This window comes from Amblyomma americanum, chromosome 1, assembly GCF_052857255.1.
Source record: "Amblyomma americanum isolate KBUSLIRL-KWMA chromosome 1, ASM5285725v1, whole genome shotgun sequence".
In the NCBI taxonomy this organism is placed as follows: Eukaryota; Metazoa; Arthropoda; class Arachnida; order Ixodida; family Ixodidae; genus Amblyomma; species Amblyomma americanum.
In genome coordinates this window covers 230,931,500-231,047,720 of record NC_135497.1, presented here as the reverse complement: position 1 = coordinate 231,047,720, position 116,221 = coordinate 230,931,500, and the positions used below count along the sequence as shown (strand labels likewise).

At 46.8% G+C, this 116,221-nt stretch overlaps 1 protein-coding gene across 2 annotated transcripts; it reads left to right on the top strand.

The window, feature by feature from the left end:
* Nucleotides 1-9,025: 9,025 nt before the first annotated feature.
* On the top strand, nucleotides 9,026-60,925 carry vimar (visceral mesodermal armadillo-repeats). 2 transcript variants are annotated; one of them, XM_077648718.1, is made up of 17 exons: nucleotides 9,026-9,167; nucleotides 9,544-9,660; nucleotides 9,768-9,929; nucleotides 11,719-11,844; nucleotides 12,821-12,964; nucleotides 15,351-15,476; nucleotides 16,647-16,772; nucleotides 18,879-19,034; nucleotides 22,167-22,298; nucleotides 27,290-27,427; nucleotides 28,386-28,511; nucleotides 34,660-34,749; nucleotides 37,220-37,399; nucleotides 45,419-45,547; nucleotides 50,877-51,000; nucleotides 53,218-53,249; nucleotides 54,426-60,925. In XM_077648718.1, exons 1-17 carry the CDS (start codon nucleotides 9,164-9,166, stop codon nucleotides 54,536-54,538), a joined length of 2,025 nt encoding a protein of 674 aa, XP_077504844.1. In that variant the 5' UTR covers nucleotides 9,026-9,163; the 3' UTR covers nucleotides 54,539-60,925. The 2 variants fall into 2 exon arrangements, with proteins under 2 accessions (XP_077504844.1, XP_077504845.1); XM_077648719.1 differs by lacking the exons at nucleotides 50,877-51,000; nucleotides 53,218-53,249; nucleotides 54,426-60,925 and adding an exon at nucleotides 46,325-50,574 and having other exon boundaries at nucleotides 9,031-9,167.
* The last annotated feature ends 55,296 nt before the right edge of the window (nucleotides 60,926-116,221 follow it).

Sequence of the window (116,221 nt, the reverse complement as noted above, 5' to 3'; positions counted from 1 at the left end):
GCAGTGACTGCTACAACCATGGCGAAATAACGCAAGCCTTATTTCAACCAATGCCTCCTGAAGAACATGCCTGAAGGGTCAGGGGTGTTTCTGCCCGCCGTAGAGCGCGCGTCCGCCGTATGGAGACGCTGCCAGATGACCCTCTAGCAGACGACACGCAGGCAGCACAGAATTTTCTTGTGACTGCCGTTGCAGCAAAAAGTATGCCTTCTGGTGCGCTGTTTTTTATATTATTTGTGTGGTGTGTTTAGTGTTACCGTTTGACAAGCGACGCGTCAATGACTGCAGTTTCTGGAGGGAGTAGCGAGCGGAACTGCATTGCTGTTGCGTTCCGTTTTGCATGTCCAGTCAGCGAAACAAGAAGCCTGGCGTTTCGTTCCATGATATTCCTGGCGACTTAGAGCTCCGGGAAAGACTGCTCAAGGTAATTAGAGGAAAAAACTGGCAGCCAAGCACAACCTCTAATTATTCTCCAGTTTGTAGCTTGCATTTCCAGCGAAGGAAATGCTACTGTATACAGGTTGACTGCCCACCAAGACACGGGTGGACTCTTTTGCCATGTTCAAAGACCGATCATGTTCAAAGACCGAACGCATCTTCAAAGGCCATTGGATACATGCACAACGCTATTATTCGTGAAAATAAATTCCGTAGCCGAAAAAATCCCAAAATTCATTATGTACTCAGTCTATGTCGACGATCTTCAGATAGTCTGCATGTCCTCCAACGAATCAACATGCGAGAGACAAGTACAGTTGACAATAAACTATAGACATGGATAAGTACAGTTGACAATAAACTATAGACATGGATAGACAGAAATTGATTCCAGTTTTCTCCTCAGAAAACAGTGGTTGTTATGATCTCGCTCCAACTAGCCTTACAGAACGATCCCACCCTGCACCTAAGTGAAGCCGAATTAGAAGTAAAAAATTAACACAAATTTTAGAAATAATTTTCGACAGAAACTCACACTCCTTCCACACATATGCATCCTAAAGAAGAAAGCTTCTCGACCTTTTAATCCTTCAATCGTCGATCCTTGAAGGTGGCCTCAAGTAAACGTAAAAGGTGGGGCTTCGATAGGACACGCCTTATGCACATTTATCGGTCTCTAATACGCTCTTGGCTATATTACGGCTGCATAATGTATGGCCCTGCTAGATCGTCTTACCTAAATAGATTGCACCCGGTACATAACTCAGGTCTGCGCCTTTCAAGTGGAGCATGCAGGACAGCACGTATAAACAGTCTCAGTGTAGAACGCAATGAACCACCCTTTGCAGATAGAAGAGTCACGCTGACATGCACATTGCACATAAATCTTAAAAACCCGTTCACACCAAAACATTTCTGCTGCCCCATTGTTATGAATTACCCATCCATGCTACAGTTCAACAAACCCCCAAGCGATTCGGTCGCTCCACCTCCGCTTTGAAAAAAAAATGCCAAGGATCAGGTACCCTGAACAGACTGCCCGATATTGCCCGGAGACTCAACCCACTGCCACCTTGGTACACCCTCCTTTCTGTATGTTACTTTACGTTGACAGCCGCCGCAGTGGCTCAGTGGTTATGGCGCTCGACTGTTGACCCGAAACACGAGGGTTCGATCCTGGCGGCGGCGGTCGAATTTTGATGGAGCCAAAATTCTAGAGGCCCGTGTACTGTGCGATGTCAGTGCACGTTAAAGAAACCCACGTGGTCGAAATTTCCGGAGCCCTTCACTACGGCGTCCCTCGTAGTCTGAGTCGCTTTGGGACGTTAAACCTCTATAAACCAAACCAAACATTTACATCGACACACATTTACAAAAAGAAAATCCCACAGGAATATATACTGCGAGTTTTTTGCAGTGAAGGAAAAATTCCAGAATTGCGCAGACTTTACACAGATGGTTCTAAAACAGCCCTGTGCCGTGTGTTGGGAGCGTGGTAATACCAAGGAAATCGGAAAAAAATAGTCAGGCTTCCTCAGTGCGCATCAGTTTTTACTGCACAAACTTAAGCGTTTTTTTTTTTGTAGCTCGCGGTGGCTCAGTGGTTAGGGCGCTCGACTACTGATCCGGAGTTCCCGGGTTCGAACCCGACCGCGGCGGCTGCGTTTTTATGGAGGAAAAACGCTAAGGCGCCCCTGTGCTGTGCGATGTCAGTGCACGTTAAAGATCCCCAGGTGGTCGAAATTATTCCGGAGCCCTCCACTACGGCACCTAATTCTTCCTTTCTTCTTTCACTCCCTCTCTTATCCCTCCCCTTACGGCGCGGTTCAGGTGTCCAACGATACATGAGACAGATACTGCGCCATTTCCTTTCCCCAAAGAACCAATTATTATTATTATTATTATTATTATTATGTAGAAAAGATAATAAAGAAAATATAGAAAACAATCACAGCACTGCACATCACAAAAGTTCAATCACAGCACTGCACATCATAAACGCAGTTAAACCAATAATAAGTGACGTAATACATAATGTAATAAAAGCAGAAACACAATGACAAATAATGAAATTCTGCTTGGTTCATAGCCATGTGGGAATCGGCGAGAACGAGAGAGCTGACAAGTGTGCTGCACGCGTTTCTGATGTCGAATTGAAAAAAGCAAATAAACTCCATAAGGATTGCGTAAAACTAATACAGAGTTAGCTGAGAGCTAGATGACAAGCTTCATTGGATAATGAATAAACAAACTAACCCTAATTAAGCCTATAATCAGGAAATGGAAGACATGTAGTCACAAGAACGCTTTATCGACGTATTTTTGTGTCATGTTCGTATTGGACATACGCATTTCACACAATTTTTATCTTATTGAAACAAGAAAAACCTACGTGCGAAGCATGTAAATGCAACTTTAGCCGGATTCGCGACATACTGGGCAAGCGAAAAATAGGTCATTTACTTAATTAAAAACTAATTAACAAATTTCGGCTGATTCGTCGCAAAACCATGACCGCTATTTCGTTATCTTGTTTTCGCCGAGCCCAACAAACACTCAGGAAGGCAGCATCCGCACGACTATAGCAGCGCCATTTTTTTATGAAGCTGTAAAGATTTCAAAAAAATTCCCATATATACGCGCCACCTGAACAGCTCCACGCAGCATAGCAGGCGCCCAGGAGGAACACACACAACAAAAATGCGCCTCAAGCCTGATGTTGAATTCCAAAGGCAGATCGAGAGCGCACCGCCGGATCACAAACGGAGCGCGTAGTTCAGGCGGAGATCACTCCCTCCCATTTTGCCAATGGAATGCATGCGCTCCCGCGGGGGCACTTCAGCGCAAGAATAGCTCCAAGTTCAGGCAACATGGCGGCGCCCTTCGAAGCACGGCCTCTCGCTTCACCAGCGATTCGTCCTTGCCGCCGCTCTGTCTCTCACGTTCACGGCAGACAAAAGGCGCACGAAGCTTTCGCTTTGTGTGATGATGCCCGCACCACAAAATTCTAGTGATGAAACGCGCCAGATTTTCAGATTGCTTCCTTATTTACAGAGCTGCTAGGCTTAGAGAGTACGCGTCGTCTGACGTCAAAAAGCGCGGGAGGTTCAAACAAGTCAACGATTTTGGTCTAAAAAGCGGTCACAAAGAATTGACCGCGATGGAATTGACATCCTGTTAAGAAAATTATTTGTTTTAACTTGTGCGGACGCGAACAAAACGAAAAAATAATTACATTTGGGAGAATTCAATTTAAAAAAAGTCAAAAATACTGCTTGTACGTTGCCCGGATCACCGCGTAGCGACGATAGGAAGTTCGCCTATGCGACAGGACGGATGCAGCCGGTCATGACCGGAAGCGGACGCGGGAAAGTAAAACGTCGCGCAGGGTTCTGGTCAAATCTGCCGATTTCGGCGGAGCAAATATCGCTGCTCCACGGAGCGATCCGGGATCGACGTCTGATCCCGATCTGCCATTGGAACAGACAACTCGCCCTCTCATTTTGCCATTGGAATACGATTGCTCCCAGCAGAGCAGAAAAACTTGATCCGAATCTGCCATTGGAATTCAACATCATGAGTCACTTCAAACGGAAAGTGAGTCGTGCCCTATCCGCCAGCTCACTCTCGTAAACCGTGCTCGCAGGTAAACATTGCTTCCGTGAATAATAATAATAATACTACTACTAATAATAATAATAATAACTTCTTTATTTCCATCAGTGATGGAGGAGACTGCGAGTAAAAGTCGCTTTAGAGGCAAGCGACTTGACTAGAGCCCGCAGCCTCCTTTACAAGGCAAACAGCGATTGAGCAGGAGATATACATAGCAATTGACCACATGTGAAATTTGCACAAAAAAAACGCAAAAACACAAATTACCTGAAAAACGCTTTTCAATTATGTAAGAAAGATTGAGTGACAAAGTGTTGACGTAAAGCTCGTACATCGGTTATATAAATATCAAGACTAGATTTCAGAAACAAATTTAAAAGTGTTGGTAGTGTGTATGATATCTTTTGTGTAGAATAATTGGCACGCGGAGTGACTACCTTCCACTGTTCCGTACACCTCGTGATGTAAGAATGTGTGTTCCTGGTGAGATTAGATAACTCATGAAGGAACTGTAAATTCTCTTTTACCTCCAGTTTGAAAGCTTGACTTAACTTGTAATGATAAAGGTTAAACACGGGTATTATATTTGCTTGCGGAAATAAGTCTGATGTGTGGGAATTGTAAGGCATGTTAAATAGTACTCGCAAAGACTTTTTCTGAAGTATATGTATCTTTTCTAGATTCGTACGTGATGTGGTACCCCACACGAGCAGACAGTAATGCCGTCGACTAATTCCGCGGCCGTGCGGATGTGCGCAACCGCTGCCAGGAGTCGGGTGCAAACAGAGTAGCTCTTTACAACTTTCCTGCTGTTGACCCGACTACGCAAACGCTGCACCGTCCGCAGAGGAAGGGGAAGGAATGGGAGACGAGGCCTGAAGGAAAAAGACGCTGCTCACAATTCGTGCACTAACCGTTCTCCGCTTTTTTTTTTGTATCATTCTCGGGGACCGTAATATAATTGTAAAACAGAAAGCTGCCATAGCGAGTGGTTGGCCGGAAGAAAATCCTGGTGGAGGCCTGCGCCCTAAATGGAGACTGAAGAGGGGAAAGTATCGATGGGACGCGAAGTACTACACGTAGTGGAAATGAACCTGCAGCGCTCGGCCAAAGCACCGATGCCAATCATCGGATGCATGCATGGTGAACGAGACAAAGCTCCTATCACTATTTGGCTCAGCGTGGACGTCGATGAGCGGCACTCAACACGGGGAAAAGGCCATCATTATGAGCTCCAACGGAATCCGACGTCATCGCGGGATGCATGGGAATAACATCGACAACATGCTGATGCCGGGACAAAAAGTACCCTTGTAATGGTGTGCAAACACTTCTTTGGTTTTCGAAACCGGATTCCACCTGGCCTCAATTTTTGCGGCGTCATGTGAATTGCAACATTTAGACACTGGGCTCTGCAAGACATGTGCACAGTCGCCTTCATGGCTGAATTCCTGCACGAATTTTGGAATTGCCCGATGTATCTAGCGTACACAGAAGTTTTCTGCGTATAGAATTGGACATGGCCTTCACTCCACGGTATCATTTGGATGTGCGGGCTATCCAACCTGTGCACCTTGCGACATCCCTGACGTTTAGGACCATGTAACTGCGGTTTACCATACGCATTCAGGCGAAACACTGGCGGTGGCCGCTTCCATATAGAGCATTTCCATGGAATGCCCTTTGGGGAAACCCTCATTCGGTATACTTGGCCAGAGGCCTGGAACACTTTCCAGCGCGTCTCGGCTTGCGCTGCTCCCAATGGTCATGAAAACTCGTTAATATGGACGACTCGAATTATCGACAGTTTTACTGCTTACAAAACAATTTCAATACATTTATGCTTCGTTAGTATGGAAACACGTTACTGTATTTTCCGCACGGCTGTCCGGCGACGCTGAAACTCGGAGAGGTATATATACCGGATTTCCTGACGCCTCGCGCGCACGCGCAGTTGCGCCACCTTGCCGCTGCGCGTTCGCAGGAGGCGTCCGGTAATCCGGTGTACGTCTACGCTAGTACGCCTCTTTTTGCTACGCTAAGGCTTTCTAATGTGGCATGCTTTCGCTTGAACCCCATGTTAAGCCACCCAGGCTGCGGTGAGCCTCCGCGGCGCGGCGCAGTCCAGCGGCACCCTACGAGACCAGCCTAGAACATTATTAATGTGGGTGCTTCGGTTCCCAATGATTATCCATAAAGCGAGTTTTCCGTATAGCAACGAATCGTGATGAAAAGTTAAAATCAGATATTGATAATAAAGATTAAGGTATACTTCTGAGCAAAGCGGGGAAACAGCGAGGCTGCAATGGAAGCAACAATTGAGTGTCAAACGTGCCACGTGAGAACACTCAACTGGTGAACACTCTCAAGGTTAGGTCATACGAAACATAAATACCCCCGAAAGTAGAAGATTGGACAGCCATCGCCGCAGCTGAGGTCAATAAAGAAAAAAAATGGCTGGCGGTTTGGCATTGCTAAGCACGAAATATGGTGCAACAACATGATTTCTTTGCGGGTGAACACCACCGCCACGTACCTCACAGCGTGATTGAGGTGTCCACTGATACAGGGGGCCTGTTATGCACGTTTCCTTTCCTCTAAATTAACGGAGTCAACAACGTTGTCCACGCCAACGCATGCAGCGCACGTTTCTCTGTCGGTATACCGCCATATAGCTCAAAGCACGATTGATGTGCGCCAGTAATGCGCCTTTCCTTTAGGGACTATTTCAGAGGCCCCAGGGCTTCACGTCCACCTTTTGATTTTGCGGGGTAGGAGGCTAATAGTACTTTCGCGCTGAAAAAGCCGCCGTAGCGTCTGTCTGTGGTTGTCAGGAAGAAAGAAAAGGAAAGTGCACAGGCCTGCTCACTGGCTCAAGCCGAGCCACAATCGCTACCACGTGCAGATAGTAGGAGATTTGAAAGATGGGATAGAAAGACAGGATAGTAAAGACGCGCTAAAGACAAGGCCGATCCCGGAGGTAGTGCAATACTGACCGCCGTAGTGGACGTCGTGGTTTCGATACCCACCGGCGGCATGTGGTTGTTTTTCTTCTACTTTCTGATCGATCCTCTCTCAGCGATAAAATACACTATTAATTTCTTATTGATCACCGCCAGAAATAAAAAAAATGATAGAAGCATTCCCTTATGCTCCTTTTTTTCGGTGACTATAATGGCTCCCTTCATATGTGACAGGTGGAAAAGACTATTGAAATCGAAATTCGTCTTCGCCTCTAGACCATCGGCAGTAAGTCGCAGTTCATCTTTTTCAGTTCACCGCCGATACCTTGAAATAAAGTCGCGGTGTAATCCGTGCGTCACCTAGACTACCCCAATCCAGGAAATCATACGTGCTGACCCCTGTTCTTAGGTCATATATCAACACAGCTTGCGCGTGAACTTTTCAGAGAGGAGTCAAAATGGTCCATTTCGAGCGCCGGGCGATATCTGGGACAATAAACCGATTCCACAAAGTGCACTGCGCATGCGCGCGCTTACCGGAACCGACCAACCCATCATCCTCCTACAGTGGCTGTAGCCCTTCACGATGCCACCAACGCCGCGCCTCCTGCGTGGCAGCCCGCTTTCCTTCGCGCTTTTAATGACATCATATTCGCTCGCAGTAGCTTTCCCTTGCGGCAGTTATCGCATTCCACTGAAGGAACCAGAGGCAGGTGCGGCTCTGAGAACGGGAGCAGGTGCTGAGACGCGGGGAGGTGGTGACTGCAGCTGGATCTCTGCACTTGTCGCTCAAACCTTTGGCGATCAAAATGCGCTTGCGGCTCACTTTCCTGTGATTTACCAGAAAAACATTCGTATACGCATGCCGATACAAGCGTTTTCACGTGTCCAGGCAATGTTCGTGTTTGTGGTCACTTAATTTCCCTGGTGATTTCCCAAGTGTCAATCCAGACAGTCGGCCATGTCACGAAACTTGTTTTTTATTTCTTCGTTTGTGCTCTTTATGTAAGAAATAAAGAACAATGGCAAGCGCTTGCTTTTTAATCCCAATACGCAACGTATTAACGTCATATATTTTACTAAGTTATCTGCCATATCGTACGGAGCCGCCCCACAATTAACCAGAACAATGGGTATAATTATGACGATTACGGTAAGTTACACTTATCGCAACTCTTAATTAGTGTGGATAGCATTTATGCTTTACTTTTGTTTTACTCTGCATTAATCACATAATCCCGTAACAATCAGGCAATAATCGACTAGTTCATGCTGCGCGTTACCGCATCCATCTCAGATGCGTTTGGTAATGAGGCGCCAGATGTTGATGTTCCGTTCTTTGTTCTACTTAAAACTTCCTGCGCATCTGTCGGCTTTCTAGCTTTTATAATACGCGTAGCGTACATGAACAAAAATATTAAAATTACTGAGACGTCAGCTCCTCTACTTTGCCGCTTAACACAATAGACCTGGGCGGTGCGAGCAAGTTATGCCGTTTTCTTTAAAGAAATCTGTGAGAAGCGCGTGTGTCCTGTGTTAAATCAGAAGGGCAGATAAGGCTGGAGATTTTGAGTGCGCTGTGTTTCGTCTTAATAATGGTTAGTAATGTTGATTTTAAGTTCACTTCAGAGCTGCCCGTTGCATCACTGTTTTCCTTTTTAATTTTAGAATCAGCTGCCGCGCGACCAATCACTACCTCAGTGCAGCCGGCCTGATCATGGTTGATTGCGCCGCAATGACCCCGTCTCAGGCCAGGAAATGGTTTTTTTATATATATAATGGGAAGTATTGAGTAAGATGCCGGCGATAATGCGGCGCAAAAAGGCCAGTATATTTACGCATGGCCAAAGGCAGATGCGCAAGAAATTTCTATAGAATTATTCTAGTTCAATATACACGTGCGTAAAATTCAAAATTTACCGCAATTTTTGATACGTCGCAGCTTTGCATCCGGAGATATATCCATATCCAGTTTTTCATGAAGCTCGCAGCCGCATCCAGATCCACTCAGATTTTTTTCGTACTTTGTTTTGTTGGTGGCGTGCTGCCTGCGCTGCGCTGCCCCAGCCGAGTTAAGTCGCAGAGATGCACCAATCTATCTCCCATAACTACGCGCAGTAAAGTGCTGCTCGTGAACGGCGTCCGCAATGGGTATGTATGCCTGAATGACGTGAGCGGATAAGACTAAATAAAATGCTGCTTGAAGCGATCAGCTGTGGCGAGCTTGACAGTGAAACTGTTGACAGTCCTGAGAAGGGCGTGACAGCCTGCACGAGTTCTTGGCTCCTAGTGGAGCAGGGAGGACGTTCATCCGGTCTACTATAAAAGTGTAAAAATGAGGCTGCTTTTTGGAGGCTCCTGTAGGCATCAGGCGTGTTAAGCACTTTGTTCCGTAAGATTTGTTCCATAAGATTGTTCCGTCAGTCTTGCTCTATTCAGTTCACCCTTTTGCTTTGCATGCTTCCCTGCTTTCATTTGTACGCTTTCGCCTCATGTTTCTGCTCGTTATAGCGTTGGACGCTTTCAGATAACATTACCGAAATTCTCAATGACCTCAAACTCGGCGCTGGCCAAGATCCGAAAGCCAGCTGCGCAGATTTGAGTCTTCGTCTGAAGAGTCTTCTGGCGCTCCTCTCAGCTGACGGTAAGTGCTGCGAGAATAATGCGCTAACACTTTGCTGCAGTGCTTTTCGATATATGTAGCCGTGCCTTTCCGCCTTACTGTCGTGCTGATGGATGTTTGCTGCGCAGAGAAAGACCCAAAATCCGAAGCCAGCCGGCAGGAGGTATGTCAGCGCCTTGTGAAGAGCATTTTTGTCAGCTCCACGAAAGACCTCCTTAAGGTTACCTCAACCATCAGTGAAGATACTCTGGCACTCCTTGTTCAAGTCATAGCAGAAGCCGCCAAATCTGGTCAGTTTAACTTTTTTATAATCTTCAGTTTAGAAACCAGCACAGTAATTGTCTGTGAATTAATGTAGCTCAGTAGTAATGAGCTTAACCATCTGAGCCTGTCAGTGTTTAGTAATTTGTTTGGATATTGCTGTGGCACAGCTGATCATCAGAGTGTTGACATTGTGTTCAGCACTGCTACCCATTACCTAGCTCTCTCATATCACAAATAACCTGTCCGTATGCCTGCATTTTATGTTCACAGAGAAGTAATATTTTGCTGTAAGAGATGGTCCGGAATATTATGCTTTGTTATCATTATCCTATCATTCTTTACATAACTTTGGTTCCTTTTTTTTTTGTGCATGGTCTGGCCAAGTCATATGTTATCTCTTTGCTTCTCAATGCTATCAGATACCATTATGTGGTAGAGAAACAGCCCTTATACCTTTTTTTATTAATTTATGAATTTCTACCTGCCAGAGCAGCACTTTAGTCTATGAGCCATTTTGTAGAGGAGGGCTTGGTGCCAATTTTTGTCACCCTGGGTTCTCTAACATGCTCGAAAATCTCAGTACACCTCTGTTTTTGCATTTCGCATCCATCAAAATGAAGCCACTGTGGCCACAGTCATACCTCACAGCCTTGTGCTGAGAATCCGAACGCCACAGCCACCACAGTGGGTGGCCTAAAGTGGTATCTGTGAATGTAAAGGGACAGTAAGTGTGCTTCAAGCAAAGTAGATATATGTTGTCTAGCTTTCAATGTAATGGGATAAAATGTTGTAAAAGAAGTAAATAAAAAAAACCTTTATACTCCTGCATGCTTGGAGGTTGTAGGCAGGTCGACCAACAGTATTCAGCATACTACTGCGCACATCACAATTGTGCTTTGTAAAAATATAATATATGCAATCATTGCATACTTGTAGGCTACAGCAAAAACTGTGGCATTTTGGTAATGGCGAGGGAATGGCATTTGAATTTAACATTTCAGCCCCTCAAGGTCTTGATGAAAAGAGTACTGTCTTGCACTCAAGCTCATTGTGATAACTACAGCTTATGTTGCCTTGCTATAGCTCTTTTTCACACAGCCCCATTAAGAAATAGATGGCCAAATAATGTCAGTACATACAAACTAAGTTTAACTGTGTGCGCAGAAGGGTGCTTGCTCATTTCAAGGAAAGTCACTACAAGGGAAAAATGACAGTGTGAAGTCCTATTTGTTTTTATCACCAGCTCTGAAGGGCTATTTTTAGCAATGTTTTTTAAGGTGAGAGCCTTATATGGCCCATTAGTAACGAAACCCACTGTCGTTACCAGTGTTCAGGAAAAATGGTCCAGAAAACCCCCAATAACGTCATCAGCAAAGAAAAAAATTTCTGCTTAATGGGGAGAATCGACCAAGGACCTTCAGATTGCGAGGCAAACATGCAACCCATAGGCCACAAAACCATGTTGCTTCTTGGCGAGTAAAGGTGAACCTAGTGTATGCGTTGCCTTACGACTGTATGCTGATGAGTAGGTGTGTCATTGGAAAGGAAGGAAAAAATATATATTAAAAAAATTAATGCCTTCGCCTTCAAAGCATGCAAGTAGTCTTAAGTGCCTTCCATTATTTTTATGTTTCCCTGGTACCTGAGTTCTTTGCACTTAATGCATAAGCAGCATAAATCTAGTCTTTCATTTATTTAGCCTTCTCTCCAGGTTTTCATTCTTTATTTTTTCGTTAAGGTTTGTGGCAGTGCCAGAGTAATATCTAAGCATTTGGCTGCAGTTGGTGCCATAACCAAACGCTTTTGCCCCAACAGAGCCTCTGAGAAAGCAGTTCACTGATGCAGCTGTTGTCGAACCTCTCCTTGGACTGGTGTCTTGTAAGAACTACGCAGTGGTGCTTCAGGCCTGCCGTGCACTGGGGAACATCTGCTATGATAATGGTGAGGCCATTGCTGTCTGTATAAATATGTTTGCTTTAATTTAGTAATAAATACCTTCATTTTTTGCATTATGTGATAAAGCTTTTTAAATTTAAGCTTTACAGGTGTGTTCAATGATGTGCATTAACTTTATGCATGATACTTAGATTTTATGGAATGCTGAAGTGCACCTAATTCCCCTTTATGCTTGTGTATATTGTAGATCTGTTTTGTGTTCTTTGCTGGTGTCATGCAGGGCTGTGAAAGCTAGAGTGGTCTAATCATTTAGAAGTCAAAGAACTAATTTGTCTAATTGGCGGGAAGAGTGCATTTTGGTACTGCACCATCTTATGAACTCATATTGCCTCATATCTCAACGATGCACTGCCATCACTACTCTACAGATTCTCATTCAGCTATTGAGCCTCACTGTTAATTTGTCTCAAAGTTACACAGTGGCATTATTTTCCCAGTTATGTTTTATGCATGCATTTTAAGTCTGCATTATAATTTGCAGTGCTTCTGTGTATTGTATAGAATGCTTGCCTTCTCACTCTGTGCCCACAGTGCACTTTATGCAATTGTCAGTAAAAAATTTTCTTACTAAGTGCACATTTTATATTTTAATTCATGCAGTGGGATTATAGAGGTTGGATCTATGAGTGATCTAGCCGTTTGTAGTCTTTGGTTATGTGGTGAAATAACTGCAGCACCTGAACAATAATGTTGCAGTCACAGTGGCGCCACATGCTACGTGGTGTTCCATTCATTGTTAATCTGTCAGTAAACAGTTGGGGAATTTTTGCTTCATGGCGCCAAGATGCATATTTTTCATATAGTTTCCAGCTCTTGTATGTGGTGGTGTTTTATTCTTACGAGACAAATGATTGCATCAGAGAGAGAGAGAGAGAGAAATCTTCAATATGAGTAAGAATGGAGGTGTAGTCAGGCGGGATCTGCTCAGTGCAATGCCTGAGTATTCTTAATATGCTTTCAGATGATGGCAGGGATCTTGTTCGGTCAAAGCAGGGCGTGGAGCAGCTGTTACAGCTCCTGCAAAATGTTCTTGAAGTTGACTCGGCACCCAGAGATTTGCATACTGTTGTCTCGGGCTGCCTTCTCAATTTGACTGATATGCAAGGTAACTAGCATTTTTTTGTCTTGACAAGGTGGCATCCAGTGCTTGTACTTGAATACAGATTTCACTGTTGCCTGAAACTAAGGTTATACTATATATTGAGTAGTGTGTGATGTAATCTGATTTATACACTCTTATCTCAGGCGCAAGACTGCATTTTGTGTGTGAAAGTCTTGTAGTGCTGCTAGCTTTCTCATTAGTGAGCAATAGCTTAACTTGAGTAGCACTGCTCATTCCTCTCTGCTGAAAATAACAAGTCTTCTGTGAGAGTGATGAGTAGAACTTTGACATAGCTGCTCATATAGCTAGTGTATTTCAAAGCTATTATGGTAGCTTTTGCACTTCTGTTCACGCGTCTTTATGGCTTTCTAGCATAACATTGTTACAGACGTCTTCTCATTGATCACTAGGAGAGTTGAGTTTCCGTATATGGCTGTTATGCTCGGTGTTGTGTGCTGGTGAACAGACCCATTTGCATGGTATTTTTGCCTTTTCATTTTAACAGGCCAGGTTTTAAGACAATTTTTTTATAGAAATTCAGAAAGTTATACTTCCAAGTTTGTAATTTTCTTTGTTTCTAAGTTGCTGCTAATGTCTGCTTTTGTTTTGACGGTAGTGCTGTTGCCCTGCAAGCGTGCATGTTTTTCAGTATGAGTGACCAAAGCTATAGATTTTAGGGTGCAACAAAGCGCTGTCATTGAAATTCAGATATTAAAATATTTTTGAGATAAGGGGTGGACTGGATGAAGAGTGTTTATGAAGATATAATAATGGGTTTTATAGTATGTAATGTTAGATGGAAAGGTTTCAAGAAGGAGAAACTGCACCTACAGATCAGCTGACGATTGTCTGTCTGACCATCAGCATCAATCTCAGACACAAACCGACAACCTGGAGGTCACTTGGTTCGATCATACAGATGCATAACAGTCACATAAGATGTCATTCTCGTTAATTTTTCAGGTCATTGTCAAACAGTATGCAGCAAAGCCTACATTCCTAATGTAAGATGAATGAGGTTGCTAGCCACTGTGGTGGCTCAGTGGTTATGGCGCTTGGCTGCTGACCCAAAAGACGCAGGTTTGATCCTGGCCGCGGCGGTCAAATTTCGATGGAGGCAAAATTCTAGAGGCCCATGTGCTGTGTGATGTCAGTGCATGTTAAAGAACCCCAGGTGGTCGAATTTTCCGGAGCCCTTCACTACGGCGTCCCTCATAGCCTGAGTCACTTTGGGACATTAAGTCCCCATAAACCATAAACCAAACTGAATGAGGTTGCTGAAAAAAAAAAAACAAAGGAATTTTTTCTATACATCATGACAAGGTCATGCCACACACACATCACTGTTCACAACTCTGGTGGTTGCCTAAATAAAGTGATACATGGTGCCTTATCCAGTGTAAAACTCTGATGGCACCGTAAATTTCTGATGTTTGGTCTCATTAGACCAAACATGGTAAGTGGGCTGTAAATTTGTAGCTTAAGAAACAAGCACCAAAAAATAGTACAGATGCATTAAAAATAAAAATGACTACGTTGGATGTAGCATCATGTGGAGGGGACATAAAGCAGTGATGTACAACATTTAGTTTGATTTGTTCATTAATGAAGTTGTTGTGGTTACTGTGGAAGCATTGCATTCAATTCCCCTTTTGCATGAATATGCAGCCAAACTATTAGGCTGGTTATGTAATATTGAATACTTAACTTTTTAACTATTACTGTTAGTTTCCTTATTTATTGAGATGCGTGTCGCCCACTGTAAGTAATATCAATATCAGTTTTAAGAATTTCTTAAACGCAGTTACCTTCAGCACTGTGGCCGCAAAAAATTTTGCCTACATTGCTTCAAAATACATGCAGTTTTGAAATGCTTGCAGGGATAGTGATCTCTCCAGTGCACATAACTTGTCGAAATAGCCAAAATTTGTTGGGCCACAGTGCCGAGGGTAACTGTGTTTTCAAAATTCTAAAAACTGGTATGGATATTACTTATGGTGGCTACATGCCTCTCATTAAATAAGGAAACAAACAGTAGTCAGTAAAAAGTTTGTTCAGTATATTTAACCAGCCTACTAGTTAGCACGTCTTAGCTCTATTCTGAAGCGCTACACCGGTGACAATGCCATGCCAAAACAAGTGCTCTTCTAACTCAAAAACCCTATTTTTAAAAATCGCAGGACATCTTAGGTGAAACACCTGGTAATAAATGACCTGCAAATTTATGCTAATCATGTTCAGTGCTGGCATTGAGTGCAGCGAAAACACTCCAATGCTCTCATAAAATATTGCCATAAAAAGGCAGGCAGCCATTACATCATGATGATTCGTAAATTTTGCCTGTGGTAGCATCACATGTATTTACAACTAGGCTGACCTGCAATTGCAGAAATTCAAGAGGATGCCCTTCGTTTGGGAGTGATTGATATTCTGCTCAAGTACCTGCAAAAGTATTCAGATGTTGAAGATGTCGTCATGCATTGCATCTTGGTTCTTAATGGCATTGCGGATTCAGGTAGGTATTTTTACTTTCATTTTTTTTACATTCAAAGTACTATAGAGGCTGAATTATTGCTTGCATGTTTTCTTCTTTCTAATGATTCTTTAGATATTAAGATGTACATAAATCACCTCATGGTATTCACCGACAACTGCTAAATAATTTATATTTGAATTTTTTCATGATGCTGTTTCATTCATCATCCAAATGATGGCTGTGACTTGTAAGGAGTGCTTAGATCATGCAGAGGCATGAAATTCACTACAGTGCTTAAGCTAGCCTGCTTCAAGAGTTGGAATAACAAAAATCAACATAGCAGTGGTTATATTGCAGTTTTTTTCTTTCCTCATGTGATCTGATCTCACCACTTCTTACACGTTTCAGCCATTGCTTGGCTGATGAAACCAAACCTGCAACAGCATGAGCGAAGAAATTCAGTTATAAATTATTTAGCGGTCGTAGCAAATACCATGTGCTGGTTGCTGGTTCATGTATTCTAATGTCTTATGTATCATTGCAGAGAAGAAAACATGCAACTGAAATGAGGTGCCTATAGTTAGTTTGGGAAAAAAAAAATAAAAAAAATTTCAGGCTTTTTTTTCCCTCTAAATAATCACTGTCACCAGCCTTCTAAACATAAAACAAAGCTACTATCCTCATGCATGCAATGCTATTCGTTGTCTTTACATTTTATTGCAATTTCAGTCAGGTTAAGCCATATATTTTCATTGCTGCATTATGGCAAGGCATTTGGTGCACCTTGTTGCAAATTGGCAAAAGGATACTTTTCTCCAGCGGTTAGGCCTTTCTTAGCCTGAGTAATGGCATTGCAGCTTTCATATTCATGCAAGTTTTTCTATGCAGAATAGGTGTTACATTTGAAGTCAGAATAAAGCAAAACCCATGTATTAAAAAAAAAAAAGGTTTCGTGGTTTATAACATTGCTTTTCCTGCTTTTTTGGTAACTTCTGGTGTATTCTTGTGAACATGAATTCAAAACTTTATTTTCCTAGCTCTGATTAGTGTTCTGAATGTATAGTTATTTTGGGTCCCCTTTTTTATCTCTTATTCTTGCATCTACTCGGTAGACTGCTTTGTGGTGATGCCTGCTGTGGCACATTTTTGAGCATGTTGCGTCATGCCAGCTTTTGTCTTACCATTACTTGGTAACCTTGCCTCTCTCAGATGATGGCCGTAAACGACTCACTGAGAAGCACACACTTTCTCTTCTGCTGAGTAATCTTGACAAAGTGTTCTCAGAAGAAGTGACTGAAGTTCTGCTTGAGCTCTTTGGAAATCTTGCTGAAAGCGGTGAGTATTTTCTAGTTTGGAGTGAAAACATGCAGTAGTTAGGAACTTGGATGATATGGTGCCCAAATGTGCAACATTGTTGTTCATAGCTGCAGGGCACTTGTGCCACTTCTGGCCATTAATTTTAAGCAGCCTGATTTTTAACCTAGTCAATTTCCCGATAGTGAAACTAGCTAGTTAAATAAGAAGCACAGTGTGAGTGTAGTTCCCGACAAAACATTACGTGTGCTCAAGGAAATATTTACCCATCTGTGACCAATGCAGTGAACAAGACATTTTATTTCAAAGGGTTAAAAAAATAGTCCTTATTGAGTGCGTTAAACATATCAGCATCTAAAATTTCAAGCTTAATAAAAGACCTGAATTATGCAGTCCTATTTTATTACAGACAGCCAACCAATGCTAAGCACTGCACAGTCTCAGTGTTTTCATGTCAAGAAGTAAGATCTAATGATTGCCGAAGCACGTGTGTGCTTGTGGAACTGGCACAAAATATTCTCTTGGGACAAGGTAGATGGAAGAAGATGAGGGAAGGAAAGGGGAACGGGGACCAGAGTGAGAGCAATACAATGGTTGGAGATAGCAATGTAGTGTTGCCCCTGCCCCCTCCACCAGGAAAAAAAATATCCAAAAATTTTCACCCCTGTGTGAGCTTGTAGCGTCTGTGATGGAAGCCGTATCACCATTTAGCACATTTGTTTCTGCTTCCCATTTCATCTGTATGCTTAGAGCACTGCCCTTTGCTCCCTCTTGTGCTATTGCTATGACACTTTTTTGTTTGTTTCCTCTCTGGTGAGGTTGTTTAATTATGCTGTTGCAGCAGTAGGCCAACACAGGCTGAGGTTTGTAGTATTGAGGAGTGTGGTGAATGTGCATTTTAGAAAAAGGAGCAGAATAGTGTGTGTTCAGGTCATTATGTGAGCTCTGTGCACAACATGGTATGGCTTCACTTTGCCAAAAGGTTTATATTAGGTGTATGTATTTAGCTTTGATGTTAGGAAGTTTCAATCCCTGTGACTTCCTCACCAAGACTAGAGTGCATGCAAACTTAGGAGCAGCATCAAAAACTTGCCTGTAATTTTAATATGGTAGCAACTAGTCCACTAGTGAGCTAGGAAACTGTGCTTTTTAGACAGGCAAGCAGTCAGAAGTAGGGCTTTCTTCATAATTCACTGTCACTGGTTATGTAGCATTTTTGTATGCGAGCAGTCCCCAGTCCACGCACCTGTGGATGTTTTCCTGAGTACAGCAGATGTGCATCCTGGTTGAACTACTGCCCTAAGAACAGATTGCTAAGAAACATCAAGCATCTAAAAACTGCAGGAGTCTTATGTCAAGGCCCAGCTTTTGTACTTAAGAACTGAAGAAGTACTGGTGTTCTCAAGTGAATACATAGATATGGTTTACATGGATGCAAGACCTTAGCGTACCTTATTAAAGTCAGGCTAGTCACATACACTAATTTCTCTCTCTAGCCATCATGGTGGCTCAGTGGTTATGGCATTCGGCTGCTGACCCGAACAATGCGGATGTGATCCCGGCTGTGGCGGTCGAATTTCATTGGAGGCAAAATTCTAGAGGCCCTTATACTGTGCGATGTCAGTGCGCGATAAAGAACCCCGGTGGTCAAAATTTCTGGAGCGCTTCACTACGGCATCACTCATAGCCTGAGTCACTTTGGATGTTAAACCCCCATAAACCATGACCCAAGTTCTCTCTCTCCTGATCCTACCCAGTCATGAAGGTCTCTAAGAGGTGTGATCTCTAACAGTGCCAAAGGATTCATGGCAACTAGTTCTAAGAAACGCTTAAGAATTTAAAAAAATTTTTAAGGCAACTTCAGTTAAATTTTTTTGTAGGTATATGACTGTCATGAAAATTACAATGATGAGATACCAGTGCGATTAGTCTTGAAGAAAACTAAGTTATAAGCTCGCATTGTGAATTTGCTTTTGAAGTTTATTTTTTAAAGAGCTCTGAGTGTTTATGTTCAGCCATCATCATTAAATTCATGCATTTTTCTTGCAGGTTAAAAGTAGCTTTACCAGAACATTTAGTACATTTCATCGATTTTATGTCACTTTTTTCTTCCGTGTCATCACTCAGATGAAGTGAAAGAGGACCTTGTGGAACTGGGCTTTTGTGAAAAGCTCATTGAAGTGTTGAAACGATTTCAATCTGCACCTGGTGTTCCACCATCAGAAGAGAAACAGAGTGTGGTGAAGACTGTGTGTGACCTGACAGTGCTGGTGCTGACTGGAGGCAAGTGCAAGTAGGGCTGTGGCCACTGCTTCTGGTTCGATTCAGTAGTGTTTTTTTCTTTCACCCGGAAAACTTTGTGCTATAGCTTAGGGTGTGTATTTTGAGCCAGGTACATCAAACACTTCCTGGCTTTGTGCAATAATCCGCCTGCAAAATAAGCGTGCAGAGTTGAATGGAATGTGACTAGATCGTAGTGTATTTAAAGCAGATGGCAAGGGCTGAATAGATATCAAAATAAAGGGGAATCCACTTGCTTGCGTCTTGCCTTTGAATGTATAATTTAGAGCAGAAAGTGGTCATATGCTTAGTATTAGGTATGAGTGAGCTATATAAGCTTTACAATACCTTGAGTGGCTAGTAACTTTTTATTGAAGATATCAGTTTTCCTGTTTATAAAAGCAGTTTCTGTGTGCTCCGATTAATATTGTCTTGTATTTTACCAGCACATAGGGAATAATAATCACTGAATAGTTTTCTCAAATGTTTTTTAATGCACATAATCAAGCCACATACCATCTCACACTCAGTGTGGCCTTCAACACAACTGTGGTGACCGTACTGCTATACACTTGCTGACCGATTGTTTTTGAGAACGAAAATTCATACGTCATGGTTATCCAGGCAGCTCCACAGATCCGCCCATAGCATCATGCAGTTATCGGGAGGGGTATGCTTGTGGGACGACTTGATTATTTTTACTTTTCTGGTGTCTCCTTCAAATCCGAAGAATTGGTTGGCGACTGTGTACACTTTACACCAAATGGATGCACTGCAATGCACAACACGAATTACATAGAGGCTTAAGAGGGAGCCTCGCTCTTTCAGTGCACAGTCCAATGGCTAACTTTTCACCAGGGCCACAATCAGTGTTGCTTGAAATGAGCTCCAACCACACACTGCATGTTGAAGTTCATACTGAACAGAATACTGCATTCATGCCTTTACCCCACTGCAGGCGCATATAGAGTGCAGGCATTTACTGTAAAATCCTGAGACACAGACCATGCCAAATGCAGACGAAATCAAGTGAAAGTAAAGGGCGGGCTAATATTCAATCTGTGACCAAGGAAATGTTACTGGGGGTTGTCGTTGGCGGTCTGGAAACATAGTATTTTGAAAAGATTTATCGCTCTAACAAGTTTAGCAAAAAGTGTTTAAACCTGCTGCGTCGTCCAAATACATAACATGAGTTGATGCAAGCTTGGTGTAATGTAACCTTATGCACACAGAGCAAAGTTTGTGAAGGTGTTCCCAGCTGTGTAGGTGGAAGCCTGAGCCAGTGCAAGCAGATAACACACGTTACCCTAAATCGGACCCCGAATTCATCCTGCCCATTCCAGACGTTAGTCAGAGGTTAATCAACAATACTTTGAGAGCACAGCCTAATGTTAGGTGAGGTAAAATGTTATGAATTCTTACAGGCAGGCAATTTCCTGGTGTTCTCACAAAAGTAGGTAAGTGTACCCAAAACAATGACATGCTGTCTTTCAAGGAAGGGTCATTGGTCAAGTTTTTACAGTACTATGCTGTAGGCCAGCATATTATTTGTAAGAACAAGAGAAAAATTACAAGTATGTTATATATGCATTGCCTATTGAACCTGCCATCCAGTGGGGCTTGGGGGGATCCCTTTGTTTACACAAGAGGATATTTTTTATTTTCACCAAATATATGAAGAAAAAAAAATTGATAGACAATTACGGTAGTTGGTAATGTGAAATTTGAGCGCAGCTCTTCACATGCCGCCTGCCAACGGTGGCAGGTGGTGTATTACGCTGCCAGCCACCCTCTGGGATCTTCCCATGGTAGCCGCCTTCCGGTTGTCCATTCCTCCGCTCTCACTGTGGCAGGTGGCATTGCACTCTTCTACTACCTGCCACCTGATAGGCGACAGCCACCGTCCAGGTGGCATTTTGCTCTAGTACTTGGACAACCGGTTATGCCGACAACGCTGACGACTACACCGCAGAATGCAGGAATGGGCACCTAAGAGCTGTGCTCTAAAGAATTGAACTTGCATTAGGCTACCCTTGACTTTGTGACTGCACTATTTGGCTTCACAGTCACTCACAAACAAGCAAAGTTTGCTTTTTAATGAGGTGTTTAGGAAAAATGATTTCTGAACATAACTGTTCATTTTAAGTGCCATAATTGATGCAAAAATGATTAACCTTGCTGGGTAAATTGAAGAAAAAGCATGCGCACAGAATGCAGCATGCCACTTTAGTAGTGCCTCAAACTTAAACTAAATGGGCAAACCAAATTCCCATTTTTTTGCCCCTACTAAATTGCGCCGCTGTTGCCGCCCATGATGTGAAACTGTCATCTGCAGTTATCACACATGTAACAGAGCTAAATGTGCACTTTCACCGCCATCATGACCTGCTGACTGGGCAGCAGTGTGGGACCTTTGGTGTTTGCTAAAAGGATAGGAACAGCGTTGATTGGAAGTGTTAGAAATGCATCTATTTTTTGTGATAGACGGGACTTGATATTAAAACAAAGCATGTGTCAGGCGTGGACCAATGCTTAAACATGGAGCACTGTGCTTGGTGTTGCTGTGGCCATTGCATGAAAAAATATTTTGGTGCCTGTGCAAATGCTCTTCAGTACTCGCTGCTCGCATTTTCACAGCTTCTTCACATCCTACTTTGTGTGTAGCACTACAGTTTAATTTCTGTTTTGTTCAGTGTTTCAGTGCTTTTTGTTAAAACTCACCAAAAATGCACTGTTACTCTTGCTAAATATGATTGTGAGGAAATTCTTCCGTATAGCCACAGGGCCTCTTTTTTTCTGTGGAGCCTCTGGCTGCTGTTTTTTTCTCTCGGCATTCAAATGAAATGCAGAGCACTCGATGACACTTGGCCAATGGATATTAATTCATGACAAGCTCAGCAATATTTGGCTGCATTTCTACAACTTGATAAATAGGGCTCCACCCGGGCAACAAAACGGTTAATGAATGGCCGTCCACCCACTAACATATCTTATTTCCAGTTTCTTTGTGTATGTTGTCTTTGCTGGATGTTTGTAAGGAAGCTATTTTCTATTTATCTTTTTGCCCCCATTCTTAGAAGTGTGGTGGTGACCGTGGTGCTAATTGGTGATGTTTCACTTCTGTTGTCTGAATAGATGCCAGCATGCGACACGTCTACCAGAATGGCAGTGGGCCTATCTACAAAGCGACTATGGCATGGCTACAGGCGGATGATGACAACCTTCGCGTGGCTGGCGCTCTCTCGGCGGGTAACTTTGCTCGGAAAGGTCAGCAGTGCATCACGTGTTTTTTCACAACTTGCTTACTCAGAAATTAAAACTCACTTTATTTATTGAAGAGTTGTTTTCAGCAGCCAAAAGTAGTCTTCTGTTTCTTCTTTACTAAAAAAAAAAAAGACAGGCTATTGCAAAACAGTAAAAAAGAATGATGTAGTACAAGGGGTTTTTGAATATTGAAATTTTGAATGAAAATTGAATACAAATATTAAGAAAAAGTACCTTCAAATGTCGAATTGAATATCGAATATCTGTTCGGTATGAAAAAATTTTCAGAAAATGGCAAGCAGGATATTGTTATCCTTATTATTATTATTATTTTTTTTCAAAATAGTATATGGTTTTTGTGATCAAGTTTAAACAAGGCTGGACTGACTCAAAGCCATAGAAAAAAAAAGCATGACATGCACAGAAATGTGTGCTGCTTCAATATGGCCAGCATAACAGTATGCAACCGTAATGTGGTCATGCAAAATGAGTAACTAAATGAAATCCAGGAATTGACACATGACCAGCAACTAAAAATAACATGATGGGTAGTAAAGTCTCATTAATTCAGAGCAGAAGGGACCAAAAGAAGTGCCTGAATTATCTGAAGGTCGAGTTATAAAATGGCCCCCCTCCCAAAAAAAATACTGCCTAAAATGCGGTGAGGCCTTCTTGTCTGGAAGCTCCGTTGCACATACAGTGAACAGCCCATGACGAACATGCATTTTTGGCACATTGAACTGAACAAACGACGCAGACGTAATCGAGGGGAAAGGGGGGTACTCACATAGGCTTCACAACGGCAAGACTTCTACTAAAAAGAACAAGAAATTACCAGTGATGCGCCTCTAGGTATCCATATGTGGTGTGCAGCTGAGTTTGTACGGCTGGTGAATGCTCGACCGATAGCTGCCATCACTAGGGGCTGGCAACGAATCTCGGAAACCGAAACTGCGCAGCCAGGCTAGTTCTTTTCCTAGCGACAGGGTACCTCCAGTCGTCATCACGCCTGCCATTACACGCACGTCAGAGGTGTGCGGGTTACTACGCACCATGCAATTGACGGGATTTTCACACAGTATCTTGCCCTGCCGGTGACACCTCAACTCGACGCCCCTTTGGGAGCTCCATGCGAAATTCTGCAAGTGGGCTTTCCCACATACTTTGTTGGCCAAAATGAGATACTGAATTGTGGAGGCAGCAGGATGAGTGCCACGGGTGGGGGCAATAAGTATGTAACACATTATGGAAAGATCAAACAAAAAACCCTACTCTTCCGTGTTGTGAATGTTCGAAGCGTGTGATATGTGTGAAAGCCCGCTATCTGTTCATGCAGTAAATGGTGGAGATGAATGCGAAAAGGAAGCCTTTGTACTGTTTTCCTGAGACTTTAAACTCAATCGTTGGGTAATTTGCCCAGAGTTTGTCATTTTTCCACGGTTGAATTTATAAATGTCAGCAGTATTCGGTTTCTGCCGAATATTCAGAAATTCTCGAATATCAATTTCTCAGATCGAATACAAGCCAGATAACAAGCATATTCAGTTCGTATTCGAAATTTAGAATATTCTCACGCCCCTATATGGTACCAAAAAAATGTATACACCATTGTCAGTGTAATAGCACACGAGAACTTAACACAATGGCATCATGCAGGTTACATTAGCAGACGCTAGAAAATTTTATTTCTTGTTTACACTGGGAGAAGAATGTTGTAGCTTTATTCGATTCAGAGCTGGTTCACGGCACCAGTCCTGAAAAAGTGTCGCTGGTGCCAGCGCAGTGCAGGACCAGTTCTGTGGTGCAGGTGCAGCGCGTCAGCAGCGCTGCACCTTATGTGCGACAATTTTCAATCGAGCGCGTGCAGGCATCTCTTGTCATCTGCTCGTCATGGAAGGGTTCAGTGGTGCAGTTCTCGTGTGTGTTTTTTGTGTGCGGTCGCTTTCGTGCATAACAAGACTGTCGTCGTCCATGGAGTTGGCCATGGTCGACGATGGGGGACGTCACATAGTTCCTTGTTATGGAGTAGTTCTACTCTTACGACAGTGAATACCAGGAAACCGATTCCGTGCTGTCCTTTGCCGCAACTCACTTGTTTGGACCGATTGCAGCCGAATTCCGAAGTACTGTAAAAGCGTGGTTGCAATTGCTACTTCAATTTCGAATTCATGAGGCTCTTCAGACTATCCAGAGAGTTGTTCGAGGAACTTTCGGCGTGCTTCAAGGCCCTGCATATTTTCTGATGCCTATAGGGGGCGCCAACAGATTACTGTCGAGAGCCCGCCTCGCTCATTTAGCTCTTTATAAGCAGTTTAAAGCTACCTCGCTGCTTTGCGTGAGCCCCGGCATCCCTGTAGCCACAGCAGAATTAATGTCCAGGCAGCAGGCAGAGGTACCGGCGCCGGCAAAACACACCCGCGATTCGCCCTGCCTGTATTTTTCGAACAGCCCACACACCATTGTTGCACCGTCTGAAAAAAAAAATGTTTTGTGTGAACTCGCACGCACACTGACAGCTTAGCTATCTGTTACAAGTAGCAGGTACAACAAAAAACACAGAAAGTTACCTGCTGTCGCGTATATTTCAGCGTCATTTTCTCGCAAAATGACATAGGACCCTTCGATGACAGTGAAGACCTCCCTCAATTCACCTTCAATACTTACGAGCATGTTAGCGTCGTCTGCACGTCATCTGCTCAAAGCTTTCTGCATGTGCACAACTTTCCTGCACCTCCTTCGCGGACGGTGCCAAGGTTCCTTGCACCGCAGTGACATCACGGCTGCACCCAAATCAATCGCGGACAGTGGTGCAGGGGGTGCTGTGAATCGAGGGCTTTCCTAGTGGTTCCTAGTGGCACATCAACAGGACCAGATGGTATTCCGGTTTATTAAAAAGAAGCTAGGACCACAATCCAAGCAAACATTAATACAGGTAGTGAATAAAATGATAGCGGATGGGAAAGTCCCCGATGAATGGCGATTAAGTAGAATGCACATGGCATATAAGGGAAAGGGGGACAAAGCTGACGTAAGTAACCACCATCCCATAACAATGAAATCTGTGGTTTACAGGGTGGTGATGCAGATTATGAAGGATAGACTGCAGGCTTGGGTGGAGAACGAGGGGGTGCTAGGGGAACTACAAAATGGGTTCCGGAAACAAAGGAGGTTGGAGGACAATCTATTTTCATTGACGCAGTGTATAGAGATTGTTGAAAAGGAACACAGGCCTCTATGGCTAGCATTTCTTGATATTAGGGGAGCCTACGACAACGTTATTCAAGAGTATTTGTGGGACATACTGGGCACTTTGGATGTGGAAGATGGCATAATTAATCTTTTAAAAGATATATATAAAGGTACAGAGTGCTTATAAAATGGGGAAAAAAATGTATCAGGGCCTGTAGAGATACAGCGGGGGCTTAGGCAAGGGTGTCCTCTGTCTCCTTTGTTGTTCATGTTTTACCTGCAAGGGTTGGAGACCAAGCTAGAGGTTAGCGGACTAGGCTTCAACCTTTCTTTTTTCAAGCAAGGAGAATGGATTAAATAGTCATTACCGGGACTAATATACGCAGATGATATAGTGCTAATGGCTGACAACAAGGAAGATTTACAGAAATTGATAGACATATGTGGTGCAGAGGGAGATAGGTTAGGTTTCAAGTTTAGTAAGGAAAAATCTGCAGTCATGATATTTAATGATGAGGGCGGCGAGCATAGAATACAGGAGTTCACGCTAGAGGTAGTGGATGGGTACAGGTATCTTGGGGTGTGGATAAATAACGGTGCTGAATATCTGAAAGAGCATGAAAAATATGTAATGAATAAAGCTAGTAGAAATGCAGCTGTCATGAAATATAGGGCACTGTGGAATTACAATAGGTATGAAGTGGTAAGAGGGATCTGGAAAGAGATAATGGTTCCTGGCCTGACCTTCGGTAATGCGGTCCTGTGCATGAGACCAGATGTTCAAGCAAGGTTAGAAATTAAACAACGTGGTGTAGGGAGGCTAGCTTTGGGAGCATATGGCAATGCACGAAATCAGGGGGTACAGGGTGATATAGGATGGGCGTCGTTCGAGAGCAGAGAGGCTAGCAGCAAGATAGCATTTGAGGAGCAATTGAGAAAAATAGAGGAAAACCAGTGGGCTAGGAAAGTTTTCAGATACCTGTATATAAAGAATGTTGACACGAAATGGAGAAAGCGAACTAGAAAATTGACAAGCAAATATCTGGACAGCAGTAAGGGGGCAAATCAGCAATTATCGGTTAAGAAAAAGGTTAAAGAAACAGAGAGAGATCTGTGGAAAACAGGGATGCTGACGAAATCGGCACTGGGAACGTACAGGATCTTTAAACAGGAAATTGCCAAATAAAATATCTATGATAATTGTAGGGGAAACTCTTCGTTATTTGAGGCCAGGACGGGAGTTTTGTGGAGTAAGACATATAGAGTCAGGTAGCGCGAGATAGACACGTTGTGCATTGCGTGCGGGGAGGAGGAGGCAACGGCTGAACACTTGATACTTTTCTGTGAAGGGCTTCACCCTACAGTGGAAAGCAGCGGGGCTAATTTATTCAAGGCATTGGTGTTTAAGGACAGTGAAGTGAAAGTAGATTTTAAGCGGGTAGAAGTAACCAAGAGAAGGTTATCTGATTGGTCGCTAAAATCAAGACAAGAGTAAAATTTCATAAGTCATGGCCAGGTGGCTTGAGCCACTGCCCGATATAAAGGGTTCAGCCGTATCCATCCATCCATCCATTTGGTGCAGCGCACCGTGAACCGGTGCCGGCGGTGCAGAGAACCACGGCTGAATCAAACAAAGCTTAAATGTGACCATGAAGTACTGAGAAAGGAAATCATTTTGTGAGTGTGGTAGAATATGCTTGCCAACACAAACCACCTTTGGAAAAAGCGTGCTTGCTTACCAATGAATGCAAGTGTGAGGCTTCACCCTTGCTTGCTCTTCTTTCTTCTTGGTTTGAAATGTGCAGATGATCACTGTATTCAGATGGTCAGAGATGGTGTGGCCAGACGTCTTTTGGATCTTCTTACGGAGCACACTGGAACAGACGGAGACATCAGGCTACAGCATGCCTTACTGGCAGCACTTCGAAATCTTGCCATCCCATGTGAGTGGGAATAAGTTTATCATATGTATGCCCATTCTGCTATGGCAACTCCATTCGCTGCAACAGCATTTTGAGTGTTGGTGCCTTAAGAACACAAATTAGTACTTCATCTGACAGTGGATGGAAAGAATGTGCCAAAAATCATGGTGGCTTGAAGAAACCTGACAGGCACACAGTTTTTGTGCCTGTTTTTTAACCACCAGTTGTCATTTACAGTAAAATCTCAAGTGATATCAACAAGTTTGATGCGAATTTCGTGATGATACGAATTCGTAAAATTCTCCGGCCAGAGCGCATTGTGTACATGTGGAATTTCAGATGTTCCGAACTCTCTTCCATGTCTCTGCGTATGATACGAATGCGCGAGCCATGATCCCTCGAGCAATAAGCGCTGGCCGCACATCGCCGAGTCGCGATTGCTAATCATGCGGTGCACACCGCGAGCAGTGAGCAGTGATGCACGGCCTGCACATCGCCAATGTCTCAATTGTCAATTGCGATAGTCAGTCATGCTGTACTCACCGCGAGTAGCGTGCTGTGGCTGTACGGCCATGAATAAAATCTGTAAGCCGTAAACATGTGGACCTGCGTCAATGTATTTTCCATGCTTCTGCGCACGAATTTTGTTCGTTTGAATGATACAAAATTTTGGACGATATGAGATTTGTATCACCAAGATTCTACTGTAGTGGTTAGTAAAATACTTTTCGAAAGAAAAGCAAGAGGTCATGTTTAGAGGCAAAAAAAAAAAGAATGATGGACATATTGGTAGTATCCTTGGCAGGTGTGTGTGTGTGTGTGTGTGTATATATATATATATTGTAAGCAGTGTTTGTCTGGAACCTGCTGCTTAAAGGTGCTGTATGTTAGCATGGTTTGTGTCGTCATTTTAAAGACGAGAGATCAAAGATACGCATGTCTTACTGCAGTGCAAACTCCCTTTTTTTTCTGTGTTCAGTGGAAAACAAGCCCCTCCTCGCAGAACTTGGTGCTGTTGACAAGTTGCTTTCAATGCTTGCTGTGGAGACTTTCCCTGTAGTCTTCAAGCTTCTGGGTACATTACGCATGCTGGTGGATAAACAGGGTATGTCCATTGCCTCACCCTTGGTAGTTGTCGCTGTTTTTAGCTTTACGCTTGGCAATTTTTGTGTGTTGGACTAAGCAGCAACATCCAGCTACATCAGTCAAATCTGGGGACTGCTTTGCTGTCGGTTGTTACCACAGTTTCGGATTTGTCTTCATGGCAAATCATACTGTTTTATATTTGAATCACTCGAGTCAAACATCTCACCCTGGGTTGCTTGTGCAGAATTTAAAGTGGTAGCAATGCCCTTGAGGGTTCTTTCACTGTTTGAATGCCTCACACTTTTACCTCATTTTTCTGTGTGTAGTTTTTTAGTATTATTATTTAAATTTTGGCCATTTGGCTGTTTATCTTGTTTTATCAGTTAGTTAGTTTGCTGAGGGAGGTTGTTTCCGATTGTTTATGGCCAGGTTTACTAACTTGGCTGCCATAAACAACTCATCATGTCGTTTCACCCTCTTGTTACTCAGGCGTTCTGCAGTCTTGACCAGGGCAAGAAAACCAGTACAGACCACGTATCACTTCTATACTCCTTGTTCATGCCACATTCAAGTGCTGTTTCTAGTTTTTGCTACATGCACTGTGCTGCCTGCTGCTTGAAGGACAATTTTATGAGTCGCTCTTGGAGGGAATGGTCGGAGGTGCGCTCCTATATTAGTTATGCATTTCGTGTAGATTTTTTATCAAAGAAATTGGGTTCAGCATGGTTTTGTTTCTTACGTTAAATTTTGCACCCAGGGAAGTGGGGGCAAATCCCGCACCCACTTTAATCCGCTGCTTACTTTTCAGTAGAGTTTGTATCTAATTGAAATATAACCACAATATTGAGAGTGCTGTATTCAAATGGTTACGTTAAGGGCCCCGTCCAATGAAAAACCCGGCGGCAGCAGTGTGAATGAAAAATACCCAGAAATGCAACCTAGATGGCAGGTGGGCAACCTTGATCTCATAACCTTGTGACGTCATCACAGCCTGCCCACCAGATTGTGAGTAAACTACCTATATTTGCGCATTGCTTAACCGCTGTACTACTGCGCCAGGAGTGGTATGAGGACTCCCAGTGATAAATATAAAGTAGAAAATAACCAATTTTGCATATTCTCGTCAGACCGGAGCAAAAGTTCGGCCTGACAGTGTTAATCGAAATACATATCTCACTCCTCGGTAGTGCCTTGAATCTACACATGCTATTTGGTAGCCATAGGTCCAACAGTTCTTCCCTAATGAGTTTTCTCCATACTGTCTGCTACGAGGCTCCGGGCCTACATAAGCATGCAACATTTTATACCGCATATTGGGTTAAATGCATGCACAACAGGATGCATATTTATATCTAAATTTCAAGAAACCTTCTGGAAAAGCGTGAGCGACTTGGGAGTGGTTTGGCCGCTGGGACTAGAAATCTGGGTTAGACAAATCAGCCAGCTTGGGAGGCTTCTCACGAGTGTCCCTATTGTTTCACACTTCTTGAAAAGCTGACTGCATGGGAGCACAGTGAGTGTTCTCTGATTTCCAGTTGCACTCAGGATGCTGGAGTGATGCATTTCTTAAGAATTCTGTAAAAGGCAAATGTGCATTATGATATATGTGGGGTCTGGCAAGGATATATGTGCATTAACCCATTAGCACCATCATATCATACCTTTAAGGAGCTTAAGTGTCCCGTCCAGTTTTGTTTTATCTTTTTTCAACTATTTATGATCAACGTATGAATGTTGATAGAAGATATATCTTTCCATATCTGAATTGCAGTGCATCTGGAGCTGCAACTACAATTAAACTTCGATATAACGAACTTCAGTGTAACGAAAGCATCGATGTAACGAAGTATTCCAGTTTTCATAACTTTGCACCCATAGAATGCCATGTATTTTTAGCCTCAATATAACGAAGTAGATTTTGGCGCACTTTCAATGCAACGAAATTTCATTGCTGGCTGGAAACGAACCTGCGGAAAAATTGTATCGTGGGCACGAGCGGTTCAGCGAAGCGTGTATCGGAGCGCGCTTACGTAACATGGGCACCGTACTGCTCTCGCACACAGGCCGCATGGAAGACGTAACTACAACGACGGTCATAGTGGCGAGCGTGCCACCGGCCGCGCCATCTGAGGCAGTACGGGCGAGGCTAGCACGAGCGTCTGCCTAGCCTTGGCAGCCTGCCAGGCCAGCCCGCGGCTCTGTCTCACCCAAAATCGGCGAATTGGCGCCGAATGTGACGCGCTGCTTGCGTTCAAAGGCAGCACACTGTGTTTATCATGTTTACAGATGCCCAAAGCTTGGTAAAAGAACTGGAAGGTCGGTGCCATCGGCGCACCTATAAGCTGTGAAGCCAGTCGCGCACTTCACACGTGACAACCTCGCTTCTCACTCAGACGATGTGCATATATGCAAAAAGGCACACACTCATGCTTATGGCAGAAAACGAGGAGTGGGGTTGGCCTGATTTCATTTCATTGGTTGGTGATTGGAGAACACTCTCCTCGTTTTCGCCGACATGAGACAGAAGAGTAAGGAAAATGCGAGGGAGGTAGGGGGCCGACGGCATGGCCCGACGCGAGGCTGCCGCCGACGGCCACGAGGTCGCAGTGGTGACAGCGGCGGAACGCGATGTTGTATCTGCAGTGTGCTCAGGGCACTTACAAGGGGATGATGATGACAGCGAAACCAAAATTCAAGACGAGTGCATCGTTCCCATCACCCACGAGGTGGTTGGCACGGTAGATGTGCGGGGGCGGCTCGCGAGCTCGCAAAAGATGCGCATAACACCGTTGCTGCTGGTGAAGAAAGGGCAGAAGGAGCACTTTCATCGCAAATAAAGGCTTTTCCTGTCAGTTATTCGCAGCGCGTTTTTTGGCGGTTTCTGAGCATGCTAGGAGGCGAAGTTCGATGTTGCGAAATTTCAATATTACGAAGTAAACTGCCGATTTTACCGACTTCGTTTAATCGAGGTTTAACTATACTTATAGTATAGTCGAACCCAATAATACAGAACTCGGTTAGATGCAGTTATCCTTTATTTCAAATAATTTCTGAGCGCCGTAAACCTACATCGTACACATATAGGAAAATGTAAAGCCATACTGTACAAAAATTAACCGTCACATCCAATAGATCGAACTTCGGACAATTCCGGTCGACTCAAGAAGCCGGCTTTCCCTCAGCACATCACCGGTAGTTAGCTTTTCATGGATAGCTGAATTCCTACTGAGGGCTGCAGTAGTACAGGGTAAAAGCACGGCTGCATGGCCAACGAGATAAAGTTGGGCACCCAACGCCTGTACCCTCATGCACTCATAATCCAACTAGACTATCACAAAGGTCGGCTACCATCCAACAGCCAGGAACAAAATACATATGAAAGTCGTACCATGCATGGAGAATCGGAAACTTATGCACCGGTCCCAAGCTGACTACCACCCCAGAGGTGGCGTGAAGGGCAGCTAACCCTGCACAACCTACGGATGCCCGGTGTCACCAAAGAACGCCCACTGGAACACCTGAGACGCTAACAACCACCTGGGGAAGGGCTCCCCAAGTGGACTACCATCTAAGCTGTTAGGAACGCTCTGTGTCTACCGCCCCTCACCCTACTACATCACTCCAGGCCCTGGGGCGCCACTGGGAGGCAACCAGACTGCGAGCAGCACTCCTCCTTTATGAGGGGCAAGCCCATTGCAGCCCTCCACCATTCACACCATGGGCTTCCAACCCCTTAGGCAAACATCACAAGTAAGTGTCCAAGGCACGATCCTGCAGGCACTCAAAGGCAGAGACTTGGCTGGGACTTAGCTCCACTTGGCTCCACTTCCACGGTAGGCACACCAGGTCGAGGCGGTGGTCACACCACGGCGCCAGGGGTTCCATGATCAAGGCTTGGACCGTTCACCTTACGGCAGCCGGGGAACGCTTGTTTCGTTTTCGACAGTGCCAAGCCAGTAACCTCTGTGCAGGTTATGCTGAGCACCCCTACACAGGGAACTTGCCCTCACAAACTTCGAGGCCTGGGCAAATGTAGGGCCTTAACTCCCAGGTCCCTCTTCCTTCCCTTTAGCCTCGAGCACCTTTAGGTGCAAGAGTTGCCATCACGGACGTGAGCCGAAGCTCGGATGTGGGAAAGGCAATCGGGTTATAGTCTCTGCCATACAGAGACATGGTTTTTGCTGCCTCTGTGTACGCACACGGTGGCAATTGCGAAATGGCAGAATGTGCCCTTTTCCACGAAACTGGAAATTATCAAGTGTGTTGAATGAGGTGAGGAGAAATCCGAAGTGACCGTAGCCTACAAGATTCCGAGAAGCACGCTGAGCGCCATTTTGAAGAACATGGCTGCCTTTCAGGCAAAAGCAGAGAAGAGATTCGGCAGAAAAGGCAAGTCTCTGCAATGTTTTCAGAACGCATTTTTGGTTCTGGTGACCTACAGGTGCAATCCAAGAGCGTGGATGACCTGTGAACCTTTTGCCAAGTGGCTGAAATCTTGGAATGGTGACTTGGTGGGCCAAGATCGCAACGTTTGCCTCATCGTAGACAGCGGCTTTGGCCACCGCTGCCGTGCTAGTTTCAGCAACATTGCACTTCGCTTCCTGCCACTGAACGCTGCATTGGTGCTTCAACCATTGGGCCAGGGGATAATCCGCGCAGTGGCAGTTTGTTGTAGGAAACATCTGACTGAACGGCTCCTGCAGAACCTGAGAACTGGAAGAGACCTAACAGTCGACCTCTAAGGCATCCTGTCTGTGCTGAGTGGTTCATGGAATGATGGCAAAAACGAAACTATACAGAACTGCTTTCGACATTTTGGTCTCTGCTTTCCCGGAGAAGACTGAGCAACTTCTTTGTCGGGTGGGCTCGATGAAGCCGTAGTGGGTCTTGTTGATTTGTGGAACCAGTTGTCCGGATTTCCTGTGCTATTATGATGGGGCGACCATAGGCGGCTTTGTGTCCACGGATAACGACGTAGATACTGCGGGAGAGCTTGCAGGCAAATACAACCTTGCCGATGTCGCGAATAACCAGGACACATCTCATGCGAATTGTGACGAGGACTTGAGAGGACCTGTGCCCATGTACTTCGATGTGCCCCGTGCGCTCAGGATGGTTCGTTGCTATTGCGTGTCTATAGAAGGCTGCGGTCTCAGCTGTATGGAGTCCTTCGATAACATTGAAATATGTGTTCTCTCCGAGGCAGTGAATATGAAGGAATATAAAAAATTCATGGCTATTTCGCTCGATAATCTGCTCGCAGTAAGTAGCTGCCACAGAAATTCATTTTTTTCAATCTCAATGAGTTTGCGTGTTGTTAAATTTACTGCTACTGTTATGTTGAATTACACATTATATCGAACTTGTAGGCGTTTTTTTGTGAGTTTGATATGTGCAGGTGTGACTGCAAATTATGCAAGGTTTGCATATCGGTTGAATAGCGTGAGGATGACAGCACCATTGTCACATGGTGCTGACAGCACTGGGGACAACATATGAGCAAACTGTGGTGTCACTGAAATGGTCTCTTTATTCTGCTGACTTGCACCCACAAAGAACTTAAGAACTCAGACGTGGCAGTAGCAACAAACGTGCTCAGTAGTCGGCAATGAATAGAATCCACGCCGCTCTCAGCTGCACTCAATTTAAAGCTGACAAGCTGACAAAGAATTATGCACGGAAATCGCTTACGATTATTGCAAACAAAGTAGAACCAATCCCGCATGGCAGCAAACATTCCAGATATACCGGGCAGCATCTTTCATCAGAAACCAAGTGATAAAAGCACATGCTAGCAGCTTCGAGCACAAACAAGTAAAAATTACAAAGCTTTGTGGCATTATGCTAGTCAACAATTTTATTAGCACAGATTCAAAGATCATGAATGGTGAACATGTGTTCAGCTTTTTTTGTAATAAGACTGCAGTGCAGTGACAGCTATCTAAATCACTGTGTTGCACCACAGTGTAGTCCTTTCTAGCTCCCACTATTGAGTTTGCTGTACAAGCTAGAAATAAAACATAACTAATGTTTCTTTGATACATTGAAAGGCTGTCGTGAGATACTAAAGAAAGTTAGCAAATGGCATTCCTTTTCACCTGTTCATTTTTATTACTACAAACTGAACTTTAGCTGATGAAGTTGGAAACGTTTTCTTTTATTTGCAGAGGCAGTGGCAACAAAGCTGGGCCTAAATGAGCAGCTAATTAAGCACCTTGTGACCTGGTGCAACACTGAAGACCATCCAGGTGTCAAAGGTGGGAGTGCAGTGTGCTTTTTGGTGTCATTCATCATTGTTTGAGCAATTGCAGTTGTGATGTCAGAGCTGTGGGTCACTGATAATGAAAAGTGAGCAAGGTGTCAATACACTACAATAGTGTTTCTCAAACTATACCCTATGGGTCGCCCAATAGAATTCAAAAGAATGTTTGATTTTTTTTTTTTCTGTAAATCGAGAATAACTGGATCAGGGGTTGCATTTGTGAACAGATTTTTTTCCTCTGTTAAATCTTTAGTTTTTTTGCTGTTATTCAGCCCTTCCTTAGATGCTGCACTCAGCAAATGACCTTGCTTTTTTAGCTGTCGGTAATGACATCACAGGCTGAAATTACCAATGGTAGGAAGTAAAAAAAATGAATCGGGAAACAGGTCATTGCCAAGTTGAACCTCGTTATAGCGAACAAGTAAAAAACTAAAAAATCGTTCGATATAGCCGAAATTCATAATATGAAATTTCGGCAAAACGCAAGAGTATATATACTCAGTAATTTGTAATATCAATCTTCAATATATTGAGGTTTGACTGTAGCGCCCAGTGGTCCACTACAGTAAAACCTGACACAGATCTTCTGGCATTAACAGAGAATTAGCCTAATCAGAGATCCTGCAGTGCCTATTTTCTTCAAGTGTTCTTGTTTTTGGCTGCTGCTGATTTTATGGTGCAAGTTATTCAGAGCGCATTCCACTGCTAGAAAAAGCAGTCAGGTTGTTCTTACCAATTGTGATTGTTTAAAGCTGCGTTCTCCGTTCTGGTCCAGATTAGATCAGTAATAAGATGCTAGGTTGATGTTGAACCAGATTTGCTATCTGTCTGCATTCTTGTTTCGACATGCAACTCCAGGATCCTTGATTGCGGACTGTGATGGCATATGAAGCTTCTAACGTGTAACTGTGGTAAACGGGAATATGCCTCTTTTTTGTTTCGTTACACAGTTAACTCTCGATATTTCAGACTCAAAAGAGACTGAAAATTTTCATTTGATGGTGCGGAGTTAGAATTAAGGGGTCCCTGAAAATGGTGTTTGAGGTTGGCTATAAAATGCCTGCTTTATGTACAGTAGAGGCCAGTGAGCATTTATGTTGCGTGCAAGACCTCAAGAGCGAGCCGATAATTTACAATACAGTTTTAAAAACTCGCGCCTCTGCGCCTCGCAGTGACCAGCGGTGCTGAGCTTTTGCTTGAATTCATGCATAACGCATCATGTAGCACTCGTTATGTCAATAGTGGACTGTTATTATTGGTTCACCGTGCCAGCTCCACATATGCCAAACCAGTTGAGGAGGCATTGGCTCCGCCACTAGGGGCCCCATGTCTCCTGGGAGTGTGTGAGGCCGGCGGACCGACGTTTGAGCGTACAAAAAGTGACAAGAGGAGAGAGAAAGGCGCGACGATTTGGAAGTTCAGATTTTGACTACAGAAAACTCAGCTTCCAGAAAACGCAAAAAAAAAATTTTTGCTGCAGGATATTTGTGACGCTGCATCCTTTAGCATCCTACGCATATCACATCTTTGTTGAGAACCCCTTTCACAGCCCCTTTAAGGGGTCTCTTATAATTCACAGGATGTTGACGGGACCTAAGCGTCAGGTTGAATAAGCCGGAAGTTCGTAATAACGAGAGGTCACTGTAGTTGTAGCTCTGCATCTTTTCTTCCTTTTTTGTTGAAAGAAAAATAAAAAGAGGTCCTTGAATGACCTGTCTTCAAAAGCTTAATGGTTGCGAACCTCTGCCCCAGATGAATACAAATAAATACAACACAGAAATTTTTCTTAATGTATACGAGCTAAATTGGGGATGAGATAAGCTGAAAGCTAGAAGTATCGTACCTCTGTACAAAGACTGGATTAGCCAAGGAACTATCATGCTGCAGTAAACGCAGGGGTGGAGTTGTTGTAGTACTGATGATTCTCCAAGACCCTAGGTGGTTAGAGAGGCGGTCATCCCAGCTCTTCAGAGATTTACTGCAGCCTCTGGGCCCCAGTTTATAGCCTGGACATAGCTCTAGTCACTCATGAAGTTGGTTGCACACATTTGACAGTACTAGACTAGACTTCCTTGCATTTTTTTGGGATTAGGAGTCTAACATGTAACCGTAGTTTAGCACACTGTTTGTCTCTAATTGGCTTCATAAATTTCTACAAGCAATTATGATGGTGTTGGTCACCGGATAGTCACAAGTGTCATTGTCAGAAAGTATAGTTTTTTTTTTTCCACTAGTAATTTTTGATTGCTCAGCTCGAATATTTAAGTCGCAGCAAAGAGCTGACATGGCTGACGTGATAATGACAAGCAGCCACTTTGTGCGTTTGTGTAAATACAGGACTCAGGTGTATTGCTGACACTTTGTAATCATACCGAGCCTGCATTTGAACTCTCTGTGGCATTGTAAGAGGAAATATGGAAATATGGCATGGTTTCAGTTATTTTCTCTCACTCTTCGGATGGCAGGTGAATCAGTTCGGCTGCTGGCCTGGATAGCGAAAAACAGCGCATCGTGTGAAGCCAAGGCAACTTTGTGCCGGCTGGGTGCACTGCCACACTGGGTGTCCATGCTGTCGTCTGAACACAGTGTCATGCAGGCCGAGGGCCTGCTGGCCCTCACGCTCGCCCTGACCCCATCACCTCCCAGTGAGTGCTGCTTGAGATTCCTGCCAGCTTATATGCGCTGCACTTGGCTAGGCAGTATATTGGTCATCCGGAGAATTGTGTAGTAAGAAGAAGTGTAGTTCAAAGCTTTGCTCCGCAAGTGTGCCAGCATCATTCACAGCTAACAACATGAGTGTTCAAAGCAGTTTTGAAGCTGTAACTCTCATGTGATCTCCAGGCAGCAACAAAAGGCATTTAAAGAAGAAAGTCGGCAAGGACTTTCGCTGAGTGCATGTGTCAACACATACACAAGGAATGAAGCGAGTGAAGCTGACCATGTCCATTTCTACAGCTGAAGTAGGATGCCAATAAATGTGCTTCGGTGTCAGCCTGAAAGACCATGCCACAGTTTGGTTTGGTTTGGGGTACCATGTGGAAAATCAGCGTTTGCAATGTGCAGTGCTGCATTCATTGTTCATGATGAGTCCAAAGATATGTGCTAGCCACGGATGTTATTTTGTATCATTTGTAACATGCATTGCCAGACTGTGAAAATCTTGCAAGGTGTTCACATTTTAATGCGAAAGCATTACTTTGCTCGTTGTGTGAAAATGCTGCCGTCATCAGAAAGCCATGGCAGGCACATGCGGTAGGCACGCATAGCAGAAACATGGCACGCGACTGATGTCATAAGTCATAACCCCTCCTGTGTCACCGCCGCCCAGGCAAGAGAGGGAAACACTCCTCCTCGCACTGGAGAATGCTGCTCTCCCCCTCCAAGAAGGGCAAGTTAACTTCCGCAATGAATGAAAACAAGTTTGGGGGAACCCCTCCTCCTCCCTGTTGTGGCTGTACAATACCCCCTCAGCCTGATGACAAAGCAGACCACTGGCACTGTCAGTGTGTCGCTAAGTTGTTGTCAAGGGCTTGGGGGTGAATGCTGTTTCGCTGCAGCTGCTTACTTTGCATGCTTTGTTGAATTGCAATGCTCTTGTACTTTGTCCCTAGTGAGCTGCTGCCTCTGGCCGCGCTTTGCTGTCTCGCCTGATAATGTAGATGCGAGTGACTCAACTATGGATGCTGAAGAGTCCATAGTGCCGCAATCTCACTTTCCGAAAGCTGAAGGCCAACTGACGGCAACGGCAGGGACTTTCCATTTTGTGTAATCTCTAGCTGTGGTTACATGAATACGAGTTACATGAATACGACAGTGGCGCATCGTATTTCCTAGGTTATCTCACTGAGGTGACCCGCTACAAATCTCTAATTGCAACCAGTCACCTAACTGTGGTAGTTAAAAAGTTAATTATAAGAAATTAGTTAACCAACACTGGTAATACTATGCTGAAAAAGCCGTATTTTTAGCCCAAATAGCCTATTTTTCAAAATTACATTGTCTTCCCTGAAACACCTGGTATATTGAATGCATTTTATACCTTACCTCCTATGCTGGCAGCATACTCAGAAAAAGTACTGCTGAAAAATGCAAATTTGTGGTCTTTGGTGGGAAAGCTTCGTAAGTATACTGTCAAGCTCAGTTTGTGAAGGTACCCTTGTCATTCCATGATGATTTGAGCTGCTCTCCAATGCTGCATGGATGTCCTAACTGTGTATGAAACAATTGAAAGCAAGAAAAGAAAAAAAAAGAAACGGCACAAGAAAGGGCACGGCAAACAGTTGAGAAGCTTCACCTATGTTTTTGTGTCTTGTCATCTGCAGGTTCCTTTGTCTTTTGTACAGTGTAAGCTTTGCTCCAAGCAAGATCTAGACTGGCAAAAGGGTGGAATCTGTTCTAGATTCAAAAGGAGGAGCCTGATTGTTGAATGGGGAGCATACTTTAGCAATAAGCGATTTTTCTTCAAACACCAGCATCGTCAACTTGAGTTGTGCTTTTTTTTTCTGTTTAATATGATTGAGGCCATCTTTTGGCATGCAAGTTTGTTACGGATCTCCCTGGAGAACACTCGGACCGAAAGAATGGACTAGGCGACAAGTGCGCCCACACAGACGCACATTTAATACACCCTGCATGACACACACACTAGCGCACAAAACTAACAAAACTAACCTAAAACACAAAGACTATAAATACACATGACCCGGGAACACTGCTACCAGCGTCTACTACTAGCGTTCCACTGTGAGTGGTCGGCGTTTGTGCTCACAGTTGGTTCGGTGTGGCTGCAGCGTTGTTTGGGTCCAGTAGCCTGCGTCGAGGTGGCGTTCGACGTGCTTGGGCTGGCGTCGTTGGCTGCGTCGTACAAGCTCCCGGGCCAAGCACCCGTGGAGTTGATGCCGGTGTTGTTGGCGTTGGGGGCACCACCCGGATGGGTGGCAACAGCACTGGAGACACCCCTGGCCGTAGCAGGTGGTAGCGTCCTCAGTTAACTACCCGGAACGGGCTCAGGAATGGCAGGAAGTCCACGATGCGAAGCCGTAGAACGCGAGCTCACCGGAGCAGTAGCCAGCGTCGCTCTCTTCCAGCCGAAGTGTCCCTGACCCACCAGAGCCTCCGTTTCTGTGTTCTTCCCCCCGTGCCTCGCTCTCCCTCGCCATTTTATAGCCTCTGCGTTAGTCCACGTAAGCCTTGTCGTCATCTTCTCCTTCTTCTCTTCTCCACCAATCATCTCTCTCCACCTCGCTGAATGCTTTTCCGCCAATCATCTCTCTCCACCTCACCGAATACTTCTCCTTCATCTTCTTTAGTCTTCGGTTAATCCCCGTCGTCTTCTTCACACCTCTTTCCTTCATAATTTTATTTTATACTTCCTATTATATGATGAGGGCCCCCCTCTCTTAAGAGTTTTTCTATGAAAAACTGCTCACGTCATCCTCATCTTCAAGCCATCCAGCCAACCGACTATCTTCTGTATCGATTTCAAACCCAGCACACAACACACTGCAGATGTCCAGCACTCACCAAAAGCACACCACTAACAAAGCACACTAAACTGCATTTTCGGAACATTAATACACCACTGCCGTTGTCCGTGTGGTGTCCTTAATACACATGTTAATGTCCACAACACACTCCCTTGTATAATCACATAACAATAGCAATAACAACAACAAATCAACAACAACACCAAAAAGATGCATCCAAGCGATACCTAGAGCTGTTCAATTGGCTCTACTCATGAAGTCCGCTCCAAAGTTATCTTCTGTCTTCATTGAAATTGGGGTTTATTACTACCTTATCTCACCCCCACAATGTCAATAGCTACTCTTCGAAATGGTAGGTCGATGGCTGGCATCTTGCCCAAAGGAACGGGACCAACTCTTCCCTTCGGAACTGTGCGCTGGCACACATCACATGAGCGAACAAAACGTTTAACGTCACTCTGGACACCTGGCCAGAAGAACTCCTCGGTGATCCTAGACACCGTTTTTTGAACACCCTGGTGTCCGGCCATAATGGCGTCATGTCCTAAGCGTAGCACTGTCTCTCGCATATCTCTCGGTAACACCAGCTGTTGGACCCGCCCTCCTGAGATAAATATGCATTCCCTGTGCAGAAGACCATTTTACAATTGATATTCGAATGACGTAGGACTCTTCTTTCTTTTCACTTTTTCCCCGACTCTTTCGAAGCAGGCCTTCAAGCTCGGGTCTTCTCTTTGCCTAATTGCAATTTCGCCCGGTGTTACGCTCAGGCACATCATAACAGGAGTAGACAGCGGACGCTGCGTTGCTCGGGCTGTCGCTTGAGCTCTTGTCTTCACTACCAACAAGAAACTGACTGCACCCGTCTGAGCTGTTGCGGGCCTTTCCTCCTTTGGGTGTTCTTCAACGTCGAGCGTCCTCCACTCGGGATCGGGGTCTTCGACACTTCTTGCACCCGTAATGTTTCCCAAGATGAGATCGTAGATGGGTTGGTCTACCTATTTTGCCACTACCTGTCCAGTATAATATGGCGTGGACACTAGAATCCTGGCTTCAGGAAGGTACCTTACTGTGCTATCTACAAGAGTGACGGCCGAAGCTTCCCCTGCAAGATCCTCGTCCTTCACCAGGCTTCTCCGAACCAAAACTGTGTTGGCTCCGCTGTCTCTAAGAACCAATATAGGACGGTCCCCTATTTGCCCAACCACCACCGGCATTGCTGCTTTCGACTTGGGCGTTCCACTCACCGCTTCATTTCCCAGCGGCGTTTGCTCTCCTTTCAGCTGTGGAGCTTCAGGTGGCGTGACAAGTTCTACCCTAGAGTCGACAACGCATGCAGCTCGGTCCTGCGTTCTGTATCTGCAGTCATCGAGAGTATGACCCCTCCTCTTACAACCTTGACACAACCTGTGTCCTTTGGGCAATGCTGCTAGTCCGACAGTGAACTGCATGGTGTCCCACCTTGCCGCAGAGAAAACATCGTACTGGCGCATTAGATGCACCACCATATGCTCTTGGTTTTGTCGCATCTGTTTCTGGGACTTTTTGTGTTTCCTCCCTTGCCTTACTCATATTTCTCATCCCTTGAGCCTCGAGAAATTGGTCTGCAGTGTCGGCAAACTCTTGTAGTGAACACAACTTTCTTTCTTTCAGGAATAGCGCTAGCCTTGAGCTGCAACACGCTAAAAATTGCTCTGTGACCAGCTTGTCACACACCCCTTCAAAACTCTTTTCTGTGTTTGACATATCAAGCCACCTATCAAAATAGTTGGTCAGCCTGCAGGAAAACTGCTTAGTGGTTTCAGAATCCTCAGGTTTCGCGGTGCGAAATCTCTCACAAAAATCCTCTGCCGTAAGCCTGAGTCTTTGGAGGAGTGCCTTTTTGACTTTCTCGTAGTCCATGAAATCAGCAGCAGGCATCCTTCCAAACACATTCAGCGCCTCTCCAACTAAACACATGCTCAATGCCGTGGCCCATTCACTGCGCTCCCAGCCTTGCCCTAAAGCTATCCGCTCAAATCGTTGCAGATATGTGTCCAGATCATCTCTTTTGCCATCGAAAGGAGCCATCAGCTTCCTGGGACAAACTCTGGCCGGTCTAGGAGATTCTCTACCCGCTAAGGAACGCTGATCATTGTCCGTGATCTCCTCATATCCTTCCGCGACATGCGCCTGTTTCCACAAAATAAACTCCTTCTCCCGTTCTATCCTTCTTTTCTCCTGTTATTCTGCCTCGCGAGCTCTTCTAGCTTCTCGCTGTTCTGCCTCGCGAGCTCTTTTTTCCTTCCGCTCTTCTGCTCACGAGCTCTGTTAGCCTCTTCTGCTTCGCAAGCATCTGTGCGAGCGTCTGGACGTGCTTGCGCCCTTTCCTCTCTCTGCCTATCTGCTTCCTCTTTCTGCCTCTTTGCCTGCTCCTCATAGAGACACATCGCCTCTTCCTTGCTTAACCCCAGCTTGAGTGCCAGTTCTAATGTTTTTGTCAAATCCATCCTTTCTGCCGTCTAGAAATCGGAAAGATCAGAGACAAAGCAAAAGGAGAAAAGGAAATGAATCCTGGCAAGCTCGCCACTTATCTTTGTCACTGATCTCCCCGTAGAACACTCGGACCGAAAGAATGGACCAGGCGGCAGGTGTACCCACACAGACGCACATTTAATACACTCCACGTGACACACACACTAGCACACAAAACTAACACAAAACACGGACTATAAATACACACGACCTGGGAACACTGCTTCCAGTGTGTACTACCAGCGTTCTACTGTTAGTGGTTGGCGTTCGTGCTCACGGTTTGTTCGGTGCAGCTGTGGCGTTGTATGGGTCCAGTAGCCGCTGTTGAGGTGGCGTTCGACGTGCTTGGGCTGGCGTCGTTGGCTGCGTCGTACAAGCTCCCGGTCCGAGCGCCCGTGGAGTTGATGCCGATGTTGTTGGCGTTGGGGGTACCACCCAGATGGGTGGCAACAGCACTGGAGACACCCCTGGCCGTAGCAGGTGATAGCGTCCTCAGTTAACTCCCCAGAACAAGCTCAGGAACGGCAGGAAGTCCACGATGCAAAGCCGTAGAACGCGAGCTCACTGGAGCAGTAGCCGGCGTCGCTCTCTTCCAGCCGAAGCGTCCCTGACTTACCGGAGCCTCCACTTTTCTGTTCTTCCCCCCGTGCCTCGCTCTCCCTCGCCCTGTTATAGCCTTGGCGTTAGTTCACGTAAGCCTTGTCGTCTTCTCCTTCTCTTCTCCACCAATAATCTCTCTCCACCTCACCGAATGCTTCTCCTTCATCTTCTTTAGTCTTCGGTTAATCCGCGTCGTCTTCTTCACACCTCTTTCCTTCATAATTTTATTTGAGACTCCCTATTATATGTGACAAAGTTGCACTTGAATGCACTTGCTTACTTCTGTGTTCTCCAGCAAGTGTCGCTGAAGCTTCCTGCATGGCTGCCTGCACAGTAGTGCTGAGCAGCTCACTCAATGTGACACTAAATTTGAGCGCCTCGGCCTTTTTCATTCCAGGCTCATTAACTTTAGTTTTTTAGTTTGAAAATTTCAGTGGTTCAGGCCGGGCATGCTTGTGTAAATTTCAGTGATTGATGAAATTCTTCGGTAGTTTTCAGTGCTGCAAAATGCAAAATGTTCACTTTGAATGGCTGTGCTGCATTGCACAAAAGGAACATTATTGCCCTTTTGATTAAAATTGCATTTTTCACACACAACATGCATGCCAGTGTATCATGTAGGGCGGTATATAGTTACTGGCTGATTTTTCAGACTTCCTGAGGACGACAAAAATGACCAAAAAATCAAATCCAGATGAAAAAAATCTCTTTACTTAACTACTAATTGCCAAGGAGCTAGTGGAAGAGATTAATAGTTTTATGCACATTCTGACACCTCACATATCTCAGTGTGTGTACACAGAGGATAGACTGTAACCGCTTTCATGACCTCTGTGTTCAGTGCCTGTACTGCCTTCGGCACATTGCCGTCAGATGCATGGCTTATGGATTTATGGCTTAGGGGGTTTAACGTCCCAAAGTGACTCTGGCTGTGAGGGACACCGTAGTGGAGGACTCCAGAAATTTCGACCACCCGGGGTTCTTTAACGTGCACCGACATCACACAGTACATGGGTCTCTAGAGTTTCGCCTTCATCGAAATGCGACCGCCGTGGCCTTGATCGCCGTGGTCTTTCGGGTCACCAGCCGAGTACCATGGGATGAGAAAAAGTCCAGATATGAAAGCAAACACACCATAGTGGCAACTGGGCTGTTCCCACTGTACGGAGGCCCCACAATGGAGAGGTGAAGATGGTGATAAAGATAAGAAGGCAGAACTTCAAACAGCTGGGGCAAGCACTTTGCCGGCCCCAGCCAGCAAAGGCTTAGAGTGCTTAGAGTTCGAAACCGATCTGAGAACTGGCAGTATGTTACTACTTGCACTTAGTGACAGCTAACGCATGATTAGAGGTGAAGTGCTAGTTATTGTCAGTATTGCAATGGAAAATTTGAGACTACATAAGTATGCGATCCTTGTTTCGACAAGCACCTCCATTTTTCACCATTCACGGTCTCCGCATAGTCGTACCCCTCTTACATTCTTCGCTGCTGCCCCTTCACATATTTGGGATGAAGTGTTCCATGAACTGGTGACTACAGTTCAAGTTTGTAAGACAGAAGATGTCTGGCAACAATATCAGCTCGCAATCATGCGTGCACACTGTGTCAGCCCGCGTAAAATATTAGATTTCCAATTTAAAGAAGCGCCCTTTTAGTTTAAACTCGGCTTTATTCTAACTGGTTTTTGCTTCCTTTTGAAGTTTCAATTAACAAGGTTCCCCTGCTATGCAAATTAAATGGCAACTTGGATATCGGTGGTGGTGTTGTGGTCAGCGCAAATGTGCGGGTTCCAAAAATATGAGCAATCAGTTGCGATGCTTGTGAAATTTCAGAATTTCAGTTGCTATATTATGTTGGCTCTATTATGCATGTGGCAGTGCTGTGAAGATGTCCGAATAACCATTATGTCCGAAAAATCAACAATTTGAATTTTTGGTCAGCGTCTGTAATAAGAGGGATGGAGTTCAGTGTTTTCTGAATCAGATAAAACATCATCTTTTCTAAGAGCCTTTTGCTGTAAGCCATTTCATTCTTTATAAGTGCAGTTTTGTTGTCAAACTACAGGTGCTGCTCTAGAAGACCTGAAGAAGACAGATATTCTGCCACTGCTGCGATCATTGCTCGAGTCGCCAGAAATTTCACCTGAAGCATTGCAGAATGCAGTTGCTCTCACAACAGCCCTGTCGAACCTTGGTGAGTTTTCTGCACTGTTCTTACTCTTTTCATCCCTGTGTAGCTCACAATGCTTCATGTGCAGAAATGACAGCTGGTGACCTTTAGGAAGTGTTTTTTCTTGTTTTTTTTCCTGTGTCCTTCTTTGGGGAAATTTTCAGCAAATTTGTTCCTTTTCAAAATATTGCCAGGGAAACATTTCACATTTGGCGTAGTGAAAAAAAAAATAATAACTCCTCCAGTTTGTTATAATTTATACCTGGGCGATTTATTGTTGTAGCTTCTTGAAAAAAAAAACAATGCAAAAGACCAGGACACAGCAAGATGTGCAGGACAAATGCCAACTCTGAGCTGAAGTTTTATTGGAATTGCACTCAAACATACGTGGTAGTCAAGAAAGCACACTCATGCACAAGCATAATAACTTGAACCCAGAAAATGTATGTATCGAGATATAATATCTCGATTTCATGCAGAGCTGAAGATAGCTGGTACACACACTTGTCACCAGAAAATGATGGTGCTTGCCCTGCCCTTTCTTGCTGTGTTTTCAGCTTTTGGGCTGTTTCTTCAAGATACTGTTGAGCCGGAATACATATATTGAATCCAGATATTTTGGATGATAGGCTATATGAGACAAATATTATCCCCTTGCAAACCTTGTGTAAAAGTGTAGGAAAGTAGCCCTGCATATCAAACTCTAATTTTTCCAGTCATTCAATATATCGAACAATGTGCTGCACACTGCGAGTGGCGCTTCTCCTTATGGCCTACTTCGATCACTTTTTGCACATGGAGACGGGTCGGCTGCGTGGCATTGGGCACCTGGTGGCATCAACCGCGATACAATGTGGACGTGGGGTGTGCTGAGGTTGGCCTTCGGTCTCTTGTACTTATTTTCCATTCCACATCGCTGTCATGCGATGAAGCCAACCTTGACTGATCATGGCCCTAGCCTGGTGCGCTTTGATGCTGAAATCTTTGCCGAAACCAACTGAACTTCCATTCTAATGAGAGAATGTTGCATTTATACAGCACTCATAAAAAGATTATACATCTCATGATAGCCATGGGCTAGTCCCAAAGCACTGTCCACTGTGGATTCAATGCAAAGCAGGTTAGGCCTGGCAGCGGCTAGCGAGAAATGCACTGCCAGTACGCCGGCAGGTGGCACATCGCTGCAAGAAGCATGTCGCTAGCCTGGTGCAATGCATCCTTGCTTCTAGGCTACAAATATGCTTACCTATTGCCATTTTTATATAATGAATTATCGGTACAGAGCTGTTTCACGATCCCCTTTGAGTTTGATATATCCAGGTTGGACTGCACCAGAATTCCCTGGTTTACATCACCAAGTATTTGGGGATTTCATTCAGTGGCAGACTTCCCCCTACTCCACCCTCAGTGAGAAATTTTGTATGGAAGAACCATGAAAAACTTTTTTTTTTAGCGAGAAGGTTCAAGAAACGTATTCTACAAACAGGACTTCGCAACCGCCCTTGCCCAGAGTCAATCAGTCAGTCAGTGTCCTTATTTCTTCCTCAAGAGAAACAAGAGGAGAAGGAGGGCTCAAAGAAAAAGTGGAAGTTTCCATTTGACGAGCTTTGAGCCCCCATTCACAAGGCATATACAGTGCCAGCTAAAATCCACCTCTGCTTTCAGTAATGCTCTGAAACTAGAAAAAAGAAGCTAATGCTTAATAGAACCTTCTTCGAGCTTTCTAGAAACAAATTGTGTTGCAATTATTCATAAAAAGTCACTGTGAAAACTCATTTTAATTCTTCCACTGAGGTATAGTTATGATCAGCACTTTGCTCAGTACTATGCCTGGGTTCACTCACCTAAAAGCTAACTGGATAAATATGAAAGGGCAGATATTGTGCTCACATGATCTTGCTTTTTTATACAGTAAGGATAGCAGCCGGTGAGATCTTGTGTGTGCAATGCCAGTGAAACCTCAGATTTCGAGTTGCGTAAGGCAAGCTGTTCTACCTTTGCTAGTTGCTCAAGAATTTAGAATGTGCAGTCAGCAGCAGGAGCTTATGGGGTGAGGGTGTGGGGAAGAGAAACAATTGCTGTGCAGTCAGCAAGCCAGTCACCTTAAATACGTGCCAGTGTGATGGGACATGCATTCTTTAACTGATGGTATCATCAGTACCAGGCAACTTGGTTCTGGGGCAGCACTACAATTAATTTGTTCCTAAGCACACACATCCCAAAACATTTGCCAGCAGTAGCACTGTACTAGAGAAAATGACACTACTGACAGGCTTCCATTTTATCCCAGAGAAAGAGATTAGAATTTGTTTAATGTTATCCCTGCAGGGATTGGCCTGGAAAGTCATGTGCATGGCTGAGAATCAGTTTTCTCACGAACAGTTTGTTAGAACTTGAGATCACCAGGCAGGGAATGTCTATAGTACATTTCTGAGCAGCTATTTACACTTACTAGGGCAGTTCGTTGCCTTCGTATTAGGGGTGTGCGAATATAGAAATTTTCGAATACGAATCGAATGCGAATATTGGGGGAAAAATGGCTTCGAATATTATATCGAATATCTGGTCAGCACAAAAAATAAATTCAGAAAAGATAAACAAGCAAAAATTGTTGCTCGTATTTTTTTCAAAATAGTGTATGGCTTTTGCAACTGAAATAAACAAAACTAGACTCCCTGAGCACCATATAAAAAAAAACAATGTGCGCAAAAATGTATACTACTTTTTTGAACTGCATAACAGTATCCAACCAGTAATGTGGTCAGACAAAATGCAATCCATAACATGACAAGACTGGAAACAAGAATAACATTATGGCTAGTAAAACCTCATTAATTCGGAGTTCAAAGAACCGACAGAAATGCCCAGGCTATTTGAAGGTCGATTTATAAAATGCCCCGCGGCCCCGAAAATGCGGTAGTCTTATGAGGCGGCTCTATCGTGCAAACACCTGTAATCACGTGACGAGCACAGAGTTTCCGCATGCTGGAAGACATCGCGAGATAAGCGAGATGGGAATGCGCATTGACATCGGAATGGCGAGGCTGTTTATAAAAAAGGAAAAGAAATGACGAGCGATGTGTCAGTCAGCGTCTGAAAGCGGCACGGTGTTGAGATTGGACTACTGGCGAATGCGCGGGCCGACAGTTGCCATTGCAATGGGCGAGTGGCCAAGCTCAGAAACCAAAACTACGCTTCCAGGTTATATTTTTTGACCTAGTGACAGGGGCCCTCCGAACGTTGTCACGCCTGCCGTTACGCCCACTTAAGAGGCTCATGGGTTACAGTGCAGCATGCAACAGGCGGGATTTTTACAGGATCGCTTGCCCTGTTGTGACACCTCGACTCGCCCCTTCGGGAGCCTCACGCGAAATTCTGCAAGTAGGCTTTCCCGCATAGCGTAGTTGACCAAAACAAGATGGCGGTGGTCACGCTCATAGAGTTAAGTTGGCAGAATGAATGCCATGGGTGTTGGCATTAATTAGATAACATATTACGCAAGGATAAAAAATAAACACGCTTTCGCGTTGCAATTGTTAGAAGCGGGCCGTCCCCCATGTTGTTCGCAGCACGCGTGGTATGTGGGAAAGCCCACTTGAGGAATTGCGCACAAGGTCAAGCCTAGCGGCATCGGAATGCAATTGGTCCACGCCATAAACGATGGAGAAGAAAGAGAACATGGCCTTTATATTGTTTTCCTGGAACTTTAAACTCTATATTCAGATAATGTTCCAGATATTGCGCTTTTGCAACAATCAGATTTACGAAAGTCGGCGCGGTATACATTGCTGCCGAGTATTCGGGAATTTTCGAATATTCGGAAATTCACGAATATCATTTCTCAAATACGAATATGAACCGAATATGAAACATATTCGATTCGTATTCGAAATTTCGAATATTCGCACATCCCTACTTCATATGTCTACAGGAGGGATCTTGTATTCTAATTAGCTGTTCATCATTGGCAAAATTTTAACGCAGGCCTCTGCAGAGACGCAGCAGTGGAAATATTGATTGCGGGTGGCCGCCGATTGTATTCTTTCTGTGAGGATGCAGAAAGGCAGAGGAAATACGTGCTGCGTTGTGGATTGAAGCATGTCTGAACCACCTTGGCACTTACCAAGACAAGCTCATTTGTGATATATTGTCTTCATATCCTACGAGCAGTGGTAGTGTCCGGAGGTGGGTACAGCATGTCAGGGCAGGCATTAATAGTAGGCCGACCAGTCCATGTCAGAGAGCTTTGTTACTGATGTCCATCCCACACTAATCTTATAGACCATTTACAGCATGCAGTTCTTCCGTTTGAGGCCAGATGGTGTTACAGGTGCACTCGTAACACGACGCCATTGCAGGCCTCATAAGTCACCGGCATGTCGCCAGGGTGTACGCAGAGACGCAGCAGTGGAAATATTGCAGGTGGCCACCGAATTTATCCTTTCTGTGAGGATGCAGAAAGGCAGAGGAAATACGTGCTGCGTTGTGGATTGCAAGAATTGCGACAGAGAGTTAAAGGTGTGGGATGAGATCGTTTTTGAGCTTCACGAAACCAACTCCACAAGGACGTACTGCCCCTGTTCGTGCCCGTTCGCCATGCACCCTTTCCGAATGGGTGAATGCAACACACACGTCTGCCCGCACTAGATAGCCAATCTAGAAAGAAAGGTTTCGATCGTGGAATGTCTGTGAGGGTAACAGCACAACATAGCCATATGAACAAACTGTTCCATTGCCAAAACTGTGATGGCTTGCTTTCGGTTGCTGGCAGTTGCGTCTGCATATGTAGCAAGACCCCGTTGCTCATAACTGAAGGTGTGCGGCCATTAGAAACAGGAGCGCTCGAGGCCGAATCAGGAACGGAAAAGAAGGACAACTTACACTACTGCATACCTCTACTGTAGATTATACAGTGCACAGCCATGCAAGCGGACAGCGCTTACCGTCAGTCTGTGTATTACATGCCGTCTTGGTTCTGCTGTTGAACTTCGCTCCAAGAAGCGCGGTTTTCGTGGACTGTATTCGGAATAAAGCATATGCTTTATGGCTGCTGTGCTGCATGGTGTCCCTTCCTCTCTGTCCATGCGAGACGGTCACTAAAAGTGACATCGCATGCGAACTTTTGCAGTGAAGCCGATTACTTGCCACCAACGAGACCTTGAGCAATTTCATGCCCGCATATCGAGCGTGGACTGTACCACAATTTTATGTGTAAGGATGACATAATTGTGAGCTTCGTGTAGCATGAACGCATTGCCATGCGCATTCATTGTGCTTCACTCGAGGAATAATTGGCATTGTGCAAGTATATTCATTTTCTTCAGAAAGTTGATGCGCTAGCTGTTGTGTGCAGATTCCTTCAGGCCACTTCTGCAGGCAGAAGGCTATTCAGCGGTCCTTACTGAGCTGAAGGACCACAGCAACCAGGCCATCTCTAAAGCTGCAACGCAGGCTCTACAGGTCCTTGAGAAAAAGCTGTGAGCGAGCAGGCTTTTTAATGTTGGGGCACTGCTGCCGCTTTGGCACAAGCAGCTTGCTTGGCATTGCTCTGAGTCGCATGTGCTATGAATGCTTTTCAGGCCTTGTGTATACATCTCTGGCAATGGTAGGTGTTATAAGAGGCAAGCCTTTTTTTGTCTAATGGGCAGTGTTAAGTCATTTTGTGAAGCTTCTGTAGGGTAGCGACTCTCCTCACTTCATGGCATGACCACTGCATAGACCTTTGCTAGAGATCAGATTACTTTGATGAGCATTATTTTATACCTTTTGAAGTCCACGTGTGTCTGTATGACACATGTTTCACCAACTGATCATTTGTTGCCACAGAGCACCCTCTTTTTTTAGCACAGTGTGCGCTGAGAAACCCCTCTAATAGTTATGTGGTTGCCAGAATCACATATTGTTGTTGACGCTATGCGGAACCTCCTTGTTGAAGAAATGTTAGGACTGAGTTTTAAATAGTATTTTGAAGGATTCTTTTACAACATTGTGCTTTTGCCACTATACAGGCAATACTTTGTACTGCTTTGTTTTTAGCTCGAAGTTGCGTTTTTACCTGTTATGTTGCTTATGACTACAGCTTAAAGCTGTGGGCCTTGTCTTTTTCTTCTTTTTCCTTTACAGCTAGTCTAGTTCAGTGTAATATAAATACTTACACTATGATGATACGTTTTTCTTGGTTGGATCCAAGATGCAATCAGGCCCAGCTCACAAATTTTGTTAGCCTTCTTTCATTCTCAGATTAGCGTGCTGAAGCTGTGTAAGTGGTTTTGTATTCATGCATGTCAATTCTCGTAAGTGAGGAAGTGGCATGGGAAAAAAAAATGCTCTGCACAATGTAGTGCCCTTTCTTGAGCATATTTTTTATGTTTGCTTTTGGCCCCATATTTGCATTATGAACCTGCATGATGTATTTGCTGGAGTACAGAGGTTGACCGCAGTGCTTGAAACTAAGTAATGTAGTGTGTCCTGTAAACTGTTCGCAATCAACATCAGATTCTTACAGTTTTGCATTAATTGCAAAGTAAAGTAAATATTGGTAACTCTTATCTCTGTAATATAAATATTTGAACAAGGTATGTTATAGGGAGTTTATAAGTGGTCAAAGGTACGTTTTCTGAATGAGTACATCTTTATGTAAGCAAACTTCCGTATATGAGTCTCATATACTGAGCTACAATTATAGCCACTGTAACATAACTTGGTTGTGTTTGAAGTTTGCTCCAACCATTTTACTAAAGCTAAACCTGTGGATTCTTTTCATTAGCATTATGAAAAAGCTTTTTTTTAAATATGTGAAATGAGCTGGTGCAAGCTAGAATTGCTACTTGGTAAAATTAATGCAGAAAAATGGGCCTGTTCGGAGCAGTCACGTATCAGTGCTATATTTGTAACAGGTGAGCGCAGCACTCTTAGCACTTGGATGTTGCAATCAACTGCCGCAGTTAACTGGATTGACAGACAAATGTTTTCGAGCACACTATACTGCTGGAACGAGCATGGAAAGTTTGGTCAAACCGAGGAGACCTCTTCCATAATGCATATTTGCATCCACTGCCTGCACTTTTTTGTGAACTGAAGAGCTTTTTGTGTGGCAATTTTGAAGAAAATTACTCTGTTTGGTGTTTGGATTGTTAAGCGAATGCTACGTACACTAAGGCGATTATGTTTTTATATTTATGTTTGTTATCTTTTGGCATATTTTCTCTGCGTTATGAGCTAAAAATGCTTCTCCTGTGTGTCAGACAGCTTTAATGTCAATATAATGGGGTGTTATTTACTGCCAAGTTCAGCAAGTTTTTTGCTGTAGTGGCCTTGCCATGTAGTCAGAAGAGTTGCCCTAGAAAAGAGTTCTCTCAGTGATGTTTTTCTTGGGTAATTTATTTCTGACTTTGAAGTGTTTTGTTGTAGTCTTTTTACATTTTATATTTATACATCTTTTTCTGTAAGTTTTGTACAAGGAATTTTACCAGCCTGGCACCTGTTGAAGACAGAATGCATGATTTAAACAGGCAAGGAAGAATTGCGCATTCTTGTGGCCACTGCTTCACGAAGAGTGCAGCTTCACGAAGAGTAATTTCAGAAGGGTTTTTATGTGATTCACCAAAGGAGCCAATGATGTGTTAAGCATTTTGCTCCCTTGCTGCCGACCTGTGTTGAATGTTGTTTCATTAACACTGGGGCATTCCATTTAGAGTATCAAGTGGAGCACAATCTTTCACAACATGTGAGTATCAGTTTCAGCTGCTAGTCTCTGTTCCTTTATTTAGAGTGAGCTGAATGGAGCGATGGTCATTGAAGAACGCAACTATTACACTATATCCTAATATGCTTTGCTGAATCAGCAGATAAGAATTCATGCAATTTGGAAGTTCTGTCCAGTTTTCAAGTTGTCTGGTTCACTTGACAAGGTTTTAATTTGTGTTAGTTACTGTAGTGTAAGAAGCCAGGCTGAATAAGTGCTTGTGCAGCAATTCAGACTACTATAAATATTTAAGTGGAATCGTATGCTTCCAGCTCACTTGTCTGAGTGCAGTAGCAGTAAATTACAGGCTATACTATTGAGATAACTAGTTCAGAACCATAGCATATGTGTAAAAATTCCGCTTTTCTGCCAACCTTGCGTTGTATCAGCTTTGATCGCAATATGTCTTTGTTTACAACGTGTTGTCTTTTTGTGTGCGCATTAGGTGCACAGTAAAGCCTCATGAAATTTTTGCCTTCTTGTAGTTGTTTTATATGTCTTTCCTGTCAGTCTCAAATTCATGGTTTCCATAGCTGCTGTTTTCCAGTTTATGTGATTATGCCTTTGTTTACATAATTAGGAAGTAAACCTCACTCCTCAAGCAGCAGTGCTAATGTTGTTCGCGCAGTAGAAGCTCTCAAGCCTGACTGCACAAACTTCCAGTAAATATTGTGCACCATTGTAATGTGCGTACAGTAACTCTAACGCAGCACAATGCTCACCTGCTTATGCACAAAGTGCTTGCTAAATAATCAGCTGTTTACTTAAGCAATTTAAATTTGCACTGCCACAGCAACAGACCCAATGCACCCAGTTCCTATGGTGACACAAAACTGGCTGGCTGAGCTTAGCCAATGTACTTGAATGTTGCAGCATGAGCGTCACATACTAGCGCCATAATGTGGCTTACCTATCAGCAGACACCCCCTTTGTAAGGCCCACTCACTGTACTACCGCTATATAATCTCTCACGTGTTACCATGTCCCAGTGCATCAGCGACTAGGAGAGGGAGAGAAAAGACAGCATGATGCAAAGCTTTAAATGATTCGGCATCTACAGCCTTTTGCAAAACTGAGTGCCAAAACATCAGTGGTCAGTGCTGACAAAAGGCCGCTTTGGCTTTTCAGTTTATACTATTATTAACTGGTGTATTTTAGGTGAGGAAGACCTCCAGCATGGATCCTACCCTTGGCAATTATCGGTGCCTTTTGAGCTGAATCTGAAGTTTTTTCCCATTTCATTTGTAGTGCTGTTCCCTTTGGGGAAATGAATAAGTTTGTATCGTTCTTTTCTCTGCATCATTCTGAGAAAGTTGTTCTGAGTGTCACTCATCACTGAGACAGAGGGCGAGTGTGCGCTAGCAATAGTAAAGGCTAAAGTGAAGTGTGGTCACATTCCAAATGTCTCGTTGATTCAGTGTAGGTGTACCCTTCCCGTTATTCACTGCAGTGTTCTCAGTCGCTGATGTGTTTGTGCTTGTTACATAGTAGACTTTGTGTAGAAATGCTAAGATTTTTGTGGCAGTGTGGTCTTCATCTGGACTCAATATGCATCTTCAGACATGGTAGTTCTTGTGGCTGATGTTGCTGCCCTATGCATCAGTGGTGTGAACTGTTAATGCACACTGCTAGTCTGTAGAAAGCACTCTTTTATTCGCCAGCTTCCGATTATCATGTAGACCAGTGTTTTTGTGTGCCTGCTATGACGGAGGGCAGTTTTGATTGCACTTCATGACCAAGGCCAGTAATTAACTGGCAGCAAAGCTGTATCTCAACCAGTTACAATCAGGGAACTGTTTAAATGTTTTTTTTACGCTGCTCAGTACAGCCATTAGTCAGTAAAGCCTTTTTCCAAAACCACTAGCTTGAACTTCATTGTAGAGCTCAGTATTGTCAATATGCTGTGGTCCATTTGTAGGCATAAGAAATGCTATATGCATGAGCAAAAAATTGTTAAAGCAAGTTCGCTTAAAGGGACACTGAGGAGAAATTGAAGTTGGCTTGTATCGATAGAATACCAGCTCCTGATCACAAAAACGGCGCTCTTACTGAAAACAAAGCTCTTGTAAGGTAGACAATAGCAAGAGCCAAAATACAGGTATCGCTGCCACAGGCCAATCTCGCAAGTACAAGCGTGGCGACGTCATAGGACAAGAGACGCCACTTTGGAGGAATTTTCCTTCCTACATGGGGTCGTGAATCTATGAGGCTGACAAAAAAGGTTGCGCGGTTCAATATTGAAGTAAGTTTTGTTTTAAAACCGGTAGTGCACTTTTATCACACAAGGAAGGCAGACAAAAGACAACTTGAATGTTGGAAGCAAAGAAAAGCGATGCTTGGCGGTGCCACAGGCGGCCAGGAGAGTTTCGATTTTTTATAGCGCTTCGCGTCTATGAGCTTTGCGTGCCCCGTGGTTTTGTTTTTGACGTGCCTCGATATACAAGTGCCGAACAGCAGAGGAACTCCAGGTGCCGCTTCAAGTGCTAGTTAAACTTTGAAGGAGCCTGTTAAGGCTGGTCAGATGATCGCCACGGTCGATGAAAAACTATGATGGCACAATGGTCGGTGATCGTACAAGGCAGTTCGCAGTATAAAGAGCACTTAATTGTATCTTCGCACGCTCACCTGGCGAAACATTCCAGGCTGTGCCAGTCAACTTCAAACTACTTAACGGAAATCGTTTATTAGGGACGGGAGACAAGGTACAACAAGGCAGTTAAGAAAAACTGCTGATGGCCTAGCTCTGTTAGGCCAGGATATACGTAGCGAAAGCGCGGAGCTTTTTGCATCGGAAGAGTGCATTCATTAGATGCGCCTTAATTGATGGTTGTACCTTGAGTGGTCGTGGTGGAGTGTCGTGGCGTCTCCGCCTCAAGCGCCAAAGGCCCTGGTTCGATTCCGAGTGTCGGCACAGGATTTTTTTTTTTATTCAGTGAGTGGGCGGGGGGTTTCAGTGGCTCCCATAGATGCCGCCACTGAATGCGTTGGTTAGCGGTTAAGTGCAGGCTCTGTTAAGGCGCGTTTATGCTCCGGCGTAACGCGCGCGCTGCACGGCGACGTCACGTCGGTCAAAGCGAGGCCCTCTATACTCCAACTGCGCTTCACCGCCGACGTGTTCAGCGGCTTCGGTGCACTCTGACCGCACTGTCGGGGACTTGGATCATGTCTCTATTTCGCGCCGAGTGCGCCAGCCGTCGCCGGCCCAGCCAGACTGATTCGGCTCCGCAGCGAGGTGCGCGTTGTGATGTAATTCAGTAGCTTCGGCAGTTGGGCGGAGCTGTTCTTTTCGAGCTCTCAGTTAATTTAATCCATTTACAGTACACATCTGAAGGTACATGCAAGTGGGCGAGAGAGCCCGATCCAGTGGACCCGTTGGATCTAGCGGAAGCCGTTGAAGCGTCGTGCGTCGGCTTTAGTTTCAAGCCGCCAACTTTAAATGTGACCGCCCTTAAGCACCCATCTGTTTTTTGTGGCAAAAAAATAAATAAATAACTTGGCCCTTGCAACCGTGGGAGACCTCGAAGTCGCCTGCTGCACCGCGCAACCGCGCCGACCTTGTCCTGTCCCCTCGCGACTCCCCGAACTGTGGTTAAGATATTTAGTTTGCAACGGCTGCTCACGGCGGAAAGGGAAACGACCTGCCGGCGCCTAACCTAACCGTGCTCCCTCAAAAGCATCGCACACTCTGTGGGGCTGAGGTCGCTGAAATGCAGGCCGGAGTTTTTGCGAGAACTACGTCGTCGGGTTCGGGAACAGGATCTATCGTAACGCTGGCAAGACGCCGGTGCAAACGTAAACGAAGCGACGGTAGTGACCCCCCATAGATGCCTTCAACGTGCAGCGGCGGTAGCTTTCATTTCGGCAGCTGCTAGACCGCACCGCTAGCCACCAGAAATCACGGAGTCTGCGTTTACGTCACGTTTCACGTCACTCTGTCCTATGACGTCATAAGAGTTCTCCGTGACGTCATAAGAGTTATCGAGTTTGAATTGGAGCGGCGGGAAAAACTTTTTAAACTTCGAATCCAAATTTCTTTGAAATAAATGCATCTTTCACTCCCGGACAAGCGGCAACAAAGCCATGAAATGCTGAACTATCAGATTTTGCTAACAAAAAAATTTCGTAGAGTTCTCCTCAGTCTCCCTTTAAAAGACCTCTTAGTTACATTCACAATTAGCACAGTCTGTCTTTTGAATTATAAATAAGTACAGTATCTAGGTGTATGGATGCATGAAGCTTGCAAGCATGTGGATGTTTAATTTTCATGTAGCATTTTTGTTATTTATATTCTTGTGTTTACACTATATTAAACGGCAAAAAATTATATTTAAGCACTGGTGTCTGGTTATGCATGAATTTGACAGTCGTAGCTCGTTTTCATTCGAACATTCAAAATTGATCATGCTTGCTGCTGGTCTAAAAGAACTAGCTAAGAAAATATTATTTATAAGAGCACAGGCTACACATAGATTTATTTATACGTAGCAGGAGGAGGGAGGAGGAGAATATTATAAGTAGTAGTCACATGGTCAACAGCTGCAGTGTCATTGGTTTGTTCTACCCTTAGCCTAAATGCTTTGCTAGGTCACACGAGTGTGTCTGGTATTATCCTGGCTCTTACTGCATTGGCCATTAAGAAACTCACCTTACTTATGATATGCAAAAGAAAGAAAAATTTACATGCATTGTAAGTAAGTGAATATTTCATGTGCATGTGCTGACCATCTATTTTTGTGGCTGTGTATGCTTCAAAAGTGTAAGACAACTTGGTCACTATTGAAATTAGTCTGCCACCCTAACTGAGGAGTGGGAGTGTACTCGATTTAGTTTTCACAGTATATTTTTAAAATGGCATAGGAGTCCTTTTGGCTGATATCAAAGTGTACTACTGTTTGTATGTTGAAGTTTTGTGTACTGCTTGTGCACTTGAAACTTGTGCTGTTATTGTATTGTGGTAAAGCCCTAAAAGGCACTTTCCTGCATGACTGGCTCTGACTGGTTCCTAGTGCTGTTTTTTTTTTTAACAGTCAGGTACAAGATGAACCTTGGTTCCCTTTATAAAACATCTCTGCAATATGACCTTGCACTGCATTTGGTGTTTAATGTATATTGATTGTGCACTTGGTAGTAATTACTAAAGTCATTGTAGTGATGCCCAGTATTTATTGTGGGCATGTCCCTGTGCCATTGGTGGCTTCCCACAATCAGATTAGATGGTCTTTAGGAGAAGAATATTGCCAAGAAATGGCATTTGACGAGCTTGTCTGAGCCCTATAGACTTGCCCTTTACTGCTGCATGCCATTTGAATCCAGAAGAAGGTGCGTGTAGTGCTTATTTCATGAGCATAATTTTTGAGCATTTTCTGCGCGCAGTAGAGTGCAGTTCTACACTAAAGATGTTCTGTAGCCATTAAATGCATTCCAGCAATCATAGGTTGTGAAATTTCAACTAGAAACTTTAGCGATCAGGTGTAACTAGGTGTTGCCAGTTGAAGTAAGAATATTGCTTGTACACATTTGCACATCTTGGTGCTCTTTTTTTTTTTTTCCCTGTTATGAGTGCCAGAAATGCCCTTCACTTAAGCTGCCATTTATGTTCAGAAAATCACTTTAAGCATGCATGATGTCGAGCTATTATCTGACGAATCCTCCTTTGTTCTTTATGGGTAGCTTTTTTATGTACAGAATTTTATTTTTGTCAGGCAGCTGGTTGAGAATGCAGTTGACTGACATCTGCTGCCTCCACCGTGGGCATGCCGTGTTTGGGTGGTGAAGACAAATTTATTGGAAGCAGAAATCTGAAGACTTGACCAGTTTTTTTTTTAACTTTTTTACCCCTGCTCCCCCAATGTCTCACTGGGTATTCCATTAGGCTGCTGAGTGTTGGTTTGTAGGTTCAATCCTAGCCACATCAATGACATTTCAGGGAGGCAGAAGGAAAAAATGCCCATGTAGTGGGATTTCAGTGCTTCTAAAGAACACCCCAATTGGTTGAAATAAGCCTGCAGCCCTCACTATGGCATGCCTCAGCTGATGGTGTTTTGACATGTGAAAATTCAGTGATCCAGTTCATCTGTATTCTTTCTGAACCTTACTAGCAAACTTGCACCCCCCCAAACTTGAGGGGTTTGATAAGGCCATGGCCCCTGACATCCCACTTGTGCATGCCCATGCCTGACATCTTTCTGTGTGCACTGTGTACACTGAGATCACAAGCCTCAGACATTAAAAAAAAAAAAGAGGCATGGCTTCACTAGTCTTTGATAATGAATTCAGCTTATCAACCTTCTTACCGATGTACTTTATCACGTATGGCAGTTACTATTGTATCAGTTCTTTTTTCAGCCATAGGTGAAGGTTTCATGCCTGGTTGGCCTGAAGATTATGCTTCTAAATTGAGATACCTTATAGCCTGAAAAAATTTGGACAGTGATTTTTTTTTTTTTAGAACATGTTATAGCATTATGGCATTGTAGGGTTTATAGTCCACTGTTTTCTGTGACATCAATCCTGGGAGCTATTGGAATGTTAGTTTGCTTCATCTAGTATTGTATTGTGGTGTAATCTTAAAATGCTCACAATTGTTGTAGTTGAGCTTGCATTTTGCTTACGGCTGGCAGGCTTACCACTGTTTGCAATGCAGAGAACATTATGGAGCAAAGTACTGTAGCGGATATCACCTGGTTGCTGTAATTAGGGTACTTGTACTTCACTAGGCAACTGAGGTTGTGCTGCATGTGTACTGTTGCTGCTTCCCCAGTGACTGTTACATATTTCTGTGCGATATAATGCTAGGCAGTGATGAAGGCTTCCGTCAACAGTGTGGTAGTTGAAGTTCCTCATTGAAGTGGTTAGCTTGCGCTGGTAGCATCAAAATTACTACAAGCAGGTGTGTGCTGTGTGCAAATTTTTTCTGTATTTTTTTTGTTAAAAAAAAAGTTGTTTCAGTTTGGCAGGGCAAGAGAAACTTGATCATCATATTATGGCCTGTGCTCTTGACATCTGAGCCTGTTAAGCTATTTCTTGGTGAAAAGCAGATATTTTGATCTAAAGAAAATGTAAGCAAGATGGCATTGCATTTGGTGTTACTGCCTGCAGCATACACAGTCTTAGCAGCCAGGAGAGCTGTTTGCAAAAGTGGAATACCTGATAACTTCAGTGAACCTACAGTTGATTCATGGTGTCTGGCTTGTTTGCATAATAAAGTAGGCTATCCAGCTTCAATTAAAGCTGAAAATAAAGTTGTCAAGCTGAGTGCAGAAATTTTGTCGATCTATCTTGAGCACACAGTAGAAACTGAGTAAGCACATTCTCGACAAAACTTGACTGTGGTGTTACGTGAATTGGGCGACAGTGTTGAAGTGCTGTTATTTTTGAGGAATCCATTTCAAGAATGTTTTTTTTTTTAATCTGTATGAAATATGCACCTAATGTGAAGTTCACTCAGGGTAGGAGAATAAGCAGCACTGAGTTTGAAACTGGTGGTTATCTGTATTTGACAATACTCTCTGTCTTGCTTTGTATATTTTCTTAATCCACTGTATCAGTTGCAGCATGCTACGAAACAAACCAGCTTGCTGGGGACCAAGGTAAACATGTAAGCCCTCTGAGCAGTCAACGGCACACTGCTGTCCTATTAAACTATTTCCTGACCCATGCGCCTTGTCTGACCTTTACTGAATGCACTCAAGCACCATTATTAACACTGATAAAACAGATTGTGCCCGAAGTGTGTACCATCTATGTGCATCTGCGTGTGAAGGGCCAGACGTCAACAGCTACCCGTACGATACGGTAAGGTGAAGTAGAAAGATGACTGATGCCAACCAGGTTAATTTTTGAAGAAAAAAAAACGACGTTTCGGGACCGGCTTGGTCCCTTCTCCACGATGTGACTATGGGCGAGGCGCAGCTTGGCTTTTTAAGTCCGTGTTTTGTTTTTTTTTTCAAAAATTAACCTGGTTGGCGTCACTCATCTTTCTACTAAATTAATTTCCCAACCAGACAGACTCCTGTCAAATGTTTTCTTTTTGGTAAGGTGAAGTGGACAGGCTGAAGAATTAGAGGCTGAAAGTGTAATTAGTAGGTTCAGAATGCAGTAATAAACCCTCTTACATTCTGTGGTCGCGCTAGAACGTCTGCTGTCGTGAATCTTAATTTATATCCCCCTCCGCCCCTCCCGTTCGTCATTTTTTTTTTCAGAAATTCCTATGGAGAACCCTGATTATATATATATGTATATACTTATAAAGTAGACTGACACACGCTTAAAACGATTCGAAACATCAGTAAACCGTTGTTTTTAAGAGTGTGTCAGTCTACTGTGCAAGTTCTTAGCGCCTTCCTCGCACAGTTATATGTATACAGGGTGTCCCACCTAACTTGAACCAAGATCTTGAAAAAACCTAACCGTTCTTCATAACTGAAATCGCGTGGATGTTCTCAAGGTATTCTGCGGCGATAATTGCACTCTCACGCTAGCAGAATGCACAATTAACGCGTCGCTAGCCGGTGCCGGTAACGCAAGAGCCGAGCGAAGATAGCCCTTTCTCGTAAGCGAAGGCGCGGTGCTGGCGATGTATTTTTACATCACGGATGAGAGCGCTGTAATCGCGGCGCATTCGGGCGCACGTGGGACGCTGCCACGTGGTATATTTTAAACTCCGCAGGCTTTCGTTTTTTCCGAATAAAAACGGCCACGCTAAGGCTATCTCGTTGGAAGTGCCTGGGTTGCGCAATATTTCTGGAGTTCCACAACGTTCCTATTGACGCCGGAACGTTTCAAGCTATATTTAAAAAATTAATTTATCTCGACTAATTATTCAAGTAAGACGAAAAAATTGTACTGATGTTAAGAGTAGTCAGTGATAAGTAGTCAATGATGCTAAGAGTAGACATTTTGGAAATGATTAATAAAACTAGGAGCTGCGATGTCTAGGCAATACAAACCACCTCACTTTTTTCCGTAGGGTCGGACCAGAGCAGGCACGAGGCCTCCTTGGCCGACCAGCAGAAATGTCCGAGTCCGTAGTCGACGCATGTGGACGCTTTAAGCTCGAACTCAAAGCGGCCATCTCAACATCCGAAGACAGGGTACTAGAAGTGCTGGCGCTAATCCTCGATGTCGAAGATGACGGCGACTGCACATGTTCCGCGTCAGGAGATGGCTTTGGCCCCTGCCCAGGCGAAATATTTGTGCCGACACTAAAACCTCGATGATGAAGGAGATGCCGACGGCGGCAGGCACGATGACAGTCTCGTCAATGACGAGGTTGACTGAAGAAGACGAGGACGACAAGCTGCTCTTGTCACCATCGGCCTCGGGTATGTTGGCGTTGTTGCTCAAAGCCGCAACGCTGGCTGCGGGCCGCCGCGCGGGCTCCGAGAGCGGCTTGCCCCAGCTTCAGAGGCTTGCAGGGGCGCAATGGGATCGGCCTTCGTAGCGGCAGGTATTACACTTGAAGAGACTGAGGCTGGCAGAGCAGGCACATTTACTGTCGGCTTGCTAAGTGCATCACTGGACGCCTCAGCCGCAGGCACTGGTTCTTCCACACAGACATTGAGACGCAGAGGAACCACCCCTAACAGCGTCGGTGTCGGAAACGCCGGGCTCCTTGATGGCTTCAACGGCTGCCTGTGTGGCCGGCGGAGGTGAAGGTCGGGCCGCAGCCTCAGAGTACGAGGGCTTGATCGCGCATGCCACGGTAGCGCGTGGATCACCACAACGTCGACACGGCAGCACACAACCTTGGCCTTGGTGCCCAAAGACCCCGCAGAGAGCGCAGGACGAAGCCGTGCACTGCGCTCTGAAGTGTGCAGTCGATCCACAACGCCGACAAACACGCTGCATGCCTTTGTAACCGCATGTCACACGGTGGCCAGCGACCTTGATGTAGTTAAGCACGGACGGCTCTGGCTTTTAATTCGGACGTACCGCGTCCCGGTGGTGTAATGGTATAACACTTTGTGATACTACACTTTGATCGTAGCCAAACGCTTGAGAGAAGACCTGATACAGGTAAATTGGTTCAAAGCACTATCACCTCATACCTTTATGCTGTACTGATGAACTGTCATACAAGCACTGGTTTTTCTTAAGCTTTTACTTCTAGAACTGCACAGTTTCATTGAGATGTGGGCGCACATCCCATAGCCTTCAACTATTGCGTCTCTTCCGAAATTCTTTTAACCTAATTTTATTTTATCACAGCCTGACATCCGGATAAGCTTACTTTCTGCCTGCGTTCACTACCTTATTCATCCCTGCTTTCATGGCACCGGTCAGGTGTCCACCTAGTGCGCGGCAGTTGTCGCGCCTTTCCTTGCTTTATAAACGAACGCATTCTTTGTCGTTTGAAGACGGCCTGTGTTTCCCCTCACTCGAAACGCACCCTACCGTGGCAGCTGCGTTTCGATGGAGGCGAAAACGCATGGGCGCCCGTGTGCTGTGCGATGTCAGTGCACGTTAAAGATCTCCAGGTGGTCGAAATTATTCCGGAGCCCTCCACTACGACACCTTTTGAAGCGAAAAGCTTCACTACGCTAGTCAACGCCGCGCGAGCCGGCGTATGTCGAAGCACGAGTGACGTCACGCACGGCGCAGGTGGCCGCCGCCGACTCTCTCTCTCGCTCCCTAGTGACTACTGCGCATGCGCCACTAGTAGCACTGAGCCACAGGTGTTCCCCGCTCTCTTCTTTCCCTCCCTTCCTTTACGGTGCGGTTCGGGTGTCCACCGAGTTATGTGAGACGGTTACTGTTCCATTTCCTTTCCTCAAAAACCAAACAAAACAAGTGAACCGACGGCGTTCATAGAGTTCTTTGACGTTGACGTTGACAACTTTGCAAGGTACGTTCATTTTCACCGAAGGAAAGGCGCAAACCGTTTCCGTGGCTCAGTGGAAACCTCAATCTCGCTTCCATATACGTGGCTTGGTGCTCAACTGCAAAAGCCTGCTTTGATTGCGTTCCGCACACTGGATAGGCAGCGCGCCCTCCCTACCACCCTGGGAGGTGGCATGCAGCGCTAATGCATTCTGGCCACATCTCGCTCTCTCACCACCGCCACATGTACCAAAACACGAATGAGGCGCCCGCATATCCAAGGAGCCAGTTATGCGCTTTTCCTTTCCTCAAAGCCATCGCCGTCTCGAACATTGCCAACGCCAATGAACACAGTGAACGCCGACATCTTTCGCTTTGTATATCCTGGATTAGCTGAGCTAATCTACATTAATTTTTTTTCTTCTCTCAGTCCCTCCTTTATACCTTCCCTTACGCCGCGGTTCAGGTGTCCGCGGCCGATATGCGAGACAGATACCCGCCACCTTCCCCCAGATCCGCATTCGATGTTTTTTTTTTTAACACGACAGCGTTAAGGAGCTCGTGTAGCAGAAAAGTCGGCGTCGGCGGTGCGCCTGCGGTGGAACCGCGAACGTGACTGCGTGCAGTGGACTTTGAACAATCGTTTCATCAGCAACCTCTGCGTCTACCTCAGCGCAACGGGTCTTCACTCCTTTTAACTTTCAATCTTCATCATGCCTTCCCCTTTTTTCACCTTATGCCTCGTGGCACACTTTTCGAATAAAAAAATGTGACAGATACTGTGCCATTTCCTTTAATAATAATAATAATTGGTTTTTTGGGGAAAGGAAATGGCGCAGTATGTCTCATATCGTTCGACACCTGAACCGCGACGTTAGGGAAGGGATAAGGGAGGGAGTGAAAGAAGAAAGGAAGAAGGAGGTGCCGTAGTGGAGGGCTCCGGAATAATTTTGACCACCTGGAGATCTTTAACGTGCATTGACATCGTACAGCACACGGGCGCCTTAGCGTTTTTCCTCCATAAAAACGCAGCCGCCGCGGTCGGGTTCGAACCCGGGAACTCCGGATCAGTAGTAGAGCGCCCTAACCACTGAGCCACCGCGGCGGGTGCATTTCATTTCCCTAAAAACCGATTTCAAATTCAATGCGGCCCGTGCACGCGCCTGCACGACAACAATGGAGTAGCTCTAGAGCACTGTCAAGGTAACAGTAAAGATTTTTTTAGGAAAGGAAAAGCGCAGTAATTTTACCACTCGCGTTGTACACCGCATTCGATGTTTCTTAACACAACAGCGTTAAGGAGCTCGTGTAGCAGAAAAGTCGGCGGCGTTGGCCGTGAGCGAAAAATCGTCCTCCTCGCACTCCTCCTCCTCGCAATGTACCCCACTCTCCGAACAGATAGAACGTGACGGCATTATGACGCCGTTGCCAGAGTAGAGTTGGGCCCGGCTGCGAGGCTAGCGCGGGAGCGCTGCCGAAGGCTGAGCCCGACTAGAGTTGAGACCTGCTGGGAGGCTAGTCCTGCCACCACGCAGAGCGAGGCTAGCCGGCGCTCCCCCTCCTTCGCGCTGCTGCTGACACGCGCGCTCCCTCCCCCTCGGGCTCTGCAATACGTGGTTTGCTGCTCCGCGCGTCCATTTCACCTTACGTAGCACAGCGAAACGGGCAAGGCGTCGCGCCGAACGGTGGATGGCGTTCCGTGGACTCCCTGGCTGTGCTGCAACACGCAGTCGCGAAGCTTAAAGGGAAGCTGAAACGATTTTCAAATCGCATGAAACGCTGTGGTTGGGAAGAAAGGACCTTGAAAATCGCGTGTAAATTTTTTCCCGATTCTGTCCACAAACATCTGCAATCGCTTCTTAAAAACCCGCTGTCGGCACGCCCTCGTCACTTCCGCAAGCGCCGGGTGGGGGGACGGCCGAGAGGGAGAACTGGCGGAAGTGACACCATTCACGGAGAGTCGGCCGGCCGTCAGGCTGCGCTTGCTTCGCTGCGGCCCGCGCTTTGGCGAACCACAGATAAACGTAATCTTCTGCCAGTGCCGTTTACTTTCTCTCGTTCGGGCGTTCCGTGTAATGTTTGAAGCCTGTATATAAACCAGTTTTGGCATGGTACTTCTTTCGAACAGCGCTCAGCACACAGCTTGGTAGAATCCGTCGGTTGTTCTCCCCCCAGCCTCTTCCACGTTAACCTGACAATCTGGTGGTATGCAGCATGCCGAAACTGCCTGTACAAAATATGTGCATATACTTTCTTTTCCTGTTTGTAAACTCTGCCTTTTCCAGCTGACTCACATCCATGCTGAGCTAAGGCCACTTCCAGCACTGTCTTTAAGGCACACAGTCTTGAACTCTTTTAAGCTCGTTACGCACTGTGTGCCTTTTTGCTTTTTCCTGATTGCTTGCACCTCATGGCAGCACTCTTAATCTTTCATCAGCGCGCAGCTAACGCACCTGCACCTAACTGAACAAAAAAAAACGATTATATAAGCCTGGTATACTTGAGCAAAGCAAACATTTGCATTCATGAGCGCTTGGTAATGGCATACGATCGGCAATGGCGCCAGAATTCATGCTAATTTGTCCCTGAGTCAGAACGACAAAGTTGTCAGCCGCGTTACGCATACATGTATGTCATCCACAAGTAATTCTGCTGGTTATCTCGATACGCAACTGCAGCAACCATATCTCGCAGCACACTAGTTTTGATGAGCAACTCTGTGAGCTCCGAAACGCAGCCATAATTATTCTCCAAAAGCGTGTTCAGCATGTAAAAAAAAAACAACGTACGGGGGTAAGTGCAGAAGTTTCATGGTTGAACAGTAGCCCGAACATGCTACAGAAGGGAAGCGCACACGGGAGCTTCCTCCCGGTCGCCTCGTCTCTTCGCGCTGCAGTACAGCAGTGAACCCACTCCAAATCATCCAGTTTGGCATTCTTTTGTAGTTCTAAAAGGCCTTCGGGAGTAATTAGGCTAGTAACTATAAATAAATGAACAAACATATGCTCTACCTCGCGCGACTCGTGTAGGCGTGCCGCCGGTGATCTGATTTAGATCACGCTTACAGGCGTTACAAGAAGTTCGTCAAGAGAAAAAAACGAGCGAAAAAGACGCAGGACCAGGAGAAGACACACACAGACTGTCGCTGAAAAGAAGTTGGTGGCCAGACTTTTATGCAGCAGCGGTACACAACAACGTTTCGGCGCAATTTCCTTTTTTTTTTCATTGCCACTTGCACATGCACCTACACAAAAGATATACACGCGCATGCACCTACGCAAAACATACGTATCAGTCGAGAGTTGGTTTTCGTGTTACCCTGGTAGGATGTGAAAGGCCCATACTGGGTTAACGAAATTTCCGACTTGCAGGCGCCGCCATGTTGTCGCTTCTCTATTAGCTTCTTATCCGGTGGCACCAGTTTTCTGTTTAGTATGTAGTTCTCAACGATTTCGGAATAGGTCTGCGCGCGCTCGTCCAGGTTCCGACAGCCTGGCGGTTCCACGGTTACACTATAGCAGAGAATATAGGAATGCGCTGACTACCCCGGAGCCGACAAAGATATTGATAGCAGAGAAAGCTGGGAACCCCTGCTGCGCAGCGAAGAACCCGCTCGGCAGAAACAAGCCAATACGCCTGGAGGCTGAGGCCGCGAAGAGATAAAAGTCACCGAGGATCCGGCCCCCGCCCTCCAGGACTGCGTGCCGGGGGCGGTGAGTAGTAAGGGGTCTCCATTTCCGGTGGAAATAGAAGCTGTCATCCATCCATCCAACCACTTGTGGAAACCTGTTCTCCCCTCCATTTCGATGCGGCCCATCTTCATCGTCGGCCGTCGGGACGGACCAACACTCAAATTCTCTAGAGGGTGTTGGACGGACAGCACCGGCTGGGCGAGGAGGGAACTCTCCCTCATGGAGGAAAGAGAACGGCGACGGGAGCGTCACCTCGTAGGTTATTCTGCGGGACCGGAGAGAGTCTCTTCGGTATCCGGCCAGCGTCACGAGCGGTTGGAGCCGCACGCTCTCGTCACCTTCCGCGGCAGGCGCACGGGGATCCGTTGTGCCTTGCCGCTGGACTTCTGGTTCCAGGCAGCGAAGCGAGTGCAGCAAACACGTGCTCTGGTCGCCTTCCCCAGCAAATGCTAGGGAATGGCTTTGCCTCAAGAATACGGCGCGCACGGGAAAACCCGGCCGCCATTGTCGGTGCATACAAATGTTCACTGCCGATACTTCCGAAGTCGCGCCCCTGCCCCATCCGGTAAGTCGGAAGTCCTTCTTACGTTGCCTTCTACTTCCGAGGAATGCCTCGTTCTTGTTTTGTAGCTAGCCGGCCCGCTCTGTATATTAATTGCAACTGTAATAAATAGCATATCAGTGTTAACGCTGTGTCGTCCCTTCCCTTTGTCCTTCGAGCACGAACCCCTCCGCGGTTAGCGAGCGGGAACGCTGCATCAGGGGAGTGGGATTGCGGGCGGGGCGAAAGGCTATCCCCTCCCATATTTCCACAATGGCGCCCCAACGTGTGGCAAGCTCTTGGGACGAGGGACGACAGTCAGTTCGGTTCGTGGAATGCCCGCCCGGATTTGGAACAGCATTAGGCCTGACCCGAATTCGGAGTTGCTAGCAAGGCTAAGATGCTTTCTTGACAGCGAGATGAGCGTAAAAGCAGCATGGGAGAATTGCCGTGCATGCTACGCTTTTGATGAGCACTTCATCGGTACACCTTTGGAAGGTGAACTTACGAGGTCCGCACATGGAGGGCGAGACCGAGACGTCCGCGGAGAACAGCAAGCCAGAAGCGAGTGAATGCGGAATCTCGAGGGTGGCCCGATTTTTCTTGTACATAGTTGTAAATATACTCTGTTCTGTCTCTTTGGCTCTGGGAGCCGGGTGCCGTAATCAGCTGATTTGGATTGCAGTCGTGATTACAGGAAAAAGCACCGGGGCGCTGCGACACCGCGAGAAGCGGTAGGCGCCGTTCGCGTTAGGGTCACCTTGGCAGAAGCGTATCTCCTCGTGGCGTCGTGTTCTAGCTGTTGTCCTTCGTCCTTTGTTGGCACCGGCAAGTGTCAGAGCGAGTAGGCCTAAGGCTCTTAGGGAGCTGCCTGTCGCTTCTGGGAGGACACAGTCGCACCGTTGCACAAGCACGCACAAACGGGTTTGCTTGTTTTATATTTAACCTCGCTAGAGCCGAGAGGTCTCGCTCAACTACAGAAAGCTGACTTTGTTCGAACGAACTTATTTTTTGGGCTGCGAAGCGAATTTATAATTTCGCGGAACCAGAGACGCTAACGGAGCTCAAGTGAGCTTAACATCACCATGCCGGAAAGCGAACCGCGAATGTGCTTCGACCGTAGAGAGCCAGCTACGTTCAAATGAACCGAGCGTTTGGGCGGTGCCGGATAGGATTGTTTGGCACTTGCATTGCTCCGCATTTTACCAAATGGTGAGTTTGCGCGGCCTCCATTGTTTTTGATTCAATTTTTTGGCGATCCTAGGAGCGATATGCAGAGTTCAAGAGAAACTGCCCCGGCCTGCTGTCCATTGTATGGGTCCCCCTGCCTGCTGCCTTGCGGTCGTGAGTCATCGAGCTGCAGAGTCTCCGGCGAGCAGTTTGCAGCGGCACGGCCGGTCTCGAGGAGGGCGCGCGCGCTCTTTCATAGCAGAGCGCACTCTCCTCGAGACCGGCCGTGGCAGCGGCTACGAGAGCGGGTGGGGGGGCAGCCCCCCTACCTTCCAACAAAGGCGCGTCGGTGCGAACAACACCCTCCCGGCACGCTAATTTTGGATGCCTGCCCCGGGACAAGGACGGGTGCCCGGTGACCTTGCTGCTCGTCGGATGACCCCGGCACCCCGCCTGTACGAGCTGTTTTGCAGTCATCTCATCACCGCAACGCTCGTGGCCCCTTCGTCGTTGGCCTCCATGGATGAGTTCAACCCAGGAGGAGGAAGAAAGGCAGGGAGGTTAACCGGAAGAATAATCGGTTTGCTACCCTACACGGAGGGAATGAGGTGAGGGGATAAAAAGAATTGGAGGACGCATAAGCTTCGCTTTTAAGAGTGGAACGCGACAGCATGTTGCAGCACTGCCAGGGCGTCCACAGAACGCCATCGCCCGTTCAGCGCGACGCCTTGCCCGTTAGGCAAATCGCTCTGCTACCTACCGTGAAACGGACGCGCGGAGCGGCAAACCAGGTAGAAGCGCTGCCAGGCGCCTTGCCGAAACGCGCGGGACTCAAGTTGCAACCGTAGTTCGTCGGCACATCGTCGACAAACCCGATGGCACAAACGCCAGCATAGCTTCCGCGCCGAACGGACGGGCAGCAAGCCGAAAGCTTCGTGGTGAACGCGCTTTGGATGTGCGCTGCGTTGTTCGCCGCCCACCGCGCGATTCCTGCGTGCCGGCACGGCCCCACTGCGCCCGAACGAGAGATATGTGATACGCATCACTTCCTTTCCTTAATATCAATTTTCATTTCATATTCCTTTCCTTACGGCGCGGTCCGGGTTGTCCACCGAAATATGTGACAGGCGTCCCTTCCTTTCCTTGCGCGGCCGTCGCGTTATATGTTGTGGCAGTGGCGTACATTGCGAGAAGGAGGAGGGGGGATTTTTCGCTCACGAGGAGGAAGAGGGATTTTTCACTCACATCCAACGCCGACGACACCGGCTTTTCTGCGACACAAGCTCCTTAACGCTCTCGCGTTAAAATGACAGAGAAAGGAGAGTAGCAGAAAACTGATGTCAAATACAATTTATCCGTACATGCATGCCATTTCACCAATGACTCGTTTACAAATAACATATAATTCAACTTTTTATCACAAATATATATTTGCCTAATTTGCTATTTTCATTGTTCCTTTTATTATGCTTGTTTTTCTTTATTAGTAGTAATGTCGTATTTCTGACCATTGTTCTGTTTTATGTCTGTTCACGTCATGGGTTTTGTATTGATTTAGTGTGCGCTCCTTTAGGCCGATTGGCTGATCAGGCACCCTTAAAATAAAGCATCCATCCATCCATTCACCCACCCACCCACCCACCCACCCACCCACCTACCTACCTACCTGCAGCCAACACCCGCCGATTTGGCAAGTAAACAGCGAAGCGTTGAGTTTTTTTTTTTTGTGCGGATACTGTAGGCAAGGCTACTTACATCGCCGCTCACTTCATAATAATCATCACGGAGCCTTTTCCATGTAAGCGTCACGAGTTTGAAGTTTTTCACCCATACACGTTATTTTTTTGTGGTCGTACAAACGTTAACATACCCAGAAGAAGTCATAGAATCAATTATTACTGTTTTTAATGAAAATAAAAATGAGTGTAGTTGTCCTGAGTGCCCCTTTACTACTCCTAGTCTTTCTATGGCAAAAAACAAGTCAGCTCGTTGCACTTCGGCTAACGTGCGATTGCTTATGTCGGCTTGAGGCTCGGGCAAGTTGATAGCTCATTGAGTGCCGGTCCTTCTTGAAACGCGCGAAAGAGAGAGAGAAAGACAAATGGAAAGGCAGGGAGGTTAACTAGGCAGCGCCCTGTATGCTACGCTACACGTGGGGAGGGGAACGGAGGGAGAGAGAAAGGGGAGAGAACAAAGGGTGGTGGTGGTGGAAACATCTATTGCCAAATACAGAGGGGGGCAAACCCCCTAACATGGCATGAGACAACCCTTAGGGGGCTGTCCTTACAGGGCAAAGGACATCCCTTGGAGGGCTATCCGCTTCAGGGCGTCGGTAATTATCCGGCGCTGGTCAGCAGCAGCGGAGCTGGCCAGGAGAGTCTCCCAGTATGACTCCGTCGTGGTTGGGGATGGAGGGTGTGGGAAGGCAGGACATGTGAGGAGGACATGAAGGAAGTCTCCCGGTCTCCCGCATGCCCCGCCGCGGTGGCTCAGTGGTTAGGTCGCTCGACTACTGATCCGGAGTTCCCGGGTTCGAACCCGACCGCGGCGGCAGCGTTTTTATGGAGGAAAAACGCTAAGGCGCCCGTGTGCTGTGCGATGTCAGTTGACGTTAAAGATCCCCAGGTGGTCGAAATTATTCCGGAGCCCTCCACTACGGCACCTCTTCCTTTCTTCTTTCACTCCCTCCTTTATCCTTTCCCTTACGGCGCGGTTCAGGTGTCCAACGATATATGAGACAGATACTGCGCCATTTCCTCCCCCCCCCCAAAAAAAACAATTATTATTATTATTATTATTTCCCGCAGAGCTTACAAGAAGAAAGGAATTGATCGGGGTAGCGGGCATGAAGGAAAATAGGGTAGGGAGCAGTTCGGGTCTGGAGTCGGCGCCAGTGGGAGGCCTGGGTTAAGTTTAGGGAGGGAGCCGGCGGTGCGCAAACGCGCCGGGTATCTCGGTAGTAGGCAAGAATATCTTTGAACGTAAGCAGACGCTCCCGGGGTGGCGGAGGAGGTCCAACTCCGACCCGGAAAGTGAGACCTCGGGCGAGGGAGTGGACCTCCTCGTTACCCGGGAGGCCTGCGTGTGCGGGGGTCCAGATAAGGGTTACGGGGTTGGTGGGGTGCCAGAAGCGTAGAAGCCGAGCCGTGGTGCGAGATTTCAGGCCTTTGGCGAAATTGGATTGGGCGTATTTTGAGTCGGAGATAATTTTGGTGGCAGAGGTGGAAGCAAGAGCGAGTGCAATGGCCGCTTCCTCTGCAATTTCCGATGAGTCTGTGGTGACGGATCCTGATGCGATTAGTCGGGCCTGAGAATTAGCGACGGCGAGAACCATGCGGGAGCCCGACGAGTACGCTGCCGCGTCCACGTAGGCTACCTCGGGACTGATGCCGTAGAGCTTGTGCAGGGCTTTGGCGCGGGCTGTCCTGCGTTCTCCGTCGCCGGTGCTCGGGGTGCATGTTCTTAGGGATTGGAAGGATGATGAGATGGGAACGTAGGTCTGGAGTTAGGGGAAGCCCCTCGGTAGGATGGGTGATCGGGGTGATGCCTAGCTGACAGAGTAGAGTGCGGCCTGCAGCGGTACTCGACAGGCGAGTCAGCTGTGCTGTTAGGGTGGCTTCTGCCAGCTCCTCAAACGTGTTGTGGGTACCAAGGTTGAGGAGCCGGGTAGTAGAGGTGCTGGGGGGTAGGCGGAGGGCAACCTTCGTGCAGCTCCTGAGGAGCGCTTTGATGCGGTCCCGCTCCTTCTGCTTTAGGGGGAGGTAGGGGAATGAGTACGCCGTGCGGCTCGTGATGTAAGCTTGGGTGAGGCGGAGAGTGTTCCGCTCTCGCAGACCCGCGCGCCGTTTCGCCACGCGCCGAATGAGACGGGTGGCTTGCTGGGCTTGAGTCTGGAGAGTTTGGATGGCGTTGTCATGCGCGCCGTGGGAGTGAAGGACGAGGCCCAGGATGCGAATCTTGGAGACAAGGGGAATGGGGTGATTTCCTAGAGTGAGTGAGATGGGAGCGTTGGCGGGGTCGTGCGGCCTGGGGCGGTAGAAGAAGAGTTCTGATATAAAAGGGTAGCAGGCTAGGCCGCGCGCGCGAGCGTATGAGTCGGTGATGTTGAGGGCCGACTGTAGGTTGTGTTCCATGTCGGCATCACTGCCTCGATTAGCCCACATAGTGATGTCTTCAGCATAGAGGCTGAAATGTGTGTCGGGCACACACTGATAGTTCACAACCTTGCACTCAGTCCTGAGTCCTTCAAGAACTTGAAAAGTGCCTTCAAAGCTGTCCTCTGTGATGAAGGCTTACTCCAAGTGTCCAGAATCTTGGCTTCAGTAAGGGGCCGAGGATCTAAACGGCGGAGTGTTGCAGCCAGGAGTGCACGCTCACGCTGAAACCGAGGGCAGTTACAAAGAAGGCGTTCTATAGTTTCGTCGCACCCATAGATCTCACACGCAGGAGAGTTTGTCATTGTGACTAAGTGGGAGTAGGCATTTGTGAACGCCATTCCCAGCTATAGGCGACACAACAGGGTAGCATCGCAGCGGGAGAGGCCGGACGGAGGACTGAGTTGAAGTAAGGGGTCTAGGCGGTGCAGACAGCAGAGTTGCCAGTGGAAGACCATGACGCTAAAAGCTCTGTTCGGCCAAGAATTCGCAGCTGTCTTTCTGCGTCGGCTCTTGTCAACGGTATCTGGACAGTGTTGGCACTGCCGTGAGCCGCTCGAGCTGCAGCGTCAGCTGCGTCGTTTCCAACAATGCCAGGGTGTCCCGGTATCCACTGGAAGACGATGTCGTGACCCTCTTCCTGCGCCTGGTGTTGGAGATGTCTTAATTCAGCTACGAGTTGATCGTGATCGTCATGGCGTAAAGCAGAATTAAGACACTGTAGGGCTGCTTTTGAGTCGAAGAACACAGCCCATTTGTGGGGTGTTTGTACACCGATGTACTGCACAGCCGCACGAAGAGCAGCCAATTCTGACCCGGTGTAGGTTGTCCGATGCGAAGTTTTATGGATAATACTGGTCTGTCTCGCAGGAATGACCACGGCGTAGGTTGAACTTGTACCTGAGACCGAACCATCTGTATAAACGTGAGTGCGGTCACTATATGCGGCGTGGGGTAGGTAGAGTGTCAACTGTTTAATGGCCGCTGTCGATAAGTTCGATTTTTTCGTTGTGCCAGGAATTGTAAGCCGCACGCATGGCTCCCGCCGACACCACAGCGCAGAGGAAGGCCGTGCTGCCGTGGTGAACTGTGATGGGATGGACGACTAGTGGGCTGCTATAACCTTTGACAACTCTGCGTGTGGTCTTTGAACCGCCACTGACACATGGTGGTGCTGGGGAATCCTTGTTAGATGCCGTATGTGGATCCGCAAGATGTCAAGGGTTATATACGTCGAGAGTGGGTAGTCCTGGGCGATAGCAATGGTAGCAACTGTTGCTGCTCTGCGGGGGAGAACCAGGTATGTGCGAAGTGCCTGACCTTGTATAGTTTGGAGGGCACGCAAACTCGTCTTGCATGTGCTTGAAAGCACTGGTGCACTATACCGCAAAAATTCCAAAAAGAGTGCTCTGTAGAGTTGCAGCATTGATAGAATCGACAAGCCCCATGATTTGCTGCCATGAAATCTGAGCAAGTGTGTGATAGAGATTAGCTTTTTCTTTACAATGCTGCAATGCGGGCTCCATGATAAATCCCGATATCTAACTATTCCTAAAAAATGATGAGATGCACGATAGGCAATGACATGACCGTCAATAGTTAGCTGATAACGAGTCATACTTTTGCGCGTAAATGCCACTATAGCGCACTTCTCGGCTGACACGCTCAGACCTTGCTCACGGAGATATGAGGAAGTTATGGTTGCTGCCCTCTGAAGTCTTGCTCGCACCTGGAGACGCGTCCCAGAGGAGGCCCAGATGCAGATGTCGTCGGCATACATAGAGTTATGGACGGTATTAGGTAGGTACTCCTGGAGTCTTAAAAGTATTAGATTAAACAAAGTAGGACTGAGCAGTCCGCCCTGGGGCACGCCCCGGTAGGTGTAATGCACGGGTGTGGATCCATCTTCACACATAATAAAAAATGTCCTTTTGGTCAGATAGATTTGGATCCACTTATACATCCGTCCATCGATTCCAACAGTCTCTAGCCTATCAAGGATGGCCTAATGTGTCACGTTATCGTATGCACCTTTGATACCAAGAAAAAGTGCCGCGCACATGCGCTTCTGGCGTTTCTGTTGCTGTACTGTGGACACGAGACCAATGACGTTGTCTATAGAGGAGCGACCCCGTCGGCAACCCCCCATGGCCTTAGGATACACGTTATTGTGCTAAAGGTACCACTGAAGACGCGCCAGAAGCATTCTTTCCATGACTTTTCCCACACAGCTGGCCATAGCTATTGGCTTGTATGATGACAGGTCGAGCGGGGATTTCCATGGTTTTAGTAATGATATCATGCGGCTGGATTTCCACTGGGGAGGAACAACTCCGTCTTGCCACGAGCCTTGTGGTTGTAAAGGCTTAGTAGCTCTCTACGCGCGTCGTGGCCAAGGTGGCACAGCGCAGCATATGTAATGCCGTCTGGACCTGGTGTAAACGAACGCTTACACTCTGCAAGGGCAGCATCAAGTTCCTCACGATTAAAGACAACATCCATCGCTGAATCCCGTGATGCAAGAGGAACACGCTGGGAACCCGAGGTAGTCACTGCACCCGCGATTGTCCTGCAGAAGTCAGTTGCAACTTCAATCTGGTGACGGTTTTGATGTAGAGCCAACGCATAGAAAGGCTGTCTTTGGTGTGGAAGCGTTCGAAGCCCCCGCACTGTCGCGAAATGAGGGACATGGGCTTTCGAGGATCCAGAGATTGACAGAAGGACTTCCAGCGTTGTTCCGCCAGCGTGTCCATTCGTCGCTTGATTTTCCTCTGCACACGATGCGCCTCTCTGAGGTCCCTTACGCATTTGGTCCGTCTGTATCGTATTTCTGCACGCCGACGAATAGCGCGTAGGTGGTCTAATTCGACATCAAATTCGGTGCGCATTCTAGTTGACGTGAGGAAGCCTCTAGCAGCCTTCATTGTTGTTGCTATAATGTCCTCCAAACTGGAAATGAGGGCTTCTTTACACGCCTCTTCCATTCGAGTTTTAAATGCCGTCCAATCGATGTGCGCGTGTTTATCTGTGCCGGACGCCCCAAGACCTGGAATCTTGAGGTAGGTGGGTGTGTGGGCACTCCCGTGGGTCTCCACATCACAAAACCACTGGACACGCCGGCGCAGAGACCGTGAAACTAGCGTCAGGTCTAGGCAACTGCTGTATGAACTGCCTCGCAGGTATGTCGGGCTGCCGCCATTCATTACGTAAAGCTCATTTTCTGAAGTAAATAAGGCCAGATTCCTGCCTATAGCGTTGACAATAGGGCTTCCCCAAAGTTGGTGGTGGGCGTTGAAATATTCGCTAATAATCCAAGGAGCCCGGGTTGCCTCCATAATTATCTTCAACCTCTCGCAGTCCAATTGAGCGGAGGGGGAGACATACGCCGCAATCAGTGGGAACTCTCTGGATCCTTTTTTGACTATGAAACACACGTACTGATTGTCATTGTGGGGTTTAACTGGACAGAAAACGTACGTTATGTCGGTGCGGATGTAGACCAGAACTTTGCTGCGCTCCCCGTATGTCGGAGCGAAGGGCTCGTACCCGGAAAGCCTGATTGCTTGGGATAAGTTAGGTTCACAGATGACTAATATCGGGAAGTGGTTGTGGAAAACATATTGCCGAACTTGCGATTCGTGACTTTAGGCCTCTTGCGTTCCACTGGAAGACCGCAGCGCCCCTGACTTCCTCGCGAAACGTGGGAAGCTGGCCAACCATTCTGTTTTAAAGATTTTGTAGTGCTGGAACCAGGGAGTCCAGCACCAGTAAGACGCTTCGGGCGGTTGACGATTGCAGGGCCTGTATCAAAGGGCGAATGGCGTTGACCACCGTCCTGAGGATCACGAGGGCTTGGCGGTCTTGCTCTGGGAGCCCTTCTCTAACGACAGGTGAGCTCGGTGATGGGAGCTTGCGCTGAGGAGGCTCAGCAAGACGTAACGGCGGAAGCGCTGGCCAAGCATCCGCACACGAAGAAGTCTGGTTATCCTTGGCGATATTTCGCTGACTGGACAAAATTGGACGTGGCGGCACGGGAGGAGGTTGAGAAAGAGGTGCCGTGGGCGCGTCGATATGGTTGCCTTTTGCAATAGACTTTCTTGAGTTCTTCTTGCGGCGTGAACGCCTTTTCTGAACAGTCGCGGAAGCTTCACGGTGCGTAGAATTGTCCCGAACCATTTGCTTTAGAACGGCACGCTCGTTTTTTTATGCGCGGACAATTACTAGATGAGGCGTCATGAGTCCCGTTGCAGTTGGAACACTTAAGCACTTGTGAATTACAGGACTCAGCGCTGTGGGCTCTAGCACAACGAGAGCACACTCTCGTGTTGTCGCAGACCCCGCTCACATGACCCAGTTTCAAACATTTGTGGCATTGCAGGGGTTTTGGAATAAATGGCCGCACGGCATGACGAAAATGGCCCACCTTCACGTGTGATAACAGGCTGTCGCCTTGGAACAAAATCTTCGCACAACGGGAATTGCGCGAAAAATGTTCACGTTCCCATTGGTAGTCGAACAGTAGTTATCGCTGGCCTGCAGTTATGTGATTGAAAATACAGTAAAACAGTTCTTGCGGGTTCCTTAAAAGGCGTAGATGTGAGAAAAGGTTGTCGTCCATTGGTAGCCGATTACAGTGCAAGCGGTGGCGTCAGTAAGAACAGAAAGAAAACAATGCTTCTGCCCTATTGTTTTGTGCATTACATTTTCTGGAGCACAATGCAGCACACTGAGTGCGAACATTAATATATGAAGGCTGGCATTCACCGGTTCCTCTCTGTCTTTAATGCAAGACGCCTGATAAAGAAGTTCTGCCGGAGGCGCCTACGCTGCGGTTTTTCGGAACCTCGGTTGAATTTTGTATGGGCAAAAAAGTAATCATTGCATACATGGTCATCGTACGATTTCTGAAGCCTCAACGTTCGTGGCCAACGTATCCTTGCACAACTTTGTATGGTAGCACAGCACGCCGAGGACGATACAAGCATGTTGTGGGAGTACATGACCGCTAGGCGTGCTGTATGTAGACAGCGTCTTATAATGTGGTTATTTAAACGTTCGCGCTTGGCAGACTACCTAAAGGAGGAACTTGCTTTTTATATTTGAGGTAGACCAATGGACAAACCTATCACAAGCAAATTATGTCAGTCATAAATCTTAGCGCTTCTTTTCTCAATTCTAGGTTGGCAAGGAACAGCGATCACCAGAGGTGGGCAAGTGCCCTCATTTTTACTTTTCTTTCCTCACCTTCACTTTTGAATCCATGGCCTTCACTCACCCTCGCCGTTATTTTGAAAAATGCTTCTGCCCTCCCTCACCTTCATTCTCTCTCCGCAAAACTTGCTGACCCTTCCTCGCCCTCTTCCTTACATTGCCAGCCCCCTCCCTCACCCTCGCTAACAGTTCTTTAAAACTCAAGTTACTTTTTCTAGTCGGCAATCTCTGGCGATTTTACTGAATAATAAACATATAAAAAAGCCCTCAACCCCCAAGTTTCTATAGGACGAAACGCTAGATGCTTATGTGTGTTTGTGTGTGTGTATTGTTGGAGCTGTGAGAAAACCGTGACAGTTAAGAGTTGAGCTCCAAGATATCACTTTACCTTTACTTTTACATGCATACATGTGCCCTGCACTTATCACATTTCATTGTTGTCTATATTCACTGCTTAAATAAGTCAGCGCATTGCTGCGTCAAGACTATTTAGAAAGCAAGGCAGTAGCGTTTATCACGACAATTACAATAAGTGCTAAGCTCAGAATAGGCTCAGGACATGTAAAGTTTATAGGTCGCTTAATTACCGTTCCCCGGCGACATTGCGATAGCATTAGGTCTTACAACTGAATTTCACTGCTTCTAATCTCCCGTCATTTCCTGAGGATTGCTGCATGCTCGTATGATGGAGCTTCCACGCTCACAGATGGAAAATGATGAACTCCACGTTTTCAATCCACAGCGCGAGAGACTGGCAGTTCGAACAGGCAGAATGTAAAGATTGCCGCCAAATGACTGTTCATCTGAAGGAAGTGTGTATGAGGCGACCGACTTTAAACCGAACGAGACAGTCCGATCCGGTGGTGACTGAGAGGCTAACGGATATTCTGCTTGGTGCAGACCCGGGCCTCTTTGAGAGCGGGAGGCAGATATCTCGCTTGGTGACGGGTTCGGGCCTGATTCCGCAGTGTTGAACCTTAAGTTTGTGTGTTAGACTCTTGAATAGTCAGAGGCTGATGGGATCCCGCTTGGTCTGGGCCCCAGCCTGCTTGAGAGTTTGAGCTTTGTATCTTTTACTGGGAGTACCTGCCGACCACTTCGTAACATAACTGTAAATAAAAGGGTGCAGTTGAAGAAAGTACTGTCCTCTCCACCCGCAACATTTCGCCGGATCAGCAGATAAACGGCAACAGCATTAATAAAGAACAGCAACATCGTTGCATCATATATCCCCACTACTTGTTACGACGAATTTCTTCGAACAAGATCTGCTTCCAATAACAATGATACGAGCTTTGCTGCCGGAGCACACACAGCTCCCATTCAAGAGACCGAATGGCGAGAAGTATGGCATTACCACCGGCGGCACCGCCGTGGCGCAAACTGGAGACAGCCATCCAATCATCAACCTCCATTTTAAGCGTGTTGGTTCGGGTAGACATAGCCAAATTTATTATCACGACGCTGCAATGATTGCCGCGAGTCGACGCATATTTCCTCAACGACGCACACTCCCTCACTCTGTTTCGCGCTGTCCGCTTGATGGCATATTCCCGAGTATTTTAGTTCCATAAGCGCAGAGAAAAAAAAGAGCACGCACCTGCACATTCTCTTCTGCTTGAACGTCACGAACGGCAGCTGGCTTGTTCATGCAGTTTGGTTGCAACTTAAGACCGCAGTGGTCGAAACCTAGCTTGAATGTGGAATGCGCGCTCAGCAGAGATGTGCGCTTCTGCGCTTTCAAAACTAAACATTCCCTTCATTCATAGCGTATGAATTCCAAGTAAGAGAAGCCACAAAGAAAAAGAACGCTACAAAATAAGAGGACGCTTACTTATACAAAGCGAAGGCGATCACATATAAGCGAGGCATAATCGCATCACTTGTCGGACGCCTATTGCTCGTAATCCCTAACGTCGGCTCGGTGACAGAGCACATCGGTCTTGCCTTACTCGCCTGACATTTGTTTCGTTTCATGAAAAAAAAACTTTTTTCTGAAGACCCTGCACATTCGCTGCGGACACAGACGCTATCAGGTGGGCCACGGTGTTTCAAAAATCTCAGATGGATGTAAAACAGAAAACTCCGTCTCCAAAGAATATTTTTGAAGTGACGCTCGAACGTTATAACTTCACTTCACAGTTCATCTTGATTGAACTTCTCGGTCTACTTCATTTTTGTCAGCCATATGCCCTAAAATGCCGTATTTACGAATATAATTTGTTTTAAGAGAAGAGAGAGAGGGTTTATTGACTTGAAAGGCAGAGAGGTTGGCCTGAAAAAAATATCTGGCCTGCTACTCTGCACTGGGGAATGGGAAGAGGAGAAAAAAGAGGGTCACGATGGGGGCTGATGATGATGGGAGGAGGCAGATGAAAAAATTCATTAAACGAAAACAAGGCACACTTTCTAACATCACAAACGCGAGGCAAGGTCCGTGTCGCTTAAAATGCATGAGAGCGCTCGCGTTGCCTGTACAGTTTTCGAACTATCTGGCCAAGCAGCGAGGATCAAATCCTACGAGAGGGGCCTTGTGTCCATAGAATTCAAAACAGTTGCAAGCATGAGTCTTTCACTTGTATATGCTTGACACACCACTGAAACATGTTCTATAGTCTCTTGCACGTCACATGTGGCACAGTCCGGGGAGTCCGCTTGTCCTATTAAGTGCAAGTATTTGCGCGTGAAGGCGACCTTTAAACTTAATGTATGGATTATGCATGCAATAGGGTGTGGTATTCCGCGAGGAATAGAAAAGGTCATCGCCGGATCTAGCCGTTTAAGGCGGATGTGTCAAGTGTCTGGCAGGGCCAAGTACCTAGCCGTCGCACTCCTCATTGATTCCGAAAGGAGACAAGTGGTGTCCGGTCGAGAGAACGGCACATCTGTACGCAGGCCACTGCTGAAGGCGCCCCTTGCTTCAGCGTCGGCGGTCTCATTTCCATCGAGTCCGCAGTGTCCAGGGATCCATTGAAACACTATACGGTGGCCTTTTTCCTGAGCAAATGACAGGAGACTAATGATATCAAGAGCAAGAGCTTGGTAGGCGGTGGGGCGTAGGAAGCATCGCAAAATTTGTAGCGCAGGTTTACAGTCAGTGAAAATGCACCACTCTTGAGGCGGTTCTCCGCAGATGTGGTGAATCGCTTCCCGAAGGCCCGCACGCTCTGCAGCGGTTGAAGTAGACTTGTGTCTTAAACTGAATCTTCGGGTCGTCTGCTGAGCGGGGATTGCGAAAGCTGCTGTTGATGCCTTTGGTGACTTAGATCCATCCGTGTATACGTGCACACAGTTTTGGTGTTCTGACCATATGTAGGCAAGAGCAAGTTGCTTCAGTCCTCTAACCGGCATCACAGATTTCTGGATTATGCCAGGGACATGCAGACATACTGAAGGCTGAGCCATCACCCATGGTGGCTGCAAGGGATGATGCGGCAGGGCATAGTCTGATGGCAATCCGGATCGATGGAAGCGCAGTGCAAGGGCAAAACTGCTGTCCGGTCGATCATAAAAAATCTCCGTCAGCGGGTGACAGCAGTGCCGTGTAAGCGTGCGTAAATATACAAGAAGTGGTTCGTGTGGCAAGTCGATCGATATTGGGCACGCACGATATTCCTCAATCGTGCCTTTGTTCGAGTCACAACGTGGTAATCCGAGGCATATCTTGAGCGCCTGTGCTTGGACACTCTCTAATGTCCGCAAGCAGGAAATGCTCATGGTAGAGAGTACAGGAAGGCTGTAACGAATGTAGCCTATAAAGAGAGTATAGTAAAGTATTAGCAAGGAGCGCTCCGTTGGGCCCGATTTAATGCCTGCTACGAAGCGAAAGACATGGCAAAAAAAAAAATATTTTTTTAGCATATTTGTATGCCTCGACCATGGCAGATCGCGGTCAATGATAATGCCCAAAAAATCTGTTGTTGGAGACGTATGATATTGCAACCCCTTGAAGTGTTACCGGGTAGCGGCAGACAGACTTGCGCGGGAAGGCGACCACAGCACATTTTTTCAGCTGCTAAGTGCAAACCCTGACGTCGTAGGTACCTTGAAGTAGATGACACGGCACGTTGTAATCTCGCGCGCATTTGCGGACGTGTCGAACCCGAAGCCCAGATGCAGATATCATCAGCATAGGCACTGATGTGAATGTGAGAGGGAAGTTCACTCACCAGTTCAATCAATGCCACGTTAAATAGGGTTGGGCTGAGAACTCCTCCCTGAGGAACTCCGCGGCAAACCTGATGACGGGTAGTCTCTCCATCAGGCGTAGACATGTAAACGGACTGGCCGTTGAGGTAGCTTACAATCCACGAGTACATCCGGCCGCCAACGCCTACGTCGTCAAGGGCATCAAGGATGGCGTCATGAAGTACGTTATCGTGGGCCCCTTTGCTTTGATGTCCGAGAAGACAGCAGCGACGAGTCGGTGACTACGTTTTTCATGTTCCACTGTCGATATGAGGTCGATTACGCTGTCAATCGAAGAACGTCCCCGCCGCAACCCGGTCATCATGTCCAGATAGAAAGCGTTCTGCACTTAAAACCATTCGAGCAGCGCCAGCACCATTCGCTCCCTAACCTTACCGACGCAGATTGCTAGTGCAACTGGCCGGTATGAAGTAAGCTCATAAGGAGGCTTTCCAAGCTTCAAAAGAGCAACCAGGCGGCTGATCTTCCAGTGTTCTGGAACGATTCCGGAAGCCCATGTGTCATTGTAGTAACTGAGCAGCGCAGTTCGGCCTTCCATGCCAAGGTGAGAGAGAGACGTGTACGAAATCCCGTCAGGACCAGGTGTAGATGGACGCCTACACGAGGAAAGAGCAGCTTCTAGTTCAGGCATCGTGAATAGCATGTCGTAGTGGTAGTCTGGTGAAGGTGGCAACAAAAGCCTCCAAACTGTTTGATGCTAGCGTAGTTGTGCCAAAAACCATTTTGCAGAATTCTTCTGCTACCTGTACATTATTACGGCGTTGGAAATGGACATGGCATGGAAAGATCACCGTTCTTGTGGGGGTGAACGCAAGCTCCTGGCTACATGCCAAATACGCGACAGCGGTTTGAAAGTATCCAGCGACGAACTGAACTGCCTCCAACGTTGTCTCCCTAATCTCGCGAGGTGGCGCTTTATTTGTCGTTGAGCTCGGCAAAAAAGGGAGAGATCATACGTGGATTTAGTTCTTCTGTATTTCCTTTCGGCGCGCCGACGGACTGCGTGTAGTCTTTCGAATTCCACGTCAATAGTAGATCGTGGCGTAGGCGCACATATATACCGCGTGGTCTCACCAAGAGAGGATGTAATCAGGCCTTATATTTTGGACGGTGTTGTGAGGTCCGCACAGGAAGTCTCCACGGACGTTCTAAAGGCAGGATAGTCTGTATATCGCACGCGAGACGAAGTAGTACGTGCATACATACATTGGAATGTGGTCACTCCCATGTGTTTCCACGTCACTGCACAAGCTGACGTAAGACTGTAGATTTGCTGAAACACGCCAGATCCAAGCAGCTGCTGCACGATGTGGCAAGCAGAAATGAAGGTGAACCATCGTTGATATTTACGAAATTCTGGGAGTGCATAAAGTCAAACAGGTTCCTGCCTCGGTTATTCATAACAGCACCGCCCCTCTGAGGGCGATGAGCATTAAAATTGCCCACTATTATATGAGGAGCTGTGCAACTCTGGATAGCTGAATATAGGTACGAAGTATCAGTGGCATCTCTAGGTGTAATGCATAGCATCGATTATCGAAAAGACCTGCCCTTTTAGCGTGACTGTCAAGCAGATGTAATGGTTTGTGTTTCGTGGCTGTAGGACTTGGCGGAGGTGCGCAATGTCTTGGCGTATGCAAACTAACACTTTGCTTGTTCCGTCTTCTTCGCGAGACTACAGCAGCACGTACCCAGAAAGGCAGAAAGGAGACGGCATGTTGGGCTCACATATAACAAGCACAGGGAAGCGGTACTTGTGGACACGTTGCCGGAGGTCACTCAGACGATCGTGTAGGCCTCGGACATTCCATTGCAACACTACACTGCGGCGCACGTGCAATGTCACAGAGGAGGTGCCAAAACCCATCTCAGATGGTTTTTGTAACTGTAAGCCCGATCTCAGATTGTAGCTGTAATAATAATAATAATAATTGGTTTTTTGGGGAAAGGAAATGGCGCAGTATCTGTCTCATACATCGTTGGACACCTGAACCGCGCCGTAAGGGAAGGGATAAAGGAGGGAGTGACAGAAGAAAGAAAGAATGAGGTGACGTAGTGGAGGGCTCCGGAATAATTTCGACCACCTGGGGATCTTTAACGTGCACTGACATCGCACAGCACACGGGCGCCTTGGCGTTTTTCCTCCATAAAAACGCAGCCGCCGCGGTCGGGTTCGAACCCGGGTGTAGCTGTAATCCCGATCTCAGATTAGCCCAGGCGCTGAGAGCGAAAAGTCTCTTCATGCGAAAAAAAAACACTCTTTGCACTGTTCCTCTCCGTGTAGAAAACACAAACACAAACAGTCGAAAGCGCGGAGCAAAAGCTACGGGAGGAGAGCGACATGAGTAACGGTCACGTGAGAAAGAGCCGTTCGACGAAGACGCACTTTTGTAACACGCGTGGTAATGCGAATGATGCGCGCTAATTTTGGAGACAATCACGCATCAATTCCATTATTCATCGCCGATGACACTCATGCGGGCTGCTCTGGTCTTCCTCCAAGTTTGACGTCCACGGATCGTCCGAGTTGCGCGAAATTCAGCGGGAGGGGTGGAAGAAAACAGGAGACGTGTAGAAGTTGCGAAACTCTACTTGCGACCCCCCCCCCCCTTCCTGAAGCGCCCGTGCAGGTACCTTGCCACAGGTACTGCTATACTTCAACATCGTGCGAGGTAATATGCATGGACACCCAATCGAAGTCGCAAGGCGGCGGCCGCTTCGAAGAGCAGAACGTGTCAAAGCGCCGCGGCTCGCTGCTGGGTCGGTGGTCATTAGGCTCGTCTATCGTAAGCCAACGTTCACCAAGTGTGCCGGCGGTTTTAAAGGGGCTCTGAAACGCCTTCCGAGGAGAGCACATTAACTCACTTAATCACTGCACTGCGTTGCCATGAAAACCGGAGACAAATGATACTCTTCTACACGCAGCAGAGGACCCACAAAGTTGGCGAGTCCTTCTCGGCGAATTTTTCACGCTCGCACCCTCCTTCGTCCCCCGAATCTGCGTAGACAAGGTGAGAGGTGGCCATTGGTTAGATTCTTTCAGACGTCAGGCAGTTACCGTGGCCGCGACCAATAAGGCGCTTAGCTCCGGCGGGTCGGGAAGCTCCGCTCCCAGAGGAAGGCTCGGCGAAGGAGCGCCTATCTTCCAGCGTGCAAAAAATGACGAGAGGAGAAGGAAAGGAGCGAAGACACTGAAATTCAGATTTTATCTACAGATAACTCAGCTTCTACAAAGCGCATTTAAAAAATCATTGCTGGACACTATTCGTGAAGCGGCGTGCTTCAATATCCCAAACATGCCGCAACTTTATCAGAGCCCCCTTCACACCCCTTCACAGCCCCTTTAAGGCTTTCGCTTCCGATTCTTCACCACTTCTTCTTCCCTTCTTGCGTTTTTCCTTTCTCTTAATTAGAAGCCTAGCTGTGGCTGTTCGTGCGCTCTTCCTTTGTTTTATTTACAACACCAGTGCGGCGACGGAGAAGGAGTGCGGCTCCTCGCCTTTTGTGTTCGCCTCGTATACCTCCTGCCCGCAGATGACACGTTTTCTCTAGGGGCTTTCGCCAAAGGACTACTGAAAATTTGTAACGGACTTCACAGACAATAAATGTTAGCCCGGAGTACGGTTCGGGCCCCCACCCTCGCCCTTACACCGTGCTTCCTGCCTTCCCTCGCCCTTACCTCATCTTGTTTTCCCTCTGTCACCTTCGTCCTCACGAAGTTTCATGCGCCGATCCTCCCTCACCTCAACGGGTGAATTCCTCATGCGGTGAAGGCGAATACACCCTCTTGAGAGCTCGCCCTCGGGATGATGCCCAGGTCTGGCTATCACCCTTTTCTGCGCGATAACAACGAGGCGATCGAAACGCAGTGCAATCAACGTGCCCTTGCTTTAGTGCCCGTCTTTCGTCACCAAAATTTCTGTCCTTTTCACCTTTAGTTTTTTCCCGGCTGCTTGTTTCTCAGACCATCAAGAGCTGCGAGCCAAACCGACATCATTTACGGAATTCCTGGAAAAGGAGAGAGTAGGACCACAAATTGTGGCATTACTATGGCCTAACGAAGCTACATCGCTTATTTTTGGCTTTCATTACTATTTGGAATATTCCTTTAAATAATGCTTGACAGTTTTAGACCGGTAGGCCGCTTCGACGAATCACCTCGTTCTCAGAATTTGGACTCAAAGAATTGCCCTATTCGATGAATTGTCCGTCCACCAGTTCGACTAGTTAGCGAAAACAAGCCTTCGGCAGCATTTATATTTTTCTTCGCCTCGAAGTGAATCGCACAGCGTCAGATTCGCTTTCGCGAGAAGTATTTGAAGTCTTTATTTCCGGTTCATATCTTAACCGAGCTAGCTGTAAGCGCGATGCCTCTTGTAGCTGTAAGCTCTGTGTGCCGCCGTCCGTTATAACTTCATGTTGCTGACAGAATCATCATTCTTATCTTTAGCACGATTCAGAAGAGAAGAAACGGGATTATGCCCACTTTTTCATGTAGCGCAGCTCGTTTAGCTTTCGAAATGGTGCAACAGGTCATTTTGCAGCTGTGTATTTGCTCGTGCCTGGTGATGGTGCTTTTTTGATGCTTTTACCAAGCCGTCGAACAGCACCCGAATATTCCTGCGGAGCCCAGCCGAATGATTTTTCTTGTACCATCTCGGAGCTAAACCTTTGGTTTAGTTTATTGGGGTTTAACGTCCCAAAGCGACTCAGGCTATGAGGGACGCCGTAGCGAAGGGCTCTGGAAATGTCGACCACCTGGGGTTCTTAAGCGCGCACTGACATCGCACAGTAAAAGGGTCTATAGAACTTTGCCTCCATCGAAATTCGACCATCGCGGCCGGGATCGAACCCGCGACCTTCAGGTCAGCAGCCGAGCGCCATAACCACTGAGCCACCGCGGCGGCTCGGAGCTAAACCGGGATTCTGTGAACGAAAAGAGCTCATTCGGCAGTCTCGTGCGTACATCGAGTGGTGGCAACTTTCTCTTTTCTGCACGGGCGTACGCTGAAGCCTGCCTGCGCATGCGCGAGGCGCGAGGTGCGAGCGGAGCGCAGATATCTGTTCATCCGCTCCTGCGCTCGGGCGCTGGCGCGCGCGTCAGAAGCGGGGTCCGTTTTACAACAATAGGGGGACCGCGGGGCTCTCGGAGACTTTATTTCCATGCCTTGGAACTGTTTCAGGTACCCCCCCCCCCCCGTCTCTTTGCTTCGCGGTTTAAGTTGTCCTTTCAGTGCCCCCCCCCCCCAATCCCCTTTCTTCACACTTGAAATTCCTTCTGTCTGGGAGCATGGAAGTGCATTCCCCTTTTCGACGCCCGTCGCGGCGCAGCGCTGGGCGCGCGGGCGCTCCGCTCATACGCGAGGAAGTGTCCATGGAGTTGCCGCTTATGGCCGATTCACACGACGGTCCGTTCGCCCGCGGCCCGCGCATCACGAGTTCATGCGCCACTAAAAACGTGCCTGCGATCCGATGACGTCAAGCGGATGCGACGGACCAAAAAAGCAGACGACGCGCTGGGTGTACCACTGTTGCCAGATTATTTTAAAGCGTTTGGCAACGCTGGTCAAACTGGTTTTTCCTCCCGACCCATGACTACGATTGAATGGTGCAGGTGCGGCCCTTTGTCCAATTCCTCAATGGCCTGGGTCGTCTTGCTAGCCGTGTCGATCGCTTCGTCACGGAACCTAGCGAACGCAGTGCAGCTTGTCAAAACAGCGCGCCAGCTCAACGCCACTCAGCGAAATGCGGCAGCCGAAATACTGGCAAGAGTGGTGGTTGCCAGAGCTGGCGCGCGCATCTTCGCGGGCCGCCGCTAATTCCCGCGAGGGGAGAGGCACTTGAACTTCCTTGGTTGTCCAGTCCGCGGGCCGACGGCACGCCTCTCGATTTGGTGGCGCACGAACACGTGATGCGCGGGCCACGGGCGAACAGTCCGTCGTTTGAATCGGCCATAAAGGGACACTGAGGAGAAACGGAAGTTGGCTTGTATCGATAGAATACCAGATCACAAAAACGCCGCTCTTACTGCAAACAAAGCTCTTGTAAGGTAGAAAATAGCAAGAACCAAAATACAGGTATCGCCACCACAGGCCAATCTCGCAAGTACAAGCGTGGCGACGTCATAGGACAACAGACGCCACCTTGGAGGAATTTTCCTTTCTACATGGAAATCGCCATTTCCTTTCCCCAAAAGCCAATTATTACATGATAATAATAATTGGTTTTGGGGGAAAGGAAATGGCGCAGTATCTGTCTCATATATCGTAGGACACCTGAACCGCGCCGTAAGGGAAGGGTAAATGAGGGAGTGAAAGAAGAAAGGAAGAGAGAGGTGCCGTAGTGGAGGGCTCCGGAATAATTTCGACCTCCTGGGGATCTTTAGCGTGCACTGACATCACACAGCACACGGGCGCCTTAGCGTTTTTCCTCCATAAAAACGCAGCCGCCGCGGTCGGGTTCGAACACGGGAACTCCGGATCAGTAGTCGAGCGCCCTAACCACTGAGCCACCGCGGCGGGGCGCGTTTTTCCTCCATAAAAACCAATTATTACATTATTACATGGAAATCGCGAATCCCTGAGGCTGACAAAGGAAGGTTGTGCGGTTTAATATTGAAGTAAGTTTTGTTTTAAAACCTATAGTGCACTTTTATCACACAAGGAAGACAGACAAAAGACAACCTGAATGTTGGAAGCAAAGAAAACCGATGCTTGGCGGCGCCACAGGCGGCCAGGAGAGTTTCGATTTGTTATGGCGCTTCGCGTCTACGAGCTAAACAGATGGGAATTTGCATATCTGGAGGCCACGTTTCAAAAAGTGTAATGTGTGTGGAAGTAGAGGTGAAGCCGTGATAGTTCCGTTTATTTTTTGCTGCTCTTTCAGTGCATCTGTCCTGTATTTCTCGCTCGCTTTCTCGCGACAATACAGAACTAGCTTCAAGTTTCACTATCAGCTGAGCTGTACCATCAGATACTTTGTGGGGACATGACTTATTAATTGCCTGGTTCATACGGGGTACGAAAACACCTCGTTATATGATTTTTGTATACCCTAAGTCATAACACGTCCCTCCTTTCTGAAACTTGGTTTGGAACATCTGACATGAGTGCCGTTCGTTGATGAAAACATTCATGGCGAGACATTGCAAGCTCGAGTTCTGCGGAGACTCAAATGTAATCTCAAGTCTAGGAAACGCACTGCGCCATATATTCTGTATGTCATCTTTTGCAACTTTGCCACTGAGGTTTATGAGTATGCTTAGCAAACTGTCTTTCAGGAATGTGAACCAAGCTGAGATTTCAATTTGCCGTGAACCAGATAATTGGTTTTCCAAATAATTTCAGCTTGCAACTTCCCGACACAACTAAAATGATCAGGGCACACTCGTGACCAAGTCAAGGGTGAGAAAGGATTAATGTGTTTTACGACTGACTGAGGCCGTTCAAAAATCGCAAGAGGAGCTGGTGTATCATGTATGTACCAGGCAGTTAACAACTCCTGTCTCACAAAGTGACTCACCACATAGCTACGCATTTAGTTTAACGGCAAGGAAGTGGTCACCCGGAGCAATTACAGCTAGAATCAGAGAAAAACTGTTGCTGGAGGTCATAGGAGGTTGTAAGTCGATAAGAAAATACCTGTAATAAAGGGGGTAAAACAGTTGTAGGTTATGTTCGCAATTAGACGCACAAGTTAGAAAAATAGCTGATAAATATAGTTTATGGAGGTCTCCTGATAAGTTCGACCCCCTGGGGTTCTTTAACGTGCGCTGACATCGCGCAGTACACGGGCCTCCAGCATTTAGCTTCCATCGAAATGCGACCGCCGTGGCCGCGGGGTCGAACCCGTGTCTTTTGGGTCAGCAGCCGAACGCCATAACCAATCAGCCACCGCGGTGGCTCTCCGTCTAAAAGCGTCGGGAAAGTTATACGATGTGATCATTTCAGTGCCCTTCTAATCAATGCATATATACTTGTTTAAAACGCGTCGGTATGCAACGTGAATTGGGAGCGTTAAACTAAACACTTGTTGACAGGGTAAATAATGCGGACTCACGAGGCGTCCTTTTACGCATAATATGGCAAGGACAAAAATGCTGCGATTCCCAGAATTGACCATTTTGCTCTCGGCAGAGAGGCGGGAGTGAAAGAAGAAAGAGAGAAAGAGGTGCCGTAGTGGAAGGCGCCGGGATAATTTCGACCACCTGGGGATATTTAACGTACACTGACATCGCACACGGGCGCCTTTGCATTTCGCCTCCATCGAAACGTGGCCGCTTCCTCACTTCTCTTCCGGCGCGGTTAGCGTGTCCACCGAGATGTGATATAATTATGCGCCATTTCCTTTCCTCAAGAACCAATTTTTCAATTTCTCTGGGTAGCAGAAATGCGGCTGCGGCAGTGCGCTCAGTCCGGCCGCGCGCTTACCGCGTCATACCGCGTCACTGCCTAGTGCCTCTATACGCGGTATCGGCGCGCTCTGGGGCCACACTTCCGCGGCCGTCTTTCACACCTTCTCATTCTAGCCCCCCAAACCCTGTCCTGTGCGAGCCGCGGCCACCGTATCTTCCAAACTTCTTAATCTCATCCGCCCACCTAGCCTTCTGCCGCACCCTGCTACGCTTGCCTTCTCTTTGAATTCAGTCCGTGACCCTCAACGACCATCGGTCATCTTGCCTTCGCATTACATGCCCCGCACGGGCCCATTTCTTCCTCTTGATTTCGACTAGGATGTCATTAACCCGCGTTCGTTTGCCGACCCAGTCTGCTCCCTTCCTCTCTCTTAACGTTACACCTGTCATTTCCATTTCCATAGCTTTTTTTCCATAGCTTTTTTGGACGTTCTGGTGAAGCGCGACGGCCCTGGAATATCATTCAGTGTATTCAGGAAGGACACGCACACTGGCATGTACCTCAACTTCAGTTCCGTACACCCGACCTGTCACAAGAAGTCCGTTGTTGCCTCGCTTGTTCGCCGATCGGAGAACCTCTGCTCTACGCTGGAAGAGAAAAAGACAGATCTGGACACCGTTCGCCGTGACCTGATGGCGTCGGGCTATCCCAGTTCTTTTATACGAAAATCCGAGAATCGCCTAGCTCACCCGCCGCCACAGCAACCCCAGCGAGAGAAGAAGAAAAGGATTCCGATACCCTACGTCCCCGGAGTAAGTGAAAGTTTATCCCGCATATTCCAGTCGTACGAAGTCGACGTCGCACATGTACCCACGCGGAAACTGCGACACGCGATGGTTACAGTGAAAGACAAGATAAAGAAGGAGAAGTTCCCGGGCATCGTGTATAGGGTTCCCTGCTCTGATTGTGAGCATGTCTATATCGGTGAAACAGGTGATTTTCGGAAAAGATTGCAGCAGCACCACAATGATGTCAAGAACAAGCACGTGGCAACAAACGCACTGGCTGATCATGCTATCTCCGATGGCCATAACATCGACTGGGACGGCACGAAGATAATCGGAAAACAAAAAAGAGCAAGATGACAAGGCTTTACCTAGAATCTTTTTATAATCAGACGACGGCAAACACGCTTAATCGCAACGAAGGCAATCTACCCCCCATAATTCTCCCGCTGCTTGTGTCATATCATGAAACCTATATAACTTACCTTAACCCCTGTCTTTTTTTCATTGTGAACAAGGCCCCCGTAAGCCGGGGCCGAAACGTCCTCTTTTTAGCGATTGGTCGGCGCTTGAATATTTTCCGCCATTTCCATAGCTCGCTGCGTTGACCTCAATTTAGTTTGAACCCTTTTCTTTAGACTCCATGTTTTTTGCCCCATATACGTGAGCACCGGTAAGATGCAACTGTTATCCATTTTTCTCTTGAGGGATATTGACAAACTGCCATTCATGACCTGAGAATACCGTATTCACTCGATTGTAACGCGCACCCTTTTTTCACGGTCCGAAAAACAAAGTGCATTGTCTTCGGCTGTAACGGGCACCATACTTTCATGTTTCCCCCGCAAAGAGCGAGCGGCGTGTGACGAGCGCGCAGTGCAAGAACCACGCGAATGAAATCAGTCCTAAACACCGCCAGCTGGTGTGCGGATGGCTTGCTGATGCGCGGCCGCCGTTTCCGAGGGCTGATGCAAATCTCAAAACGAAACCGAAACTAAGCGGTCGTACTCTTCACCGAGGCGGGGGACGTCAGTTTTTCATCACGCCTTCCGGTGCGCGCACGTCAGACGTGCGCAGGCAACTTTGCAGCATTCAGTTCTATTGCAGCATTTAGGGGCTATTTTGACGATGGCTCGCCATGCCAACCGTACCTGGATGCGGCCTTGCTTTGTGAACCTGTTTGAATTAACCGGTGCGAGACGCGTCGCGTCCGAATCAGCGCGCGTCCGCCGCCATAGCTTACATGGACGCCCACCGGGAACGTGCCAGCTGTTCGAATTATCCGGATTCCATAATTAATGGGGGGCCAAATTTACGAGCCTTTACCAGGTTTACTGCATTGACTCACAACAGGTACCAAGCCGCCATTTTGTGATACCGATGACAGTAAGCTGTTGCTGGCGTGGTTTCATTTTTTTACTAGAATCTTAACGCGCATGACATTTTTAGAAGAGTTTTTCCGAAAACAAGGTGCGTGTTAGAATCGAGTAAATGCGTGGTGCCTTCCAAATGCGCTCCACCCCATCCTTATTCTTCTAAAGCCGCCGCGGTGGCTGAGTGGTTATGGTGCCCTGCTGCGCTGACCCCGAAGATGCGGGTGCGATCCCGACCTTGGCGGTTGCATTTCGGTGGAGGCGAAATATTACAGGACCGGGCCGTATACTGTACGATGTCAGCGCAAGTTAAAAAACGCCAGGTGGTCGAAATTCCCGGAGTCCTCTAGTACGGCGTCCTTCGTAACCCGAGTCACTTTTGGACGTTAAACCCCATAAAAAAATTCAATTCTTCTAGTTCACTGTCGTGGTCCGGCTGCCGGAGACGTGGTAGAGGTAACGTATACCGGTTTTACCTATACGGAAGCTGCGCATGCGCAGTGGCAAGCGCGTGGCCGAGTAAGACCACTGCGCGTGCGGCTGTGTCGTTTACCATGTCCTGGAAAGTTACTCTGAAGCCTTAAAACTTCAGCGCGACTTGTATTCTACTCAGTGCTGGTGCTCAAATTGGCAAATGTCTTTGAAATCTACAAAATTCGAACTTATCTCGTTCACTCGAAAACATTCCCCAATACAGACCCGTTACTCACTAAATAATGTTCTCCTTCAAAAAGTTTCCGAATATAAGTATCTAATGTTCTCCTGCAAAACGTTTCAGAATATAAGTATGTCGGCATTTATTTCACATCTAGCTTTGCGTGGACGAGAAATGTCGTGTATATTACATCCAAAGCCTACAGAATACTTTATTTCTGCAAACGTACTTTCAGCCGCCGCGGTGGCTCAGTGGTTATGGTGCTCGGCTGCTGACCCGAAAGACGCGGGTTCGATCCCGGCCGTGGCTGCTGAATTTCGATGGAGGCGAAATTCTAGAGGCCCGTGTACTGTGCAGTGTCAGTGCACGTTAAAGAACCATCCAGGTGGACCAAATTTCCGGAGCCCTTCACTACGGCGTCCCTCATAGCCTGAGTCGCTTTGGGACGTTAAACATCCACAAACCATACCAAACGTAATTTCAATAAAGCACAGTCTAATGTCAAACAACTCATGTAGTTCACTTCTGTTATACCAATTCTTGAATATGCCTGCACTGTATTGGAGGGAGCCCTAGTTTGCAAGCTCATCTGACATGTTCGTACGCGTACAAAATATAATGCTGCGATATTTGTGTCTAACAACTGTAGCTTCTCTAATAGTGTCACGTTTCTTAAAGACCATCTCGGTGGGGTTCTTTGTAGCTATAGCCGCAGAAAACATCTCAGGGTGCAAATCATATATCGCATTTATTTTAGAAAGCTCAGCATCAACAAAGACTGGTATCAGCTTGAACCTCACATTTTTTCTAGACGACTTGATAATCAGTGGAAGATCCGAGAGGTAAAACGCCGGACAGATGCATATAAAACTTCATTCTTTCCACAGACGATCAGTGAGTGGAGCAGGCTGCCGGCTGGCGTCACTGAGTGCCGCACGGAAGATTTATTCCGCGCATTTTTATCAGTTGTGTGACGTGGCGCGCAGTTCTCTTGCGCGTGTCTTTTCATTACTTTTGTCGTATTTGTGGCGCGCAGTTGTCCGTGCATATTTCCCATTCTCTATTATTACTTGTGTCACGGTATTTTTCTTATTCTCTGGTATTTTACTTCTCATTTAGGCCTTGCCAGCAAATGTTATTTGTTGTCCCCCCACTTCTTCCAATAATGTTTTCGTACGCTGCAAGACTCTAATAAACAACAACAAAAGAAAACAGGTGTACGTAAACCCTGTATGCGTCTCCGCTATTACGTCTCCGTTGTGCTAAACCTCTCCGTTAACATATTAGCATACCGGAGACATATTAGCAGAGACGTATAGCAGTTTTCCAGACGGCACCAGCGCACGCGCAGTGGCATGGTGGGGCCAGCCGGGGCCACTGAGCGTGCGCAGCAGGCATCCGGTTATCTCCTTCTCCTCTTTTCCTCTCGCACTCCTTCGCTCCGCCCTCCTCCCACACAACCCTCTGGCCAGAACACCCTCAACAACATATTTGAGGAAACGAGGACCATGCTGCTCATGTCGTAAAAATATCAAGTTCGTCGTTGAGAGCATGAGCACTGCCATCATGTTAATTTAACGCTTGATATTTTAAAAGATCATAAAAGGTTGGGAATAAGAATAAATGGAGAATACCTAAATAATCTGCGATTTGCTGATGACATTGCCTTGCTGAGCCACTCAGGAGGTGAACTGCAAATCATGATCAATGAGTTAGACAGGCAGAGCAGATCGATGGGTTTAAAAATTAACGTGCAGAAAACCAATGTAATGTTCAACAGCCTAGCAAGGGAACAACAGTTCACAATTGGAAGCGAGAGCCTAGAAATTTTGACGGAATACGTCTACTTAGGGCAGGTAGTGACAGCTGATCCGGATCATGGGAGGGAGATAACTAGAAGGATAAGAATGGGGTGGAGCGCATATGGCAAATTCTCGCAGATCATGAGTGGCAGCATACAAAAGCCTAATCTTACCGGTACTCACCTACGGGGCAGAAACGTGGAGGCTAACGAAAAGAGTTCAGCTTAAGTTAAGGACAACGCAGCGAGCCATGGAAAGAAAAATGATAGGTGTAACGTTAAGAGATCGGAAGCGGGCAGAGTGGGTGAGGGAACAAACACGGGTTAATGACATCCTAGTCGAAATCAAGAGAAAGAAATGGGCTTGGGCAGGGCATGCAATGCGAAGGCAAGATAACCGCTGGTCTTTAAGGGTAACGGAGTGGATTCCAAGAGAAAGTAAGCGTAGCAGGGGGCGGCAGAAGGTTAGGTGGGCGGATGAGATTAAGAAGTTTGCAGGCAAAGGGTGGATGCAGCTGGCAAAGGATAGGGTTAATTGGAGAGACATGGGAGAGGCATTTGCCCTGCAGTGGGTGTAGTAAGGCCGATGATGATGATGATGATTTTAAAACCATATGGAAGGTGAAGTGCGTTTCCAAGTATTCCACTGCGGGTAATGTAGGTACTGCAGATGACATCTATCTGTCATGAACATTGCAAATAGTATGAAAGCGGTGCGTGAATTCTCTATTCGATCCTTTGGATATTCGCGTGGATTCTTGTTGACCAGCTGATGGTCGCGCAGATTTTCGATTACTATCTTCTACAAGGACGACGTCGACACTCTTTTAGTCAGAGGAGGGCTCCTTTACAACATGCAATTGTCAAAACCCTCGGAGCTACCCAGGGAGCAGCGCTTCCTGCTCGGAGCTACCAGACCAAACTTTCTTTTTTTTGTACGCAGCGCTCTTGCTGCTAGATTGGCACACAGATGGCGGCACCGCACCACCGCTGCGCGGGTGGTGAGACAGCCGGCGGAGCGCGCGCAATTTGAAGTGCACACGGTCGTGCCGTGCCCGTCGGCTTTGAACAATTACGGAGAAAATCTGCCGAGCAAACAACGTTCACCACTGTGAACATGCGATACATCGCTTTTCAATGCTCTGCTTTTTCACAGAAAACGCCGAACACTAATGCATGTGCCATCTAGAAAGATGCGAAAACTATACCCGGAATTAGAAAGCAAGGGGAGCATGCGCGCAATATGCTCTATTATTCCTCGTGATTGGCTTGCGCTTTGTCGCATCACTATTGTTCGTTTCCCGTCGCTCTTGCCCAACAGAGTTGGCGGGAGCCACTCTCAATCTTCAATGAATTCGCTTGCTTTGTTTTGAGTTTAGTTGCACCTTCAGCTTAAACAATCCGCGTGCGCTACTACGCACGCACCCTTTGAGATGGCGTGCGAATGCGGATGGAAGGCTGTGTACGCAGTTGTGAGGGAGCGAACACATTTTCGTCAGTGTAATGATTTTCCTCCGCAAATTTGTTTTTCTGGTCCATCCAAACCCCCGCCGCGGTGGCTCAGTGGTTAGGGCGCTCCACTGCTGATCCGGAGTTCCCGGGTTCGAACCCGACCGCGGCGGCTGCGTTTTTGTGGAGGAAAAACGCTAAGGCGCCCGTGTGCTGTGCGATGTCAGTGCACGTTAAAGATCCCCAGGTGGTCGAAATTATTCCGGAGCCCTCCACTACGGCACCTCTTGTTCCTTTCTTCTTTCACTTCCTCCTTTACCCCTTCCCTTACGGCGCGGTTCAAGTGTCCAACGATATATGAGACAGCTACTGCGCCATTTCCTTTCCCCCAAAACCGATTATTATTATTATTATTATTATTATTATTATTATTATTATTATTATTATTATTATTATTATTATTATTATTATTATTATTATTATTATTATTATTATTCATCCAAAGATACGCAGGCTGCTCAGCGAAATAAAATCGGCATTTTCAGGCAGAATATTGTCACGTAGTGGTGACGGCAGTCGAAGCAGCGATGAAGATGGACGAAAGGGTCTTCTAAAAGAACTGTTTATTGGGCTGACTTGCACCCAAAATGAACTGAATCACTCGGCGGCGGCGAAGCGACAAGCGTGCTCGGCGGTCGTCGAACAGAATGCCGGCCGCTGTCGGCCGTGCTCAATTTAAAGCTGATAGCGAACATTCGAGATAAAGAGCGCAAAGTTACTAGAACACTCCGGAACAACGTAGAATCAGCTCTGCCTGGCTGCGATCAATCGAGATAAATCTAGTCGCGTCTTGCGTCGCAAACAAAGCGATAAAGTGGTGTCGCGGCAGATTTGAAAAACGAAAAACACTGCAAATATTCGCGGCATTATAACTATGGGGACGCCTAAGTCACCTCAAGAGTGGGATGCGATAACATTAGATTTCACATTTGTCGCACCTTCTGCTGCAACTTCAATGTGTGTGTGCAGTTTCTTTGCAATTGTCGGTCCATCAGCCGCCATACTCGGAGAGCTAGCTGCAGTAGCAGTATCCGCTATGCTGTGACGGTGTCAGCATTAGCATATATCACATATTTCTTGCCGACTTTTTATTGTGTTTTTTTACATTCTTTCTTGAACTCAAGCACTGAATCAATCAACACCCATTTCTTTCCAGTAGTCTTCTGCGTCTTCATTCATGTCTGATGTTGAAATTACATCTATTACAGTCGCTTTGGGCACCGCACTCAACCAACACTGTCCGCCGATTGACCCTCCCGACGCAGCGGCGCTCCTTCTATACTACGCCTCTTCGTTGTCCTTGATGTAGTGATGTTTCCATAGTTGCTCTATTGAGGCGTAGGTAGTGGTCTCCAAAGCATTGTGGATGTGCTTGTAGCGTGCCTTGATGTTTTTATGCAGTTCTTTCTCTGTCACTGGTGGCGGCAGTGGCATGATGACCATTGTCCATTGATTACTAATCCATCATTTCTTTCATTTTCCCTCTACTAATCTCTCTTAACCAAACTATTATTGCATTTTAATCCGACTACCGATCCATCTCAATCTGTCTACTAATCACTATTAATACACTGTGCATCATTGGATTGGAAAATATTTAATTCGTCAGAAAAGGCAGAATGCAGACGATCCGTGCTAGGTGGCTATCAGTCCACGGCTGACAGCGACCTGGGTAGCCCATTCAATGACCCGGGTTTGAACTCCCAAGTCTGAGCTGACCAACACGGCCTCCCACTGCTCGAAAGTAGGAACCTGTATTAGAGATTTCGGGGGCGGCTCCTATTTACAATTCCACAATAGGTGATCATAAGTGGCTAAATCACCACATAATGTACATGCAGGGTCGTATTCACCGGGGTAGAATTTTGACAACAGGTAAGGCGTCATGAAGGATCGCGTCTGGAGTCGCCTCCAAGTGGTCTCCTGCTCCTTATTAAAGGCTTTGTCTGGAGGAGGGAATATCCTCCTTTCAAGATTAAAATGATAAGTAATATCGTGAAAAGATGATAGGCCGTCCTTCGAAAAACTCTCAGCAACGACAGCGTCCCCTGCTCGGCTGACGAATCCTCGAGCTGTTATGTGTGCCGCTTCGTTACCAGGGTTTCCCGAGTGAGCCGGGACCCATATCAATTCAATAATTCTGTCTAAGTCTTTGGTTTGACCCAATATGCTCATTGCTGCCTGAGAAATTCTGCCCCTCGCATAATTGCGTATGGCAAATTTAGAGTCGCTGAGTATGGTAGTAGCTTCTGTGTTACTGATAGCAAGGGCGATTGTCGCCTCTTCTGCCGTTTCCGAGGATTTCGTTATGGTAGTGCCGGAGACTATCAGTCTACCTTGCGTATCGACCGCCGTTAGTGCGAACGCTTGTTTCTGGGGATATTCTGCGGCATCTACATATACTGCATGTTCATCTTGGTTGTATATGTTGTGTAGAGCTTTTGCCCTAGCCCTTCTTCTCCCCTCGAGGTGAGCAGGATGCATATTCTTAGCTAGTGGCTTAACTCTTATTACCTTAGCGATGCGTTTAGGTATATGTGTTTGGTATCGTGGGGTGGCAACTGTATGCCTAGTCCTAAACGATCAAGTATGGTTCTTCCTGCTTTGGTGCGGGAAAGCCGGCCTCTCTGTATTGTTAAGTGTGCCTCTGTAAGCTCGTCTAAGGTGTTGTGTACTCCCAAGCCCAGAAACCTTTCGGTGGAGGTACAGTTCGGTAGCCCTAATGCTACCTTGTATGCTGTTCTAATCATAGACTCTACTTTGGCTTTTTCACTACTGTCTAATTTTAAGTATGGGAGTGCGTAGACAAGCCTGCTTATTACAAATGCTTGTACTATTTTGCAAAGTTCTGTCTCCTTCACTCCCTTCCTTTTGCTTGTAATTCGTCTAATTAGTCTTACCGTCATATTGACGGTTGTCTGGAGTTTTTCTAGTGTTTCCTTGTTCTTCCGGTTCGACTGAAGGAAGAGTCCTAGGATTCTTATAGTTTGAACTTCCTTTACAGGGAGCCCTTCCACCCAGATTTTCATTGGAGGCGGAGGTTTGTAATTTTTTGCTCGAGGGCCCCTTTGTTTGTATCTGATTAGAAATAATTCGGACTTGGAGGGCGAGCAGGTTAGCCCTGCTTTACCCGCCAGGTCTTGTATTATGTCTACAGCTTGTTGCAGGGTATCCTCTATCTGACAATCGCTGCCAGTTGTGGTCCATAAAGTGATATCATCTGCGTAGAATGTGTGTTGCAGCCCCGGGATGGCTGCTAACTTAGAAGGAATTTTAATTACTGAGAGATTAAAACGGAAGGGTGACAGGACTGAGCCCTGTGGCGTTCCTTTACCTCCAAGTGAGATAGAGTCTGATTTAATCTCTCCCACTGCTATCTCTGCCGTTCTGTTACTGAGAAATGACTTGATGTACTGGAAAGTTCTTTCCCCTGGGTTGATATCCGAGAGATTCCTTAAGATAGCATCGTGCGTGACATTATCAAACGCCTTGTTCAAATCCAAGCCTAATATGGCTTTAGTTCCTCTGCTGCGTTCCATGTCTATTATGTCTGCCTTGAGTTGCAGCATAACATCTTGGGTAGAAAGATTAGCCCTGAAGCCTAGCATGGAGTTAGGGAGTAAGTTATTGTCCTCAGCGCATTCTTGTAGCCGATTGAGAATTATATGTTCCATTTACTTTCCTAAGCAGGATGGTAAAGAGATTGGGCGTAGATTCTCCATACACAATTTCTTGCCTGGCTTTGGAATGAATGTAATCTTTGCATGTTTCCATTCTTGTGGAATGTTTCCGTCTGTCCAGTATTTGTTCATGAGAGCAGTGAGTGCTGTCACTGACCCTGCGTCCAAGTTTCTAAGTGCTTTGTTAGTAACACCGTCAGGCCCGGCTGCAGACGTGGTGCGTAGTTGCCTCATGGCAAGCCACACTTCCGACTCCGTAATCTCAGCGTCCAAGTCCTCGTTTGGTGTTCCCTGATAGTTTGGCAGCGGTCCATCTGGGGTTGTGTTTAAGTATCGATCTCGTAGTTCCGTTAAGAACTCCTCTGTGGTGCCTTGATACTGATGCACTAATCTCATAAGTTGACCTCGTTTAGTTGATTTAGCCTCTGTGGGGTCAAGAAGGTGCCTTAGCAGATGCCAAGTTTTCCTGCACTCGAGCTTGCCATTCATGCGGTCGCAAATTTGCTCCCATTGTTTGTTTTGAAGCTCTAGAGTATATTTTTCAATTAGTCTCTACAACTGTGCAATTCTCTTTTTAAGATTTTTGTTGTGTTTGTTCCTCTTCCAGCGGTTTTGCAAGCTGAAATGTGCTTCCCACATATGCAATAACCTAGAGTCAGTAACTTGTCCTTCTTCCATGCCGATTTCGGTTGTGGTAGCCTTAATGTCCATTTTTAGTGATTCCACCCAGTCCCCGAGATTATTACGGACTGGGACAAGTTCAGGGTAATAAGAGAACAAAGACAAAAAGATGAAAGGACTATGCATCAATTATCGATTTAGATCTACTTTTGAATTTGCCTCCTCTTAGTATCGTCCTGGGACTGGTTCCTTTAAGGTCATGGGACCTTATGACGTCGTACCTTCGTTGGGGTCACGTGGCCTTGCGACGTCATGTCAATCTCGACCAACCAGCGAATTTCATGGCACGAGACGGCCCTGGTTTGCCCCTGACGGGAACTCTAATGCTATCTATAGACCTCCTTCACCCCGCGACGTCACGAAGATGCGGTGGCGCTGATGTCAGCAGCGACTTTCGCATGTTAGGCAAAAGAGGTTCCGCCTGCCCGTGCCTACCGCAGCTGCCGCAGCTACCGGCGGCTGCATCATGCCTGTGCACAGCAGAAGCAGCATGTATTGACCAGCTGCGTCACTGTTGGATCCGCGTAGTAGCATACAAGGAAATTTAAATTAGCCTCGATAGGTTTCTCGCACTTAAATACCGCATTAGGAAACTGGCGCGAAGTCTGGGAGTCGGTCGGCACTGCCACTCAATGTACTTAATAGCATGCGAGTTACTGTGTTCATTCACCTGAACATCGGGATAGTAGGCTGATAATTGCGCAAGAAAAAAAAAGCGCATATGTAGCTGCACACGTATTTGTCACCTTGAGCCGGTGTGCACGGGGCGCCGGAAGGTACACTCGCCCCCAAGGAATGCGTTCTTTTGTTGATAGCACAGCTTGTTTTGATGGCGCATTTTGTGGCATTTGATATTTACTTGAAACTGTTTCTTAATGTCACCGACGGAATTATTCGATTCGAGTAGAAAGAAGTCTGGTAAGTTGTGCCAACCTTGCGCGGTCGCGTTGGCGTGCTCAGAATATCGTACCTTAAGTGTGCTAAACGCCACATGCTTTTTCATTGCATCATGCATGAGTCATGTTTCATGAGGTAGTACATGATCGCGAAGCTTGTTTGGAAAGAAGCAGCCGCAGGGGACGCGGAAATGAAAAGCGTTTTCGTTATTTATGCATGCGATATGCAACTAAACTTGGTGCAAATATGAAATTGCTACGCAAGTTTCAGTAATGCCTTTTATTTTTAGCTATACCTAGTGCAGTTCTGGGTAATTATAATTAACACCCTCTTCAAGTCACCCCAATGTCTTAAAAAATTTGCGCACTTTCTATTCAATTATTTATGCCTGCATATACACAAAACCCTGTTCTGTATGATCACGCGATTAGTTCTTTTTTTAGATGATCAGTACCTATGCATCCATAGTTACATGAAAACGTTTCTTACAAAAATAGCTAACATGGTACTGCACGTGTAGAAAAAAAATCGAGAAATTTATTACGCTCCTCAACGTCTGAGGAATAGTTTGCGACAAATGGAATCATTCTATTTTCATGCGTTACGAAATTACGAAAGTGTGAGTGATGCCAGTCGCAGAAAATGCGAGAGGTGCAGAAAACGAACCTTAAAGTTTATTCCCTCGTCTATGGCCTCTTCGCTTTCGCTTTGGTCAAAGAAATGCGGCACTGAAATCGATGAAATTACCTCACAATTTTCGACGACCACACATCTTGAAAGCGTAATTTGTACTGAGTATTTTGCTATAATTCGTCACGAAACAAGACTTCAGGGCTAGGAAAGAAAATAATTCTATAAATCAAAAATTTTCACCACATCGACCAGCTTAACAAAAGGACAAGTCGGCCTGGCTGGTGCGTGGTCATGCGGCTAAAAACAGCGTTAAGCGAGACAGAGGAGATCAGGGACACGACGCTGTCCCCACTTTTCGCACAGCGCGACACGTATGCCAACAGACGATGAGCGCACGTCAGCTCCGACGAAGCAACGCCAGCACTTCCCCTCACTACTGTCCCGAAGTAAAATCATTCCGGCTAGTGCAGATAGTCAAAACTTATTTTATTCAATGCCTAGCGTATAAATCAACGACAGAAATGCTTTCTACATGTTTACTACTAACCATATATACAAAACACCGTGGTAAACTATTTCTCTGAATACGCCGCACGTGACCTTGTGTACTTCTCGTGTACTTCGAGAAATTACTAAGTTGAAAGCATCAACCATTGCTGTGATTCGCAGAAACTGGAAACACGCCTGCAAGCCTTGAAAACCCGCGCTCAACGCCTCTCCGCGACGCCACTCCCTCGCCTTTTGCCTACCGCGAGCCCGCTAGCGACTGCAGCGCCACCTCGTTTGTTTGCAAACATGCAGGAGGTCTATAGGTTGCTGTCTACAAACTAGGTTGCGCAAAACCCGGTGGACAGTTTGTGACACTGCCATAGGGTCTCTCGACCAATCATTAATTCAACTACCACTTGCCACGATGGGCAGGTTGCTTACGATCCGATAGCTAGGTTGCCCCCTGCCCCGTTGGGCAGGTTGTGATGACATCACAAAGCCATGTGACCTCTCTCGACCAATCAGTGAATTTCGCGACATAGAACGGCGGATTTTACTCCTGATGTGAACTCTAATGCTCTCGCGTTAGAAAAAGGGTAGTGGATTTCAATGATAACCTGGAGCTGAACACAACTGTACGCTTTCCACGGCGTGTTTCAATGATGCGACATTCAGCGAAACCGACTCAAATGAATTCTTCTGCAACTAAGCCATTTGTCCTCACTTATTGCGAAATAGTAACATGCTTACCAGAAGGTTATCCGTCTTGTGTCGTTTAAATTGTGGTGTGACGTGCGAATGGTTATTGCTCAGACATGAATAACTAAGGCTAGATTATTCAAATCAAAGGCGTCGACTCTTACAATAGTATGCTTTTTTTTGTTTGGTTTGCAAGCTTTGGAACAGCGCACAAAATAATGTTCAAGTACTCCGTGGCTAAAACTAAACAGCCGATAGGTTTTTATTTCTGCCAGTGAATCGGCGCCGCAACTTGCAGAGTCCAGCGTTCTCCCGGCGCGCGCGCGATAGAGAGAGAGGGTTTACTGAGGGGAAATGCTGAGAGGTTGGCCGGAAAGATGAATATGTGGCCTGCTACTCTCCAATGGGGAACGGGAAGAGGAGGGTCACGATGGGGGACGATGGGGGCGCGAGAAGTATAAGCTATTTGCCACGTACCGTTAGAAGGAAGCAGCCCTTTTCAGACCGTGGTACCTTTCAGCTTTCCTGTATAATTTACTCTCAGCGCACCTGTAGTACACAAATACTTTCATCTTTCTTTTTACAACTTCTGGCATGTATACAAAGGGAAATCGCGCTCCATGAATTTCCTTACGCTTGGGCTGGGTATGGAGGCAGAATAACTACGCCCAACACAAATGCCGGACCCTACAAAGAGGCGTGCGTGTTACTCTTTCCTGTTGCCCTGTCGCCGGCCAGTTTCCCCGTCCAATAAGAAGGAAAAGGGGGGTATCGTCTCTGCTGATGAGTGGCCGCTTATGCGTGCTGCAAATCAAAGTTCTTTATCTGTCAGCAAACGCATCGTAAGAAGACTGCTGGGGACGCACACAGTTTCTAAGCTAAGAGCTGCGCGCACGAAAGAATTTCGTCTAGTTTTCCTTCGCAACTGCGACAGACGCTATCGCCATAGTTGTACAGGCTGTTATCGAAACTACCTCTCAACCTTAAAAAAGCGGTGTGTCGGTATTGGTATGCTGATAATGCCGCTGATAGGCTTTAACGTTACAATGAGTCGCCTACTTGCGCGTGCTATTGGGTAAAATGAGCTAAATTGCCTGTAACCGATGCCTTAAAATAACTTGTTCTTGCGTTAGTTGGTGAATGCCATTACAAGGGACCCTGCATGGTATAAAGGGAACGATCACATTGGAAGACAGGACAGAAAATATATATCGGATACACATGCTTCACGTGGACAAGCAAGATCTGATCTTTATTGAATTGCAGGAATCCCTTTGGCGTCTACATTCTAGGACCTCGGAATGCGTCAACTCCGCAGTTTTCCGTCAGAGAAAAACATTTTCTTGGCCAAAGTGAGCTTTGAATGACATAAAGAGGATGAAGCAAAAGTAGTAGACAAAAAAGATAGCTTGAATAGAATATCTGGGCCCCATATTCGTGAAAAAGTCACCCAATATATCTGATTCTCTACAATCATTTTCTTTGGCACTGATAAACAAATCCTGGCGAATCTCCCTCGTGGGTATGCGCCATGACAGAAGATGCCAACAACAGTTACAGCAACAAGGGTTTCTGTGGAAGCACCCCTAACGAGAACACTCAATCGGGGACTCTTGCTGAGTAGCCGAATGCAATAGCCACTGAGTCACAACAGGGGGCCAAAACGGGAGGCTCCCGTGAGCGAACAACCCTGGAATTGTGGTGAACAGCAGAACCCCACAGACACTGAGCCACACGACGGATCAAATGGGAGCTCCCACTGGAGGAACGAGCACCCCGAACCTGTGTTGGGCAGCCGAACGCATAACCACTGAGCCATCACGCAGGTCACGGTAGGAGCTTCCCCAGCATGTTGGACCGCTACCTTGGGCTCAGTAGGCGAACACCTTAGCGCTGAAGGTCACTATGGGATCTCCGGCAAGAGAACGGAGGACTCCAAACTCATGCTGAGCAGGTGACTGAAAGGTTCCAGAATCAGTCATAAAAAACTGCTTTACTAAGTCCTGCAAGAATTTTTTTTTGTCTGCAGAGCATCACAACCGTGGCTGGAACTTCGGCACCGAAGCGTACGTCGATGACCGGCTCGATGACCGGCCGTCCTGTGGGACTTGCGAGTCCGTGGCCTGTCTAGTTGGCGTTAGGTGACCTCTCGACTGCTGTGTCGTCAGGAGTTCTCAAAGTAAGCTCGGTACGGGAACTCGCTGGAATTGCACTTGTCGCTTCTCTGCTCACTTTTTTGTTGCGGCCGCCGGCGAGTCAGTACTCTGCCCTCTTCTCGAGTTTGAGCAGCGCCCGTTGGGATTTCACCAGTCTTCGCCGATCGTGCGTCTGTCAGGCATCACCATATAAGGCGTGCTAGGCTGGTTGTCGCTCGAACACGCTACCCCTCTCTAGTCTCCTCTTCTCCATTTCTGGCAGATAACGCGACCGGCCGGCCTGACGAAATAAGCTGACGGAGTGGCCAAATAAGGCAATGCTTGGAGATATTGCCTTCTGAGGAGCGTCCATCGGGTTACCGCGTGAGACTGAGCCAGGAGGGGGATTGAAGTGGCGAAGCCGCCGCGCTGGCTTGCGGCTGCCGAACGAATGTGGATGCTATGGATGAGCAGATGAGAAGCCGATCGCGATAGGCATTGAGCCAACACTGTGGCGTGGAAAGGAGTTCCCGAAAGCAGGACCCCAAACTCATGCTGAGAAGCCGAATGCCTTAAGCACCGATACACCAGACCGGGCCAAGATGGGAGCTCCCGCGAAATGAAGGGGGACATCGAACACATGCTAAGCAGCTGAATTCCATAGCCACTAGTTCGTTCTCTCTTGACTTCTCCTGCTGTTGGTGGTGTTGATGATTCCACTGTGTTCGTGACTAGCGACGTGTTGCAGTGCGGAGATGAGACTTTCTCTTTTTGACTTTACACACTTATTTACAGCAGTTATTTGCAACACTGTCGCCAGACGCGGCATCAACAATATAAACTGCAAAACTGGGTGGACATTCGGAGGTCAGAGACTAGCAGAATCAGGACGTCTGACTCCTACTACACATTAGGCCGGAGTGTTAGGAAACTTCCGTTAGCCTTTCCTCCCTCCTACTTGATTCCCATTTTGCGCCCAAAACCCCTGCTTAAATCAACTTTGAAAATTTTGAAGGAGAGTCTGTTAAGCAATCGATGGCAGGCAAGTTGTGACCAATAGCCGACAACCTTTCAAAATGATCTGACCAATCGCTGCGTCACACGCGCCACCTGTATTCCCAACGAACTATCTGCACGTACCTATAGCGAAACAAACGCAGAAACATACACAAAGCCGAGAGGGGTTGTGCACAAAATACATGCATTTCTATGACCCACAACCTCTCCCGATCGTTCAAGGAAAAGGGCCTCGCAGTCCTTCCTGACATTAGGAAAGGAAGTGGTACTCAGCTCTAGCTTCCTGGCGTTTCAACAATGGCGCCCATGCCCCAAGCTTACAAACCGCACGCCCCCCCCCCCCCCAACGATTAGGTATAACGTAGGGGGGGGGGGGGGGTGCTCAGCGGCGTAGGCAGCTTTCCTCCGGTTTTCTTGTGACCTTGCAACCCACCCTACCAAGGACTCTCAGTGTCCGTCCGAATGCTCACACACGATGAGTCATGGTAGCCACGAAGACAGCTACACCAGAAGGAAGCGCGGCCGCCAGTTACTGTCCCCGCTCTTCTATGGTTCTGGGAAAAGCCCTCAAACTTAACTCCACCGAGAAATCGCACTGGGCCAAGATGGGAACTCCCTCCCGCGTTAGTAAGAAGGACTCCTAAGGCATGCAGGAGAGTTGTATATGCCGCATCCACTGAAACACCACGGCGGATGACGCTGGGAGCTGCAGTAAAAGAAAGAACAACCCTGTTCTCATGCTGAACAGCCGAATGTCATCGCTACCGAGCCACCACACCGGGCCTAGATGGGAGCTTTCGCGAAAGGAAGAAGGACTCCTAAGGCATGCAGGACAGTCGTACGCCATAGTCACTGAAACACCACGGCGGGTGACGGTGGGAGCTCCTGTAAAAGAAAGGCAACCCGTTCCTCATGCTGAGCAGCCGAAGACCATAGCCACTGAAACGGCGCATCACGATGGGAGCTGCCATAAAGAACAACCCTGCCCTCAGGCTGAGCAGCCGAATACCACAGCCACCGAACCACCACACGGGGCGAAGATGGGAGTTCCCGCGAAAGCAAGGGGAACCCACAGCACTTGCTGAGCAGCCGAATGCCATAGTTACTGATACACCATGGCAGATCACGATGGGAGCTACCGTAAAAGAAAGAACAACCATGTCTTCACGCCGAGCAGCCGTGTGCTATATACGTTGTACATAGCCACCGAGCTACCACAGCAGGCCAAGATGGGAGCTCCCGCGAAGGGGAGGGAGAATCCGAATACGTACTGGACAGCCGTACGCCATAGCCACTGAAACACCACGGTGGATCATGATGGGAGCTCCCTTAAAAGAAAGACGACCCTTTCCTCATGCTGAGCAGCCGAATTCATTAGCCACCGAGCCACCACACTGGATCAATGTGAGAGCACCCATATCTGAAGCTCCGGCTTCCATCCGGCCTACCACGACGTGAAGAAACTTGGCTGTGTCGCCTGTGGCTTGGTGTAGCTTTCGCCAACCATTACTCTGATAGCCCTGGATGTGCCATCTGCGGGTGTGACGAGACCATAGCCCACATTCTTTGTGAATGTCCTGCCTACAGCGCCGAAAGGCAATCTCTCTGCTTTGCGCTGGAGCGCCTCGATCCACGCCCACTGATGGAAATGAAGATTCTCGGCCACTGGCCGCGGCAATCGTTGGCGGTGAAGGCCTCCAAGGCACTGCTCCGCTTCTTGAGAACTTCTGGCCAGCACGACAGGCTGTGACTTTACCGAACGCTTGCTGACTTTGCATAGTGACTTCAATTTCCTGCTACTCTCTTTTCTCATTCATTTTTTATCCCCTCACCCCTCCCCCCCCCCCCGTGCAGGGTAGCAAACCAGTTATTCTTCCCTATAACCTCCCTGTCTTTCCTCTTCCTCCTCCTCCTGCTCTCGCGAAACGAAGGACCCCGAAAACATGCTGAGCAGCCGAATGCCGTAGTCACTGCAACACCACGACGGATCACGATGGGAGCTACCATAAACGAATGAAGAACCCTTTCTTCGTGCTGAGCAGCCGAATGCCATAGCCACTGAGCCATCACACGAGGCCAAAATGGGAGCTTCCATGATAGGAAGTTAGACTCCGAACACATAGTGTGCAGCTGTATGTCATAGCCACTGAAGCTCCCGTAAAAGAAAGAGCAACCCTGTCCTTATGCTGAGCAGCCGGATGAAATATACTGAGCCACCACAGCGGATCATCGGAGTTCCAGCTAGAGGGAGGTCCCCGAACTCATGGTGAGCAGCTTGGTATCAAGGCTCGGAAACTAACTTTGAAAAACTGGCTTACTGAAGCTTGCAAGGTAAGTGTTTGGACCTACAGAGCGTCAAAACGTTGGCTGGAACTTCGGCAGAAAACCGACGTCACCAGATCAAGCGCTCGTGGCCCGCCGATGACCGGCTGTACTGTGGGGTGTCGAGTCCGTGGCCCGTCTAGTTGGCGAGCCGTGGTCTCGCTGGTGTTGCGTGGCCTCTTGATCGGTGTCTCGTCGAGAGCTGTCCGGGAACTGCCGCTCTGCGTTAACTCTGCAGGAACTCGCTGGAACTGTCCTCGTCACTATTCTGCTTGCTTTTTCATAGCTGCGGCCGGTGAGTCCGTACTCTTTCCATTTTTTATGGACACAGACATAAAAGGATAGTTTGGTGTCTGACATGGCGGCGCCGGCTGCTGTCTCTCGAACCTGAGCAGCGCCCGTGGTCATCTCGCCCTCTCTGACGGGTCGCACAACTGGCTCACCATTGCTCAATCACGTGACGTCTCTCCCGTTCCCCTTTCTCCCTCTCTCGCTGGTCCCATGGCTGGCTGGCATGACGAAAAAAAGGTGACGGCGGGGCGAAATAATGGGATGCTTGTAGATGTTGCCTCGTAAGGAGCGTTCCGGTGCCATCGGGTGACGGTGGGACTCTGAGTCAGCGGGAAATTAAAGTCGTGAATCCAACATGTCGGCTTGCGTGTGTCGAACGTATGTGGATGCCGTGGATCCGCAGCTGACACAGGTCCCCTTAAATTTGCGCCTGTCCTCAGGCGCAGGTATCCGTCCATATCAGTTCGTCCGTTGTACCTTCTCTGCTGTTCGAGGTTCGCAGTTTTCTTGTTTAAGTTTCCCTTAATGTGAGGGATCCCGGTTTTAGAAGCCATACTGGACCCCGTCAGTGCCATTACATCGAACAGCTCTTCGTTTCTGGCGTCGAATGCAGAGCGCGTGCCAAGCTCGAGCACGAGATCTCCACATTTGGAAGGCTTCTGACGTTCTTCATTATACCGACTCGTTGTTCCCTCAAGGCTTTTCTTAAGAAAGTTGATGGCTTAACATCTCTCAGCCATGTCGTGAAGTCCTTTGTCGCATTGATCTCTTCATCGATCGTTGCAAGGCTAAGTTCTGTGGGCCCCCAAGTCCATCTTGCGTGGACAAAATTTTAAATATTGGAATATTGTAAGACACTGCTATGAAAATATTGACGGTAATGGTCCCCTCTTCCGATGCGTAGCAAAATATTTCTTTTATAGAGTTCTCATCACTCGCATCGAGCAGTTGAGACTGCCACAGAAAAACCAATGGAGACGTTTTCGACGATAGCGAAAACGTTAATAGCAAAAAAATTCAAGCCTGCTGAGGGGAGATCTGCGGATATATTGATTGGCATACTGAAATCTTACAATACACAAAAAATTGCGTTCATAAACTCTGCCGTTTAAAAATGCTTTTGACCAGAATTCCTGGGTATGTTACGGTCGTAGCCATGCATGAACCAAAAGGGGCTTTGTTGGCCGTGCCGTTGCTTCGTGACGTTGTTGACGCAAGTGGCTTTTGGGAACTCCTTTTTCTACGTTTTAGAATTGCTCATGACATTTCGTAACACTTATTTTTAATGTCCCGATCGTTTTTTTTTTCAATTAGTACGGTTGGCTTTGGCCAATATGAAGAATTTGCGTGCGTAAATCTAAACCAGTGATGAACTTGCGCCGTCCACCGAGTCCATATAACTTGTTACGTGATTGACGCATACGGGGACATAACCTTTGTAGTGCTAACACAAGTGCAAACGTGTGAATGAAGAGGACAGCGCTACCGGACAGTACACTTACAGTCGCCCGGTACAGCTGGCGTGTCCATCAGCTGGCCGCCGAATCTTCATCAGGCTTTGGGGGCCCCTTATGGACAACGCTCCACGCCTTCATTTCAGTCCAGCAGACCCATATGTTCGCGAGAGATTACGACATTGTGCTCGCTCGGAACTTCTCGCGCGGTTTGAGGCATCCTTCTGCCTGCATCGTTCGTGAGTTGATCATCCGGCTCGTGGGGCATGAGCCGATGTAGTGGCGGATGTCGTTCCATATGGACTGCAATTGGTTCCTTCGTTGAAGTGGGGTGCTCGTTTTCTCGCCTCCAAGGTGTCCGCTGTTGTCATCAAACAAACCCGTGGCGATGCTTCAAAGAGCGACGGGGACTATCAATCTTCTGCAGACATGTCCCCCTTCAATCGATCTTTTCACTACTATGCCATCTTCGACTTCATAGCTGGAGGTGTTCGTTCCAGCTTCGGCCCGTAGGCTTTTGCCATTCCCCACTTTCTTGATGTTGGCGTATGCGACTGCGCTTGCTCCCGACTACAGCGAGGCAGGCGAAGTCGTCAGTGGTAACTTCGTTCTCGCTGGGTTCTGACTGTGCCGCCTTTCTTGGGAGAAAGTTAGCAGCAGTGTTTTGGCGGACGTCCTGGCTTGCTTGACATCGAAAATGTATTGCGACAGATCGACTGTTAAGCCTTGCAAATTGGCAGCCTGGCAGTTCGTCACTCCTTCTTTCACTAGGTAGAACAGACTGAATTTGTCCGTGTAGACTAAATTACGGGCCTCCCTGTAGGTAGATAGAAAATTTGTCCGTGATGATTCATTTCACAACCATTCATTCCAGCATGCTCGAGTGAAGGCCCCTGTCATGGTTATTTAGAGGTTGACTTATTAAGTACTCAAAAATCGGTCCTTACATCTTGTTTGGGTCAGCGTCACTCCAAGTCCTCTCTGATGCGTCTACGTGCACTTCCTTTGGACAATTTTGTCTATGATTTCCTGGTGAGCGTTCGTCCAGAAGAATGGCAAATCATTGGAGACGACAAATGATGTAGTGGGCGTGTGAATCAAGAAAACTCGGGGATCAGCAAACGGTAGTGGCTCGCATTTTCCTGCTTGGTGGGTTGAAGCTTCTGGAAGTGGAGCTCGGCAAGGGGGAGGGGAGGTTGAGGCTTCGGACGACGAACGCTCCACGACCGTGAGAATCAATCGTAGCATTGCTAACAATATGCACATAAAGATAAGAAAAAATAACAGAAGCATGCAGTGGCAAAGTTGTTTGAACCTGAGCAAAAATTTAAGACAGGGCGCATATAATTAACCTTGGGCACATTGCAGTGATACATATTTACTTTAGCAGGATGCACAATTGGGCTAGTTAATAATGGTTCATTTTGGCTGGAATACCGCAAACACACGAAAGACAGAAAAGGAACAAGGAACACACACGCGAACGCTATTTGAGAACTGAGGTAGCTAACGACATAACGTTGCATTCATTTAGCAGTGAAACGACACACTTTTTCACATCGTCGGGATCAACATTAGCACGTCTGAAACACTCGCAAATGGCCGCCGAAGCCTTTCATTGAACTTGACCCCAGGAATCACTGCAAAATGTCCTCCCTTATGTGGTAATACAAGCCGTAATTCATTACTGTCTAAATACTAGACAAGGGCACGCATGTCCTTAATCCGTTTCGGTCCTCCCCGTGGCGACGCCATAGGCGCCAAGTCTGCAATCTGCTCTTTTTTAATTCGTTCCCCCTCTCTCTCTCCACTCTCCTCCCTCCCCGCGCATGCCCCTCGGCAGGATATATGTACACAGCGGAGAAGCTTGATATATAACCCTCAGTTTTATTTTTCTCTAGTCAGCGTTGGTGGCGCTGGACGCTGAGCTCCAGTAAAGTTACTATATAGGCTTTGCCTATATAGTAACTCTATAGCTCCAGTGGCACAGCCTGGCCAGTGCAGTTGCCTGTCGAATGAACTTGGGGTGACTGAGGCTAATGATGATAGATTAAGAACATATAATCAGAAGTAACTTCTGTAAAAACTTGTAGTTCAATGCGGCTTAGGACATGTGTACTTTTCAAGAAATCTAAGACCTGTGTGTATGAAACAGGAGGCTCATCGCCAAGTAGAAGCACCATGTGGAATGGTATATGCTCGTTAAAACATACGGTGAAGCAAGTGCGGCGCTGCTCATGAAACCTCGGACAAAGTATAAAATATGTATCATGTTAAGTTCTCCGAGCACTCTTCACAGACCGGTGGGTCCTCCTTTCTTAAGAGGTGGCTGGGGGTTAAGTGTATATGTCCAGTTCGCAGAGTGCACAAGACCACATTGTAGATGTGGCATGTGGCCCAGCGCCATTCGTTTAATATGGGTTTAATGCTGTGACGTTTAATATGGAGCTCAAAGTCCCATTCTTAATTCTTCCACAAGCATATTTGTTTTCGAAAGGATGATGTGTAGGGCTGTTGTTGATGTCCACTGCTCTATTCACACGAGCACTAGTGGTTCGGTCAGCTTCATTGTTAGCTGCTGTTCCAACGAGGCTCGAAACCCAGCAAAAAAGAATTACTAGGCTACTTTTCTAGACATGAATTACCTTTCTACGTAACAAGGTAATAAGCGGGTGCTTCCGAGAAGATACGGAGTTCAGAGCCTACACAGAGGTGAGCTAGTCAGTAAAGACAACTGATTTTCTGTGTTTTCGTTGGGCTATATGCGGTCTAAAGTTGTTAGCAACCTCGAAAGTTCGGCTGAGAAAATCGATGCATTTGGGATTATTCGTATGATCGATCGGAAGGTCTCTCCTTTCGCAGCGCAGCCAACTTGATCAGGGCTTTTTCATCCATCCGTAAAGACACTGTTGTTTTAATGCCGTGAGGTTTACGAATTCTTATTGTAGCGACAACCGTCTTGTTTTTGCGCTATAAATATGTATGTATATCTTTGTGGTTCGGCGATTATATAACCCGTGTGCACTGTTACAAAACACATATTTGTCAGTGTTGTCTTGGGTAGAGGAAGGGGGTCGGTCAAGCTGTGTTTGTCCAGCTTTTTCTCCATCCTTCCTTTTCAGTTTTGTAAAATAAAAACGATTTGATTGATTTGATTGATTTGATTGATTGAAATATTTTGTCAAGGCAGGTTGCATGATATGTCTGCCTCGTCCCCGGGGCCAAGCCTTTGCTGAGCTTCAAGAACGAGGGAGAAGATACCAAAACTAGTGTTGTGAGGCGCTCTTCATGCGAAAAGAAAAAGGCGGAGCTACAGCCGGCTCATTTTGAAAGGTACATTCATATGTGATGTTTCGGGTCAAGACTTGATTTTGTTGTTCGGGGTGGTTTAGAAGTTTTAGAAAAGACTGCACCAAAGAAAAACTTGCCCTTATCAAATGTCCATTCATTTGATTATGCGTAGAGGCGTAGAACAGGAAACGTTCGAAAAGCTCCCGTTGCCAGTCAGACCCCTTGATGTGAAGTCGATCTCAGATTCAACTCAATTAGCTTATTCAATGTCATGGGGATGCTGGGGTGTGCCGACAAAAAGCCAGAAGGAAGGCTTGACAGAGGTCGACGCACCCCGCAGTGAGTTGACAACAGTATTATAGAGCACCGTAAAGCATATGTCATACATTCATAATAATATCATTTAGATAAATAAAGTTGGTTAATAATAATTGGTTTTGGAGGGCAAGGAAATGGCGCAGTATCTGTCTCATATATCGTTGGACACCTGAACCGCGCCGTAAGGAAAGGGTAAAGGGGGGGGGGGTGAAAGAGGAAAGGAAGAGAGAGGTGCCGTAGTGGAGGGCTCCGGAATAATTTCGACCACCTGGGGATCTTTAACGTGCACTGACATCGCACTGCACACGGGCGCCTTAGCGTTTTTCCTCCATAAAAACGCAGCCGCCGCGGTCGGGTTCGAACCCGGGAACTCCGGATCAGTAGTCGAGTGCCCCAACCACTGAGCCACCGCGGCGGGGCTTGATTTGGTTTTAGGGGGTTTAAGGTCCCAAAGCAACTCAGCCCTCCTCTACGGCAACTCTTTCTTCCTTTCCTTCCTCAGTGCATCTTTTATTATTTCCCGTACGGCGCAGTTCAGGTGCCGACAGAGATGAGAAACAGATACTGCGCCATTTTCTTTAAAAAAAAATATTTTTGCAGTGAGGGATGCCGTAGTGGAGGGCTCTGGATAATTTCGACCACCTCAGGTTCTTTAAGGTGCACTGACATTGCACAGTACACGGGCCTCTAGCATTTGGCCTCCATCGAAATTCGACCACCGCGGCCGGGATCACATCCGCATTGTTCGGGTAAGCAGCCGAGCGCCATAACC

What these genes read in the sequence shown, in the direction of transcription:
- vimar (XM_077648718.1), top strand. An exon ending in TCGAAATCTTGCCATCCCAT is followed by an intron (nt 27,428 to 28,385) that starts GTGAGTGGGAAT and finishes TTCTGTGTTCAG; the next exon opens with TGGAAAACAAGCCCCTCCTC. An exon ending in CATGCTGGTGGATAAACAGG is followed by an intron (nt 28,512 to 34,659) that starts GTATGTCCATTG and finishes TTTTATTTGCAG; the next exon opens with AGGCAGTGGCAACAAAGCTG.